This window comes from Acipenser ruthenus, chromosome 2, assembly GCF_902713425.1.
Source record: "Acipenser ruthenus chromosome 2, fAciRut3.2 maternal haplotype, whole genome shotgun sequence".
NCBI classification, from domain to species: Eukaryota; Metazoa; Chordata; class Actinopteri; order Acipenseriformes; family Acipenseridae; genus Acipenser; species Acipenser ruthenus.
Window position 1 is genome coordinate 110,748,944 of NC_081190.1, and position 144,179 is coordinate 110,893,122.

At 38.8% G+C, this 144,179-nt stretch overlaps 3 protein-coding genes and 1 long non-coding RNA gene across 8 annotated transcripts; 2 read left to right on the plus strand and 2 right to left on the minus strand.

Annotated features, from left to right (window-relative positions):
• The first annotated feature begins 389 nt into the window (after nt 1-389).
• Nucleotides 390-26,955, plus strand: LOC117408720 (BEN domain-containing protein 4-like). 2 transcript variants are annotated; one of them, XM_059006447.1, is made up of 5 exons: nt 390-1,029; nt 16,363-16,932; nt 18,132-18,244; nt 21,276-21,516; nt 22,781-26,955. In XM_059006447.1, the coding sequence occupies exons 1-5, from the start codon at nt 600-602 to the stop codon at nt 23,005-23,007; spliced, it is 1,581 nt and encodes a 526-aa protein (XP_058862430.1). In that variant the 5' UTR covers nt 390-599; the 3' UTR covers nt 23,008-26,955. The 2 variants fall into 2 exon arrangements, with proteins under 2 accessions (XP_058862430.1, XP_033869867.2); XM_034013976.3 differs by having other exon boundaries at nt 18,132-18,223.
• A 4,257-nt stretch (nt 26,956-31,212) lies between these two features.
• On the minus strand, nt 31,213-54,894 carry LOC117408704 (proton-coupled zinc antiporter SLC30A9, mitochondrial-like). 4 transcript variants are annotated; one of them, XM_059006446.1, is made up of 20 exons: nt 54,624-54,891; nt 53,453-53,575; nt 52,516-52,710; nt 52,210-52,263; nt 51,875-51,974; nt 51,228-51,320; nt 49,211-49,293; nt 48,796-48,854; nt 48,628-48,695; nt 48,431-48,463; nt 47,204-47,306; nt 46,675-46,730; nt 46,179-46,314; nt 45,209-45,248; nt 44,987-45,058; nt 41,364-41,471; nt 39,108-39,273; nt 37,267-37,396; nt 32,660-32,773; nt 31,213-32,074 (listed from the first exon to the last, which is right to left on the minus strand). In XM_059006446.1, exons 2-20 carry the CDS (start codon nt 53,541-53,543, stop codon nt 32,030-32,032), a joined length of 1,746 nt encoding a protein of 581 aa, XP_058862429.1. In that variant the 5' UTR covers nt 53,544-53,575; nt 54,624-54,891; the 3' UTR covers nt 31,213-32,029. The 4 variants fall into 4 exon arrangements, 3 of the variants coding, with proteins under 3 accessions (XP_058862429.1, XP_058862427.1, XP_033869837.3); XM_059006444.1 differs by having other exon boundaries at nt 53,453-53,578; XM_034013946.3 differs by lacking the exon at nt 48,431-48,463 and having other exon boundaries at nt 53,453-53,578; nt 54,624-54,890.
• Nucleotides 54,895-62,665: 7,771 nt separating this feature from the next.
• On the minus strand, nt 62,666-81,075 carry LOC117408682 (transmembrane protein 33-like). The gene is made up of 8 exons (XM_034013889.3): nt 80,903-81,075; nt 72,292-72,362; nt 71,961-72,055; nt 70,926-71,113; nt 68,997-69,064; nt 68,587-68,720; nt 65,742-65,825; nt 62,666-64,250 (listed from the first exon to the last, which is right to left on the minus strand). The coding sequence occupies exons 2-8, from the start codon at nt 72,343-72,345 to the stop codon at nt 64,121-64,123; spliced, it is 753 nt and encodes a 250-aa protein (XP_033869780.1). The 5' UTR covers nt 72,346-72,362; nt 80,903-81,075; the 3' UTR covers nt 62,666-64,120.
• A 20,825-nt stretch (nt 81,076-101,900) lies between these two features.
• LOC131703432 (uncharacterized) lies at nt 101,901-112,139 on the plus strand. The gene is made up of 2 exons (XR_009309893.1): nt 101,901-101,975; nt 110,771-112,139. It is a non-coding gene; the product is annotated as an uncharacterized LOC131703432 (long non-coding RNA).
• The last annotated feature ends 32,040 nt before the right edge of the window (nt 112,140-144,179 follow it).

Genomic DNA, 144,179 nt, shown 5'->3' on the forward strand with positions numbered 1-144,179 from the left:
TCAGGTTTGACACATCCCACAGAACAATGACAGAATTATGCACTAGAATATTTATAAACACAAATTGCAAGCATTGGAAAGGGGTAAAAACATAGTAAATAAATACCAAACTATTAAATATGTGAGTACATTTAAATGTACAGTCCTAGATCCAGGCTGGAAAGACAGCAGGGGAGAGTGTACCAGCTCTCACCTCGAGTTTCTTTGGCATTAAACAAAGCCAGCCTATGTGCGCCTGTATCAATACAGACTGACGCTTCCTGGATGTTTTTTTTTTCTTTCTCTTCTTCTGTGCTGGAAACTGTAGCTCTCGCAACCATATTTTCAGGTTACCTCAGGGACTAAGGTGAAGGAAACCCCCTTTTCTTAAAACACAGACATGTAAAATAATAATAATAAAAAAAATACTACGACAGGTCCCGCCCGCGTGTCCCCCTGTTGGTAGAATTGTCATAAACTCCGGTCATTAACTCTAGTCGCTCGCCTGGGGATTGGCCGGGCAGCCTGTCAGTAAGCGAGAGCCCGTTGCAGACTCAAGTGCCAGAGAGAGAGCGACATACAAGGACTGAAGACAGGAAAGGCGAGAGCAAGAGACAGCGATGGAGGAGGAGATGCAGCAGGCAGAGGAGGCATCCTGCGTGCCCAAAATTTGCAGGCAGAGAAGCCCCTACAGCGCTCTCAAAACATTCCCCAGCAAGAGGCCAGTTGGCAAGAGGTACGACAGACCGACCATGGTGGAGATCCCGCAGATGGGTGCCGGGGGAGGGCACCACCAGCATCATCCAAACCACCAGCATCAACAACAACATCACCAGCCCTCCATCATCAGCAGTAGTGAAAATATCCATCATCATCAGCGTTTCCCCTACGAGAACTGGCCCAGCAGCAGAGCGGCAACATCCACCTCGTCTTCAGCATCCCTCAGCACTCAGCAAAGGATCACCGGCGCCGCCGCGGGTCATCTCACCTCCAGGTACACTGCCAGCCATGGGCGAGGGACCGCCGACTCAAACCTGGGGTTCAGCGCAGGTATTTACTTCGCCCTCTCACTCTCTGTCTCTCTTTTTAAATATTTGATCAAAGTTTTTATTTATTTATTTATTTATTATTTATTTGGCAGTCTGTACATGTTTTAAGACGATATTAAGAATGCATACCGTTTGTACGTTTTTTCTAAAAGCCTTTTTTCTTTTTTTCAGTACAAACTTTGTGTTCTGCGATAGAAATTTTAGTTTAAATGCACTTGATGTTCTTTTGTAATGACTTCTGCTTTGGCTTAATGTAAAAACGTGTTTTTTTTTTTTTAAAGTAATTACGTTTTGGCTTGTGTGTTTGAATTGTTATTATTTGTACTCTTTATATTATTTTTAATAACTATTTGCCACTGAAACTTAAAAACCTCTGCTGTTGTAATCCTGTACTGTATATAATCAGAAGTCAGGTGGTTGGAAACCTAAGATTTAAATGTACTGTACGATATGAAGCAAAATAGCCCAGGCAGTGTTGTTAATTGTATCCCAGGTTTTCAGTCTATGTTGAAAAACTCAAGCATTTGAATATGTTAATTTGAGAACACTATCGACTGCATACAGTAATATGTCAGAATGACAGAGTTCTTAGTGACAGCGGCAGATGCATGCTTACAGATGAGAGTCCTCTTACGTCTTAGAGAACCCACAAGCATGCAGTGCATTCCACTTCAACCTTACAAAACATTGTAAAGATAAGTGGCACCTTATTTATCAGTGTCAATAAGGAGAGGCTCATGTGCTCACTGGGTTAGTGAGGTACTGATACTTCCACCAGTAATACATCCTTAAGGATTACACATAATGGCAAAATAATAAATGTTTGTTTTTTGTTTTGTTTTTTAACATGAATTGTATGTCCTTTGCATTTCACTTTATATGATATCATTGCAGTGTGTTTTTAGACATAATGTTTGGGTGCCTAAACTTGGCTGAGTCCATCTGCAATCCTGCACTCTGACCTTGAGAACATTGATGCGATATCTCACATCTTCAGGTTTAGAATTGTTGTCTTGCATCATTCACAGCCGATCAGATTTTTGTCAGCCCATGCAATTGAACATTGTTAAGAATAATCATCCCATCAGGAATGGGCCAGTGTCATATGTACCTTCTGGACTACCAGCAGTGTTATCAGTTGGGGTCTACCTAAATCGCGATTTCACGGAACGAATCGTGAAATTCACCTCTTTTAGGGGCCATACCGGACAAGTACGGAGAGGAAAAAAAAAAAAAAGTGTTTAAATGAACAATGCAAGCGACGTAAAACTACGTATCTCCTTATGCAGATAGGTGTTTTTAAATTCCTTCGCCGTCCTGTGTGCATTGCACTCAGGCAAAAAAACAAACAAAAAAAATTTAAAATACGAAATGGACGACAAAGCAAAAAAAAGCAAAGTATATTTCGGGTGATGATCGTGTCAAGATATTTCCCAAAGAAACTGTGCATGCAGATGGAGGTAATTGTTTTGCACATCTTGTAATAGGCCTATGTCTTTGCAGAAAATACAATCAATCTCTATTTAGCTTCAGAATCACACATTAAATGAAAGGCTACAAGTACTACAGAGGCTGCTGAACAAAGTGTAAAATAAACAGCTTTCAGAAAAAAAACTGGAAAGTCAGCGCAGACAAAAAGTATTCCTGTCTTTTGTATCCAAGTTACATCAGTACTACAATCTAGCACAGCCTCCTCGCTTCAAACAACCTGCTGCTTACTTTTTAAACGCAGTTAGAATTTTAGACCCGAATAGGCACGTTTTCTGTGACTCAGTACTAATAAAATAAATTATTTGATGAGACAAATAACATGACAACGAACATGCTGCATTATGGCCTTTATTAAAGTATGCCAGATGCCCTTGGGTAACCGAGTTTTGGGACTGTTTCTAATCGATTCCCACATCCATATAACTTGGCAAAGCTTTGCCTTACACTTCCAACCAATTCAGTGGATGAAGAACATGCAGTCTCAATGTACGGGCAAGTCCACACACCAGACAGAATGTCGGCTGCAACTGCTGGGGGATGCTGCATGTTTGCCTTTAACAAATGACAGCACTCTGTTTTAGTAAGGAAGCAAGTACCACTATTTTTAGGCTTTTATAGTGTTCTGAAATATTGTCTACTTAGGTTTATTTAATGTTTAAACAGGTCCACGAAATCCTAATTTTATTCCGTAACCTACCCGCGATGAGATGAGATGAGATCTTAAGCAAACCAAAACTAGAAAAAAATATTGGCCATTCATACTGTACCTCCATTATTTTATTTACTGTAATTGGTTCAAAAACATACTGTATACATAAGAGCACAATAATGGAATGATCATAGCAACACATGCTGAGTTACATCTTAACAACCATTCATAAAAACTTGTTTAAATAATTCATGAGTTAAAGCTTTGTGAATGGGCTTGTAAATAACAAGCAAGGTTTATTATTTTTTGTTCTATTTTTTTAAATGCCGCTGTCCGCATTTACAAGGCAGGAAAAGTCAACTTAACTTTCTTTTATTGTCAAAATGATCAGGAGCTAGCAATGCAGGCAGCCGTGCACATGCTCAGGCCAAGGGCAGACTCATTACAACAGTGCAATGAAACTTTCTAAAAACAGGACTAGCTGCATGGAAAGTGAATTTGTCTGAGACTAGGTGTGCACAGGATACACTTGTTGATTCGTCCGCTACGAAATGGTCAGGGAGCATCAGCACTCTCTGAGTAGCACTTATTCTATGGAGAATATTAAATGGTCCCACTGGGGCTCTTACAATCAGATAGTGACTTTAAGGTTAGTTAAATGTTTGTGATAACATTGTGATTAAGGTTAGGATTATATGTAAATGCTTCTTGAACAAATCAACCCTGTGCTGAATCGACATGCATGACATAAGTATCCATTTCAATACGCAGTCATTTGTTTGTACCCATACCGTTTGCTATTGCATTTTGCAGTATAGTGCAAATACAGTGCTGTGCATTTTTACTATGCTTTACCATACTTTTCATTTATTTGCAGAACTGGTCTGTGCTAGGTTTTACTACACCTCACTGTGATTTTACAATGGTATATGATAGTGAACTAAGGGTAACCGTGCTGTGGTATATGATAGTGAACTAAGGGTAACCGTGCTGTATTTTGACTGCAGTTGCTTGACAGGGAATGTGCAGATTTTTTTATTATTTATTATTTAGCAGGTGCCTTTATCTAAGGTGACTTACAGAGACTAGGGTGTGTGAACTATGCATCAGCTGCAGAGTCACTTACAATTACGTCTCACCCGAAAGACGGAGCACAAGGGTGTTAAGTGACTTGCTCAGGGTCACACAATGAGTCAGTGGCTGAGGTGGGATTTGAACCGGGGACCTCCTGGTTACAAGCCCTTTTCTTTAACCACTGGACCACAGCCTTTTATTCAGAGCTACAGATCTGCAGTGTCATTTCCTCCACTATGCAGGTGGCAGTGATGTTGCTTTTCACACAAAGACATAAAACTGTGCAGACAGTGTATTGCCTGTGAAGATGAACTTTTAGGACAAAATAATATACATACTGTAGAGGAAGAAGACTGTGCTGAATGTATGCATGCCCTGGCTTAATGCAGGCTGAACATGTTCAAACACAGGCCATAACACTGATAAGGAAACTTTCTGTGAGTTTTTAATAAAGCCTAGCCTGTCCGCTGATCTACAAAACAACCCTACAGCAGACAGCTTCTTATTGCTTTTGAACAGCAAAACAACATAATAACCAGAGTAAAACCTATATTCAATCTGCAGGATCGAGTTGCAACTTGGCACCATTTATCCCGATACTATAAAAAAAACAACAGCGAAATAATAGGCCCTACAGTATTCACAAAAGAGATAAGGAAATTGTTATCTGGAAATGTGCAGGTGTGTGTTTTTATTTTATTTTTTATTTTTTATTTTTTTTGGGGTGGGCGGGGTGGGGGCAATTTGTGTCTCACTCCTGTGCTAAGAAAAAAAAACAAAAAACAATTATGATTTCTAAGACAAATAGACAGAACACCTGCAAATTCTGTGATACAAATTCTAATCTCTTGTGCTAAGGCCCCCATAGTCTGCCACTCAGCATATGGAAGGGTTCGCATGTTTATTAGCTGTTGAACTGAGCAGAAAAAAAATCTAAAGGAGAAACACCTTTTGAGCCACTATGAAGCAATGTTTTGTTTTCTTTTCTTTATATTCTGCAGTTTGCAACTAGCCATGTATTAGCTCATACAGTTTCATATTTCCAGGGCTGTAGCTTCATTTTCATTCATTATCCTACTAGAAGAGCAGTCTGTGTCTTCATAACCCATTTATCAGGTATATCTGTCTGGTGTTACAGTAGTTGAATTCATTGCCATTGCTAGAATGTCATGTAAAACTGTATATTTGTAAATATAGAACCACTGTTTGTTTTTTTGTTATTTAACGGTTTGAAAATCCACTTTCTTACTTATTACTAATTCAGCTACATTTAACATTGGTCTTTATTTTCTTGTGTTGAAGAGATCTTTGGGTCGATCGAGGTTTTTTTTAAATCAAATCTGTATCAGTAAAAACAAGCTCATATTTTGAATGTGCCCTTTGAGGTCAAACTAAAAGTAACTCAAATGTTCTGGCTAATGCTTTCATCAGTGTTTTTAAAGTAGTGTATGTCGTAACAACACCGAAGAAGACATTAGCTGAAAAGTTTGTCGGCTTGACTGAAGAATTTGGAGTGTTTAAAGTTATGGGTGAACAGACGCAGTGCAGAAGTCAAGCTTTTGTCTACTTAAAATCTATAGAAACTAAAGAAAAAAAAGATGTCTGTAGTCATTTGTAGAAATCCTATTGTAAAAAAATAATAAGCAGCAGATACAGTATTTATAGAAGTCTATTAAATATGTCGACCATAGAATATAGAAATGTTAACATTAAAATTTGGTATGTTGACCACATAAATCTGTATGACTATTACAAAATATAGAAACAACTAATGATTTACAGAATGGGAGTGGAGATTGCATTTCCCAGTTTTCTTCATTCAGACACCTTACTTAAAAATCTGTAAAAGATTTTAATGAGCCATTAATACCCCTTATACTTTTACCCCATATAGACAATTATCTGTTCAGGGTTACCAAGATATCTGAGTGAGATTGTCTGACAACAAACCCCCCATCTCCAGTTGTATTGTTTTTTCTTTGCTTCCTGTCTATTAAATCCCTTTTGCCTTTGTGGTCCCTAGGTTTTGATTAAGTGTTGTTTTGCAAGTTTATTTAATCAGCATGCTCCACAATTCTGGAATTCCTTACTCGGTGTACATTATTTAGTATGCAAGAGACAGACAATTTTTAATGCGAGGTTAAAGAATGGATTTTTTAAAATTTGCCTTTTGCTTAATTAGCATTGTAGAGCTGCTTTTGGTTTGCAAAGCAACCCGAGGTGCTTGCACACAAACAGCACTTGGTGTGGTGTTAATTACAGCTTACAAAGTTCACATATATCATTACAAAAGAACAAAACAAAAATCAAACGGCAGTAAAACTATCCTGTAACAATATTGTACTTGTCAAAAGACTAGAAATAAAAAGCAGCATTCAAAGCATGGGAAAGCAGATCGTTTGAGATAGAAGCCACGCCTGACCATACAGAAGTAGGATTCAATGAAAGTCAAGGGAGATGTACTTTATAAGATCCCTGATTCTGATTCGTGGACTGTGCGAGGATGGGGCAGCGTGCATTGCTAAGGCCAGGTAGTCAGCCTGTTGCTTGGACAAGGAGATGTCAATTCAACTATATTATTCATGGTAAAACTCATCAAGAGTGACATTAATGTAAGATGATTGTATTTTCATGGCCTTGAACTTTATTGATAAACTGCCTGTTGACCACGCATACTCACGATTTTATCTGAATGGGGCATTTTAACCCCATCCAGGCTGTAAACAATAATTAAACGGCGTGTTTTTACAAAATTAAACAATACGTTTTTGTGGCAGTGCAGGGCCCTGCTTGTAAGTAGTGTTTTGTGGTGTTTTGGTGGTGGTTGGCAGAGGTGGGGTTAATTCCTGTCCCTGCCAAAAACATGTGAGAATGTGGCTGCTCCCTCATTGAACAATTGGTGCTAATTGGGAGCAGCGACATCCTATCAATGGAGAGCACAGGGCTCCATTAGAGAGCGGAGTTGGTGAGTGTTGATTTTGTTGTACTTGTTCCTGTGTTAGTATGTTTTTTTTTTTTTTATCTGGTCAGTGAAGGCTAATGCCCAGACAGAGTGCTTTTATGTTTCATTTATACCTTTTGTTTTGGCCGTTCTGCCTTTTCATTTTGTGTTTGGCGTTTTGTTTATTTAATAAATTAGAGCATAACAGCTCTTTTTGCACTGCATTCCCCTGTGTTCTGTGTACTTCTTTCTGGTCTGGCATTACCACAGAAGCTACACTGTCACAGTTTTAAATAATAATATAACAAATAATATAATACACACGGGTGGGGTGTACCCCGTCACACCTACCCATTCCATTCCAAAGCAGCATTAGTAATATTCAGCTGACACATCCTGTAGGTTGATAGAAACGAACATGTTGTTCAAATAATATGCCAGATGACTGCATTTCTAAGCCGATTGGTAACACTGTCCCTGAGCTTGCATTCTCTCTGTCTTGTTTAGAGTGAGTCTTGGGTACTTGGGAATGGATTTTGTCTATTGGAGAGAGATTTCTGATGGAAGCATTCATACTAACAAAAACAGTGACAGCTGTTGTCTTTCAACAAAACATTTCATTTAAGTGTGGTAAAATAAATACATGCCAATGTCTCTTTTACTGAATATAAGTAATAAGGTTTGTCACAAAACAAAACAAAAAACGTTACGGATTCTACTGCACGAACAACATGTTCATATCCTTTTTGTTATAAACTAAATTAAAAAAATCAATCCTGTTTTTATTTTGCCTTATAAAATGTTTCTAGTGTGTTTGTGTGTCTAAGGAATAGGCTAATTAGAAGCAGTATCTGAAGATCTAATCAGAACCCAGTGATGCTTAGATTATCAATCGAAGAATCAAACAGGACAGCAAGCCTCAGCAAACTGACAAATCAAGTCTATGAAAGATATAAGTAAATACATTAATGTTGAAAAAATGGTTTCAGATGCTAGGGCGGGACTGAATTATATCTGTAGATCTGGTGTTTGTGATGATCAGAGTGCGCGAGATGACTTGACAACAGCAATTGCAGGCATTGTAATTTAACATCCTGGTAAAAATAAATAAAAAATCTAAATCTTCTGTTGTATTTATATGTGATAAAGCACATGGCATTTAAAAGCGTTTACGAAGACTTGGAACAAAATAAAGGGTGATAAAAAAAATCTATCACTGTAATACATGTTCCTAATGATATTTTATGAGCCACTCAGTGAAGCATCTGAGTGAGACTGATATTAAATATTTCTTGGAGTATATATATAATACATATTCATAAATCAGCACATCTGTGCAACCATGGCAACTATAATCCAGTACCCGTGATAACCGACCATGCTTCCATACTGTGTTTTCTACCAAACCTGATAATTAGATGTTTTTTTCTTTGACTAATTAAGAAGCATTAATCTCCTTTAACGCAAGGCGCTCAGGATTTTACAAGTGTTTTCTCATAGGCTTTGGGGTGACCATTAAAAGAGACTGACTCGATTCTTCATTTTGTACAGTTTAGATAAATGTAGTCATTAACCATCCCCAAGCTCGCCGGTGCGTACATACAGAAGTAATTATGACTCAAAAGAGAAGGAAGATGTAAAGGAGCAACTGTTCCCTGGATCGTTTATTTAATAACCTGTGTGTGTCGTTCATATGAGCACGCAATGCTGAAGATATTGGAACATTCATCAAATGTGCTCGCCTGAGCTGTGCTTGGAGTTATCAGCCTCTAATATCAGGTTCTGTCAGAGCAACAGGAAACCGGTGCAGTGGTACGGAGAAACCACAGCTCAGCCTTCGCATTGACTGCGTGCATTGTAATGACATAACTGTTTAGTAACGTGTGCCGCAGTGGAAACTGATTTGCTATTGTACCTCAGCAATGCTAAAAAAAGGGGTCTAATGTGCTTGTGAAATGCATCTGCTGTCCTACTTGCAGTAGAGCCCGCATTTTGCCATGGAAACATTGTTAAAGAACAGTATTGTCCGGGCTTTCCGTTGATTGGACATACGCAACAGGTGCATTAAGCAGATGAAATGAAACATAGCAGTGACTCAGAAGTATTTACAGTTCAGTAATCTTGCATTGTTCTCTTCAACTGTTATCATGTGCATTACAAGCAACAGGTAGTAAGTAGGGTTTGAATACAGGCCTGTATTTTGCATGTATTGTGATGCAACATGTGCATTGAATTGTTAAAATAAAATAATATTTGAAGGGTTTGTAGACAAGTCAATCCTGCAATAACAGCTGTAGTACTGTACAAGCAGCATGATGAGTTTCTCAGCTGTGATAAATCAGTTCTCCATATAATATTGTCTTACAAAATATGGAATTCTTAAAAATATAAAAAGTAATATTTAATATAATTGAACTACAGGTAATGCTTATACAGTACATTATAAACCTCTAGGTTCATGTCATACTATCAGGTTCGTAGTTGAACATTGAATTATTTTTAACAGTGCTACACATTTCAATCAGGCTCAGCGACCAGACCATAACAGAACCCCAAAACAAATGTATTCAAATGTGTAGGGTTGGACGATAATTATATTTTCAAATTATCACTGTAATCACAATTTTCTTTTTAAACTACCACTAATTGCGTCTTTCTACCTGTAATGTTTAGGACATAACGTTAGTAACAAATAGAACATATAAAGAGAGGGGCTCCGTCCTTCGAAGGCCCTACGCATATAAAGGGGGGTTCCGTCTTTGAGGAGACCTGACAAACAGGAGGGGGGCACCGTCTTTGAGGTTACCTGACATACGAAGAGGCTCGCGAACCAGAAAGAAAACAAAGTTAGTAGATGTTAGAACATATAGAGCGAGGTGTTCCGCCTCTTCAGAAGCCCAACATTATAGAAGGGGGGTTCCGTCACTGAGGAGACCCGACAAACAGGAGAGGGGTCACCTTCTTTGAGGAGACCTGACCAACAAGAGGGGTTCCACCGCTTGGGGCCCTCACATAAATAGAGGCATCAGTACCTGAAAGAGAAGAAGACAAGGAATCATGCATGCTAAAGGAGGTGTTTGTCCGGGGGTCCCCTCTGACTCATGGAGAACCCTCCTCTAGCAGGTAAATGAAGTGGCGCTTTACAAAGGGTTGGAGAAAGTGGAATCACTAACCCCCGAGAGAGATTCTAGAGGAGGAGGAAATGAAAAAACGCAGGACAACTATGTGTAGGTGGCTAAGCATTAAATAGAGTATATTTAATTGATGGGAGAAGATGATGAGGTGCAGGGTGGCCTAGCTCCACCCCCCAAACCACACGTAATAGGTTAACATTTAATATTTTTGTCTGTTAGGTATTCACCTGCAGTCTTTTTAAAACAAAGCTTAAACTTTTGTAACTTTTTCTATAGTGTTTCTGTCCTTTTCTTGGAGGTTCCATCCAAACAGAGATATACACACACCAAAACAAACAAAAAAAAGGAGGTGAAACTGAAATAGTACACAACCTAAGAGCAATACATCATAATTCATATCAATATAGAACAATACTTGCTGGTGTGTCAGACATTTATATGTCATGCATTTTAGCGATGAAGACTATTATTTAAAAAATATTACTATTTTCTTTTTTACAGTATTGGGAAATTGTAAAGTTACTTTTTTTTTTTTTCACTCAGTGCATGCAGAGCAAAAGTGTATACATTCTGTTTTGTGGTTGTCCAGAGCATGCATGTAGTTGCTTAAACATGCTTGTTCGTTTTTAATATTGTATTGTTTCCATGGAGGTCTTCACAGATCTCTAGTCATCGCAAATCGACAAGTGGAATTTCAGTTGAGAACTTTCGCAATGCTGGTATTTTAAATGGTGTTCAGTGAGTGGGAGATTGTGCTAGTGGGCTGGGTGAGTTTCCTCTGGTGTGCAATGTTTGCATTAATGAAATCTGTACTGCAGCCTGCATTTGAGCACACAGCTGAAAACAAGTGTGTTTGAGAAAGAGGTTTCAAATGTTGTACATGTGAACAGTACCATTAATCACAAATATGTTATTTATTGTACGTAACATGACAAGTGGCATCTCTCTGCCATTCACTTCAACGGGAATCTCAATGTTATCCTGTGATGAAACATGCTGTTCGCGTAATCAGATGTTATAAAGCGTCCATTGACAGCATAGAAACAACAGCCTGTTGCAGAGACTGATTCAATTGAAGACAAACTCCTAGCAGGATCAATGTTCTTGTCATGTAATTACAGCTATAACTAGAGGACATACTATAAAGTGCACTTGGAAACAAAAGCCATCCTTTCTTGTAAACACTGCATGCAGATTTTTTTGATTGCACTCGTGAGTCCTTTGTTTTCACTTGATTAAGCCAAAGGGACACTATTCTACACTGTGTAGAAATAGTATGTTAATGGAGAAACCAATACACAGATGATATTTCCTGAGTTTTTTTAAGTGTCCACATAATTTGCACCAACATTTTTTTTTCAATATAATAAAATAAACGGTATTCTTAAATATGTATACATAGGGTTGCATTAGTGATATTGACCATTGCCCTCATCATTTTTGTTCTGAATGTGTTATTTTTGGCTCGAATGTTTTTCTGTTTTATTTGTGCAAATAAAACGCATTGTAAGTAGAGAGAAGCAAGACTCACTTCATACATTACTATTAAACTGTATCAAATGAAAGCCTTTATAGAGATAAAGACCACTAAAAACACAACTTGGAAGTTAAACATAACTCACTGTTACACACCGCTGCATTTTAACATGAACACTCTAATGCTTCAGCATCGGTACCAAGACGGCTTTATTTAATTGTGAAATTTCTAATATTGGACTGTAATGCCAACACGACATTATGTAAAACATTATTAAAACAGGCCATAATAGTAAATTGTTAGTTCAAGGACTATAGTATTAATAATTTGGTCGACTTTATGCCGCGCCACTACATATCATGGCATTACTGACAAATTGATCATTAACTACCAGGAATGGACCGATTAACAGTTAATTACTTGCCTATACCACCTATAAAAAAATTAAAAATTAAAAATCACCCTGGAAAAAAAAAAGATAAGGAGAATCTCCCTCACAATATCCCACACCGGCTCCACTTTCATTCTGGTTTTTTGTTGCCTGCAAAGAAGCTAGTCACGTGACTTTTTACATCACTTTCATTGGCTGATTTATTCCATGATGTAATGTTGCTTCTACAAAATCAACAGTCCTTTGATACAGTTGCTTGCAACAAAGTTGCCTGAAACTTGTAGCTTGCACGTCACTTTCTCCAAAAAAAACATTTTTCTAGCAACATGTAGACTAGTGTCCCCTCGGCTTTCTACACTACAGGTATTCTTCTTGAAGAGAAAGGACACCTTACTTTCAGTGAATACATATAAACTGTGTATCAAAGAAGAGGCAGTGCATATAAACTGTGTATCAAAGAAGAGGCAGTGCATATAAACTGTGTATCAAAGAAGAGGCAGTGCATATAAACTGTGTATCAAAGAAGAGGCAGTGCATATAAACTGTGTATCAAAGAAGAGGCAGTGCATATAAACTGTGTATCAAAGAAGAGGCAGTGCATATAAACTGTGTATCAAAGAAGAGGCAGCGCATATAAACTGTGTATCAAAGAAGAGGCAGTGCATATAAACTGTGTATCAAAGAAGAGGCAGTGCATATAAACTGTGTATCAAAGAAGAGGCAGTGCATATAAACTGTGTATCAAAGAAGAGGCAGCGCATATAAACTGTGTATCAAAGAAGAGGCAGCGCATATAAACTGTATCAAAGAAGAGGCAGTGCATATAAACTGTGTATCAAAGAAGAGGCAGTGCTTTTAGTTGAAATACGTAACACCCCGTACAGGTGCCAGTTAGAGTAACATCCGTATTGACTTTGTAGTCCACAGCAGGGGATACTGCATCAGTCGGGTCAGTCAGCCCTGCTTGTTCAAATGCCAAAGTGAGGTAACTGCTGCTTTGTGAAAACGAGAGACCCTGAATGTAAAACTCCCTCGCACAGCAGATCAGCTACAAAGAACAAAGGTATTACTTTATGACCTTGCACACTGTAAAAGAGGCTATCGATTGCACCGAAATTGCACTGAAAGCCCCCAAGAAGAATGGGCATTTCTTTTGAAATGGGAAACAATTTAATCTTGAAGGTACAGTTTAAAAAGCTGGCCTACGTACTGCACTGTAGGATGTAAAAATATTTTTAATATGGGTTCTGTAATATTAAAAGGAACTGAAATGTATTCAAAATATGCAACCAAAAGTGGATGATGTGTGAAGTTTTTTTTTTTTTATTATACAAAGTGAAAAGGATGTTTGCATTGATGTTGTTCTAAAAGTGTTACATTTGATAAAACAAAACTCATTATTTTTATAACTTTAGTTTTTTGGTACTTCTTTAAAGCCATGATGCTGGCAATATAAAATGAATCCCAGCCTTACTGATAAAACATTGCTTAGATATAAATGAGATAGGTGCACACTGAGACATTTTAGTTCTGACAAGATTTTAAGAGCCTTTAAAGTTATAAGAACATGAACACATGTCAGTAAAAACACTTTGGGAAATAGAAGTGAAAGCTAGATGGAAATGCCCCAAGAAATGCTGGAAATATTTTGTTGATGCATTCTGACTGAACAGAAAATTTAAAAAGTGCAAATGTAGCCAAAAAGCTGCAGTACAGATATTATAACATGTAGAGAAAGGTTCAGCTCAATAAAGATGGATATAACATTTCAACACGAAATAATTGGCACTATCAACATTCCCACTTGTGTCGTGTATCTTTTTATTTCTATTTCTAACTTGGCTAGAGTCACTAGAAGCACTTCAGATTGCATGAACTGTATTAAGATGGCTTTTTTTAATCACTAGTCTTATAGCAAAACCTGTTAATGCATAACGGAAACAACAATACTACGCCCTCTTTCACTTTGAAGTATAATTTCAGATCCATGTACAAACTCGAGGTGGTGCTGTGTGGCAGCCAGAAGATAAGAACACAGTGTGCTTCACTTGTGGTAGATGGATGGTTTGGTTGGGTGGGTTTAAGGTTGCAAATAGCATTCGGTTGCCAGAATAGCATTCGACAGCTATAAACCTCAGCAGCTTTACACCAGCTACTGGGGCAGACATCTGGTTAATACAAGGGGCTGGGGCCAGAGCTAATTTCCTCCCACAGCACTGACTTACAATTGAAACCTTGCTAACACAGGCACCCAAAATAGTTCTTGTGGTCTCCATTTAATCAAGGGGTTGATACAGTACTTATGAGATTGTATGCATGTGTTTGCTTTAGGGTACCATACACACTAGCCTGTACCATATCTTCTAGAACAGTAATCAGGATACACTGTGTGGGAACTGGTAAGAGATCTCTCAGCTTGCAGCTAGAACACATGCTGGACCCCTCATGAACGCAAGCATTGCAGAATGTGTCCTTTTGCACATAGAGCATGGGTTACATTGAGCAGCCTGTGTGTGTGCATTGCATTTCAGTTAATGAACATACTTAACTGGCTACTCTAAATCTTCCCCCTTCTACTTAGTTTTTTATTGTACTGTGTATGTGCCTTTAGTTGACATCTCTGAGGAACTGTAATATTTATTGATGTTTTGTATCTACTTATAGCCCCTGGCGTGGATAAAACATGGATTGTGATATTTTTGGTAACAGTTTGTCTACCATACAGCAGGCAGATAGACAGCTGTCTCTGTTTTATAGGTTGCAGTTAGTTATATCATTTTTTTATACATAGAGCAAAAGTTGAATTGAATCGCCTTTGTATGTGCAAATAAGTGCATTGCATTACAATGAGTGAACACACTTAACTGGCTACAGCCTCCCCCCTGGTGTGATACTTCTGGTGCAGTCCACCTGCTGGAATATAGGGATTCTATTAATAATGTGGAGTCATGCATATAATAGTGTATGTCATGCATATTTCAAAGTGTATTTAAATAATTGTATCATGTAACCCAATATATATTGTAGAACCCAAAACTGTTAAATATCGCAAAGTCCAACATTTTCTATGTGTGCCTGTTTTGTCTCTCTCAAGGGCCATTTTGATATTTCAGTTCAAGTTTTATACAATAATTCTACAGCTATGGCCAAATGTTTAGCATCATGTAATCAAAGAAACTACAACATTATATCAGTCTACCGGAAGCCATAATAGTAGTACAGTATGCGTTATGTTATTTTGTTATATGTTAGATTTTGAAGTATATTATAAACTACAAAGCGGTATGTAATTCAATATGTTAACGTAACATTATTCAGTTTCATTCGACTTTATGTAGCAAAATTAGTTAAATATATAGGGTGATGCAAAACTTTTGGCCATAGCTGTATATTAATAATGTTATAACCTGTGTGTGAGTTACAATAGGGGCCGTGTTTGTATTGAAATGACTGATATCGACCAAAGGCTATGTCGTTTCTGCCCCCACAGTGACAATTGTTTTCCATGCAATGGTGCAGCATGTGCTCAATCATACATAAAACAAAACAAAAAAACAATTTGACCTATTGACGGTCAATAGTGCTGCGACACGCGTCCTTCATACAGCAAATAATAAAGATTCACACCTTTATAGCTGTCTGTGCCTGACGTATCGCATTCATCTATGACAGAAGTATGAACCAGGCTTAAGCTGCTGAGGGTATATTATGAGATTTCAGTAGTTAAAAGAGAGAGAGGTTTATATGGGGGTACAATTACATAAAAAGGGAGGGACAAAATAATCATGCTTTTAAAAAAAGAAAAAAGAACCCTATTTCTGACATTGTTTTGTCGTCAGAGTTGTTTTGTGTGGCATTAATGATCGTGCTTTATGCAATAGGGGAATTGAAAGTACAGTTAAATGTATTTTACTGTAATTACTGAATTTATAACTTCTCAATATGTCTAGCAAAAATACAGTTTCTAAAACCAAGGTGAAAAAAATATATATCACAGATCGTGTGACTGTGAACTACTGTACTAGCACTGTTTACCACTTGTGTGGGACTGCAAACCTTGCATGCTTTAATGTTGACTGATGACTCTGAAGTATTGTCATTTAATACGGATGGTAACTGACTGAATCGAGCAAGCATGTTTGTTTATTGATATTTTGTTTTCTACTTTGTCTTGCAGAGAATCGCATGATTTTAGATGCCTTTGCCCAGCAGTGCAGTCGAGTGCTAAGTCTCCTCAATAACAAAGGAAAGTTCCTGGACCCCAAACCACCCCAGTCAGTAATGTCCCACATAAAACAAGAAGAAACATGTTACGGAGAAAGGTCAGGTGAGTGTCAGCTGGCAAAGGGAGCTCACGGGGAACCTCAGACTTCAGACAGTCTGGACATGGAGCTGCAATACGCACAGAAGAAGAACCAGACCTCCGCCTTCCTCCGCGTCTTCACTGAATCTCTCCAGAGCTACCTGATCGCTGGGAGCCGGCCCTCTCAGAGTACTGCAGCTTTAAATGACTACAGTCACCACGGCAACGACTTGGATCCCTTAGCCACCTCCCCAGCCCACACTCTGGAGGGGTGGGCATCACCAGCCACCTCGGAATCTCATGGCCACCCGTCTTCCACGCTCCCAGAGGAAGAGGAGGAAGAGGAGGAGGGGTGCTGCCCCAGGTGTGTGGAGCTGGAACAAGAGGTCCTGTCACTTCAGCAGGAAAACGAGGACCTCAGAAGAAAAGTGGATAGTGTGCCAGGTATATTAACATATCATTGCTACAAGGCTCTTCATAACTACTATAACTGCAAATATCTATTTGGCGTATTGATTTGGACCAATCAGAATACATAAAATACTATGTGTTCTAAATAAATGTAAATGAACTACGCATTTTCTACATAGGGGCTGGTCATTTTACAGCAGTACCCACGCAGGGGTTGGTCATTTTACTGTAGTACCCACGTAGGGGCTGGTCATCGGGATAACATTACTTCCGATAACTTCCTTGATTTTGCACTAAGCTTCACCTGGCTTTTATCTTGCACTCCTAGCCTCCTAAAGGCATCTCAGATTGCATGTGGCTAGTGGCGCTTACGTTTTTTCGATATAAATTTATATTTTTAACCTGTACGTGCAAAAGTAGCATGTCAAACTTCTAGTCTTCCAAAGATTTTTTTTTTTTCAAACAATAATCCATTTAGGGTATTCGTTCTTGCATTTCTTGATAGCTGTACCAATTTTAACTGGGCACCACCAGTTTCACAAAAGAGAAACGATTTGTTATCTCTAAATGTGTAGGCATTTTGTAGTCTATATATAGAATAGTTTATTTTTTTATAGCTGTCACAATTATAGGGGCATCACCAGTTTAAAAAAAAAACACAAAAGATTTGTTTTCTCAAAATCTGCAGGTGTTTTGGAGTCTAGAAATAGTTTACTGTTATGGAAGGATACCAATACCTGTGAATCTTCGGGTAAGAACAGCCTTATCTGTTTTTTGACAAGCAGCCCCCATTCTTTTACTTTCAAGGTTAGAAGTGTGTGTTGAATTGCACCAGTCTGGTATCTGTGTCTGCAGCAGAGTGTGATCAGAGAGATAATCCTGGTGCGAGGTGAGGCGAGCCAGCATATATGTGTGTCTATTGTAGGGTTATTTTAATATTCATCTATCCTCTCTATGCTCTTTTTTACTCATCCTTTTCTGTGTCCCAATAATAAAACAATATGTGAATATAGACATTATATAGTCTGAGAAATAAAGAAATGTAGAAAGAAAGGTATTTTGTAGATGTTTTTATATAGGCTACTTAGAACTGAAAAAACAAATATTAAATGGAAAGATGATCTTTTAAAACATGATTTTATTTCAAAATGGAAATCAGTTTGCCTCCTCCATTTTCAAAAAATAAAAGTCTGTTGAAAGAGCGTGAGCTCATAGTGCTGTTTTTATTTCAGAGCCCTGTCAGAATGTCCTAGACTATTTCAAAAGAGTGCTTCAGCAACACAACCAGTTTGTGCAACTGCAACCCGAGGAACATCTTACAGAGGTACAGTGCTTACTTACAGAGGTACAGTACATTGTTTACTTACAGAGGTACAGCACAGTGCTTACTTACAGAGGTTCAGTACAGTGCTTACTTACAGAGGTTCAGTGCAGTGCTTACTTACAGAGGTTCAGTGCAGTGCTTACTTACAGAGGTACAGCACAGTGCTTACTTACAGAGGTTCAGTGCAGTGCTTACTTACAGAGGTACAGTACAGTGCTTACTTACAGAGGTACAGCACAATGCTTACTTACAGAGGTACAGTACAGTGCTTACTTACAGAGGTTCCGTGCAGTGTTTACTTACAGAGGTTCAGTGCAGTGCTAACTTACAGAGGTTCTGTGCAGTGCTTACTTACAGAGGTACAGTGCTTACTTACAAAGGTTCAGTACAGTGCTTTCTTACAGAGGTTCAGTACAGTGCTTACTTACAGAGGTACAGTACATTGTTTACTTACAGAGGTTCAGTGCAGTGCTTACTTACAGATGTTCAGTACAGTGCTTACTTACAGAGGTTCAGTGCAGTGCTTACTTAGAGGTTCAGTGCAGTGCCTACTTACAGAGGTTCAGTACAGTGCTTACTTACAGAGGTTCAGTGCTTACTTACAGATGTTCAGTGCAGTGCTTACTTACAGAGGTTCAGTGCTTACTTACAGATGTTCAGTGCAGTGTTTACTTACAGAGATTCAGTGCAGTGCTTACTTACAGATGTTAACTACAGTGCTTACTTACAGAGGTTCAGTGCAGTGCTTACTTACAGAGGTTCAGTGCAGTGCTTACTTACAGAGGTTCAGTACAGTGCTTACTTACAGAGGTTCAGTGCAGTGCTTACTTACAGAGGTTCAGTGCTTACTTACAGATGTTCAGTGCAGTGTTTACTTACAGTGGTTCAGTGCAGTGCTTACCTACAGAGGTTCAGTGCAGTGCTTACTTACAGATGTTCAGTGCAGTGCTTACTTACAGATGTTCAGTACAGTGCTTACTTACAGAGGTTCAGTGCAGTGCTTACTTACAGAGGTTCAGTGCTTACTTACAGATGTTCAGTGCAGTGTTTACTTACAGTGGTTCAGTGCAGTGCTTACCTACAGAGGTTCAGTGCAGTGCTTACTTACAGATGTTCAGTGCAGTGCTTACTTACAGATGTTCAGTACAGTGCTTACTTACAGAGGTTCAGTACATTGTTTACTTACAGAGGTTCAGTGCAGTGCTTACTTACAGATGTTCAGTACAGTGCTTACTTACAGAGGTACAGTACAGTGCTTACTTACAGAGGTTCCGTGCAGTGTTTACTTACAGAGGTTCAGTGCAGTGCTAACTTACAGAGGTTCCGTGCAGTGCTTACTTACAGAGGTACAGTGCTTACTTACAAAGGTTCAGTACAGTGCTTTCTTACAGAGGTTCAGTACAGTGCTTACTTACAGAGGTACAGTACATTGTTTACTTACAGAGGTTCAGTGCAGTGCTTACTTACAGATGTTCAGTACAGTGCTTACTTACAGAGGTTCAGTGCAGTGCTTACTTAGAGGTTCAGTGCAGTGCCTACTTACAGAGGTTCAGTACAGTGCTTACTTACAGAGGTTCAGTGCAGTGCTTACTTACAGAGGTTCAGTGCTTACTTACAGATGTTCAGTGCAGTGTTTACTTACAGAGATTCAGTGCAGTGCTTACTTACAGATGTTCAGTGCAGTGCTTACTTACAGATGTTCAGTGCAGTGCTTACTTACAGAGGTTCAGTACATTGTTTACTTACAGAGGTTCAGTACAGTGCTTACTAACATAGGTTCAGTGCGGTGCTTACTTAGAGGTTCAGTGCAGTGCCTACTTACAGAGGTTCAGTGCAGTGCTTACTTACAGATGTTCAGTACAGTGCTTACTTACAGTGGTTCAGTGCAGTGCTTACCTACAGAGGTTCAGTGCAGTGCTTACTTACAGATGTTCAGTGCAGTGCTTACTTACAGATGTTCAGTACAGTGCTTACTTACAGAGGTTCAGTACATTGTTTACTTACAGAGGTTCAGTACAGTGCTTACTAACATAGGTTCAGTGCGGTGCTTACTTAGAGGTTCAGTGCAGTGCTTACTTACAGAGGTTCAGTGCAGTGCTTACTTACAGATGTTCAGTACAGTGCTTACTTACAGTGGTTCAGTGCAGTGCTTACTTACAGATGTTCAGTACAGTGCTTACTTACAGAGGTACAGTGCATTGCTAGCTTACAGATGCCGACTCTCCCTGGTGTGAAAGTAAGGGGGCTTCAGGCCTTCATCTCATATCAGCATCAGTCTGCACCATGACAGCTCCCATTGTGCTCACACATCAGAAGTACCCGTCTGTATGAATCTAATTCGGGCGATGAATACTATGTGGTGTAGCTACTTTTGCCTGCCTGTCAACCTCAGCGCCTGCCTGTTTGTTTTTGTACAACAGTATACTGGTGTGTTCATGCAGTGTGTGTAAGTTAATCTGGTATCAGCAGCCATTACCTTATATGAAAACCAGTGCACATACAGAGAGTAATACATGCACAGTAAATTAAAGATTATAGTCAAAGGCAATTCAAAATTTATATAGGAAGCTTGGATTGATGCACTGAATAGAATGCATCTCAGCTGAAACTGTTACATGGATAGAATCAGTGTTCCATAAAGTACAGTATCTAGTATGACTTATGTTAAGTATTACTAATATTTAAATACTGCATTTCATTTAACTGGCACACATGTAACACTCTACGTGGTGATTACGATAACTGCCTTGACTTTGTATCAATCTTCGCCCATCTTTAATTGCATTATTCAATTCTAGTCTCCTATATACTTTTCATACTGTATTTGACTACATTCTTTCACTTACAGTGTGCTTATTACCCTCTCTATAAGCATGCACTGGTTTTCATGGGAGGTAATGGCTGCGGATACCACAATACACTATTCTAGTTTACCTTTTTATTTGTATTTTAATTTATTTACTTATTTTTTTTATTGGTTGTGCTGTTAGCAGACTTTGATGAGGTTTAATCATATCGGTTATTTCTTAACAGTCCTTGTTTTCATTTTAAGGGAAGTAAGCAGTTGCTAGGCAACTATCCCGTTTACATCACCAACAAGCAGTGGGATGAGGCGGTGAACTCTTCCAAGAAAGACGGCCGCAGGCTGCTGCGCTACCTGATCCGGTTTGTGTTCACTACCGACGAACTGAAGTATTCGTGCGGACTTGGAAAGAGGAAGAGATCTGTACAGCTAGGAGAGCCGGGCCCAGAAAGACGGCCACTTAATCCAGTTAAAGTCACCTGCCTCAGAGGTATGACAGGGTCACAGTTTCAAGCAGCCTCATGCAACTCAACACTTGATTAACCTAAAAACACATTAACAAATGCTCAGTGAGAACAAGTGCTGATGGGTAACAATATCAACTGCCTGCTGGGGCTGCTACTGTAAACCAACAAAACGATGCAAGAAAATTCCTTTAATTTCTAATAAAAGTGAATTGAATACTGTCTCCAGTTAAATCTTTAAAAGAAAGCTACTACAAGACCTCTAACCTTTGCCCAATGTAACTTTTTTTTTTTTTTTTTAAACGCTTGAATGAATTGAGTCCGTTGCTGTTTTTTTTTTTAGATCAACTGACCTGACCCTAATATTTTCAGTGTAGGTGTTAAAGCTCTAGACTGTGCCTGGCCATGCAAAGACAAGTCCTGTAGTGTTACTGCGGTTTTACTATGAAATACACAAAGCCGTTATTGTGGGTTTGAATCCTTTTTTTTTTTTAAATGTCTACTGGCTTATGCTGTTTCCTTTTAAAAATGTTGCCTTTTGAGAGGTTTTTTTTTTCCACTGTATGCCCTATTCACAAACTTTTAGGGTAAATTGCAGAGTACCAGTGGTTTAGTACACGTCAAGCAGACTAACTTCAGAACTAGAAAACCCCAGAGAAGTAAGCAGAACAATAATAATAATAATAATAATAATAATAATAATAATAATAATAATAATAATAATAATAATAATAATAATAATAATAATAATACACTGGGAATGTACAGTATGCAGTGGAAGAGCATTTGAAAGTGTAAAATTACAGTGGCACTTGACCATGGTCAATTTTTATAAGGGCTGCAAGGTTTTATTAAAACGCTTAATAGAAATGTATATTACCGAAGTACAACGTTTTCACGTGTAGCTCATATTAAACAGATGTATTTATTCCTCAAAAACACAATTCTTAAAACAGTCCTTAAAAACAATCCTTAAACTTGTCACTGTTCAGTAGTGTAATATGATCTTATACTGTATGCATTCTTAGATTATGTACAGTAGCTGTGTATGTACGGTACTTAACCCCAATACAGATACAAGACTATGTTCTTAAACAGAACAAGCATTTGGAACGTCTGTATGCTGTAAATAGTGTGAATTTTTAGCAGTACATTTTCAAACTGAGGCATGGCTAACTTTACAGAGACACCTGTGAAAAATAATTACTTACAAAATGACTTTTTACTTCTTCCTGTGCAAGCTGCAGTGTTCCTAATGGAGTTATTGTATTTGTATTTGTTTTCTGTCAGAGTTTATTAGAATGCACTGTGCCTCCAATCCAGACTGGTGGATGCCTTCAGAAGAGCAGATCAACAAGGTGTTCAGCGACGCGGTCGGGCACGCTCGGCAGGGCCGGGCAGTGGGGACCTTCCTCAGCAGTGGCAGCAGCAGCAGCATGTACTACGAGAGCTTCGAGAGCCACCTGTCACAGGATGACTTGTTCCTGAAGGGATCCCAAGACGGGTCCGGGGACTAAAACAGGAGGAAGATTCTGCAGCAGTGCAGTGTCACGATTCCTCTCTCCTTTAACAAAACTGAAACAGTCACACAATTATTTGGGCATTCGGCGGCACAATGCACTGTATATTTCATGGAAGAATATGTTCTGGATTAACTTGAATACTGATGCTTCATTAGAAGCTTGTATCTGTCATTTTATTTTTGGTTTTCTATCTGCAACTCTGCCTGTTCTTAGACCCTTTGTGACTGGCCGTTGGTCTTGAAATGGGAGCTAGGGGGGTCCCCAGCTGCTTTCAGGCACTGCACGTTCAGTCCCTCATTTCTTGCTGCCTTGTGGCTTCCGTAGCCTGTGTAGGAAACAGAATTGTTGAGTCCATTCAAGCACAAAACCCAGAAGGGCTAATAGCAGGATCTTGAGTATATAGATCTGTTGAGAGGCCTGTCTAAGTTGGAGACATCAGAGACCGCATCAGTCAGAGCTGGATGAACCACCTGCGATCTTCCTCCCCTCAGTGACATTCATCTGAGTCTGGATGAGGTCCCGGTCTGAGACAGAACCCCAGCAAACATTGTGTGTATGTGGAGCCCAGTCTCTTTCTGTAGACTTCAAGGTGAAGAAAACCAGCCGCAGGATTCAATCAGCTGAACCTTTTCTCCCTAAAACAGTAGCCTACAGAAAATGTCAAACAATCTTACCAAATTGCATACCTGGAAAGTTAACGACTTCCGATCACATTGCCAAGATCCCTCTTTTCGCATGTACAAATGTTCCATGACGAATTTAAGTCATACCAAATCAGTGCAGAACATAACTGAAATCCCTTTTTTTCTGGGGGGAGCTTTTTTCATTATTCAAGACCTAATCTGACTAAGCTTTCCTTTTTCCAAAGAGGCTAGTGTGTTCATGCCCAAATACTTTTGTGACTTGCCAATAGTTCTATTCTTAAATGCTGTCTTCTTCTTTTTTTGCCTCAGTGACCGTTTTGATGGTTTACTTCTTACTGATGTACTGTAACAGCCATTATCAGCTATTAGGTGTGTGTCATAAGTCTTAAACAATATGCAGTCCACCCGATTGATTTATGGTTGAAAGCCATGGATGACCAAATAGAAGTGCTGTATGTAAGTAAGGGTTGCCACCAGAAAGCAGAAACAGTGTGCTTTCAATACTTAATAGGCTTTTCATCCTTTTTTTAAATTAATTTTTTACATAAAACTGTTTTCCCATTTTGAATGTACTGCCTTAGTGCTCAGTTTGTATGTAGTTCTATAGCTGCACTTGACGTTTTACATACCGGTATTGTCTGATTTGTGTTGGGGACACACATGTTCATGATGCATCCCAGGCAGCATATTGTGTTCTGCTCCGTTAGAGGTGCAGTGCGTTGCTGGAGGATTGTGACCTGCTTGAACCTGTCACCCCCAGGTGAATTCTCTCCTCTTGATTCAGTGGGGAAAGGTCATCCTGAAAACAGGGAGTTATCAGAGAAGCACTTTACTGTAAAACACAGCTTGTTTTGTGTCCCTGAGCCTTCCAGTACAAGCTACTTTCAGTTCAGCAGTGCTAAGTGTCAGGTACGCTGTGTCGTCGACACGACGGTCTTAAAGTTTGCAACTTAAATTTGAAAAGATGTATTCAATTATTAGACGACACAGCTGCTTAGTTTTCATTCATTGTTGCCTACATACAAAGCACTTGTTTTAATCTAAGTCTAGAGGATCTCTTCCACATTACCTTGGTTGCCTTTGGTGAGGTGTGCATAGTTTGATTTACTCTATAAGTTGTGTTTCATGAAACATACAGATTTTTGTATAGAAATTAAAAGTTTTAAATTGATTTAATCACAATTCTTCTCCACAAAATTAATTTAAATGATGAAAAAAGTACATCAGTTAAAAGCAGCCAGTTTCAATTTGCAGTAAATTAAATGATCCCATATAGCACTAATTTTAAAAGCCAGGTGACATTTGTATTAAGTGCCAAATGCAAGAATAAACGAAATCAATGCTTTCATCATCAAAATAAAATAGAAAGATTCAAAGATCAAGGGAGATACAAATTCTGTTGAAAGGAATGGAAAAGTGTACTGTGTGTAACGCAATGCATTGGAATGCACATTAAGCTTTGATTGGTGCTTTAAAATTCTGGAATGTCTTCATTAAGAGAAAATGCACATTGCCTATTCCCTGTAGAAAATCAGAATGGTAGATATACATGTGTATGAAAACATTAAATAATGACTCCATAAATATGTAATTAGCTCAGCTAGTATGTAAAAACCACTGATGCTAAAAAATATGCCTTCTAATTGAAGTACAGGTACAACAAAATGCAAATTGATTTAGAGCTAATAATAGATATATACTGTATCATACATGTTCAAATATAGCTTTCCACTGGCCTTTATTTAAGCTAGTCGGTAATACTTGTACTTTCTAGATTAAGCTACATCAGATTCTACTTGAAAGAAGGACCTTAGCGACCTACTGAAAACCATGTCTTATTTCCTAACAAACCAGCTGCTTCTCCTAATGAACTGAAGTGTTTGAAGATCATTCTCTGTGCCTAGAATCAAGATTTGGCAGACATTAAATGAGCCTAGGAAGTATGACATGACATTAAACCAGAAAGAAAAGCATCAGCATTAAAAGCTTCCTTTAACCCTTTGCGGTCGGACCTGGTCCGACATTTGCAATTATTCCTATCCGGTCCATTGTCGGACCTTGTCCGACGACATCAAAAAAACACACAACGGGTTTCTAGTCGTTTTTTCTCCGGAAAAAGCCGAGAACCATTCAGTGGCCGAGTGGGAGCGACAGGAGCCGAGACAAGCAGATTTAAAAAAAAATAATAAAAATAAAAATAAAAGCACATCTCATGATTAGTCATACCTGCCCATGGCATCCCATATGGGTGGTCATAAGGAAACAAGCTGGCTGTTACTGTATCAGCGCACAGAGACTATCATGGACATTTGCAGAGCTTTTTTGAGATGTATAGTAATAAAATGGCTTGGATTGCATTATTGAGGAGTTTGGTGATAAAACGAGTGATCAGGAGATGATCGGTATGTACGACTATTTATTTTTTAGCATATGTGAAAGCGATGGCGAACGAAAGGGTGGGGCGGGGCTGGAGATGCCTAGTGAGTGCTTTGTTGATATGTAGGGCCTTTTAAACCCGTTTGACTGAAAAAAAACACTTTTAAACAGCGCGTCTAAAATTAACTGTGCGTGTGAAAATAAATTGGACCTGACGCGCACTTAATAAATGGACTGCAAAGGGTTAAAGTGGTGTGTTACAGAAAAATATAAGCTTGATGGAATTACTGCATAAGCTCTGTACATATCCAAACATAAGATTCAAAGGGCATATATTAAACTAGACATCTCAAGATGTCTTCCAGACTGCTCAGAACTGACGTGTCTCTAAGGTTCAGAGTCTAAAATAAGAGAGCACACTATTGCATTTCACTTTTAATCCTTCATTCGTCAAACATGCATTATATTTATAATAATATTATAATATTATATGCAGGTCTCCGATCATTCAAAAACACATCTCAAACTATTTGAAATGCCTTTGTGAAATAACTGTCTGTTAGTGAATCTGTTTGTTGCAAAGGTGACTTGCCTTTGAACATCAAGGTAATTTAAAAAAAATGTATTAATGCTTACCAGGTAGAATGAACATAGTGAATATGTAATTAATTGTCCAACTTTAATTTATGTATTTTATATGCTCAAGTGACTGGTCATGTAAACACTGTGAAGCAAATAGTAATCTTATCTATTTTTTTTATTGTGATAGCCATTTTGTACAAGATTTTTTTTTTTTTTTTTTTTTGCTGTTGTCTTATATCAAAAGTTACACAAACTGTATGTCTTATTGAACTGAAAAATTCCTTACATTATGTTTTAAAACTGTTGCATTTCAAGGAAGAACATTAAAAGTGCTTTAAGTCCTGTTCCCAAATGTTTTTGTTTCTCTATAAATGTAAAATTATGGAATGAAAGTGTCACTAGTTTAGCAGAAATCTAAAATTGTCCAACTCTGAACAGCTAGCAATATTTGCATGGAAAATACCTTATGCACATTTAGTGTTAAAAATATATGTATTTCACGTTAAGCACATAGGGATGTATTCATTGATCTGCCACCGTTTAAATAACATAAACCCCTTCTCCACTGGCACATCCGACCCGCGAGAGCTTGGTACGGTACGGGTACGGGTGGTTCTCCACTGGCACATCCGACCCGCGAGAGCTCGGTACGGTACGGGTACGGGTGGTTCTCCACTGGCACATCCGACCCGCGAGAGCTCGGTACGGTACGGGTACGGGTGGTTCTCCACTGGCACATCCGACCCGGGAGGACTCGGTACGGTACGGGTACGGGTGGTTCTCCACTGGCACATCCGACCCGCGAGAGCTCGGTACGGTACGGGTACGGGTGGTTCTCCACTGGCACATCCGACCCGCGAGAGCTCGGTACGGTACGGGTACGGGTGGTTCTCCACTGGCACATCCGACCCGCGAGAGCTCGGTACGGTACGGGTACGGGTGGTTCTCCACTGGCACATCCGACCCGCGAGAGCTCGGTACGGTACGGGTACGGGTGGTTCTCCACTGGCACATCCGACCCGCGAGAGCTCGGTACGATACGGGTACGGGTGGTTCTCCACTGGCACATCCGACCCGCGAGAGCTCGGTACGGTACGGGTAAGGTTGGTTCTCCACTGGCACATCCGACCCGCGAGAGCTCGGTACGGTACGGGTGGTTCTCCACTGGCACATCCGACCCGCGAGAGCTCGGTACGGTACGGGTATGGGTGGTTCTCCACTGGCACATCCGACCCGCGAGAGCTCGGTACGGTACGGGTACTGGTGGTTCTCCACTGGCACATCCGACCCGCGAGTGCTCGGTATGGTACGGGTAAGGTTGGTTCTCCACTGGCTATTTGTCGAGCCAAGCGAGAACCAAACCGTGAAACGCCAGCCTCACAAGACATCTGAATCCGTCTGCGAGCCGAGCCGAGCCGAGCCAGGGGCAGGGTTAAGGATTTTCATCATTACGTTGCATCAGTCAGTACACTCCAGAAAGAAAAACAACAAACATGGTGGGCAGCGAGTGTGATCAGAGAAAAGTACAGCCATGGGACGCTGAGGAAGTGCAGGCTCTAGTTTATCTGTGGGCAGATAGAAGTGTTCAGGAAGATCTGGAGTCGTGCATCAAAAGAGAGAAAATTTATGCCTGAATTACTGATGATTTGAAGCAAATAAATATAAACCGCGGGTACAGTACACTTAACTTGCACACTCAAAAACACACAATGCTACCAAATTTCTCATCCTTGACCTTTATTATATTAATATAAAGAAAAAAAGTGCAGAAAATAAAACAATTTTAAACTTATTTATCATTTTTTTAAGCACCCGAAAAAAAACCAACTAAAAAGAAAACTATCCTAAAAACTGGATATTTTTGGCAAATCATTTTTTTAAAACCTTTTTCCCCCTTCAACAGAACTAACTGAACTATAGTAAGTCGATATAATCAGTAAAATGTGTGGATTATAAAGACATTCCTAAATATATTTACAAAATACAGCTGCAGCATTGGTCTATTAATTTTTGACCACAATTTGTTTGCGTATCCTTTGGCAAACGGAGTTCATTAATAACAATTAATAACAACTGTCTTTCATTGCGTGTGATGTCAGTAGCACGGCTCGGCTCTGCTGTGGAAAAACAACCCAGACTCCCCTTAACCACACTGTGAGGGCTCGGTACAGACCCGGCGTGGCTCAGTTATAGTGTGGAAAAGGGGTATTAGTTAGACCCTCTCTGCCGATTTGCACAGGTTTACTTGCAGAAACACTAGAGATTTACGCTATAGATGTCATCTTTTTGAGTGACCATTTATTTTTCAGACTGTGTTAGAAACGTCACAACAGTATCTATAGTAGGATCAGGAAATGAATTCAAAGAAATAGCAGTACATGATCATTGTATAGAACATAATTAAAGGTTAGAATCCAGCATTTCTGACATACTGGAAAATTCAATTGGAAAATATTAATTTGCTTGTCCTATCCCTTGACGATGGAGTAAGCACTGAAATATTGGTATTCTCCTTGGTATGTGTTATTGCAACACTTAAAATCCTATTACCATATTATTTAAACTATTCTGAAGATCAAAAAGTGATTTGATTTTAGGTGACTACTTTTAATGAATGAATGAAGTTCCATCTCAAGGGTCCCTCTGAAAAATGTATGATGAATCTGGAAACTGTAATAATATATAATACTTTGTATTATTATTTTAGTCAATTAATAGAATATACAGTACTGTGCAAAAGTTTTAGGCAGGTGTGAAAAAATGCTGTAAAGTAAGAATGCTTTCAAAAATAGACATGTTAATAGATTATATTTATCAATTAACTAAATGCAAAGTGAGTGAACAGAAGAAAAATCTAAATCAAATCCATATTTGGTGTAACCACCCTTTGCCTTCAAAACAGCATCAATTCTTCTAGGTACACTTGCACACAGTTTTTGAAGGAACTCGGCAGGTAGGTTGGCCCAAACATATTGGAGAACTAACCACAGTTCTTCTGTGGACTTAGGCAGCCTCAGTTGCTTCTCTCTCTTCATATAATCCCAGACAGACTCGATGATGTTGAGATCAGGGCTCTGTGGGGGCCATACCATCACTTCCAGGACTCCTTGTTCTTCTTTAGGGTGAAGATAGTTCTTAATGACTTTCGCTAAATTTGGGGCCAATCAGATGCCTCCCTGATGGTTTTGCATGATGGATAAGTATCTGCCTGTACTTCTCAGCATTGAGGAGACCATTAATTCTGACCAAATCCCCAACTCCATTTGCAGAAATGCAGCCCCAAACTTGCAAGGAACCTCCACCATGCTTCACTGTTGCCTGTAGACACTCATTCGTGTACCGCTCTCCAGCCCTTCGGCGAACAAACTGCCTTCTGCTACAGCCAAATATTTCAACTTTTGACTCATCAGTCCAGAGCACCTGCTGCCATTTTTCTGCACCCCAGTTCCTGTGTTTTCGTGCATAGTTGAGTCGCTTGGCCTTGTTTCCACGTCGGAGGTATGGCTTTTTGGCCGCAAGTCTTCTATGAAGGCCACTTCTGACCAGACTTCTCCGGACAGTAGATGGGTGTACCAGGGTCCCACTGTTTTCTGCCAATTCTGAGCTGATGGCACTGCTGGACATCTTCCGATTGCGAAGGGAAGTAAGCATGATGTGTCTTTCATCTGCTGCAGTAAGTTTCCTTGGCCGACCACTGCGTCTACGGTCCTCAACGTTGCCCTTTTCTTTGTGCTTCTTCAAAAGAGCTTGGACAGCACATCTGGAAACCCCTGTCTGCCTTGAAATTTCTGCCTGGGAGAGACCTTGCTGATGCAGTATAACTACCTTGTGTCTTGTTGCTGTGCTCAGTCTTGCCCTGGTGTATGACTTTTGACAGCAACCTCACCTTGTTAGCTGAGTTTGGCTGTTCCTCACCCAGTTTTATTCCTCCTACACAGCTATTTCTGTTTCAGTTAATGATTGTGTTTCAACCTACATATTGAATTGATGATCATTAGCACCTGTATGGTATAATTGTTTAATCATACACCTGACTATATGTCTACAAAATCCCTGACTTTGTGCAAGTGTACCTAGAAGAACTGATGCTGTTTTGAAGGCAAAGGGTGGTCTCACCAAATATGGATTTGATTTAGATTTTTCTTCTGTTCACTCACTTTGCATTTAGTTAATTGATAAATATAATCTATTAACATGTCTATTTTTGAAAGCATTCTTACTTTACAGCATTTTTTCACACCTGCCTAAAACTTTTGCACAGTACTGTACCTTTACACTCCATAATCTAATTTCTAAGGGTTCAAGAAAAGGCAAAAAAGGTATCTAAACTGTTTTACACACTTTGGTCTTTAAAAAAAAAAAAAAAAAAAGGGGGGGGGGGATTCTGAAACCAGCAATATCTTTAAATAAAAATAAATATTTATAAAACAGCAACAAAACAGAAAAAAAATTTTGTTTTTATACTGTACAGCCATTTCTTTTCAGCAGTAAATGTTTATTGCACCCAAAATGTCACCACCTAATTCAAATAATAATAATAATAATAAATAAAACTAAAGGTTACTTTTAATGAATAGGAAAAATTAGGAAATCTGGGTAAAATGATTTGCTATTTTATTATTTGTGTGTGAAATTATAAATATAACCAGCAACACTAAATAAAGACAGATTGTTTGAAAACGGCGGTGTAATTTACAATATATGGGGTAATCCGTTAATCGGATCAATGGAATGCTTCTGGTGAAATGTGAAAGTGGTATCTGCTAAAACACAGATAAATATGATTGCAGCATATATTGTTTCTTATTTGAAATCTTACAGTAGTCTCTCATTGACTAGCAAACAGACTCTGTATATTAATAATTGTTACAGGTAGAATGTTACACTAGTATTTGTGTCTTGCGTTGCGTAGTATGCTACGGTAGACAAACCTCTGCTCACTACACTGTCCTAACTGGACCCGCTGACCAAAGCACAATAACCACTGTTATTGTTTTCAATCTTTATTTTTACTAATTTTAAAATACACAGACTTCATCAAGGGGTCGAAACTCCCCTTGCCTTTTTACCTTAGGTGTTACTGTTTATACTTCATTTGGATTCTTACTGGACAGACACATTTCTTTAAAAAAACAAAAATGGTATCTTATTACCTCCGGAGTCTCTGTTGGATTTTGACATTAAATAGAAGGACAAGTAATTCACAAATCAACGTCAACAAGTATTACCACTACGGCAAAGATGTCTAGTGTTTTCAGTACAGACGTATAAACTCAGGAACAAGCTACAGGTTATGCCCTTCCGACAGCCTAACACATGCTTATCGGAGTAGCATTCAAGTCTAGTGCTTCAGCGAGTTTCTGTATCCTGGTAGTTCCAGCAGTGGAGGTTGTGTTCAGCTGCTCCACAGCATATTAAAGGATCTCCAGATCTACATGTCGGACATCTGGATTATGTTGCTGAAACAGAACAGAACACAATAACCTCTATGAGATTTGGCAATAGAGCATACATTGTGAAGTGCACAGAGCTAGCCTAAATGGTTAAGGACATTTTACTAAAGTGTCCATATCCTTCAATAATTAAATAATTGGAGGTAAAATGTAAGAAACTAAAAATCAAGACGACAAACTAATGCCATCAGAAGCTAAAAGGTTTGCTTACTGGACACAAATAAAATCAACTTTCTTTTACTGAAAATCTAAGGTAAAACTACAAGAAACACTACTAAAATCAATTTAAAAAACAGATTCTGCTTGATAAAAATCATAACCAACTTTGTTATTAAATCTCTTTTTTGTGGAAACCCATTAATCGTTATTTGCCTGTGTTTACATTCCTATCTTTAAAATGAATTACCCATGCAGCCAGCACACAGCAACTAGTCAGACCTGCTCTGCCTCTGTTTTCTTTGGACAAACCAGCCTTTATGTCTAGCCTTCTGAATGTAAATATACGTGACACGGCTTCTAATGTCTGTTATTTTTGGAGAACGAGGAGCTACAGTTAATACAAATGTTAGAAGATAAATTCTCCGAGCCCACCTTGAGTTCCCTCTCAAGCCTGTCTACTTCAGCACCCAGGGTGTCGATAATATTCTCTCCATGCTTCAGCATGAAGTTTTCCAACTCCTCAAGGGTTTTAACCTGCTGAATTTCCTTGGGGAAAAAAATAAATCAAGAGGAGCAACGTTACTTAATACTGACAACAACCCTTTTTTAGTTTTTTATTAAAATCTCTGCAGTTGTTGCTTTTTCAAGCTGCCTTTTTCATTCTCTTGTACTGAAAAAAAAAACAATTCAGTCTGATCAGAACACTTTGAGCTACGACATTGGTCCACAATTTGCACTCATCTACAAATCAACTCAAAGGAATTCACAGCTATATGTTGCCACAATTGCCGCACCCTGTGCTGTTTCATGAAATCATACAGCACTCAGAGATGCTTCAGTGCATAAAAAGTGATAGATTATTACATTTGGGGATGCACAGATAAAATCAAAATACCAAAAACAAATACCAGTTATCAGAGATGTGTTCTTATTCCTTAGGTACATAGCAGAGACTAGAACAGGAATGCGAAAGGAATAACCCAGACAGTAGACAAACATATAATGAAATGAGAAAATGTGCAAGGATGAGATAAAAGAAGAACAGATCAGAGTAAAAACAAAAGACTTTATCAGGAATGCAGCAAGGAAATAACTGGTGGCCATAAAGAATGACAGAAGTGCTGAATGAAGATGCATGTAGGCAGTACCTGAAGTTAGGGTTGGAACAATAATCGATAATATCGATAATCACAATGATAAACATAATTATCATCCGTGACCCAATGAAGTAAGAAGCGGCTCTGCATTGAGAAGTGGCACTGAACTGTCTGCGTGACGCGTGTAACATGATCTGTGTGAGCACTGCGTACATTGGGAAGTATTGATTTTAAACAATATGCTGAGGCTTTTAACTTTACATCAGGGTTTCATGACTGGTTTTCTACGATAAAAACACAAATATTGTTGTTTGTAAAATTGAAAAATGCCAACTCACTGTAAAATTACTGTAGAAAATTGGAACTTTTGACTATACATTTTGACACAGGATTTTTTTTTTTTTTTTACGTAATTGGAAAAAGAATGACAAACCAAAAACAAAAAACACAAACATATGGCAAACGTTTAATATAGCCTAAACAAACTTTGTTGCTTCTTTATTTTAAACTATAGTAAAGCCATGAGTACTATACTGCAGCCTATGCACCTCCCATTGTGTTGCTATTGTAAAAAAGGGTAGTTGCATAAATAGAAGAGAGTTAACTTTTAATTTGATTAGACCGTCTCCATACAAGCAGTGAGGTGCAAACCTCATTATGTTCCTATACAACTACAGTGCCTATAGTAAGTATTCACCCCACTTGGACGTTTTAACAGTTTCTTGTGTTACAACCTGAAATCTTGATGCATTTAAATGGGCTTTTTTTTCCTTTGATTTACACAACCTACTCAACACTTTGAAGAGGCAAGAGAATTTTTATTGTGAAACAACAGTTAATGAAAAATAAAAAAACTGAAATGTCTTGGTTAGATAAGTATTCACCCCCCTGAGTCAATACTTGGTAGAACCACCTTTGTTACAAGTGTTATTGCATCCAGGAGATAGCAGACAGACAGGTAGAGATATGGGAGGGGATGGTGGAGTCAGAGGTGGGGAAGGAGAGGAAAATCTGAGCATCATCAGCATACAAATGGTATGAGAAACCATAGGATGCGATGAGGGGGCCCAGGGAGCGGGTGTAGAGAGAGAACAGGAGAGGACCCAAGACTGACCCTTGGGGGACTCCTGTTGAGAGGGTGAGGTGTGGAGGTTGCTCCACGTCAGGTTACCTGGTAAGTGCGGTTGGAGAGGTAGGAGGAGAACCAGGCCAGAGCAGTGCCAGAGATTCCCAGGTCAGTGAGAGAGGATAGTAGAATAGAGTACAGTGTCAAAGGCAGCAGAGAGGTCGAGGAGAATTAGGAAAGAGGAGAGGCAGCTTGGGCAGAGTTTTGTGAGTTAGTGACAGACACGAGGGCGGTTTCAGTGAAGTGAGCAGAGCGGAAGCCAGATTGGAGAGGGTCGAACAGAGAGTGGTTGGACAGGATAGTAGAGAGCTTGCGGTGTACAGCCCGCTCGAGAGTTTTGGAGAGGAAGGGTAGGAGGAAGACAGGACAGTAGCTCCATCCACTTTGCCCTCTACCCTGACAAGCTTCCCAGTCCCTGCCGATGAAAAGCATTCCCATAGCATGATGCTGCCACCACCATTCTGCACAGTAGGGATGGTGTTACCTGGGTGATATTTTATGTTGGGTTTGCGCCAGACATAACGCTTTGCATTTAGACCAAATAGTTCAATTTTTGTTTCATCGGACCACAGAATCTTTTCCCACATCTTTTCAGAGTCTCCCACATGCCTTTGTGCAAATTCCAAGCAGGATTTTACATGGGCCTTTTTCAGAAATGGCTTCCTTCTTGCCACTCTTCCATACGGGCCAGATTTGTGGAGTACCTGAGCTATTGTTGACACATGGACAGTTTCTTCCATCTCAGCAATGGAACTCTGTAGGTCTTTCAAAGTTGTCATTGGCCTCTTCCTGGCTTCTCTGACCAATGCCCTTGTTACCCGGCTACTCAGTTTTGGAGGACAGTCTGCTCTAAGCAGATTCTGGGTGGTTCTGTATACCTTCCACTTCTTAATGATCGACTTGACTGTGCTCCAAGGAATATTCAATGCCTTTGAAATCTTTTTATACCCCTCCCCTGATCTGTGCCTTTCCACAACTTTATCCCAGAGTTGTTTTGAAAGCTCCTTGGTCTTCATAGTAGTATCTTTGCTTTGAATGCACTACCCAACTATGGGACCTTACAGAGACAGGTGTATTTAATCTGAAATCAAATGAACCACTTTTATTGCACACAGTTGAACTCCATTTAACTTACTGTGTGAATTCTGAAGGCAATTGGTTGCACGTGAGCTTATTTATGAGTGTCAAAGCAAAGGGGGTGAATACTTATCTAATGAAGACTTTTCAGGTTTTTATTTTTAATTTATTTGTTTTTTCACCCCCCCCCCCCCCCCCCATCCCCCCATTTTTTCTCACATTGAAAGTGTTTAGTAGGTTGTGTAAATCAAAGGAAAATAAATCCCATTTAACCCTTTGCGGTCCTAAGTCAGACCTGGTCCGACATTGCAATTTTCCCTTTCCGGTCCAATCTCGGACCCTGTCCGACATCATCAAAAAAGACAGGTCTCTAGTCGTTTCTTCTCCGAAAAAAGCCGAGAAAACCATTCAATGGCCAAGTGAGACCGATAGGAGCCGAGACAAGCCGAAAAAAAAAAAGAGGGACGTATCTCATGAATACAGATAGCCCCGGCACCACATCGATAACACGGACATAAACAAACAAACAAGATAGCTGCTTCTGCATCCAGCGTTCAAAGAATATCACAGACACTTGCAGAGCTTTTTTTTTAGATGTTACAGTAATAAAATAATGACTTGGATCGCATTATTGAGGAGTTTGGTGATAAAATGAGTGATCAGGAGATGATTTATTGGTATGCACGACTATGAAGAGGTATGTGAAAAATACAGCGAACAAGGGGTGGGGCGGGGCTGGAGATGCAGTACCGAGTGTCCTGTTGATATGCAGTGCCATTTAAACCTGTTTAACTGTGAAAAATACTTTTAAAAACAGCTCTTCTAAAATAAACTGCACGTGTGAAAATAAATTGGACCTGACGTGCCTGAGACCCGCTGAATAAATGGACCGCTAAGGGTTAAATGCATCAAGATTTCAGGCTGTAACACAATAAACTGTGAAAATGTCCAAGGGGGGTGAATACTTACTATAGGCACTGATATATAGAGAGTGTCACACACTTTTTTAAAAAACAGTGTGATTCTCTTAATGGCAGATTCGCCACACAAGTAAAGAAATGCTTCCAGGTAACATCAGCAATTTAGTTTTGTTATATTAATACATTTGGTGTCACTTTTTTATGAAAGTAAATGTTCTCGAATTAACAAATGTTTAAATAAGAAAAAATATCTATTTTATTATATTATTTTAAAGGAAATCTATTATTTTAAAAGGAAAACTACATAATGTAAGTCGCCCTGGATAAGGGCATCTGCTAAGAAATAAATAATAATAATAATTTATTAATATACAAATTACAATAGGTGTATTTTTATATTCACATTTGTTCTGGGCACCTACCAGAAATTTAGAAACTCTGCGCATGCACTGTCTAGTTTTTCTCTTCTAAACTCAGTGACTTAGACTGGTGGTTGTTATGCTGCCGATAAACCATGATTATCGTGATAATTTACAGATGATAATCAATAGCTGAAAATGTAATGATCGTCCAACCCTACCTGAAGTGCAACAATAAAAAGTACTGACTGAGTAAGCAATGGGCAAAGCTAATAGGCTGTCTTATGGAGCTGGAGCTGCAAATGTGGCTTTGGATAAGGAATCTTTTGAATGCAGGCACCATGAAAACATGAAACTGCATTTCACATTCACCTTCAAACTCCTGTTTCTGTTTTTGTATAAACTAAACAAACAAGTATGAGACTATATTTAACTCCACATGCAAACAATGCATACATACATGTAATATCTGTTCAATGTCTTGCTTCTCTAGGTAGGACCTGGTTACGACTTGCCCATCGAAGTCTACTTCTGCCTTGAAGCGCACTTTGCTCAACCCGATGTCTGTAGCCTTCACATCATGAATAGCCCTGGAACAAACAAAAGCATAGAGAAACAGTTAAGATGAACAAGCAACCGTGCAGAAGCACTATTCAAATGTACAATGACGAAATTGACCAGTTAAATAACTAGGCCCCCTAGCTTTCTTTTTTCTGAGGAACCAGTCATAATAGAGATGCATTCTGAACTTACCCTATTGCTTTTCTACACGTTTGATGTACCACTACAGTGATGCACTCATGTATTTACACTTAACTTAACATAAATGGTAAGAAAAAAATACAATATAGTTTATTGGGCAATGGAATAAAACTGAGCTACAGAACAGGACCGGATATGGCACCAGCAGCAGCAGCAGCAGCTTTTACTTCTTTAGCCTCACTTTTGAAATGCAAAGCTGAAGTGTAAAATGTTGCTACTGATAATCAGAGGTGTGAAAACGGACTTTAAAACCTTGCTTAGCACTCATTGAAGGCTGACTATTTTCACTTTGACTCAAGGGAAAACAAGTTCACAATCTATTTTAAGGTACAGTAATAGGAGAGTAATAGTCCCATGTTGGAAAAGAAAAAAAGTGCTTTAAATGTTAACCTATAGGTGGGGTTCAGGGGGCGGAGCTAGGCACCAACAACCTATCATCTGCTGTCATCAATTAAATCTACCTTATTTAAACATTAGTCACCTCTACCTAGCTGTCTTGTGTTTTTTCGTTTCCTCCTCCTCTAGCATCTCAACCGCCTTTGCATCGGTCTCCTCTGGGGGGTTAGTGATTCCACTTTCTCCAACCCTTTGTTAAGCTCTGCTTCATTTACCTCATAGAGGAGGGTTCTCCATGAGTCAGAGGGGACCCCCGGCCAAACCCTTCCATCTGCATGTATGTTTCTTTTGGGATTCTTCTTTCAGGTCTGATGCCTCTATGTGAGGGTCCCCAAGCGGTGGCATCCCTCGTGTTTGTCGGGTCTCCTTAGTGACGGAACCCCCCTTCTATTATGTTGGGCTTCGAAGAGGCGGAACACCACGCATTATATGTTTAACAAATACTAACTTTATGTTTTCTTTCAGGTTCGCGAGCCTCTTCGTATGTCGGGTAAGCTCAGAGACGGTGCCCCTCTTGGTATGTCGGGTCACCTCAAAGACGGTGGCCCCCCTCCTGTTTGTCGGGTCTCCTCAGCGACGGAACCCCCCTACTGTATATGTTGGGTCAGGAAGAGCCGGAACCTCTTTTGTGTTATCAATACTAATTCATGTTTTTCTTTCCAGTTCGCAAGCCTCTTCATATGTCGGGTAACCTCAGAGACGGTGCCCCTCTCGTATGTCGGGTCACCTCAAAGACGGTGGCCCCCCTCCTGTTTATCGTGTCTATCGATCAAGTAAATGTTGGGCCTTGAAGAGGCGGAGCCCCTCTCTCCATGTGTATATGTTTACTAACTCTGTAAATAAACACTGTCAGGTGGCATAGCTCCGCCCCATGAAGCCAATGTATAGCATTGTAGCAGGATGCAAGGGCAACCTGAAAATAGTGAACAAAAAATGATCAACAGCTTACCAATAAGGCACTTGTTTCAATATATTGTTTTTGACCCTAAATAAGGTAATATTTATAAAAACTGACCACTGTTTAACATTCTAGAGATGATGAAAACAAGGTTGTAGTTGGTTGTTAATTTCTAGTCATTGGAATCGTTTGAGCAGCTGTCCTACCACAGAGTAAGTAGAGTAATCCCTACATGGCGTGCTTACCTTACAGCAGGGTCGCTCTCCAGGAACTCAGTGAGTTTCTGTACCTGCTCTGGCTGGATAGATCTTCCCAGCAGTGCCTCAGTATTGGTGTATATTAGGAACATAGACACTGCTCCTAAAAGTGTTCCCACACCCAGAGATCCCAGGCTATCATAACAGGGGTTCCCTTTGGAATACAAAAAGATAAGTTACTTAATACGTGGGTGCAATGTAACTTAAATAGGTACCCTAAACGTCATTTCTCCCACCAGCTGTGTCTTTAGAAGCAGTATGCAGGAGGTTCAGCTAAACACTGACATCTGGTGGTATACTTGTAAACACAAATGGAAATTGCAGGTTAGCCAGTCCTGCTGCTAAACTGACATTTTGTCAAATAGCATGACAGTTACTGTAGCATGAGACAAATAAGGGAACAGGGCATTCCTTAGCAGTTACATTTACAGTACTTAACATCTGAATATAATGTACATAAAAAAAATTTAAAAAAAAGTCAGACACCCTCTGCACTGTCCAACCAAAGCATCACTGTCATTATTCATCCCCGACATGACCATTACATGAATCCATACCAGTCTTCATACACCCGCCCCTCAATCTACTGCGCCTCAATCTACTGCAATTCACTTTTACTGTGGTCCTGAATTTGGTTCCCCTTCAACAGACTTCCAAACTTAACCACCATAAAATAACTGTTAGTGTCACTACTATAGACTTATTTATGTATGCAATTCATTTATATAGCGCTTGTCATACAAAATTAAATCGCAAAGGACTGTATAGTACATTGCAAAAAGCATTTACATTTACACAACACAATACCTTTGTCCCCAGGCATGTCACACGCCAAACAAACATAGTCCCCAGGCATGTCACACACACACTTGCTACATATTAAATAGCATATTTAAAAAACAGTATATACAAAATAAAAAAACAGAAATGTTACATTAAAACCCACTACGATAAGAAAGCCATTTTATAAAAGTGTTTTCTGTCTTGACTTAAACTGTTACACTCCCAGCTTCCCTGATGAGAGAAGGGAGTGCATTCCATTATTTAGGGGCTCTGCATGAAAAAGCCCGTGTTAGTTTTGCTGACCCTTGGAATAACCAGTTGCCCCGCCTCCCGTGATCTAAGAGTGCGATTTGGACGATAGGGGGTCAGTAACTCCTATAAATAACTAGGTGCTAATCCATTTAGGGCTTTATAGGCCAACAGCAAAATCTTAACCTATTCTATACAGCACAGGGAGCCAGTGTAAGGAGGCCAACACAGTGCTAATATGTTCACTTTTTTGTAGCAGCGGTTTTCTGAACGAGCTGCAAGACGACGCCACACCTCTTGGGATACCAGAGAGAAGTGCATTACAGTAATCAATTCTAGATGAAACAAAGGCATGCATTAGTCTCTTGGCATCAGATACATAATTGGTCAAAGTTTGGCTATATTTCTCGAATGCTGAAAAGATACTTTCGTAACTTCTCTAATATAAAAGTCTCAAAATTATAGATCAGGATCAAAGTTGACCCCCAAAGTTTTCTTTTCTAGTTTAAAATTTAATGAGAGTACTATGGTCGAGCTGCACTGCCTGTTGCTGTATAGCACTGTAGATAATTTGAATTATCGTTTGGCCTGCTATAAATTGTTAAATTACTTTAAATGACACGTAGAGTATAACAAACTAAAATCCACCCTACAGAACTTCTTACCCGACTATATATAGTGAGTATATAGTGGATTTATATGAGGATGTACATGCGGACAGGTGAGGCCACATCCAGTCTGTTCATCTCACTTCAATTCTAAACTGTACTGGTAGTCTTAAAAAACATTTAACAAGAGTGAACTTTACGGCATCAATCAATGGCAAAGCTAAAAAAATGTAAAGTTTTATGTATGTCAGGTTTATGGTAATACAACTCAGGTTGCCATAACTAAGACTGCTGGAAGGACCACATCAAGGGTTTAACAAAGAACACAATACTTTTTTGAACATCTATATAAAATGAAGACACGTACATTATTTGAGAGGCCTATTTGTCTCACGCAGTGGGTAACTTAGCATTCAGCCACATGAGAATTAAATCGTGTCTGTTGTAACCTATAAGAATGATGATCAACACTTCAAAAACAGGGCCCATTGGGTCATTTAGCCTGCAGCGTTTCTATAGCCCTGAAAAGCTGTAGTTATATTTTTTCAGTTCATAGTTGGACTGCATTCCATGATTCCCATGGCCAGGACAGTATGTAACTTACCTGTTAGAGAAGTCAGCCCCATACAGCTAGCTGCTAATATCACTCCTAGCACAGCTGCAGTGTCCTCCAGCAACACTACATTTGTACTAGGGTCATGACTCTGCATAACTGGGAAGAGACAAAAAAGTTACCACATGTACTTAACTGTACCTTCCACATTGCAATCTCCATTAGGGATATGCATTTTTACTAACATTTAAATGCTGTGCAGTGTCAGCGTTTAAACCATATCTACATACAAACACACTATATTACATTATGCTGTATACTGACAGTCCTGGTTACTATTTTCTAAGCAAAGAAACCCTAATTGGCAAATAATGTTTTAACATCTCAATGACCTACAGTGCCTTGCGAAAGTATTCGGCCCCCTTGAACTTTGCGACCTTTTGCCACATTTCAGGCTTCAAACATAAAGATATGAAACTGTAATTTTTTGTGAAGAATCAACAACAAGTGGGACACAATCATGAAGTGGAACGAAATTTATTGGATATTTCAAACTTTAACAAATAAAAAACTGAAAAATTGGGCGTGCAAAATTATTCAGCCCCTTTACTTTCAGTGCAGCAAACTCTCTCCAGAAGTTCAGTGAGGATCTCTGAATGATCCAATGTTGACCTAAATGACTAATGATGATAAATAGAATCCACCTGTGTGTAATCAAGTCTCCGTATAAATGCACCTGCACTGTGATAGTCTCAGAGGTCCGTTTAAAGCGCAGAGAGCATCATGAAGAACAAGGAACACACCAGGCAGGTCCGAGATACTGTTGTGGAGAAGTTTAAAGCCGGATTTGGATACAAAAAGATTTCCCAAGCTTTAAACATCCCAAGGAGCACTGTGCAAGCGATAATATTGAAATGGAAGGAGTATCAGACCACTGCAAATCTACCAAGACCTGGTCGTCCCTCTAAACTTTCAGCTCATACAAGGAGAAGACTGATCAGAGATGCAGCCAAGAGGCCCATGATCACTCTGGATGAACTGCAGAGATCTACAGCTGAGGTGGGAGACTCTGTCCATAGGACAACAATCAGTCGTATACTGCACAAATCTGGCCTTTATGGAAGAGTGGCAAGAAGAAAGCCATTTCTTAAAGATATCCATAAAAAGTGTTGTTTACAGTTTGCCACAAGCCACCTGGGAGACACACCAAACATGTGGAAGAAGGTGCTCTGGTCAGATGAAACCAAAATCGAACTTTTTGGCAACAATGCAAAACGTTATGTTTGGCGTAAAAGCAACACAGCTCATCACCCTGAACACACCATCCCCACTGTCAAACATGGTGGTGGCAGCATCATGGTTTGGGCCTGCTTTTCTTCAGCAGGGACAGGGAAGATGGTTAAAATTGATTGGAAATGGATGGAGCCAAATACAGGACCATTCTGGAAGAAAACCTGATGGAGTCTGCAAAAGACCCGAGACTGGGACAGAGATTTGTCTTCCAACAAGACAATGATCCAAAACATAAAGCAAAATCTACAATGGAATGGTTCACAAATAAACATATCCAGGTGTTAGAATGGCCAAGTCAAAGTCCAGACCTGAATCCAATCGAGAATCTGTGGAAAGAACTGAAAACTGCTGTTCACAAATGCTCTCCATCCAACCTCACTGAGCTCGAGCTGTTTTGCAAGGAGGAATGGGCAAAAAATTCAGTCTCTCGATGTGCAAAACTGATAGAGACATACCCCAAGCGACTTACAGCTGTAATCGCAGCAAAAGGTGGCGCTACAAAGTATTAACTTAAGGGGGCTGAATAATTTTGCACGCCCAATTTTTCACTTTTTTATTTGTTAAAAAAAGTTTGAAATATCCAATAAATTTCGTTCCACTTCATGATTGTGTCCCACTTGTTGATTCTTCACAAAAAATTACAGTTTCATATCTTTATGTTTGAAGCCTGAAATGTGGCAAAAGGTCGCAAAGTTCAAGGGGTCCGAATACTTTCGCAAGGCACTGTAACTACAAAGTAAAAGAAAAACACACCACACACCCCAAAGTATATATTGAAATCTTTACATTTCAGTGTCCTCTTCAATCAAACAATGGCTGCGATTACAGTTGTCAGTGGAGATAGAACTATATACACATTCAACACTAATTCCGGATAGTATAATGTTTTTAGAATAGTTTGTTTCTTAAAGGTTAATTTAAAAAATAATATAATTTATAAGTAACTTCAGTACTTTCACTTCTGGAAAAGGGAATTACCAGGGATAAAATAGCACACAATGTTGCAATTGGAAAGAGCACTGTGACTGAAATTAAATGTCTGCCTCAGAGATTAAAAAGTTTGCGGCATTTGATAGTAGGGGTGGGATTTTCAGCATTACAATTTCCGATACTCGAATCCAACGCCTCTCCTCTACATACTAGCGTACATAAACTTCCCAAACATTGCCACGTGTCCTATTTTCAAATGCCAACACACAATCAAGTAATATATTAAGTAATGAATATAATGTTTGTCTTCTTGTGCAGTTCATTGTATATGGTCAAGTATTACACAAGCTTTAAATATAATATAATATCCGCCTTACTCTGGCTCCACCGCAGTCGGATACGCGACGGACTGACAAATTATTACATTTAATACATTAAAAAAATATGCGTTTGGTGCAAGTGTCTCGTGACCAATTAACGTCTAGCATATTATTAAACGTTTGACCACTTCTTCAGAGTTTATACATTTAAACGTTTAAAATTCCCATCCCTACTCTCCATTACATTACTTTCTGTCCTAACTCACTTTTCAACACCAGTACAAGACCGATACTGTTGTAATATACTTATCCACATGTAAGCTGTTTTTTATCGATACACTTATATCAAAGATATTCTGTATTACACCAAGATACTAAACTCTCTATGAGACTCTATGGGGCTTCGTCACGCTGCGCTCAAAGGGTTGTGGGATAAAGAGTGCTCAGAAGATTTTCTATTGACTGTCAATGAAGCCGTGTCGGTTTGAGCTTATTTTATCTCTGTTTAAAAATATTAAAAAATTGTGAAGTCTATTTTTCTCTTGCCCAGGGTGTCTTGACAAAAAACACAACTCGTGGTAACGAAAAATGTACTTTTCTGAACACAATACCAGAGACGGCACATGCACAGAAAACACAGACGAGCTTGTCACACAGTACTAGAGTAGACGGGTGCATTTATAAAACTTTATTGGTATTAGCGGTCATGTTTTTACTACTGTAACTTATCTGTAAATATAGAAAACCAATACATTAATTAAACAAGCATGACTGAAGTAAAGGCGGAGTTGAGAATCTTGGTAATGCATTGTGTTTGTCGTACCGAATCATATCACAACTGTGCCAGTACGAAACCTGCTCTTGTCTGGGTTTTGTATCGATACAGTTATACCGGTACCACAACGAAAACAACTCCAGTGTGAACAGATGTTGCAATACTGTTCCACAACGATACCGGTACAAACATGCCAGTGTGAACAGGGATCATCAAAATCAAATCTGCAAAGTTTGAGCATTACCTGTGCCCTGCTGTGAACCAATTAAAATAAATTCAACTTTTACAGATGTATAATGTATCTTGAGCCATTCTGACCATTTTAGTTCTTCAATTTTTGAAAAACACACACACACCATATTCATAAAACGAGACTCCTCTGATTCCAGCACTTTTCTTGATTTCATTGATCGCCACTAAAAGTGTTGCTTGAAAGAAAAGAAAAACAACAATTAAAAATAATAGCAATAATTTGGTTTTAGAGTTCATTAAAACACTTTTTGAAGTGCCTATCAAAAGTCACCAGAAAGAAAATTTCACATGGGATTAATAAGGTAATACAGTACATCTTTACATACCTCCTTCCGAGAGTAGTGACCCAGCTAGAATGCAATAAGCCTGAAGAGAAAGAAATGTCATAAATAAGTTTGTCAAAAAAAAAAAATAGACACTGCTGAAACAGATCTGTGGGTCCCTGTCACAAAGACGGCCGGAGTAGGTGGCGTCCGACCAGATGCAGGAAATAAACAGACAGAGATTTGGGGTTTGGTGAAGCTGAGCAAATGCTTTCGCTCAGCATTTAATAACAGAACAGAAAATAAAAGATTTGAAACAAAACACAGCACACGGCACATGAGGCCAAAATAAATAGACGAACAAAACGGACTAGACAGACAAACAAACACGGTGAGCAGATAACAATATTTACGTTCTTTTATATTTACTTTACTCCTTCTCTCTCTCCCGTTCTCCACTCACCGAACACCCAACCCCGACAATGAAATGTGCATCTATATATACTGTTGTGCTGGGATTCAATTACTAAATTAATTATTCACTTGAAATCCAGCACGTGAATTAATTACGTGCAACCCCGTGCTCACATATTACATTTAACCAGCACGTGAAGTGATTTGTGCCCTCCTCGTGCCTAAATATAAATCTACATTTTTAAATACACGTGAAACACAGACCCGTTTATATCCCGTGTACCAATGACTATACACCAACATTAACACACGCACGCAACATACAACACATAATATGCACACAGGGGCGGGGCACATTGCCACAGTCCCTTATCTGTACCCCCACTTTCAAGCAGAATTAATTTCATTCATCCCGGGATCCACAAATTATCATAACTACTTTCAGCTCTCTACAAAAATGAGCTGGGGCATAATCTACAAGCCCTCTACAAATTACTCCCATGAACATGCTAGGTACACCGACACCAAGAAGCAAAGCTGCTGCCAGGCATTCAAAGTGGAAACAAAAAAGCATGGACAGAGGGGCATAAATACAGTGTCATGAATAAATTATTCTTACCCAAAGTAGAGATTCGATAGGCTGAGGGTTCATTAGGCCTATAATCCCATGGTACCATGAAAGGCCGGCTCCCATCATGAAGATGCCAACACCACTTATGAGGGATGCAATGTAGCGCATGTTTGAAAAACCATACCTAAAAACACACAGAGAATACTAGCGATGCATTTTGTAGACAGGCCTAAGACAATACAGAAACATACTTGATTTCAGACATCATATTGCAATGGTGAACCGGGATCAAATAATAATAACTGGGCATTTCAAATTGGGGAGAAAACGGGGGTAAAAAATTGGCGACAACTAAATTTATATTAAAAAAAAAAAAAAAGTAACAGATATTATAGGCCACCATGCTTTCTTTTCATGAATAACTAAAAGGACTCATGCAATGGTATGTTTAGAAACCAATAACAATTGTATGGTTAACTTTGCTTGACAATTCTTGCCTGCTCGTGGAATAAGAATTTGTAACCAGAAAAAAAGAACATCTTACGGATGGCCAGGGTCCGGATTCCTGACAGACTGACTGATACCCAATGCAAGCAATGCCTGTGTTGAGAAAAACCCAAAGCAGGAATATTATTTCAGGTGAGGGAATCGTTCAGCGAGGTTTTTTTTATTATTTTTGTCTGTGTTTTGATATCCTAGTTTTAAAAGCAGCATCACTTTGTAAGGTGCCTATTCAGCTCAGACATGAGTGTTGTGATCAGTGGTTGTCAAATTACACAGGAAACTGGCTACACTCATCTAGGTCTTAACACCAGTTCTCTTACAGTTTCGAGTTACTTGCTAATGGTTTTCCTTTTTCACAACTAAATGGTACAAACTGCTCTTGATAAATCTGAGACTTCAAAGAAAACTGCATTAGGTGTACATTAAAATGTTATGATTCTGTATATTAACATGTTTCGATTCAGATTGCTGCTGACGACTTCTTCATACACAATTAATATTTTTTCAATGCGTTAAACACCCAGTATGCAGCTTATCTGGAGGGCTGGCAATAACTAACAATTACTTACTTGATTACAGGTATCTGCTAGTGAGTGAATGGCTTCAGAGAACATGCTGGCTGATCCAGTGTAAACCCAAGCAAGCAACTTAAAGAAAAAGTTCAGTCCATTGCTGTAAACAAAAAACAGAATTCCCAAATTAAAGATAAAACACAGAACAGAAAAAATGGGGTTCTCTTTTAGAGACACACACCTTACAAAGCAGTCCAAATGTGTCGTAGAATTTTATCTGGGGAGAAACTGATTCTCAATTGTGAATGTGTTTAATTTGGAGTTCCATCTTGTGACAGGATTGGCAGAGGTTGAGACTCAGAGACAGTATGAAGTTCAAAATAAAGCTTTTTAATAAACAAAAATAATCAAATAAATAGGCACAAGGGCCAAACAAAAAGGTTTCCAACACAAAATAAACACAAAACAAAACTTACAAATAAAGTTTCCAGGCTGGGCATTGCCTTCACTGGTCAAAAAAACACCGCACACACAAAAACCACTTCTCCTCTTCTAGAACTCTCTCCTCCAAATGGGAGGCTGAGGCCTCCTTTTATGCCAGGTGGCTGGATGATAATTGAATCATTAATTGACTGATTGCTCCCACCTGAAGCAATCAATCTGGGCAGGGAGGAGAATTTAACTCCTTCCCTGCCAGTATTTCTAAGGCAATCTACTTGCTTTTTATAAAGTAAATACACATCAGGTACTTCCCATTTTAAGATAACATTCTTTTCAGGAAAAAACAGATTTACCTATGTAAATGTTGTTGTATCTTTCTTCAGTTTTTAGCTTTATCTTTTTTGTACAGGATTTATTTAAAATGCCAAGCATTTCTATCTCATAGATATGTTAGATGTAAAATAATCAGAGGCATACCATTTTACATGCTTTCCTAATCAATTTCCATTGACAGCAAAGGCAGCTAGTAGTTAGCAATGGGCTTCGCCATAGCAAGCAATCCATTTGGCATGTGACTACCAAATCAATGTAAACTTAATAAAAGTTAATCTTATTTATCAAGGGACATTGTGGATGGAAGTCATGCAAAGTTCTTTGACCATCTGAACTTGAGTCTTCAGAGTTCGAGGGGCATGGATATTGAAACATGAAAAAGTCATCTTAAGTGAAAGGGTGAAAATACTGACCCATACACCCGAGAAAGGAAGGCTCAAAGCAGTGGCTTGTGGGAAGCATTGCAACAGAATAAAGAAATATTTCCAGAACTCTGGCACAAACACTTACTTGTTTTTAGTTTGAGAGCTGTAGTCCGTCACACTGTAAAAAGTGATGACATCACCACACCATAGCATAGCAGCTTTTGCTACACAACTAAAATACCCCCCCCCCCCCCCCTCCAATGCAAACTACAGGTTGTAAGGTTGTGTTTGTTTCATTAACCGGTTCTGTTTAAATCAGTACCTGTACTGAATATAACTTACATGCATATAGCCACCATCACAACCTTTCCTGGTCCTTGTAAAAAGGTTAATCTCTTGCCAAAACGAGGCTGTGGGGATTAAGAAAACCAAATACACATTATAAAATCTTTCTTCACAAAGTAAAATAAAGTATTTTATTTTCATGGTAGCAAAGACACAGAACCTTACCTTAGTGTCGCCTAAAAAATCATTGTACTCCTTTAGCAGCTTCCGATTTTGAAACAAATCTTTGGTGAAAAAAAAAAAAAACTCTTTAGAACAGCAGGCTATTCAATTAAACATAAATCCCAATGAGAGGATACAAGTACATTCATGATTCTGATGACTTTGTTCTACAACCACACCAAAATCCTGTATTCTTTACTCACCATCACAACAGAGAATCTGCACAGAACAACTGCACATTACACAGACACCTGAAACAATTTAAATGCAAACCTTCTCCAATGATTCAACTTTTATTCTGAAGTACCATTACAGTCTAGGATTTTGAAACAAACCAACCATATCGCCTCTAGACACATACAATTCCAAAGACAGGTTTGTTATTACACTGAATTTCAGATCTCTTTAATGGACCTACTTTCTTTATACTCTCTTTCCACTTCTTTCCTCAGCTTGTGTTCTCTGCCAAGCGCCTCATGGCTTCCCCACACCTCCAGCGCTCTAAAGCGATACACAGAAATCATAAATCTGCATGCTTTAACAGCTCTTCCTATTTCTATAGCTAGAATGAAAGCATTCAAATGCTTACTTACCGTATTACTTTGAATTAACGCTGCAGCATTTATTTTAAATTGCTAAAAACAGCTGCTGCGCTTATTCAAGGGCGGTGGTTATTAGAAGTATTATGGTTTTCAAAAGGTTGCTGTATTTGAGGGAGGTGTATACTGAAGTTTATTTCTGCAGATACAACTTGATCAGGATGGCAAAGAAGCCCTACAACTTTAAACTGAAAGCTGTTGAGCTCGCAGATCAGATCAGTGTTTCACAAGGTGAGGTCACATACCAGTGTAGCGTGGAGAGGGAAATAACAAATAACGAGAAAGAAATGTCAATTCAGCACTGAGCAGGTAGGTTTATTTTCCCTTTCTTGTCTTACAGCAGTTTCTATGAGTCGCAGGGCTGAACTATTTTATATATATTAAGATGAGTTGATCCAGTGGCTGTCCCCTAAACACTAGCCTGCTTGACACTCCAAAACACCCCACCCCACTCTCCAAACTTCCTGTCTGGATCAGGATTCGGCAGCATCTCTTATTAGCCAAAATACCGTGCATACAACCAAAACAAAAATGCATTTAAGAAACTTGAGACGACATTCCTGCATTACAACTAAAATGTATTACTTTTCTTGCCAATTCCTAAATCTATATATTTATTTTAGTGCTGCTGTATTAGTACATATTGCTGTGTACCTATGCTATTCTTTTTTTTGTTGGGTTCCATAAACACTACAGTAAAATACCGGTATGCTCCAGTGTGTAACTGTATTCTTTCAAATACTTTTAATTCAAGTTTATTCAATTAATTTTGTTTCTATTTGTAATGTTTTGCCATACTAAGTTTTGTATGTGTTTCTTTATTAAGTGCTGCATTTATTTGAGCTGGGGTAGTGAAAAAAATGTACAAGTTTCATTATTGAGAGCGGCGTTTACTTGGAATGCAGCGTCTACTACATATCTGATATCTGAGTGCGCCGCTTATTCAAGGGCAGCGATAATCCAAAGTAATACAGTATTTAGAACAACCACAATACATATGGCTATCTTAAACACAGCAGAGTAAATATTCACATAGAGAAACACACTTTTTTTTTATTCTACACAGAACAAACATGCTTCAGTCCACCAAAGAATCTACAGCATACTAGTATGTGGGGAAGCTATAACAAAGGCCAACACAATTCTTGGATATATAGTGAAAAGTGTTGAATTTAAACCAAGGGAAGTAATTTTAAAACTTTACAATGCATAAGTAAGACCTCATCTAGAGTATTGTGTTCAGTTCTGGTCACCTCACTAGAAAAAGGATATTGCTGCTGTAGAAAGAGTGCAAAGAAGAGCAACCAGAATTATTCCAGGTTTAAAAGACATGTCATATGCAGACAGGCTAAAAGAATTGAATCTACTCTTGAACAAAGACGACTATGCGGCGATCTGATTCAAGCATTCAAAATTCTAAATGGTATTGACAATGTCGACCCAAGGGACTTTTTCAACCTGAAAAAAGAAACAAGGACCAGGGGTCACAAATGGAGATTAGATAAAGGGGCATTTAGAACAGAAAATAGGAGGCACTTTTTCACACAAAGAATTGTAGGAGTCTGGAACAAACTTCCTAGTAATGTTATTGAAGCTGTCACCCTGGTATCCTTCAAGAAGCTGCTTGATGAGATTCTGGGATCAATAAGCTACTAACAACCAAACGAGCAAGATGGGCCGAATGGCCTCCACTCGTTTGTAAAACCATTAACAAAAATGACTAACCTTCAAAAATGTGGTTAGAGTTCTGATGCTAATTAAACGATGACATGGTAAGGTCAGAAGTGGGCCAGATAACGAGGATGCGTTATACTATCAGAAAACAAATTCACTTACTTGGCTTCCACGTCAGAGCGCAGAAACACTGTAAAAGCCTCTGTGTCGTCATGCGGACTCCTTCTACGGATCTTCCGGAGCTGTTCTATGGCACTTCAATATAACGAATACAAGATATGTCAGTAACACATACTGCACATGTCCCTGTTACCTACAAACACAGCACACAGATCAGCAACTCTTACCAACTGTCCTCAACTCTAAATGTGTTGATTTTAATCCTAGTCCTTTGTATCGAAGGCACTTCACTGATGAAGGCATTAGCCAATATGTTTGTCTAGTTGTCTTACATTCCTTTTACATAAGAATCTATGTTTTTGTTATGGGTGTTCTTTTTCCAGAAAATGAAAACGTGCCTGTAACCTGAACATAGTAAATCTGAAGAGTTGAATTAAGGGAACTGTAAATCTGCGATTAAAAGGGAAGTCTCATTTAAGACAAGATTTCAAAGGAAGTGTGCTCGTGTTATAATAAAGTTAATAATTCATCCCTGTAATACATAATAAACTAACAGGAATGGTTTGAGGGCTTATGAAAGGAATGTGTTGTCCAAAACACCTACACAAACACTGAATATTTCCATAAAAAACAATGTCAAGCTTTAGCTATTCCTGCTCCGTCACATCTCACCATCAACAGCAGGTTACCTGGGTTTTAGACAGAATTCATTCATGGCTCTAACTGCTGTGATGAAGTTATTCTGTGTGTATATGGAGCCATAGTCCCTCTTCTTCAACACAGCCCTCACTAAAACAAACAGAAGAGAGTTAGCACACAAAATGGAAAGAGCTGCAAATGGAACCCCTGCACCCAAACACTTCACTGAATCACAGGTGGCGAGTCAAAAGAAACAAGAACAAAAACAGAACATACAAATATACGTTTGGAAGTTGAAAGTAAAATAGAACGTATGAATAGCTATAAGTCGTCACACAGCGGTAGAAGATAGGAGTGCCTTTTTAAGGTGCTGTATAACCCTTACCTTTCACGTGGATTGTCTCAGAAGCAGACTGGCCAGTAGCTGAGGGACCATGTGCTGAATATATTCAAAAACAAAAAGTGAACATGTGAATGTATTACACTGTTTTAAAAACAATATGCAGCTATAAGCATTTCACTTGTCATTGCATGCCATTTGTATCCCAAAAAACTTGCCAAAGCTGTGGTTTCATCACATGACTGCAAGAAATAGCTTGTTCTGTGATTATGAAGACACTTTATGTGTCTGGTGTCTACTATAAAGCAGACCAGTCAGGGGCTCAATTCATCTGTGGCATTTAGACCTCACCAGTAGTAGTCTCAGGTTTAGGCTGGGAGGCAGATGCCTTATGTGGTGATGCTGAGGTGCTTGTTTTGTCTGGCCCATCCTTCTCTCCACTGGTAGAAGAGTAAAAATGGATTTGGGTTGCTGCTGCTGTACCAGGCATATGGCTGGCTGGCAAACTATACCAGAGGTTTCTGGCTGTCCCACTGCTTTGCCATCCTAGAAGAATAATCAGAAATGAGCTTCTAAGCAGACCTACAGTTAATCCCACAGCTATGGCCGAATGTTTTGCATCACTCTATAGAATTAACTAATTTTGCTTCATAAAAGAGAAAGCAACCTGCTGAACAATGTTACGTCAACATATTGAATTACATACCGCTTTGTAGTTTTCCATATACTTAAAAAACTGACAAATTAAAAAATATGTGACATTTTGAAATCAAACATGAAATATTGCACTACTATAGTGGCTTCCGGTAGACTTTTGCGATATCATTTTGTAGTTTCTTTGATAACATTATATTAAATAAAAGACCTAAATTATAATTATGTATATGTATATATATGTATGTATATGTAATATATATATATATATATATATATATATATATGTAATATATATATATATGTAATATATATATATGTAATATATATATATATATATATATATATATATATATATATATATATATATATATATATATATATATATATATATATATATATATATAGACACACACACACACACACACACACACATATACATATACAGAATACTTAAACAAAAGTAAAACAGAACAGCATTTCAAAACAAGCTGAATGTGTCAACTTAATGAGGTTTTCCTGGTGTGTATTTTACTTATAAGTAGACCATTTAAATGGATGCCGAGACTGGCTCTACAAAAATATCTGGGACCGGCTTTTTTAGGAATTTCAAACTGCGAACAACTTGACTTACCATGGCAAGGCTGGCAGACTCGAGTTGCATGATGCTGCAAATATAACCTACAGAGTGCATGCCATGGTCTCTGGGCCAGACCCTGAAACATCCTGGCTAATCTTCAGAGGACACTGGTAGATCCTGCTGGAAACAAAATGCAAGACTGGGTTGATGTTTTCCACACGGTTCACACCTCCTGCGTCATTCACTTACCACCAGAAACCAATCTGCTCCCCGAGTTGTCATAGATTTTATATTAAGGTCACAACAGGTGCTCTAGGCTGATGAGAGAAAGAGACAGGACAATAGGATCTCTGTACAGTTGCTGCTTGCACCTCACAAACCCAGAATTCATCTCCAGCATCTTAATGTGTGGTAGGAAACAAATGGGGAAAAGTTATCCATGATTAAATTGAACATAACAGCAGCAGTGTGGAGTAGTGGTTAGGGCTCTGGACTCTTGACCGGGGAGTTGTTGGTTCAATCCCAGGTGGGGGACACTGCTGCTGTACCCTTGAGCAAGGTACTTTACCTAGATTGCTCCAGTAAAAACCCAAGTGTATAAATGGGTAACTGTATGTAAAAAATAATGTGATATCTTGTGACAATGGTAAGTCGCCCTGGATAAGGGCGTCTGCTAAGAAATAAATAATAATAAATAATTTCGGTCCCACATGTCAGCACAAGATTATCACTGTTAATGTTGTATGTCCTGTTCTATTACCAGGTTATTACTGCCTGCGCTGGGCATATGTTTTACACAAAGACCATGTTCATTTGGATAGGTTCATTTGCTTCGATCTTAACACACAAAAGTCGCTTTCATTAATTTACTGAAGGTACCTGAAGTTCAGTTGCCAAATGTACCGTAATATATAAATTCGACCATCAATCACATCACAGGAAAACACTGCGTGGGCTAATGCAAATGACGATGCAACTGGCTACAGTAAGTGCTAGTAAGACAGGTGGATAAAATCAATTATTTATGAATTCAAAACACATGTCCTGTATCTGTAAATAATGTAATTTCGTGTGCTTGATGTGTTGCAAACTCCCATGCAACACGGCTATGGATGTGGATGAGACAACACTCTAAGAATAAAATTGCACTAGACTAAATTTACAGCCACCAAAACAAAAAAAACATCTTCTCAACCACAGCCATTCGAGTCCCATTTTTCCTTACCTGTCTGTAACTGCCGATGTTCATAACACAATGCATCTTTACCACCAACAAACTGAACTGCATTTCCATCATCATTACGCAGACCGCTGGATTTAAAACCTCGCGAGATTACCGACATTGCATGCGCTTGAAATTACAGGGTTCTAACTAACAAATTAGTAAAACTGTAGACATTGTTGTGGTCAGGTTCTGTCTAAAGTATGTGTGTTATACCACATGTTCAATTGGAGCTACTTTAATCATGCGGTAAAATGTATTTTGTAAAAAGTTCTAACTACATATCCCCAAAAGAGTTTGAATTATTTATATGGGTTTATCAGCGCCAGCATCTCCACCAATCAGAAAGCCCCTTACTATCTGACCAGCCAATTATGTTTTTAGAACAGTGGCACCAGATCTAGCAATCATGACAAGCAGACTATGTAACATAATGCTGCCGTGTAATGCAGTTCTGAACACTTTACAGCATTTTAATAGATTACAGGTATATTATAAAAAAGAAGTCAATACATATAGAGAGGATCTGGAAATGGTGCTCACCAACTGATTTCATGAGTTTAATTTTGTCAAGGCAGAACTTGACAGCATGAGTGAGAGAGCCCAAGAAGACTATTTAAAACTTAGCATGTTCCCAAATTTGTTTAATAAACCTGACTGATTATACCATCATTAATTCTGTAATAACCTTATTAAATATCCACGTACACTACTAGTCTTTTTAATTATAAAAAGAGTATAACTAGATTTTGTTTAAGTTTAACTAAAATTTGCTTTCCTCTGTTTTTGAATAGCATATTTTAAGTTTTAAATGACAAGTTGTATGTACAGTACTGTGCAAAAGTTTTAGGCAGGTGTGAAAAAATGCTGTAAAGTAAGAATGCTTTCAAAAATAGACATGTTAATAGTTTATATTTATCAATTAACAAAATGCAAAGTGAGTGAACAGAAGAAAAATCTACATCAAATCAATATTTGGTGTGACCACCCTTTGCCTTCAAAACAGCATCAATTCTTCTAGGTACACTTGCACAGTTTTTGAAGGAACTTGGCAAGTAGGTTGGCCCAAACATATTGGAGAACTAACCACAGTTCTTCTGTGGATTTAGGCAGCCTCAGTTGCTTCTCTCTCTTCATGTAACCCCAGACAGACTCGATGATGTTGAGATCAGGGCTCTGTGGGGGCCATACCATCACTTCCAGGACTCCTTGTTCTTCTTTAGGGTGAAGATAGTTCTTAATGACTTTCGCTAAATTTGGGGCCAATCAGATGCCTCCCTGATGGTTTTGCATGATGGATAAGTATCTGCCTGTACTTCTCAGCATTGAGGAGACCATTAATTCTGACCAAATCCCCAACTCCATTTGCAGAAATGCAGCCCCAAACTTGCAAGGAACCTCCACCATGCTTCACTGTTGCCTGTAGACACTCATTCGTGTACCGCTCTCCAGCCCTTCGGCGAACAAACTGCCTTCTGCTACAGCCAAATATTTCAAATTTTGACTCATCAGTCCAGAGCACCTGCTGCCATTTTTCTGCACCCCAGTTCCTGTGTTTTCGTGCATAGTTGAGTCGCTTGGCCTTGTTTCCACGTCGGAGGTATGGCTTTTTGGCCGCAAGTCTTCCATGAAGGCCACTTCTGACCAGACTTCTCCGGACAGTAGATGGGTGTACCAGGGTCCCACTGTTTTCTGCCAATTCTGAGCTGATGGCACTGCTGGACATCTTCCGATTGCGAAGGGAACTAAGCATGATGTGTCTTTCATCTGCTGCAGTAAGTTTCCTTGGCCAACCACTGCGTCTACGGTCCTCAACGTTGCCCATTTTTTTGTGCTTCTTCAAATGAGCTTGGACAGCACATCTGGAAACCCCTGTCTGCCTTGAAATTTCTGCCTGGGAGAGGCCTTGCTGATGCAGTATAACTACCTTGTGTCTTGTTGCTGTGCTCAGTCTTGCCATGGTGTATGACTTTTGATAGTAAACTGTCTTCAGCAACCTCACCTTGTTAGCTGAGTTTGGCTGTTCCTCACCCAGTTTTATTCCTCCTACACAGCTGTTTCTGTTTCAGTTAATGATTGTGTTTCAACCTACATATTGAATTGATGATCATTAGCACCTGTTTGGTATAATTGTTTAATCATACACCTGACTATATGTCTACAAAATCCCTGGCTTTGTGCACAGTTAGACAGTGACTCACAGCAGAGGTTCCTTCAGCCAGGCACCAGTGACAGCATTGAGCAGGGCTCCCTACAGCCAGGCACCAGTGACAGCATTGAGCAGGGCTCCCTACAGCCAGGCACCAGTGACAGCATTGAGCAGGGCTCCCTACAGGCAGGCACCAGTGACAGCATTGAGCAGGGCTCCCTACAGCCAAGCACCAGTGACAGCATTGAGCAGGGCTCCCTACAGCCAGGCACCAGTGACAGCATTGAGCAGGGCTCCCTACAGCCAGGCACCAGTGACAGCATTGAGCAGGGCTCCCTACAGCCAGGCACCAGTGACAGCATTCCAATGCAGACATACTGGATCTTTGCAACAGTGCAGGGTCTATGCAGCCACAGAGCAGTTTAGAAGCATGATTGGCCAAAGGGTTTTTGAGTTGTTATTGTAAAGTGCCATGGGATATTGTGCATGATATATAGAAGAAACTGCATTGTCTTGTATAAAAGAAAGAATATTGTAATATATGTTGTTATGCTGCCACCTGGTGGAAAAAGGGAACCCTGGGTCAGAGTGGGGGAGTAATAAAATAAAGATGGCTGAATGAACACATGCACGTCTGCTCTATCTGTAACTAATCACATAAACATTAGAGTACTGCAAATATCACCTTAATTCAATAACAGGATTTCTAATTGTAATTAACATGGAACCGCAGCATGTTTTTATAATACTGAAAACAAATGAAATAATTTTGTTTGATATGTTGCTGTAAAAATGTTGCCCACTTGAGAGATTTTACTAGAACTTGAAGGGTTAAAAAGAAGACATAATGAAATTATTTTTGATGTATTGCTTATGTTTTCCAGAAAAATAAATAAATAAATGAAATGTTAAATTTGTGATAAACATGATCAGTTCTGTGTTTAATTAATAAAAAAAAAAACTATATTAAAATGTCAGATGGAATTATGTACCTCAAAAGATTTTGATTCTATTAAGTGACATGGTTCTAGCTGCAAAATCACCCCTCGAAAGAATCCCCCAGAAATGCATGGTGGGCCCATGGGTATCTGGCTATGAATTGCTTTCAGGTGATGAACATACAGGGATAGAGCAGGCAAAGATGTAACTGAGCAACATTCAATGTGGTCTATAAAAACTTTACAGCTTGATTACTCAAAAGTATACTTTTGGTCGTCAGAACCCTGTAATTCTAAACTCACGATTGATACTTCCAACGACGATTATCACGAGATTGCATGAATGAAAATGTCTCTCTTCGAGTATGCGCCTTTAAACTCAAAGGTCATGTTGGATGTTTTCAGACACTGAAGTGACGATGGGTTAAGTTGCCCTACTCAATTGCATGCAACCTCTACTGGAAGAATTGTAGCATAGACATGTATGTAGCAATGTTAAGTCTAATTATTGAAACACAGTAGAAGAGATAGTATAGTGACCTAGTGCAGTTTTTATTGTGACATAAGAACATAAGAAATTCTAGAACGAGAAAAGGCCATTCAGCCCACCTATGCACTCTCGCTTAATGCAAGCATGGTCTGTTAACACTGAGGAGAAGAAAAAAAAAAACCCTAACCAAGTTAGTAGGGGAAATAAAAACTCTGGGAATCCATGGCTAAACGGACCACCCTTCCTCCAGGTGACTAGCTAAAGGTCTTATTATGGTCACAGAGAGGGTTATACAGTATTGTTCATGACAGCATCTATTCTTGAAGGATCTGATAGTCTCTGCTTGTTAAAATGGTTCACCACCCTTTCTGTGAAAAATCTCCTTCTCCCCTGCTGTTTCTGTGATTTTTACTGGAACATCAGGTTATGCTTGTACATTGTCACACCGTACATACATTATCATAGCTATTCCAGTACCTGATACAATTATTCAGTACTAAAAAAACATAGTATTCAGCTTAACCCTATGAACACTAAAAGTGTTGTTTTGCTCACTTCGCTGCAGTCCCAACATTCTTCAAATAATACACCCAAACACCTTGGCAAGCTAAGAGCCCCCCAAAGCCTTTCTGCCTGCGTAACTGAATATAATCCATTGTGAGGAGAAATGTACTAGCCCTATACCTCTCGAGACCTGGGTTTGAACTAGCCTTTCGCCTCTAGAGATCTGGGTTTAAATTTGGCCCAGGAGGCAACCATTATGACAAAAATGCAACAGTGTATTTGCTGTCAGAAGAAAGTTCAATTGAACAAAGCAGGCAATTCCTGTGGTGCCATCTGTTGGTGGACAGTAGGCACTGCAGACAGGACTGTGACTTCACGGTCTTCACCAGGCATAATTTACACTTTATTCATTTTTATTTTTTTCATAATCAAGTTAATCATTTGCATATTTGTATCATTTGTATCATTTGTAATTTGAATACAATCAACAGTTTATAGAAGTATACAGAAATGCAATCTTAAAGATCATTATAAGGGTAGGATGATAACAAAACCTTGGTGAATATTTGAGGCAGTTATTGTTTGAATTCATCATGTAGTGTATGACAGACAGATGGCTTTAGAAATAGACATACAAAACATCAACGTGTAGGGGTACATATTTTGAAAGATGGGGTTTCTAAATTTGCTGGGGCAAATGTCCTTCTGGATTTAATGTGGCTAGCCACATTAGACCATCATTATTTGAATAGGGTGGATCAATTGTATTGTATGACTGTGAAGGGTCACCCAGTCTGAGCAGCCATGACCCTAAATCTAGGTTGTCATTGGATGAGCCTCATTGAAGTCTGACTGCACTGATTATAGGTATACAAGGCAATAAGGGGTGCATACATTTAACATACTGCTTCCAGACAATAATTATTTTGGCCCTCACTTCAGAAACCCATTGCACAGCTCACATTTAAAGAATACTTGTGCTAACCCATCTCTGCGGACATTAAGAGGAATTACTAGTAAACAAAGTTTTAAAAAAAGTAGTTATAGGAAATTATCTTTGTAACGTAATGCAACGTGTAATACAATGCCTAATGCCTAAAGCCTTTGGTTGTTGGATGAAAAATTGGTAGAAGCAAAAAAATAATGGTTTATGAAAGGATCATGATAGTAGGTGCCTAATTGTAACTGCTCTGCAACAGGGAAATAAAAGACTACTGAGCCAATTATCATTAAGGTATGGCAAACATCCCAGAAAATACATCCATTTGGAAATAACTGGAGACTGAAAGGGGAAGATGACAGCTACAGAGGATTGTAACGTCTGAAAGTCACTAGGAAATCCAAAGACGGAATGCAGGTAGCAAGTTACATGAACCACAATGGTACACAGGGACTTTTAAGGTATTTATGATATGTCAACTTCATTGGGAACGCCCTGTTATAACCGGCTATCCTCATTGAAATAACCACAGCTCTGTGTTCGTTCATGAACTATTCTGTTTATGTAACAAACACAATGTAGGGAAAGTACTGTCCCTTTCAATAGAGAATGGCGTACAGTGTATTCAACTCAAGAAAAGAAAGGCTTATTTGTCTATATTGTAGGTAACAAATATAAAGCTGCTGTCAAAAAAGAAGCCAAAACAATTTTGTTGAAATTACACGATAGTTGTTATACAAAGCACACATGCAAAAGGTCACAGTAAATTACAGCTGAAGACATTATCGCACACAACCATTGCAGCAAGCCCTAGACAGTTCCAATTTCAAACCATCAAATTTATCATTCCTGCTGATTTAAGCAGAACACAAAACACATATGGATCTGTGGGCTTTCATTTACCAGCGCAGTCAAGGCTAAATTACTGTGCTGATCTGATTTGAAAACCTACAGGGATACAGTAAATCGCTGCATAAAAGAAGCAACAAATGAGGTCCTTTTTCTTTAGTGTCAGCAGGCTGTGATTATTATGTTTATTGGATTTTATTGAATGGGTTTCACATTTTTCTGAAATATGCAAGAGGACTATATTTCCCCACTGAGGCCTAAATTAGCATCTATGTGTTGTGGTCTGTAAATATAAAAATATTATCCATTTTTCAATCTATTTTGATCATTTCAAGACCAGGTCAGTAAGGCAGCTGACACCATGTCAGGATGCGAGTGGTGTAGGAATGATATAATGTCCACAACGTGGGTGTATTTATATTAAGTGTCCCGTTTATTCAAAAACTCTCCCCTCTACCAACAATGGTATAGGGGATTTATAGGGGTGGTAGTGCTGCTCCATGCTTCAACTCCCATGGTGTTCGTCTGCCAAAATACAATACAAAACAAGCAAGCAATGCTCCGGCTTGTCAGCGCGTCAGCGTAAGGGTCTGTACTCACTTAGCTGCGTCCCCTTAGTACTGCCAAACTCCTCCCCGTGATCAGCGCAGCGCCACGCTCTACCCAATCGCCGCACACACTAGACTGCCAAACAGATGACTTTACATTGCAGTTGAGTGAGAATTCCGCCCTCCATCTTGGGTGATAATAATCCTGTCGCTGAGAGCGCTGTAACCAATGTAAACTTGCAGATACACGCAGCACTTTAGGGGTTTAATTGATTTAGCTTCAAGAAAAGGGTATTTTTAAACTTCGATAATAAACTTTTAAATTTTAAACTCTCCAACTCTTGATGTGTCTACTTAATTGATCTATTCAGATGCTAAAGCAAAAATCAAGACTTCGGCTACGTATACAAGACATATATGTAAGGTTGTTACTCTGCGATGTCTATTTCTGTTTCTACCTATAATATATATATATATATATATATATATATATATATATATATATACACACACACACACACACACTGTGGTTGAATATCCTTCCTGATGTTTTTTGAAACTACCAGATGAGTAAAAGGCGTGGCAGGATTTACTGAGTGTACATCTGCATTTTCTTGCTAAATCAACTTTTATTCATCAAGGGTATGAATCATTTTGGAGGCTACTGTATGTATATTTAAGCCGGTTAATATATCTGTAAAACTTACCTGTCTCTTTGCTGTACTCCCCCTTATTATCAATTACTGGGGACACGATTGCTCACTTGAACTCAGCTGATGGCGGGTCTAGTTCTATATGTGTTTATGGTCGGCCCATCCCTGTGAAGGCGTACCACCAACCTTACTTGGTGCCCTTCCTGGTCAGGAGGTAGATTTGCAGCTCAGATTCATTCTCTCCCGTTCACACACCCCTTGTCAAAGATTCTGTACCAGCATTGCATGCTGAGTGTAGACATTTAAAGAAATCCAGGTTCAAGCCAAGAATATATTGGAAAAGGGATGCAATCTCAGACAAACATATTGCTACAGATTCACTGCCAAATCTATTACTTGTATTTAAAGATTCTGAATGAATCTCATGTTGTAATTTATTTATCAACTCCTTTTGTGATTAAACCCATTCACTTTTTATTTTTTAAAGTGAACGTCAAATAAATGTTTGTGTACCGTTCTGACCCTTCAGCTCGAAGCACAAAACAAGCTCAAAATGTCACTCTTGTTTGGAGAAGAGTACAGAATCCCTTGAATTGAACATGGTCCCCTTGTGTTGCATGTTTTCATAAATACCACTAATATTGTTCTGCATTAACAAAGACACCATTAGGTGGTCCAAGATAATCCAGGTCTGTGAAACCAGCCATACAAGTAATGAGTCTGGCACCATGGATCTTACCAACAGCCTAGAAAGCGATGCCATGTAGTCATTCAGGTCTCAACAACTTTCAATTTTGGCGAAACCACAGAGCTTACCAAGAGACGAAAGCCATTTTCTATTTTATATATAAACATGATGACATTTTATCTATCTATATATGCACTATATATTTTTATTTTTCCCTGATCCTTTGAATATATGTATCCGCTCTATATACAATACCAAATGATGGGTTCAAACATTCAGAAACAAGTCCCAGCCATATACTTTATTCAAGTAGAAACTGTAGTCAATATAAAATCCCATGACAAAATGCAGAATAGAATACATCTGAACCAAGGAAAATTATACAACAGCCGTTCAAGCAGCTATATCTGCAACAGCAGAAATAGCTCATTACAAAAGCTGATAAATAACAAGCTTTGAAAAAGTTATAATATATGGAAAATAAATATCAAACTGAAATAATTAGATTTACTTAATAGTATTTCTAAATGTGTACCTGGAGCTCAAGGCTTCTACATTGAACACACTGCTACCCATATTTAAATAACAAGGATGCTTGCATCAACTAACATGCACTACAGACAGATTAACTGAAATGATTATTGAATTTCTTGTAAGGTAACATAACCCTAACTGCTATATTTTTCATGTTCTAGGATATTACTAGAGTAGAAGTAATAAAAGCTTCCTTCCTATAAATGTTGGCTATCCAGATTTTTTATAACAGCAACATGGAAATACAGACTGTTTTATATCATTTCTCTTAAATCATGTCATCATAACCACACTGACACATTCAAATAAAGCCATCAATAATCCAATGGGGTACTTGACCCTTTTTTTTTTTTTTTTTTTTTTTTTTTAATACAAGTTATTTATTATCAGATTTCTTTGTTTGGTCCAGGTACATGACCACATACTGATTCCATGGCTGCACATCTTGTAAATCACACATTCGTATATTTATTGTAATTCCTGAAAACCACATGCTGAACACAGATGAAACGGGATATTGAAATGCAGTTTAAATATATGGTACATCAAAGATCACACACATTCCTTTGAAAAATAAAATTCTTCAAATGGTATTTAAAGATTTTTTTAAAAGAATATTTCAGAAGAAACTACTGTGATAAAATGGTGTGCAATGCTTTCTGTATTTCTAACTGATTAAAAATTATCATTTTTTTATAGACATGATAAAAAACTAATATGTGGACTCCTTTTAAATAATTTTGGCTGGTAAAATACAGTACAATGATGATTAAATCAATTTGTCATTCAGTTGCTACTGTATATTGGAAACAGAACTCTAAATTATCCAGAACATTTAACAAAAAAGTTGCATTTATACAGGATACACATTTAAAAAAAAAAAAATACTGATAGTGGATTTATCTTTTTGTTTCCCTCATACGTAAAAGAAAAGGGGACCACCACTGATTTATAAAAACTAAAAAATCCTTAGGGCTGACTGGGCTCACAGCATTTAGGATTACAAACCTTAAAACACCTAAATGATAAACAACAGAGACCTCAATATGTACTCAGTGTTGTGAAACTGTATTTTGAAAGGTTCCGACTCAAAAGAAGATTCAGTGCATTATGGAATAAAACGTTAGCAATATAGTATTTAGCAGAAGGACCAGCTGCTGGAAATATTCAGGATATTTTTCTATACCCAGACAATATCCCAGTTTCATTATGCCCCTGTTGGTGCCAACCAGCTAACAAGGACAATGCTGTTGAGAAACATTTTTCTTAGGAACACAGGGCAGGCAGGCTTCATTATAAAATGTTCAATCAGGATCCTCATCTCAGTGAAAAGAGTTCTACAAAAGAAACAAAACATTTACTTATTTTTTTGAATGTAAAAATTAGGAGAAATATACCTTTGCAAGCAAGTCATGTTTATGCTCATGATAAGAATGTAATAATTATGTGCATCACATAAGGAAATATATTTGCAGAAACTACCTCCAGATTAAAATCTGTCTGAAGACCAACATTGAAACAAGGTAGAATATCCTTAAGACCTTTATTTAATCACTATCTGCCAAGTCATCATAGTAGTAAACTTCCTCTCTGATCTATCTATCTATCTATAGTTGCTTTTTTAAACAACTCTACTCACAGCACACAGGCAGCGCCGCAGAGACAGACAGTCTGTCAGCGTAACGCCCCAAAAAAACACCTGTTTTCTCGTTATCCAATGATCCAAATAAACATACAAAAACGTTTTATACAAGCGTCATCGCTGAGCTTCTGGGTTGTGTAGTTTTCAAAGTAATCCATTATATTTTATAGGAGAATAACAGCAATAAAAGACTGTTTGCATGGTGTTTTTTTTTTTTTTTTTTTAAATGGTGAAGTTGCAAAGCAGAATTCCATTCCAAAAATGCCAATTCCGTTCCCAATGCCTAATTCCGCCATTCCATCCGTGATTCTGCGATTTTGTAAAATCAGTAGCCCTACTAAAGTGCCCCTCCACAATTTAATCGGGGCCCCCTTGGTGCCCCCCTGTGTGCTATACTCTAGAATCTCCACTGTCTGAGATGTAGGTCCTATATTTTATTTTACACAAATAAATGTTTCCTAAGGCTGAGGGAGAGCAATCTTGTCTTCTATATTGTGCTTACCACAAATACATGTTTCTTCAGGCTGATAGGTAGAGCAAAGCGGTGAGTTACTTGTTCAGTGTTGTTGCCCATGGGGCAGCAAAGGTTGGGGACCACTGATGTACAGTAATTTCATATGATATCGCACTGCGGGGTGGGGGTCGGGATGGGGGGGGGGTCGTCACAGCCTGAAACATTTCCAAAGGGGGGGCCAGCAAAAAAATTGAGCGCCGCTGCATTAGGGGAACCTAGACGGGAGGGGTGAGGTAAACGAGTGCCGACTGCTACATACGGCCTTTCTTTGTTTACATTGGAAACCCTCCTCCATACAGAACCAGGAGATAATGACGGTGACTAACTTCATGAAACGGTGAATCACTTTGACCATTAGGTGTTCAAAAATAAATGTCAGTGTAAAATAAATCAATAACTTTCAGACCTTAAAAGAAAAAATAATGTAATGGGTGGCAGTTTTTGCATGTTGGTCTTACAGACACCTATTCGTTTTGGGGACAATAGCCTCAAGGGAAGCGATCTGGATTGGGTTATTACAGCCAGCTGAATGGTAGTTCCATATGTCGTTTGCATTTGATTTGCAAACAAATAATAGTTGCAAGAATGATTAATCCTATACATACATTATAAACAGCAAATTAAACAAGTTTTTAACGGTGCCCATTTTTAATCTTAAAGTACATAGCTTACCGACAATATGGGTTTCTGCGGGATGAGTAGCGCAGAGTTAGAAATCTGTAATAAATAAATGGCTGTATCAAGCTTCCTTGACCACTGAAAGAAAAAGAGAGGAAAAACATTACTTGTTATGTCAGGATATAATCACAAGTAGGAAAGAACTTAAATGTACATACAGCTAACAAAATAATTCCAATAAATCTAAAATGTATTACCATCAATTCATAAAACTCACATTTTCCTGTATGAAAAATGCCCACATTTTGTTAATGTGAATTAGATTTTGAATGGTATGGTTTACATAGCATTTGTAAAAAATAAACCACGCTAATGGCTTTTGCACTCTGTTCCATGCCACGGTTCCGATTGAAGGAATGCATCTGACGTGGGCGAGTTGCTTCTGAAGTGTGAGTCCACATATGCAACAATCTAGATTGTTTTTTTTTTTTTTTTTAAAAGGACTCTTCCTGAACACATTTTATTTCAAGATCTATTTCTCCAGAAACAAAAAAAAACAATGTATTTTCTTTAAAAAGAACTAAACTCCCGGAAGTTGGATGCAATCCAATCAACGCTGTAAAATATTAAATAACCTTTTCCTGTGCAACCTACCATAAAAATTGTTGTATAGGTCACACTGGTGTAAAAGTCCCCCCCCCTCTTTTTCAGACTTGTATTTTAGGAAAACATTTATGTTTAAAATACTGTTTTTTCCCTAATTTTTTTCCCTATATGCGCTCAACACCGATAAATAAAGAAAGATACACAGGTTTAGTTTCGAAATAACCCTTGTTTGCAACATTTTACTCCATTAATTTGACAGGGTTTTTCGTTTTTAGTTAAACTGCTACAATTCCATTTTTCAAAATTTCTAAATAATTGGTTCAAAAAAATGTAATCGCAATGTCAAAATACATTGAAATAGATATAATACTACAGTACTGTAAATTCCAGTAGTAACAGTGTAAACCACTGACAAATAGTACTTAAAGTAATCTGTATTAACCCATTTTATTTTAGCTTATTATTATTATTATTATTTATTTCTTAGCAGACGCCCTTATCCAGGGCGACTTACAATTGTTACAACATTATTTTTACATACAATTACCCATTTATACAGTTGGGTTTTTACTGGAGCAACCTAGGTAAAGTACCTTGCTCAAGGGTACAGCAGCAGTGTCCCCTACCAGGGATTGAACCCACGACCCTCCGGTCAAGAGTCCAGAGCCCTAACCACTACTCCACACTGCTGCCCCAAGTATCCACATTTATTTTTGAACACCTTATCAAGTACCCAAACACTTCAAGAACATATCTTACTTCCTTTACTGAACATATTTGGGCAATATACCATCTGCTAAGAAATTAATAATAATAATAATAATAATAATAATAATAATAATAATAATAATAATAATAATAATAATAATAATAATAATTCCAGCTGCACTGGCTTTGTATTAATTCAAATTTAAAAAGAAAAGAATTAAAACAGTGCTGCTTGCATCAATAAAAAAAAAAAAAACACAGTGCACTATCTAATAACCAGTACACAAAACATCTTAGTGTTGCCTACGGTGCAGCACAATTGCATTAAACTTCACGCTGTACAAATACATTCATTAGGTTTTGTTAATCAGAACCATAACCATACACATACTTTACAAGTGTACCACTGGGTTACACTGACATGTAGAACAAGTTACAGTATGTTTTAGTCAAAATACTCAATGTGTTTTCAATGTCATTTTAAGTTTGTCTTTGTTTTGTCTCCAGTCACGTACTGTTTTTTCAGCATTGCGATTGCCAAATATTTCAGCAAATACAACAAAGCGCAATTTCAAACTTGTGTAGCATTTTCGTTTTTTGTTTGACTGTCCTACTTTATCCAGTCTCAAAGACACCTGCATTATTATTATTATTATTATTATTATTTCTTAGCAGATGCCCTTATCCAGGGCGACTTACAATTGTTACAAGATATCACATTATTTTTACATACAATTACCCATTTATACAGTTGGGTTTTTACTGGAGCAACCTAGGTAAAGTACCTTGCTCAAGGGTACAGCAGCAGTGTCCCCCCCACCTGGGATTGAACCCACGACCCTCCGGTCAAGAGTCCAGAGCCCTGACCACTACTCCACACTGCTGCCCGTAGTAGTAGTATAAATATTGTAGTAGTAGTATAAATATTGATAGGATAATGACTAACAATAAAAGATGTTATAGCATTGCAGTTACAACAAACGGAAGACTTGATAAGTTTACTCGGCTTTCTAACCAATAGCTGTTTGTTACAGATCCCAGGGGAATGTTGACAAATCAATGGCTCGGGAGGGTGGGAATAAGGAAATTCATAGCTGGACAGCTATTGTGTTAACAGTACACACACACACACACACACACAGTCAGCACTCACATATCCAACCCTATAAATGTTGACTTCAGTGACGGTTAAATGCGTGTGACGCATATTGCATTTTAGCCCGTTCCAACCTTTGTATCTTTGTGTTCCCTGAAATGGGGGGAACGGCAGTGTAACTGCACAATATAAGACAGACTGATTTATTTTTTTTATTATTATTTATTTATTTTAAAAGCGGGCTGTGACGGACATTCAAATAAATTGTAACATTGAAGAGATGGGCTTCGTATCTATATCTATATAACTAATGGGGATTGTTTTTATTCTTAATACAAGGGCGGTAAAACGCGACTGACGTGTATCTGAGTAACGGATATCCGAGTGCTGACTGTGTGTGTGTGTGTGTCTAATATATATAATTTGCTCTTCAATACCCCACATTACATGCACCCTGCACAGTTTTTCACTGTAGTGTGTTTTTATTACCTGAAAAGCATGAAGACTGTAGCTGGCATCAAAAAAATTTCATTACAAGCAATAAATTTGAGAATGTTTTGCTGGTTTGTTGCAAGCTTATCCAGAAAGGTCCTCACAAAGGCCATACTGTTTGGGCCCATTGCCTGAAGTAAAACAGAAAGTTTAGTTACAGTACATCTTCAGCAGGAGAAAAAAACATTATGACAGCAACTTGCATCTGTACACACTTCTATCATTTAAAAACATTCTATTTAAAATACATACAGAACACCAAGAAGGCAAGATTAGGGTAATTTCAGAATCAAGGCCAATATTAACATATGTTGATGCAACTTAATGAAAATAATAGGATACTAATTGTGGCTGAAAAGTGGACAGAATGCAAGCATCTACAAAAACAGAACAAAAAACATACTTACATTAAGTACTTTCTTTGTGTATGTGGTAGCATGAAGCAAAGAAAACAGAAAGACTGGAAAAATACTCACTGAAATCACCAGTTAAGGAAATGTATGGTATTGGAAGAAAAATAAATTAACATAATACAGGCAAATCATATATCCAATTAACCACAATCTACTGTAAACTGAATACCTAGACACTTAAAATTAGGCAAAAACCTGTACTAAAAAATAATTTCCATTATGAAAAACTGAATCAGGCCAATGTAACAACCCATCAAAGTGGTTAAGAAAAAAAAGACTTAGTTCTTTAAAAAGTAGATTATAATAATCTATACCTGCTGTGTATACATGTAAAATGTAAGTATACCAAAACTACATAAAGACAAATGGACAGGCACTTCCTTGTATTCAAAGATTATGATCCTCTGAACAAACTGAGCTTCAGAATGTCCTAGCCATGTTTCACTGCAACAATATTCAGTTCTCCATCGAGGCCTATAGGGTATATGCTCAATATTGCACCCTTTCCCGTCATCTTAAAATATTATGTTACTTGCAAGTCGGAAACAGTTTTTTTTCTTACACAATGAAAAGTATTTTGCCATGACGAGCAAGTCACTTCTTTTGTTCTCCTGCACCTTGTGTGAAGATTTCCTGAATCATTTTTAGTCTTGTATATAATATATATAAAGTTTGAGAAAAAGGAAAACTGCTGTGTACCAAAATGATCAATAAGAAAAAAGAAAAGGATATTTCAGGTACTTAAAGGTAGAATAATTGATTACAAATCAATTATCAGGACGTTTCGGACTACAAGTCCTTCATAGGCTGAATACAAAAAAACAGAGAATAAAATATATAAAATATGCTTTGGTTGTTCAGATGTTTGTGTGACGTACTCAATAATAAAAAAACTAAATTACATACCAACATAAGAAAGTTTACAAACGAGAGGAGGCCATTTGGCCCATCTTGCTTGTTTGGTGGTTAGTAGTTTATTGATCCCAGAATCTCATCAAGCAGCTTCTTGAAGGATCCCAGGGTGTCAGCTTCAACAACATTACTGGGGAGTTGGTTCCAGACCCTCAGAATCTCTGTGTAAAAAAGTGCCTCCTACTTTCTGTTCTGAATGCCCATTTATCTAAACTCCATTTGTGACCCCTGGTCCTTGTTTCTTTTTTCAGGTCGAAAAAGTCCCCTATGTCGACATTGTCAATACCTTTTAGAATTTTGAATGCTTGAATCAGATCACTGCGTTGCCTTCTTTGTTCAAGACTGAATAGATTCAATTCTTTTAGCTTGTCTGCATACGACATGCCTTTTAAACCCGGGATAATTCTAGTCGCGCTTCTTTACACTCTTTCTAGAGCAGCAATATCCTTTTTATAACGAGGTGACCAGAAATGAACACAAAGTAAAGTTTTAACATGACTTCCCTTGATTTAAATTCAGCACTTTTCACAATATATCCAAGCATCTTGTTGGCCTTTTTTATAGCTTCCCCACATTGTCTAGATGAAGAAATTTGAGTCAACATAAACTCCTAGGTCTTTTTCATAGTTCCCTTCTTCAATTTCAGTATCTCCCATATGATATTTATAATGCACATTTGTATTGCCTGCATGCAGTACCTTACGCGTTTCTCTATTAAATGTAATTTGCCATGTGTCTGCCCTCCGACTGTTTCTCCTTTCGTTATACTATTTACAGTGTTTTGAATACAGCCGTCAGAAAGACTGCTGCGGGGCTTCTGGGTAAGAGTATATCTCCGGTCCTTCTAGTGTTAAAGAAAAGAACATATTGCTAAATGAGACGAAAACATTTACCTGACACTCCACAAGTCCACATGGTTTGATAACATAATTGGGGCAGCCTATATAACATTTGCCTACTTCAAGTCAGCCATGGAAGTCACTGTCAAGATAATAACTTACAAAAGGATACTTGTAACGGGAAATGAGTTCACAAATATTAGGGAAAACAGGAGATAATGACAACTGTCTTCCAACAAAGCCAGTGCCAGGAATGCTCTGCTTAGCTGGAAATGTGGTAACCTTTGGTGTAGTCGAAGAGCACTGGTAAGAGCATTGGCCAGCAAGGCACGTTGGTAAAAATTAGCAGCCTCCTGTAACCTGCAAGATTAAGATTAAGATTAAGTGTTACTTAACAAGCCACAGAAATACCTTACTGATTGTTTTCAAAAGCTATTCCTAGACTAAATTACTATACATCGACCTGCAGCATTTATAAGAAATTATTTACTATTGCTGTGTTTCATTTTATGTATTGTAGTAAAAATTGTTTTAACATAATCCTGTTATTTTTATTCACATATTCTGGGTCATAAAACTCTTGGGTAATGAAATCAAAAAAATATTTCACACATTTCTGTAAGCAGCATTCACCATGAGAAGGATTTGTTCTAACAGTGTCACTGCACTCTATCCAGATCAATGCACCCTTCTGCTACAGCTAAACACAACACCCTGGATCATGTTGAAAAAACATACAGTACAGCCACAACACGTACATCACAGGTTACAGCAAAGGTAACGTAATGAGTTTCTTACAGGTGGTTCTGAAACACTTTTCACCCATTAACCGAGCTGTTTCAATTATTTTTGTAATGGGTCTTCACTTATGTAAAATATGGTTAAAAATGATGACTAAATACCATCTCTTATTTTTCATATAGGGCTAATGAAGAATTATAAATGCCCATAGAACATATTAATTAAATCATTAGAACTTTGTTGATTACAATTGACTAGACTTTCGCACCATATTGGCATCTGGATCCAACTGTAGAAATCTGACATTGCAATCAGGGTTTCTCCAAGTATACTTGGTCAAACAAAGGATTCTAGTAGGGTTTTGTTGGTGCTCCTGTGACTGTTTAGTCTGGCTATCCATTATTACTGTTTTATCTTTACTCCTTTAACTTGGCTTCATGACAGTTGCAGAACATTTGATACTTACCCTAGTAGAGGAAGAATAAACAAAACTGAGCAGTACACAGTAAACAGACGGGAGAGCCACATAGCCGTCTCCAATTTGTTGGCCAACAAGAATTGCTAGAAAACAAAAATGATTAAAATTGTTATGGATTAACATCTAGAGAAGCATCTATCTAAGATGAAAATTCAGGGGTCGAAATTCATCGGCCTAGAGAGGCGTAACTGACCTTTGACGCTGGGGTTCGACATCGTATTTCTAACTGACATGATTCGAGTCTGTGGGCCTCACTTATGAATTCAGTCTAATCTCATACCAGAGACTAAAATTAACTAAAGAGGGTTTTGTCACTTACCACAGAACCAACTGTCTGTGGTGGGGGGCTCCTTTCCTCTTCCATGTCTGCCATGGCTGAAACCTTTCACCCTGAAAGAAAACATGTTGTCAAACCAAGTCACTATGGTAATTTAATGATTAAACAGATATAGTATATGTAAGAGGGTTTAGATGCATATGTACAGTAACATTATTTTGTGGAAATGGACTCTCTCTCACACGCAAATATACACTAAAAGTATATCTCCGTTTAGCACGATAGTTTTACTTTACTGACTAAATTGTTATGACTCCCTGACATGTAATCTTCTTTATTTTTATTTATTTTTAAAAGGCAAAAATTAATATTACGCTATATTTCGACACTTGGCTGTAGCGATGGCGAGAGAGAGTTACTGGTGCTGTTTTTTCTAAATATTAGTCTTAGCGTATATTCTGTTTCATACTTACTCTACCATAACACTTCTCACAACGTCTTGTACAATAGGCATTCAGCACATATTTTATTAAGCAATGCAGAGGCTATACGTAACCCCCAATTCTTTACCATGATGGTCTGCTCCAATGCATGGCAACAGCACCAAAAGAAGTGCTACGTACAACAATCACTTGGTAGTGTTTTTTTTAACACAATAACTTTTGTTTAGGTAACGGGCATTATACAAATCAAAAGATCGAATTTTCCATGCGAGTAACATTTAATGTGTGATTTACTATTCAAAGATTGTCAAACAGTTTAAAAAATCTGACACTGCATGAATGCTGCCCGATGACCCTTCGAAGGTTTAGAACTACCTTCGAATTCCTGGCTAGCGAACTAACCTTTGAACACAGCCCTACATATCCCCCACATTAGGCTTGCAAACCTGTCATGTCAAAGTGCCGTCTAACCCTTGTATTTGCAAAAGCTAACAAACACACATATATTTATGTAGATCAAATAGCAGGGTTCAACATTAACCATGGCCCGGTGGCCCAGTGGCCCTGGGCGGTAGAGATCGCAGTTTGGCTGGTAGTTATAAAAGTACCACAGGCCCGACTAGGCCGGTTACATTTAACTAGTATAATATATATAGTGCACATGGTTTCTGTTTTTATGAATCCAGGAAAATTGGCCAGTGTGCCTGTGGCAATGCGCCCCGCCCCTGTGTGCATTTGTGTGTTATGTGTTGCGTGTGTAAATGTTGGTGTATAGTCATTGGTACACGGGATATAAACGGGTCTGTGTTTCACGTGTATTTAAAAAAGTGTAGATTTGTATTTAGGCACGAGGAGAGCACAAATCACTTCACGTGCTGGTTAAATGTAATATGTGAGCACGGGGTTGCACAAAATTAATTCACGTGCTGGGATTCAAGTGAATAATTAATTAGTAATTGAATCCCAGCACAATAGTATATATAGACGCACATTTCTTGCAGTCGGGGTTGGGTGTTCGAGAGTGGAGAACGGGTGAGGAGAAGTAGGAAAGTAAAGTGAAAAAGATCGTAAACGTAAAGTGTTTGTTCTCACCGTGTCTGTTTGTCTGTCCGTGCACCGTTTGTTTAGTGTTAGTCCGTTTTGTATGTCTGTTTATTTTGGCGCGTGCTGTTTTATTAAATGCTGAGCGAAACCATTCGCTCAGCTCCACCAAAACCCCAAGTCTCTGTCTGTTTACTCCCTGCTTCTGGTCTGACGCCACCCACTCCGGCCGTCTTTGTGACAGTGCCAAAAAGCTGAAAATTAATTTACAAACCATTTCTTAAAAACACTACAAACTAATCCTAACTTTCCCGCTGCATGTCATATTTGTTGTATAGTCAGAATCTGAGTGTACGTACCGAACTGCTGTGTTGGTGGTACTCGTTCCCGCTACATGGACAATCTTTACAAATCAGGTTTTTTTTTTGTCTTTTTTTTTTTGTCGTTGCCAATTAGTTTTTATAGTTTTCTCCCAAATTTGAAATGCCCAATTATTTTTAGGCTCAGCTCACCTCTACCACCCCTGCGCTGACTCGGGAGGGGCGAAGATGAACACACTCTGTCCTCCGAAGCGTGTGCCGTCAGCCGCCCGCTTCTTTACACTCTGCAGACTCACCGTGCAGCCGCCTCAGAGCTACAGCGTCGGAGGACAATGCAGCTCTGGGCAGCTTACAGGCAAGCCCGCAGGCGCCCGGCCAGACTACAGGGGTCGCTGGTGCGCGGTGAGCCGAGGACACCCTGGCCGACCTAACCCTCCCTCCCCCCGGACGACGCTCGGCCAATTGAGTGCCGCCCCCTGGGAGCTCCCGTCCACAGTCGGCTGTGGAATATCCTGGACTCGAACCGGCGACGTCCAGGCTATAGAGCGCATCCTGCACCCTAGCGAGTGCTTTTTACTGGATGCGCCACTCGGGAGCCCCACAAATCAGGTTTTCTACAACTAAGCAACCAATAAGCCAAAAGGAAAGCGCTGAAATCAATAAATCATAAAGAAAGTAATTATGGAAAAAAAATGAAGACGAACATGAGTGGAGGCTTCATCTGGCTTCATTATGACAGTGAAAAAAAAGTAATGTTCTGCTTTGTTTGTTGTCCGTTTCCCAGACTTGCAGATAAAACAGTAGCTTTATTTGTTGTGAATTCAACATTTCGTTTACATCATATCCAGTCTCACAGCAAGATGTCTCGATGGATACCCAGATACGCGATCAAACTGTCTAACATTTTGATTTGGTATCCGATGTGTTCAGTTCAAAAATGCCATTCACAATCTTTCCAGGGCTCGTTAGTATCACTCAGCAAGATTGGCGCTGACTTGGGAGAGGCTACAGAAGCGACACGTTCCGAGAAGGATTGTTATTATTTTGTATTATGAACATTGTTTTAATAGTGTTTATTATTAGGATTAGGGATGGGAATTTCGAATATTTTCCTATTTGAATACACAGGGTGCAACATTTTTGTGTATTCGATTACCCGAACTCTGGTCCCTTACACTACCAAGAATAAAAGGCAAATCCGCGTGTACAAGCATACAGCATAACAGTGTAAGCCGGTAAAGTTTAACCGGGTTCACAAAGTGTACAAACAATGTCCAAGACGAGATTTCTTCATTCAATAACCTATTTCTTAGGCACAAGTCTTTCCTTTTGTTTACTGAATTGAAATACAGAACTCAATGAGCAGCAACATCACAGTGCGTATCTCTTCCAATTAAAGCAACAGTAGCATAATATTGCGCAAACCACCTGTAACAGGGTGGCTGTGCGGTGATGTCAGGTCAGAAGCAGGAAGGAAACTGACACCAGGGAAGTACTGCAGTTCAAAGACAAAAAGACGCGGCGGCGCCGTTTATTTAAATACAAAAAACACTTGCTCACTGAGCAAAAATAAAAGGTTTAAACAAAACAAATCTCGAACACAAAACAAACAATACCGGTCAGGCTGGGCAGTAGCCTTCACTGATCCTGTATTTAATATAAGTTTTTTTTGTTTTCTCCCTCGCTCTCTCCACTCTCGCTCCTAAAACCCACCTGGAGTGCAGAGAGCTGCAGGTTTATATAATAGTGGCCGAGGGGTTTAACTGGCTAGGAATTATTCTATTACCCCTCAGCCACAATCTGCACGAGTTTATTAATTATTCCTGGCAGAGGCGAGCACCAATCTCGCCTCTGCCAGAACACGTTTTAAAATAAACAAAACAAACGCACAGCTACGCCGTCATATAAATACATAAATCCATAACGATAATAATAATAATAATAATAATAATAATACAAAACAAATACAAAATCACACAAGGGCGGAGGGGGAAACTCTGTTCTAAAAATAAATAAATACATTTACACAGCAGGGCTTTCTACCATCCTGCTACACCACCAAATAATAATTTTTGCTGTAGTGTATTCAGAATAAAATAACACCTATCATATAGCAACCTAAATATTCTGTATCTGTTTAACAAATAATATTTATAAAATAATCTTAATAGTGCAAATATTGTAACCTGGCCAAAACAATAGAAAACATATTCCAACATTACAATAGTTTAACATTACTAATTACAACTAGCCATCAAGTACTGACATCAGATGAATCTAAGTCAAGTTATTTTGTTTATTCAGTAACCTGTAAATAATTCAAAACAAGGATACCTGGTTGTACTTTTAATGGTCAGTGCAAATGCTGACGTTCATCCATTCACAGAAAGTCAACAGGAGATGTTTTACATTGAACTTCAGTCCAGAGTTAGAAAAACAACTCCTTTCCTACTCCTAGTATCTTGCCTTTTCTTATCAGTCACTGTGTTGTTCTGCTTAACATTTAGTATGTATTTATATTCATCATAATGTTAAATTACCTTTCTAATTAAAGGCAAAGTAGTAGATAAAACATTCTTCATTAATGGTGAGGCAATACCAACAGTGTCTGAGAAGCCAGTGAAGAGTCTTGGGAGATGGTACGACGGGGATCTAAAGGGCACAGTTCGTGTGGGAGAAGTTAGACAACAAGCAGTGGAAGGGTTGAAGAGCATAGACAGCTGCGCTCTACCAGGCAAACTAAAACTCTGGTGCTTTCAGTTTGGTCTACTGCCGAGGTTGCTGTGGCTACTGACTGTGTCCGGGGTTTCTTTGACAACAGTAGAGAAGCTGGAAGCTTTAATCAGTTCATACATCAGGAAATGGTTGGTAGTTCCACGCTGCCTCAGCAGAGTGGGACTTTATGGTAAAGGAATACTGCAGCTACCAGTCTCCGCTCTAACCGAGGAGTTTAAGTGCGCCAAGGTCAGACTGGAAATGACATTAGTAGAGTCACGCGACAAATGCGTAAGGGAAGCAGCACCTGTGTTGAAAACTGGAAGAAAGTGGTCGGCAAAGAAAGCTGTGGAAGATGCAAAGGCTGCCCTTCAAATTAGTGATATCATGGGGCAAGTTCAGCATGGAAGAGGGGGTCTTGGTCTCAGTTCAGCTCCTCCTACATGGCACAAGGCAGCCCCAGCTCAAAGGAGGAAGCTGGTAGTCAACGAGGTGCAAAAGCAGGAGAGGATGAGGTGTATAAAGGCCATTTCCCAGGCCAAGCAGGGAGAATGGATGAGATGGGAGAGTGTGGAACAACGCAAGATTGGCTGGCAAGACCTATGGTCAATGGAACAGAGCAGGATCAGTTTCCTCATCAGGTCAACATATGATGTTCTCCCATCATCACAGAACCTAAACCTCTGGGTAGGAGAGGATCCCTCATGTCCTTTGTGTTCATCACCTGCAACATTAAGGCACATTTTGACAGGATGTAAGGTGGCTCTTAGCCAAGGGCGGTTTACTTGGTGCCATGACCAGGTGCTGCGATGTTTGGCCTTAGCATTGGAAGACAAGCGTAACATGACCAATAAGTTGCCACCTGTTCCATCAAAACATTACACACAAAAGACAACATTCCTCCGCCCAGGAGAGCAACCACCAAGAAAAGGTGTTAAAACCAATCCTCGCCCAGGACAACTGGAAGCTGCTAGAGACTGGAAAATGCTGGCAGATGTTGGTCAACAGCTTATTTTTCCACCTGAGATTGCCACCACTAACCTTCGACCAGATATTGTCTTGTGGTCTGGATCAGCACGCCTTGTTCACCTGGTAGAGTTAACAGTGCCATGGGAGGATGCTGTAGATGAGGCATATGAGAGGAAGAAACTGCGGTATGCTCAACTAGCCACTGAAGCGGAACAGCGAGGATGGAGAGTCCGGGTTTACCCAGTGGAAGTGGGTTGTCGAGGATTTGTGGCACACTCTACAACCCGGTTTCTCAGAGACGTCGGATTCAGTGGCCAAGAGTTGCATCGTACAGTGAAGAACTTATCTGAAGCAGCAGAGAGGAGCAGCAACTGGCTGTGGTTGAGACGGAAAGATTCTGGCTGGGGATCTCAAGCACAATAGAAAGAAAGAAACGCTGATGTACAGGTAAGTAAGCTGGGCTGAGTTGAGTGGGGGACGGAGGGGGGTGATGCTGGGACGCCAGAATCACCGTCGAGCCCTCTTGAGGTGTCGTGGGCTAGTCGACGAAAACCTGAGGATGGAAGGTGCCCATTTGAAGACCCCAGAGATGTACCCTACTTAGCTCAATCCAGACGGTTGTCATGCTGATGCGCTGGGGAGGCCGCACTGTGGTTGATCCCCGGAGCCAGCATCGCAGCCGTTGTGTGTGCTGGTGCGCCAGGGAGGCAAAATAAGCTGATCCCTGGAGCCAGCATTACACTTCAGCCATTAACACCAGACAGAAGGATATCTACATCATCATATGGAAGGAAACGTAAATGGATGGAGACACATGTGGATCACATTAGTTTACTGTAAAGCTACGTCTTAGTTGGTGCTTATCTTGGCGAGAGCCGAGTTCAAAACAGCATGAAGTTTTAACATCTACTCTCGTGTAATGGAAATCACGATGTTACCAAAGTTTGGATTACTTGTTTTAGCACTTGCTATATACATTATTTTATTTTAGTTCACACATTCAAAGTTTGCCGGTGCCATACCCCTGGAAGCTGTTTCACGACGAGCTAGCAACAGCTGCAGAAGCTGCTGTGTACAGTCATTACAGGGGAAATCATGCAGGAAATCTGTTAACAGTAGCTAAAAACAAGGCAGTAAAACTGGCAACATTTTCAAACAGAATACGATTACTGTAGAATGTTGCTATTACAAGCATTGTATAATTAATTTGGGTCCTTACATTTAATATGCAAATAACAGGTTTAAGACTGACTTAACATGTGTTAAACGTCAGCATTGAAAAAAATAAAAGAAAGACACGTTTGCCTCTACTAGTAGCTAATGTATAATGTTTTTTTGTGTAAAAGTGTATTCGACTACACTGACCCATCCCTAATTACGATTATTATAATTCAGTTTTAGCGTTGCTGTGACCATATGGTAACAGCTCGGTTACGGCTTTGCTTGTGAAAAAATGAGTATCATTTGTACACATACTTTTTCAAATCTTGAATACAGCGTTTATTTTCTGACAAGTACCCAAATGTGTGCATGTTAAATGGCTGAAGTAACATATATTGAAAGGCTTCGTTTAGCCACTTTCTTTTGAGACGTGGGCTCTCTTTGGTTACCACCAGAGTTATAAACATACTGAAAATAAAAACCATCATGAAAAAATATATAAATATATTGGGCCAGATAAAATTGCATCCGGGCCAGTGAAAACACTAGCTCAGTAGTTGAAAATGAAACGTAGAGCCCTGAATAGTATTGTTTATTTCAGAAGACATATTATGGGAGGGGGAAACACTGATGCATGAACATGTCCTGTGGCATAACTACCACAAAAAAAAACCCTTCCAGCTCCCATACATTTACCATGGCACCCATACTATGTGCACATGTACTCCAGTCCAATTTTATCACCGAATGTTAGCATGAGAGGAATGTATTTGTATTTTTTTTTGGTAAAACGGTTTATAGGATAAGACATTGGCAAAGCCAGCAGACAGAGTAGCCACGCGTATCTAAAATGGGGTATAAACCACAATGGTATACTGGAGTGCCAGCTTCTGTATTTGGGTACCATACAAGGACACCATTACAATCTAAAAAGAAAGCTTGCATATTTTCTGACTCCATTTAAAATAAACATTAATAGGAATGGAAATAGTGTGTCAATGTTTTATTTAAATAAATAAATACATAAATACATTAATGAATGAATCAAGTGTGAAATGGCAATAGATGGATGAGGTGGGGTGGGGTCATTTTGGTTGCATAGAAACCCAAACAACCAATCCGGAGTGTTCCTCGGGGGAGTCAAGCATGATGTAATATAATAAATGTATTGGTAATGCTGCCGTTTTACAAAACACATTTTCAACTATTTCATCTTGCAGCAGGCACATTAAGAGACTTAATACTTTTTGTACTTTTAAGCTCACCACTTAATTGTTTTCGTTATTTATTTATTTATGTGTTTGTTTTAAAGACACATTTGAGCAAGTTTACCTTTCTAATTTAAGGATTACCAGGCCTATCTGTATTTCAAATTTTCAATGGTCACCCACATATATTATTAACACTCTAAGGTTTATTTTGGGTTAACAGCGTAACTGGTTATTTTTGCAAATTAGTTTTATGTTACTACTAGTATTAAGTTATGCTCCAGAAGTCTGTTTTGCCAAACTGGTTTCGTCTTTTATTATTTCCTAAGGTCTCTCAGTCAGCAATATAATGATACAAAGAATATAGTTCGAAATATATTTTATTTACAATAAAATAAGGAGATAAATGTGTTACGGGACAATAAAACATTCCAAGTCCATGACACTTATTATTAATTTTAAAAAAATGTATAGGCTAAAATAATGACAAAACGCCGAATCTTAATGATAAACAATTCCCTTTGTGAGATGACCCCGTGGTATTAAGAACTTTACACACATACACACACACATAATGAAAACATTCTCCTTTTCGTTTTCTGAACCATCGACCTACTGAATGAACATAAGCCATCTCCGATTATCAAGTCTAGAATGTTCGATCCATTTTAACTACCAGAATCTGCCATCCATCAGCTTTGTGTTTTATTTAATTAGCGAGGTCAGATACATATGGTAAGTCACAATATAATGACAACATCATTATTATTATAGGCTAGTTAACATCTGCACTCACCTGTATGTTGTTTTGTGGGGTTTACAATTTAAAACCAAGGGACCTTACAAACCATATCCAATCCCTCAGGCTTTCCTTCGTCAGTGAAAGCGGAAGCAGTACTGTTCTCGCGAGGATAAGCAGGTCCTGTAGTTTGTCTCGTCCCCAACACAGAAGTGTCCCCGTATGTATTTGAGTCCCGGGGGATTTCATAGTACTAAAACTGATAATGGTGGCAAAGTGTCTCGTCCTATTTTTCCCTTCCGTTCATGTTACATAATTGTTGTATATATGTACAACTGTACTTTTACATTTTCAAATTGTATTTTTTTTTGTCGTCTTGTACATAAATGGTGTCCATAAAATATGCACTAATTTATTTAACACCCCATTTATTAATTTATCATTTGTTACTGCCAATTTCTAAATTGTAACTTACCGAACCCGACTAGAAACTTTGTAGTTTAATAAATTAGTTTTTGTATTTTTTTATGTTTTTATTTTACATTTGGCTTTTTAGATATTTTTCCAGAGCCTTTATCATCGAGGTGAAGTATGCACCATTGTGAAAGAAAGACCTGTTATGTTACACAGACAGAAACGTATTTTTGAGTAGAAGCAGATCGTGCAGGCATTATGAGTGATTTGCATTTGATAGCCAAAGACACTGCAAACTTGATAGGTGTTTACTCATGGCTGTTGGGCAGTGATCAAACTATGTATGAGATAATTCTAAAAATTCTTCATCCAACAGAAAAGGAAATATACATATTGATTATATTTTAAATGTGTATCTTATATTTTTCAGGGTACTGAAATACAGGGCAGGGCATATAGGTATATTCTATAAACTATTAGCCATTGCTAAATATGTGCCGTGAATTTGTGTTTATGTACCGTACTCCCTGCTGTCTGTTTGGTTTGTATACTGTGTGGTATTTTCTCACCACTGTACTCCGCCATTCGCCTGATTCACGCAGCGCCCATGTTTGTTTGAAAACGAGGCTTGGTGTGCGAGCAACTGTCGTGGCTGCCGCAGCTACTGATAATATCACTATGTAGACGAAATCTTTAATATGTGTTCCTCAAATAAAAGTTGAAGAAATTGATAATTGAGCATATAATAATGCGAGGACTCCAAAAAACATACAGCAGAAAGGGTACAGCAATTGGATCGAGGGTTATATTCATGAAGTAGAAGGTAAATTATCAAGCGTATTTGTGATCGGAAAGTGAATAAGCTACTAACCTATACTAGATTCGTAAAATATGTTTAGATCTCTCAGTTTTTGGTTAGAGAACGTTTACTTTAATTAACATTGATGTTGATATCATGCCTCTGTATTGTTTCATGTTTATTGGTTTGATATAAGCATGTGTTAATTGTTTTCTAAATACAGTTAAGAGGCAGGAGAATGGATGTAGCGTTAGGGCTAAGGCGTTCCGGTCAATGAAAAAGAATGAGTCACCTTACCGGGTTCAGGTAACACCATATCCGAAAACCTAGGCTTGGTTTGTTTCTCCAAGCTTAGTTCTGTTCAGTTATTAATCCCATTATTGAGATTCTGTTCAGTTGTATACTAATCCGCTGTTCCATTCGCACATTCAATGATTTGTGTGTAGAACAAGTGTAAGTATAATAATAAGAAGGTAAGTAAAGACATTTTAAAAACAAGAATCAAACGTCTCTCTTTCTGTACAGTTTATTTGGAGTTAATGTAACGTTAAGGATCTACTTTCTGACCAAGTATTGTGTAACTCAAGCATATTTTTGTTAACTCGCGTTACTAAATGTTTTTGTAATTTTGTTCAGTTGTGCTTAATAAAGACTCTTTTAGTACACTCATTATTATTATTTTTTATTTCTTAGCAGACGCCCTTATCCAGGGCGACTTACAATTGTTACAAGCTATCACATTATTTTTACATACAATTACCCATTTATACAGCTGGGTTTTTACTGGAGCAATCTAGGTAAAGTACCTTGCTCAAGGGTACAGCAGCAGTGTCCCCACCTGGGATTGAACCCACGACCCTCCAGTCAAGAGTCCAGAGCCCTAACCACTACTCCACACTGCTGCCCTACTCTCTGTGTCATATACGTTTTTTTTTTTCATACAAACTGGGCATTGCATCCCACAAGACACATTCCCTTTAGTATCCATGCATAACCTCAAGCTTCTGCATCTTACTTATCTATTGATTAGGACTGATTGGAAATGCTCAATTGGCTCCTAGACAGTATAACTGAAATGTAATCAAATTTGTGACTATAATGAAGAATATTATTACCTCTACTAATCTTGAAATACCTATTATTTTTTTATTTAGCAGACGCTTTTATCCAAGGCGACTTACAGAGACTAGGGTGTGTGAACTATGCATCAGCTGCAGAGTTACTTACAATTACGTCTCACCCGAAAGACGGAGCACAAGGAGGTTAAGTGACTTGCAGTGGATGCTGCTTGGTAGCCATCAAAAAGTTCTCATCCGGCTACCTTCCATCTAATGGGGGTGGTTCTCACCACCGTGAGTCAGAGCGGACCCCCGGCCACCCTCTATCCTATTGCAGCTCATGTGCTTATCTTACCTCACACAGTGAGGCTCTGTTCTATCCATTCCTATCTTCAAGACTTGGCCGCTTTACGCTTCCAGTGCTCGAATCCCATACTAACCTGCATGCTTTTTCTTTACTTCAGGTCCCAGGCAGGCTGACAATCACAGGGTTTAACGAGTGACCCTTTACAGAAGCCTCAGATGCTGGGTACCTTACTCTACCGAGGGGCGACTCCCTCGTACTTCCATTTCGTGTCCTGGTGACCAGGACCGATTTTCTCTCCCGAGGGTCAACTCTTCGAATATTTAACCCTTGTATGTGTTTTTCGGTAGCTGGGCTTCGCCCCTGGGATACGTTGGCTACGTCACCCTCAGTCAGCAACCAGCTTTCTGTCCTGATTTCCAGCATGGGCCATCGGCCTGCTACTAAGTGTGGGCTTTGCCCGCTCCTCTGTCGTAAGTCCATTCCTTCAGTGGCACTCTGTCCTACTAACTGCACTTTCTGCTTCCTCTGCCCTATCCTTATATACCCATGAAAAATATGTAAATTTACATCTTACTCTTTTAAATTATCAGCTTGTATTTATATTCTAAGCTCAGTTCTCAGTTGCAATTCATGACTGAACAGTTTTGAATACTCTAACAATAATAGTTCTCAATGTATTTTATGTATGTTTTACTTAAACTTTATATTTGATTTATGGATACCAAAAGATCATCCCGCAGAAAAATGAAAAGGGAGATATTACTATTTTTTTTCAATACTGCCACAACCTCCGAGGCATTATACTGTAGTACTAGTTATTGTCTATCCTTGACAACCAAACCACGCCCCAGTCTTGACTGCTTGACTGACAGTGGCAATTTCTGACAGCACTTCGGCGATAAAGATCTCTTGTCAGGCCAGGTGAAAACATTGATCGTAGAAATAATAACACATATGTGTTAAGGAGGGGTGTCTCTAAACAAATCGAGGTGAATCGTGTTTAAAAATGCAATCGTTATAAAAAGAGAAGGCTTGGAATAGGAAATGAGGCAGATTTTACATTATACAGATAGGGGATAAGTTGCTATACACTTGATGTACATATATTCCCGAACCTGAATAATAAAATAAATCCAAACAAAGTATAGTGTCTCAGAATTCTCACTTAACTGCTATACATGGAGGCTGTCTAGTTTGATGCAGATGGTAGTCACAACACAGTCGAAAAACAACCTGTCTCCCTTCGACCACTGGATCTTTTCTCTTGTCTCTAAAGGTCCCCACCTGCAACACTAACAACCGTGCTTTAAGGTGGGTGGGTGTGTGTGTGTCCCTGTGGCAGGCTGGCTCGCAAGGGTGAGGTTGATGACGTCACAGACCAGGAAGTAACTCAAACCAAAACAGTGGATGGGCGGGTGAAGCTGAATGCAATTGCATTCAGCGTATTTAATAAACAAACAAATGATTTTAACAAAACACAAAACAAAAGGGCACGAGGGCCAAACGAATAAACAAACAAACAAGTAAGTGTCGTGCTGGATAATCCAGCACGTTTTAGCAATTGTTTTTAAATGTTGTTCTTTCTCTCCGCTCCCCGTACTCTCTTCTCTACACTCAACCCCGAGTGCAGAGAGCTGCAGGTTTATATACTCTGGCCGAGGGATTAACTAGTTGTTAATTATCTTATTACCCCCTCGGCCAGAGTCTGCACGCGTTTGGTAAGGATGCATGACTGTCAGCTAGTTAAATAATCAGTAGCTGATCAGCCATGCATCCTCACAGGGAGGCGAAGGTAGCAGCTGCAGACCTTCGTCAGGCAATGGCAGTAGCAGCGGACCCTCGGGGGGCGACGGCAGCCGCAGCGGACCCTCGGGAGGCGACGGCAGCAGCAGCAGCGGACCCTCGGGAGGTGAACTCGGGAGGGGAGCCCCTGGCCATGGAGGCGGCAGCGGGAGCTCCACTTCTCCCTCGTTCCCTGTAACTGGTGGCTCTCCAGGCAATGTGGAGCAACAGGCAGCCCCAGGCGATGCGGAGAAACAGGCAGCCCCAGGCGATGCGGAGAAACAGGCAGCCCCAGGCGATGCGAGACAGGCATCCTTGGGCGAAGCGAGGCAGGCATCCTTGGGCGGTGCGAGGCAGGGCAGGAGCAGTCCTTCCCATGATGGTGGATGTGGAACCAGCAGGTATTCACCCTCTGCTGGTGGAGGTGGAGATGGAACCAGCAGGAATTCACCCTCTGCTGGTGGAGGTGGGAGGGGCAAGCAGTCCTCCCACGGCGGTTGAGGCGGAACCAGCAGGTATTCACCCTCTGCTGGTGGAGGTGGTGGAGGTGGGAGCGGCAAGCAGTCCTCCCACGGCGGCTGAGGCGGAACCAGCAGGCATTCACCCTCTGCTGGTGGAGGTGGCGGAGGCAGAGGCAGCTCCTGCTGCTCTGCTCCTGGCGGTGGTGGAGACAGAAGCAGCTCCTGCTGCTCTGCTCCTGGTGGTGGTGGATACAGAGGCAGCTCCTGCTGCTCTGTTCTTGGTGGTGGTGGAGACAGAGGCAGCGCCTGCTGCTCTGCTCCTGGTGGTGGTGGTGGCGGAGGCAGAGGCAGCTCCTGCTGCTCTGCTCCTGGCGGTGGAGGTGGCGGAGGCAGAGGCAGCAATGGCTTCTCTCCTCTGGGCGCTGGATGCACGGGCTCCCCCCCTCTGGGCACTGGATGCACGGGCTCCCCCCCTCTGGGCGATGGATGCACGGGCTCCCCCCCTCTGGGTGATGGATGCACGGGCTCCCCCCCTCTGGGCGCTGGATGCACGGGCTCCCCCCCTCTGGGTGATGGATGCACGGGCTTCCCCCCTCTGGGCGCTGGATGCTCGCGCTCCCCCCTTCTGGGCGCTGGGTGCTCGCGCTCCCCCCTTCTGGGCGCTGGGTGCTCGGGCTCCCCCCTTCCGGGCGCTGTAGCCTGTTTCTTCGCCTTCTTGGCACCGCCCCTCCTTCCCTTCTTCGGGACCAGCAGTTCCACCTCCTGCCATGGAGGGGGTTGGTCGGGTGGTTTGTGCCCGACCTTGCCGACAGCAAAGCACCACTCCTCCCCTTTGAGGCAGGTGAGGCAGGTTTCCTGGTATGGCCTTCAGGTGGATCCACTCCTCCGCAGTCTCCACCTCACCTCGATCAAAGGCCTGCACAAAGAGGGGGCCTTCATATGGGCACACCTCAGGGAGGTGCCCATACTCCCGGCAGGCGAGGCACCATGTAGCCCCTCCTTCCTTTAACTCCCTCTGATGCGCATGCCACCTCTCCATGTAGGCATCCACTTTATCCATTTTTTTTTTCAAACACAAAAAAAAACACTATTTGAAAAAGAACAAAAAAAAACCGTCCTTTCCTTTCTTGGTCCGGCTGTTGGAGGCGTTGTTTGTCCCACGCAGGACACCATATGTGGCAGGCTGGCTCGCAAGGGTGAGGTTGATGACGTCACGGACCAGGAAGTAACTCAAACCAAAACAGTGGATGGGCGGGTGAAGCTGAATGCAATTGCATTCAGCGTATTTAATAAACAAACAAATGATTTTAACAAAACGCAAAACAAAAGGTCATGAGGGCCAAACGAATAAACAAACAAACAAGTAAGTGTCGTGCTGGATACTCCAGCGCGTTTTAGCAATTGTTTTTAAATGTTGTTCTTTCTCTCCGCTCCCCGTACTCTCCTCTCTACACTCAACCCCGAGTGCAGAGAGCTGCAGGTTTATATACTCTGGCCGAGGGATTAACTAGTTGTTAATTATCTTATTACCCCTCGGCCAGAGTCTGCACGCGTTTGGTAAGGATGCATGACTGTCAGCTAGTTAAATAATCAGTAGCTGATCAGCCATGCATCCTCATGGGGTTTTTAAATATAATAAAAGATGCGGCGCTTTTATCCCGGTTTATTTTATTACGACTGGCTTATATATTTATTAACTAGATGGGGCTCAGGCCAAGAGCTGGGTGAAGCACAATTAATATTATTTATTATGTGTTTCAAATCACCATGCTACATACTTATAAAAAAGGGAACTTTGTAATATTGGATTGTTTACATTTTGGTTCTATCAGACTTCGTTCAGTGGTTACAATGACTGCATTGAATTAGGACCTCTGCTTTAGACAATAATTCATATTGTTAATATCCAAGAACTGATACTCATCCCATCCTCAGAAACATGAAAAACAGTTTAATGAGAAATCGGCCTCACAAATACAGTGGTAGCTGAAATAATGTATTAATGCACATTTGGATGGGACACTTCTTCATTTGAACCCAAAAACAATTTCTTCCATATCCTGAGAGATGTTAACCCTCTTTCTGCCCTGGCTGCCATCTTTTCTGTTTTCACTTTCTGAACCCATATTTATTCTTTAATGTACTCATTTTGAATGCATACTTGTTAAATAAACAACGTTATATAGTTACTTTTATTGAAAGCTCCTTCTGTATGAGAGGTGAAACTCATCTATTAACAAACAATTTATCTATTAACAACAAAACAGCATACCTTAAAATTCAAATTCAAATTTACTCAAAGGCAAAAAACAGCATACCTTAAATGGAAATTCAATTTACGCAAAGGGGTGCAAGATCATTATTTCAGCTGTCTACTTTTATTTCAGTTTATTTCAATACATTTTATTTGAACTGTGCAAGCACAAAGTGTCAATCATTACCCTCAGCCTTGCCCACTTCCATCGAGGAAATCGGGGATTGCTCTTGCTGTCTGCCGACACGTTCAGCCAATCACAGCTAACTTTAGTTGGAACCCAAAACTGACACTCAGATGAGTTCTAGATGGGGGCTCCGAGCTTTACAGAAGGATCAGGCTGAAGTTAGTTACTTATTCCCGACTCAAGGCTGAAGTTAGTTACTTATTCGCACAATTACGTATTGAATATTAGCTCATATTCTTAGGGGGAAATCTCACATATAGTCTGGATGTGCCACCTCAAGTAGGGTATCATTTTAAAGCTTGAGCATTTCTCTTCAACATAAAGTAGATTGCAGAGTGGCACAAGTAGGCATTCCCAGGCTATGCTGTGAAATATGCACCCCCCTCTTCTTTTCCTGCATATTATTGCACATTGTGAGGGCTTTGCCACCTCAAGCCGGGTGTGATGTTGAAGGTGGTGTAGTCGAACCAGAACACGACACAATGGTGTTCCGGTGTCATGGAAAATAAGTAGCCTGGAAAAAAAAGTAGGCTCTTGCCTTTCTGCACATGCGCTAAATTCTAAATTTAAAGGGGAGGTTTGTGTCGTGGTCGGCATTTTCTGTCTGAACTTTAAAGCTGTATTTGATGTGTGATCGCCCTCTTTCAACATAGTACTTTTTTACACTTGAATGTTCTGACAGGATTTTAAAAAGCTACATTTTAAGTGGAAAAAATCGTATAGTTTTAATAATACCATTTTGTAGCAGGTAAGACAACTGCTACTAACAACCTAATTGCGTGTCAATTGTAACCTAATGTACCTTATAAAAGCTTTGTTCCATTGACTGCTCTTGACCACAACACTGTTTTTCGATCAGGACTGCCAGCTAGTCCCTTTGTTAATCTTCAGAGAAGGTAAGCCCCACACTATTCGCAAGTTCTCTCTCCCAGTGTGATCTTCTTTTTGTGTTTTGTTATTTATTTTGCCGGTTTACTTTATATGTTTGTACCTCTGTAGGGCGAGCAGGGCAACTCTGTGTCCATGGTAATTCAACTCACTGAGGTAGAGCAACCCAGAAGTTTTTCTTTGTTTTTTTAAATTGAACGAAATGTTTTGTGGCGTGCTTTTAATATGCGTGTTTTGTTTTAGGAGTGTGACCGCCACTGTTTCTTGTATGTTTGTTTTATCATGATTTGATTAAAGCGTTTCGCTTTGTTTAGTTTAGCACTTTTTTTACTGTCTATGCAGTTTTGATCTCTAGTTATCCGAACCGCATTTTGTGTAGTACTAAACTGATTTAGCTCTTGCTTCTGTTGCCCATACTGCCGTTTTATACGTACTACAATATTACTAACCATAGCCAACACTAAGGAATTCTCCCTGGGCCTCTGCCAGCGTGGTAGGTTAATTTGGAGGGGTGAGTTGTTTTGTTTGGAATTATATTTTGTTTTTTACGTTTATTGCACAATTACAGTTTGTTTTGTATTCACCTTGTTGTTCTGTATTTTCTTTTTGTTATAGAGAATTACGTTGTTGTAATTACACGTTTGGTTTTGATATATATATGTGCACTAGTAGTTTAATTCTATTTTTCTTTTTTAGTTTCCCCCTCTATGAGCACACGCTGGGAGAGATCCAGTGGTTTAAAATTAAGGCGTGCCTTGTGGTTATCATCTATTGCATTAGCAGAACCCTTAAGCATATGATTATTAGCCATCGTGTGGCAGTTTTTGGTATTGCATCTATCAGTCAATTTCTATACATAGTACTGCAGTCATTGTTGAACTTGTTTTTGTTTAATATTTCTTTTGTAATAAAACATTTTAAACTGCATTCTTGTCTGCTAGCTCATTTAATTGAGGGGGGCCTGTTGTAGAAACTTGGTAACATTTGCTTATATGTCTAGTCCTATAGGGTATCCCTCTAGCTCTATAATATAAAACTCTATATCAGGGGGTGGCTTAGTCAGGTTAGCTTGTAGGGGTGCAATAAGGGGGGGAGAGAGTCCCAGTCACAGTGCGTCCGCTACATTTTGGCGTAAGTCGGCAGGGTTATTTACTAAGCAGACCTGAATGCAGTTTGATAAATTAGGCAGTATTAGTGTTTCCTTTTTCGAGATTGGTGCTTGGTATATTGCAGTGCGTAGGGTGTTTAGTGTTAAGCATACAAGAAACAGTGGCTGTCCAGAAGACTATAGTCATTTGTGGAGTGTGTTTCTTGATCGAGAAGTGACCTGTCGGAGGGGCGAAGGTCACCGAGAATTTGTGTATTTGTTGTGTTTGGATATTTGATTTGTTTTGTTTTTTATCACACTGGGTTTTAGAGATAGGTACTGTTACCGAGGTTTCTTTTTTCCCAATAAGACATTTTTTAGTGAATAATTATATCTACAGGAGATCAAGGGAGCGAAATGGAAGCTTTGCGGGAGGAACTCAGGAAGTTGAGGGCAGAGAATGAGAGGCTTATGGCTGTCGGAAAACTAGTGCCCTCTGATGTGCGGAGTCACACATTAGATGGGGGCAGTCTTGGCTCGGGTAGTGAACCTCCACTTTGTCCAACTATTGTCCAGCGGTTAGTGGGTCAGTGTCCAGTGGTAAAGGTAAATATGGGTGGGGTTTCGGTTCCCTGTCTGCTGGATACGGGCTTGATGGTCACAACTATTACGGAGGGTTTTTTTAAGCGGGTCTTCATGCCCTGGGGTGTGGGGCGGCTCCGTGATTGTGGGTGGTTACGCCTTAGAGCAGCAAACGGTCCAGACATACCCTATGTGGGGTATGTGGAGTTGGAAGTGCAGGTGCTGGGGAAGCGTATTCCTCAACATGGGGTATTGGTAGTTAAAGATCCCCCAGGTGCTAGTGGGCAGAAAGAGGTCATTCCAGGGTAACTGGGGATGAATGTTATTAGTGAATGCTACCGAGAATTGTTCGACCAACACGGTGCTTCATTGTTTTCATCCCCTCAGGTTCAAACCGCTGGCCCAGTATGGAAACAAGTTTTGCTTCAGTGCCAGAAAGCGGAGGGTGTTGCTAATTTTTCAGCCATTGGTAAGGTGAAAGTTCAGGATAAAACTCCAGTGTGGAGGCAGGGACCATGGTGTGGGTTTCTGCAACATGTCCTCAGAGGAGCGTAACAGCTTCTGAGGTGGTAATGTTGGAACCTCAAGGTCCTGATGAGGGTAGCCGGCCTGCTGGGGTTTTAGTCTCTTCTTCTTTACTTCAGGTAAAAGGGGGGGTAGTTCAGGTTCCTGTGGTTAATGTGGGGACTACTGATGTCTCTGTTAGGCCCTGGGAAGTATTGGGAACTTTACACCCATGTGAGATTGTATCTGGCCAGGAAAGGGTTGTGGATTTTAATGAGGAACAAGTGGCTCCCGAACATGTGGTACAGGTTTCGACACAGAGCTGTGGCACTGCTGTGCATAAGGAGCTATTAGAGTTGACATCTATGCATTGGAGTGGGCTTACACCCATACAAGAGCAACAGGCTAAACAATTAATAGAAAAGTATGCCCATATCTTTGCTAGAAATGATGGAGATTTAGGGTGCACTAGTCTGGTGGCTCACGAGATTCCATTACTTGATGAGGTACCGGTGCGTCAACGGTACAGAGGTATTCCACCATCAAAGTATGACTCTGTAAAGACTCACATTAGGCAGTTGCTCGATAGCCGGGTGATTCGGGAGAGCAGCAGCCCCTATTCTTCCCCAATAGTTCTGGTTCAGAAAAAGGACGGCAGCCTCCGTATGTGTGCGGATTACCGGCAGTTGAATGCCAAGACTCGTAAAGATGCTTACCCATTGCCCAGAATTGAGGAATCCCTGGATGCGCTTTGTGGCCCCCGTTGGATCTCGCTAGCGGGTACAATCAGGTTCCAGTAGCTGAAGCAGATCGTTCTAAGACTGCTTTCTGTACACCTTTTTATTATTATTATTATTATTTTAGCAGACAAGGGTACAGCAGCAGTGTCCCCACCTGGGATTGAACCCACGACCCTCTAGTCAAGAGTCCAGAGCCCTAACCACTACTCCACACTGCTGCCCAGATTATTTGAGTTCAATCGTATGCCTTTCGGGCTTTGTAATGCCCCAGGCACTTTCCAAAGATTGATGGAAAGGATATTCGGAGATCAAAGCTTCCACTCTTTGCTTCTGTATTTGGACGATGTTGTGTTCTCTTCCTCCATAGAACAGCACCTTCAATGGTTGGAGATGGTGTTTGAGCGACTGCAACAGGAGAGATTTAAAGTAAAACTTTCAAAGTGCCAGTTCTTCCAAGAAAAGGTAAAATACCTGGGGCATGTGGTTTCCAGGGATGGTGTGGCGACAGACCCGGAAAAGGTTGCTCTAGTGGCCGAGTGGCCACGGCCACATAATCTCACTGAGCTGCGCTGATTTCTTGGCTTCCCAAGTTATTACAGGCGGTTTCTTAAGGAGTTTGCAAGGGTGGCCGCCCCATTACACCGCCTGGTGGCCGAGCTCGCTCTGTCTACGAAGTCTGGAAAATGAAGTTCTAGTGCCGTCTTGGACCATCACTGGACTACAGAATGTGAGGAGTGTTTTCAGAAACTAAAATCTATGCTGATGACTGCACCAGTATTGGCTTATGCCGATTTTAGTAAACCTTTTGTCGTAGAGACAGATGCCAGCCATAGTGGCCTTGGTGCAGTCCTTTCACAGCAGCAAGACGGCAGAATGCGTCCTATTGCATTTGCTAGTCGGGGTCTCAGAACAACTGAAAGGAATATGCAAAACTATAAAACTGGAGTTTTTAATCCTTAAGTGGGCTATCTCTGAGAAGTTTCGTGAATATTTGCTTGGTAACCAATGTGTTGTTTACACAGATAACAACCCTCTGAGCCACCTGCAGACCGCTAATCTTGGTGCAGTGGAGCAGTGCTGGGCTGGACAGCTTGCATCCTTTAACTTTACGGTTAAGTATCGTTCAAGTATTAAGTGCACGTCAGGTGCGTCAGGTCCAATTTATTTTCACACGCACAGTTAATTTTAGATGCGCTGTTTAAAGTATTTTTTTTCCACAGTCAAACGGGTTAAAAAGGCCCTGCATATCAACAAAGCACTCAATAGGCATCTCCAGCCCCGCCCCACCCTTTCGTTCGCTATAGCTTTCACATATGCTAAGAAATAAATAATAATAATAATAATAATAGTCATACATACCGATCAATCATCTCCTGATCACTCGTTTTATCACCAAACGCCTCAATAATGCCATCTAAGTCATTATTTTATTACTATAACACCTGAAAAAAGCTCTGCAAATGTCCGTGATATTCTCTGAGCGCTGATGCAGTCACAGCCAGCTTGTTTCCTTATGGCCTCCGTTATCTGATGCCAGGGGCAAGTATAACTATTCATGAGATACGCCCTGTTTTTTTTTTTTTTTTCCCTTCAGCTTGTCTCGGCTCCCACTCTGCCATTGAATGGTTTTCTCGGCTTTTTCCTGAGAAAAAACGACTAGAAATCCGTTTTTTGCGTCTTTTTGATGATGTCGGACAGGGTTTGACATTGGACCGGATAGGAATAATTGCAATGGTCGGACCAGGTCCGGCATAGGACCGCAAAGGGTTAAAATACAGTACAAGCTTTTAAATGTATATCTTGTCTATATAATACTGTGCAACTGAGGAGCAACCAGATGATCTGATTCTGACTACATACTGTAAAGTTACCAAATGTTAAGCATAAAATACACAACATTTTACACAAATTTTACACATCTGATATACTAAACCTACACTCCGTTGGTTTCATGCAGGTACACCTTTCCTAATAAGTGTGCTATGTTTTGTTTTAGTCTGTAATTTATTTATTTTTAAAGTCTAATGCTCGCACACTTTATCACAAAATGACACAAAGACCAAAAAAATCCAAAGCAGAAATATATTTAATCTTATTCACACTCGCATGTGCAAAAAAAGTGAATAAAGTGCTAACATGCAAACATTACTGCAGCCCCTGCAGCTATCATCACTGCAATCAACCTACTGTATTAAACAGTAACAACCTACTAACATTAAATATCTTGTTGATTCTTCACAGCCACCTCTGTCTGGATTGTTGGGCACAGTTTTGTGCACTGGGGGGAGCAACGTGCCAGGAGAACACTCGGGCTGGACCTGCAGCTGCCAAGCACCTCTGTCCGCTGGTTCGGATGGAGAGGACCGAGATGGCACCTTTTTTAAAATGTTTTTTATGATTTAATTTTCAACTCCCCTGTTTCTGAACCCGATATCCTGGTGATCCATGATGGAGGCAATGATTTAGGAAAATTGAAAAGCGTGGCATTAATTCAAAGAATGAAAAAAGATTTAACAAATTTGCATGAGCTCTTTCCAAAAACAAAAATGACTTTCTCGTGCATCACCCAGAGACGTCTTTGGAAAGATGTAAAAGCATCTCCAAAAATAAACAAAGCATGTACCTGGGTGAAAAATGTAATTTCTGATTTTGTAAGGGGTTTAGGGGGGATTCAATACGGCATCCTGAAATTAAATATGATCAGGTTGGGCTCTTTAGGGGGGATGTTGTCCATATGAGTGACACTGGGAACGATATAGTCCTAAAAAAACCTCCAGCATGGAATTAAACCACACCTCCTGCAAATACAGCCTTCCCTTTCCATACCCACCCTTCCACCTTTGTTTCTTTTATTGCATCAATGTATGTTTAAATATGTAAATGAACTTAAGTATTAATTTATGGTATTTGTGATATAATATATGCTGCAGGATATCTTTATATATGATATCTTTCAAATTATAAAGTAAGGTCATGAGTTAAGTTATGGTACCATAAGTATTCTTAAGAGGAACCTACAAAAGCCTAAATACTTCCTTAGGGTATGACAAGAATGACATTTTTGAAAGTAAACGTTTGACAAGAAGTGACTTAAATTACACACAAATATAAATTATACTAACAAAAAGATGTTTTTAAAACCTGTATTTTTGTGTCAGCTAGTACATGTCTATGTAACAGTTAAACAGGGTGGTCTGATCATCATATGGGGGTGTTTTAGCAGTGCTGGGACTAGAGATTTGATTGAAAAGTGAAAGAATGCAGCCATGTATCAAAACATTCTACAAAGTAAAATGATACCATGTGTTTGTAGGCTGATTGGCAGAAACCTTATCTTCCAACATGACAATGACCAAAAGCATACGGCGAAGTCAACTCTGGAATTCTTGAAGGAGATCAAATTATTTTAAATGACTAGTGTATATGGTAGTTGTTAAACTACAACATGTGATATGACGTTTTATTTGTCCTAATATACCACGGATAGGGACTTATTGTGAAAGTGAGGTTTAAAGATTTTCATGGAGGGAGAGCTATCCAAACGGTAATACTATATGCAAAGTGTCTATCATGTAACGCAGCCACCATGTTAACTGGTACAGATGCCCATAAATCATGTCATTGCTCTAAAGCGCATTATGTGCAGTAAGCCAATTGTTCTGTGCTTTCTTCTATTATCCATTCTGTATAAATTAAAAGTTAACAGCTGTAGCCCACCTTGCTACATGTAGACTTGATTTAAAACGACAAAACAGTATTTTGTATATGAAGAGGTGTTCGTACTCATCTCCCCATTTAAATTATTGGAAAATCACCGAACAAATTACAGTGGAATTATAATTTAGTTCAGGTGTGGTCCAGTGGTTAAAGCAAAGGGCTTGTAACCAGGAGATCCCCGGTTCAAATCCCGCCTCAGCCACTGGCTCATAGTGTGACCCTGAGCAAGTCACTTAACCTCCTTGTGCTCCATCTTTCGGGTGAGACATAATTGTAAGTGACTCTGCAGCTGATGCATAGTTCACACACCCTAGTCTCTGTAAGTCGCCTTGGATAAAGGCGTCTGCTCAATAAAAAAAAAATAATAAACACCTCAATAACTTCAATAACACCTAAATATACCTTAACTGTATTGTGATATTCTGCAATCTTTGTAATTCACCCTGGATGAGGGCGCCCGCTAAGCAAATAAATATAATAACATACTGTACTTGCTTTTGTATGACAGGAACTACTTTTCTTTTTAAAAGAAGTAGACGTCTGTTGAGTGATTTTAGGTACACACAAATATATATTATACTATCAAAAAGATGTTGTTAAAACATTTATTTTTGCTAAAAACACATAGCATATTCAAATACAGCGATCGATCTCCTGAAAATTCAATGGTGAAAAAATGGTGTCCTGCAAGCTTCAAAGAGAGCTGTCCTTAAGGTACCACCAAATGTTCCTGTCAGGACACTGCACTCTGATTGGTTATCATATTATTGTTAATAAAACAATGAATAATAATACTCTCCCAACACCAAAACACTAAATCTAAGATCAGTATCCTATACTACAGCCATTACACATCTAAAGTAGTTCATGTTTGGCAGTGAAGAAGCGTTTTTGTTACTTTAAAAAAGTGACCGGAGTTGCTGACTTCCTCAGTTCTCCTGACAGGAACATTTCGTGGTACCTTTATAAGCACTGCGAAAAGCGACTCCAACGAACCTCCCCTTTAAATTTGGAATTTGGCGCATGTGCAAAAAGGCAAGCGGCTACTTATTTTCCAGGCTTATTTTCTGTGTCAGCGGTACTTTTTTCAATAGGCAGAACCTTGACTTAACAGTTATCTTAAGAATCAATTTAAGAATAATTTCGATGCATGCACAACGATGAAGCGATCTCTTTTCCGTGTGGAAATCAAAATAGTCTTTCTGTACCATGCCATTGAATAGGCATTAGGAACTAGATTTCCCTACGTGATGGTACACGAATCGGAGTCTCCATCTCTGGTAACGTGTATTTTTAAATGTTTGCAGAGTCACGTCACACACATATCCTTTATTCCTGCACAATTGTACTATTCAGTATGTTATCCTTGTGATGCAATGAAGAGAACATTAGGAACTTCTATTACAAACTACAGTACTAAAGTTTAATAGGATTAACACTGTTTTTTTTTTTTTTATTAAAACTGCTGATGAAGAAGTAGCTCAATTGTGTTTTTTTTAAAGCAACCAACCCCCCCTTACATTATATATATATATATATATATATATATATATATATATATATATATATATATATATATATATATATATATATTACAAAAGCATAAATAAGTGCTACACATTTTTTTTTTTTTTTTTAAACAGTAATGTTATAAACTATGTATTTATTTATCTGCTTTGCTATTTATCTGATGAGATCAAATGCGGTAGGTTCAGAAAACAAACAAACAAACAAAAACAAACATGTATTCAGAATGTCGTGTAAAATTAAATTGTCGAGAACTGTCCGCCGATACATTCTTTAAAAATAAATTGAAAAGCAATTGTAATTGTACAGTTCTGAAATTGGTGACGAATAAAAAATGACAGCGTTTGTGTGATTCGTAATTTTATTGGATGCAGAGCTCCAGAAAAAAGACGTGGGGAGGACGTGATATACTATACAGGACATCATGGTGATTGAAGACAGGGAGGATATACTACACAGGACATCATGGTGATTGAAGACAGGGAGGATATACTATACAGGACATCATGGTGATTGAAGACAGGGAGGATATACTACACAGGACATCATGGTGATTGAAGACAGGGAGGATATACTATACAGGACATCATGGTGATTGAAGACAGGGAGGATATACTATACAGGACATCATGGTGATTGAAGACAGGGAGGATATACTATACAGGACATCATGGTGATTGAAGACAGGGAGGATATACTATACAGGACATCATGGTGATTGAAGACAGGGAGGATATACTATACAGGACATCATGGTGATTGAAGACAGGGAGGATATACTATACAGGACATCATGGTGATTGAAGACAGGGAGGATATACTATACAGGACATCATGGTGATTGAAGACAGGGAGGATATACTATACAGGACATCATGGTGATTGAAGACAGGGAGGATATACTATACAGGACATCATGGTGATTGAAGACAGGGAGGATATACTATACAGGACATCATGGTGATTGAAGACAGGGAGGATATACTATACAGGACATCATGGTGATTGAAGACAGGGAGGATATACTACACAGGACATCATGGTGATTGAAGACAGGGAGGATATACTATACAGGACATCATGGTGATTGAAGACAGGGAGGATATACTATACAGGACATCATGGTGATTGAAGACAGGGAGGATATACTATACAGGACATCATGGTGATTGAAGACAGGGAGGATATACTATACAGGACATCATGGTGATTGAAGACAGGGAGGATATACTATACAGGACATCATGGTGATTGAAGACAGGGAGGATATACTATACAGGACATCATGGTGATTGAAGACAGGGAGGATATACTATACAGGACATCATGGTGATTGAAGACAGGGAGGATATACTATACAGGACATCATGGTGATTGAAGACAGGGAGGATATACTATACAGGACATCATGGTGATTGAAGACAGGGAGGATATACTATACAGGACATCATGGTGATTGAAGACAGGGAGGATATACTATACAGGGCATCATGGTGATTGAAGTTCTGTGCTGGTGGTGACCTCATAATCGAAAGAAACAGAAAAAGAACATGCATGATAAAAAAAAAATAACTAGATCACCAAATACAGTATTTACCCGCAAGATGCTTTCAAAACAAGACACATTTGAATGGAAAGATGCCAGTCTGGCAGCACTGACTGGGGGAGTAGCCTAAAAGTCGCATGCGAGCCGCATGCATTACCTATTAAATGTTACCTCAAGCTCAATGAACAAATACAATGGGAATCTGTATCATTTTTGTTTCAGAAATCTCTATTTTGTTGGCGTTCCGGTACTGGATTCAGGACTACACCACTGGTGATAAGCAGTTGTCTTGCGAATTGAGTATGAAGCATAGTGGCATGTACTATTAAGTGCTATTTAGTATGAAAATTAGAGCATTTATTATGAATTATTTTGCTCAAATATCAAACAAGCAAAGAACAAAACAGCAAAGAGGCAGCAGAGTCAGAAACAAATGTAAAATCGCAGATTGAGCAGCATCTTTAAAATCTATTTGGGACATTTCGCAATTTGATTATATCGCTTTACTCAATGACCGAAGAAGCCGTCTCTTTTCTGTTTAGTTCTTTGCTTTCTCTAAATGCTCTAATTTTCATACTAAATAGCACTTAATAGTAGGGCCTACTGTACATGCCACTCTATTCACAAGACAACTGCTTAACCTTCAACATCACACAAAGCTCTCAAAATGTGCGATAATATGCAGGAAAAGAAGGGGGGGGGTGTCTATTTCACTGCATAGCCTGTGAATGCCTACTTGTGCCACTCTGCAATCTACTTTATGATGAAGAGAAATGCTCAAGCTTTAAAATGATACCCTACTTGAGGTGGCACATCCAGACTATATGTGTGATTTCCCCGTTAGAATGTGAGCAAATATTCAATGTAACTGTGCAAATAAGTAACTGACTTTAGCCTCGAGTCGGGAATAAGTAACTAACTTCAGCCTTGAGTCGGGAATAAGTAACTAACTTCAGCCTTGAGTCGGAAATAAGTAACTAACTTCAGCCTCGAGTCGGGAATAAGTAACTAACTTCAGCCTTGAGTCGGGAATAAGTAACTAACTTCAGCCTCGAGTCGGGAATAAGTAACTAACTTCAGCCTTGAGTCGGGAATAAGTAACTAACTTCAGCCTCGAGTCGGAAATAAGTAACTAACTTCAGCCTTGAGTCGGAAATAAGTAACTAACTTCAGCCTTGAGTCAGAAATAAGTAACTAACTTCAGCCTTGAGTCGGAAATAAGTAACTAACTTTAGCCTTGAGTCAGAAATAAGTAACTAACTTCAGCCTTGAGTCGGAAATAAGTAACTAACTTCAGCCTTGAGTCGGAAATAAGTAACTAACTTCAGCCTTGAGTCGGAAATAAGTAACTAACTTTAGCCTTGAGTCGGAAATAAGTAACTAACTTCAGCCTTGAGTCGGGAATAAGTAACTAACTTCAGCCTTGAGTCGGAAATAAGTAACTAACTTCAGCCTTGAGTCGGAAATAAGTAACTAACTTCAGCCTTGAGTCAGAAATAAGTAACTAACTTCAGCCTTGAGTCGGAAATAAGTAACTAACTTCAGCCTTGAGTCGGAAATAAGTAACTAACTTTAGCCTTGAGTCGGAAATAAGTAACTAACTTCAGCCTTGAGTCGGAAATAAGTAACTAACTTCAGCCTTGAGTCGGAAATAAGTAACTAACTTCAGCCTTGAGTCGGAAATAAGTAACTAACTTCAGCCTTGAGTCGGAAATAAGTAACTAACTTCAACCTTGAGTCGGAAATAAGTAACTAACTTTAGCCTTGAGTCGGAAATAAGTAACTAACTTCAGCCTTGAGTCGGAAATAAGTAACTAACTTCAGCCTTGAGTCGGAAATAAGTAACTAACTTTAGCCTTGAGTCGGAAATAAGTAACTAACTTCAGCCTTGAGTCGGGAATAAGTAACTAACTTCAGCCTTGAGTCGGAAATAAGTAACTAACTTCAGCCTTGAGTCGGAAATAAGTAACTAACTTCAGCCTTGAGTCGGAAATAAGTAACTAACTTTAGCCTTGAGTCGGAAATAAGTAACTAACTTCAGCCTTGAGTCGGAAATAAGTAACTAACTTCAGCCTTGAGTCGGAAATAAGTAACTAACTTCAGCCTTGAGTCAGAAATAAGTAACTAACTTTAGCCTTGAGTCGGAAATAAGTAACTAACTTCAGCCTGATCCTTCTGTAAAGCTCAGAGCCCCCATCTAGAACTCATCTGAGTGTCAGTTTTGGGTTCCAACTAAAGTTAGCTGTGATTGGCTGAACGTGTCGGCAGACAGCAAGAGCAAGCCCAGATTTCCTCGATGGAAGTGGGCGAGGCTGAGGGGAATGATTGACACTTTGTGCTTGCACAGTTCAAATAAAATGTATTTAAATAAACTGGAGCAAAGGTACACAGCTCAAATAAAGATCTTGCACCCCCTTGCGTAAATTGAATTTCCATTTAAGGTATGCTGTTTTTTGTCCTTGAGTAAATTTAATTTCGATTTAAGGAATGCTGTTTTGTTGTTAATAGATTATTTTTGTTGTTAATAGATGAGTTTTCATTATATTATTTACTTGAGGTTACTTTCACCTCTCATACGGTTACATTTACCGTACACTGTGATTCTATCCAACCGCTGCAAATCTCAATCAGCTCAGGTGCATCTACACACTTTTACCACGAGAGGGAGCCTTGAACTCCTGTATCTCCTTAATCGATGCAGGCAGCTGCAGAATGTAATTAGTTTATATGTATATAATATTAGATCATTCGGATAAGTATAACGTATTTAAATATATATATATATATATATATATATATATATATATATATATATATATATATATATGTATATATGTATATATATATATATATATATATATATATATATATATATATATATATATATATATATATATATATATATATATATATATATATATATATAGCATACCTTTAATGTTTGTTAAAACAGTTCTGCTTCTGTGATTGGCAAAGCCCCGTATAATGTTGTTATTTGGAATTGTTTTAGCACATAGGACATGTAGGTAATGTAAACAATGTTAAATCAAATTTCTTCTGTGCAAAACCTAATTAGGCATTTAAAAAAGGTTAGCGCCAGCGCCTGAGACGGTTTTTGTTTAATAATCCTATTACTGACGACTCATCATGTATAAAATGGTGCAGAAGGATGCAAAGTGTCCACTTGTTTAAGTGAATGTGAGAGAAATATACAAAACATTCTACGGTAAAGGAACGAGACAAACGAAACCATAGCGCTCCTAGGTTCGCCTTCACTGTAAGTACTGTAGAGCTATCACGATTTTAATTGTTTCGGTTGTGTTATTCCAGACGTAGTTTTTTTTTCTTTTTTTCTAATTGTTTTTTTTTTCTTTCACTTGCTCCTTGTTTGGAGCAGAGCGCACCATTTCAGTCACAGTAATGCCGTATCAGAATCCGCTCTGTGGTTAGAACCCCTTGTTTGCCTGTTATCGGACAGTGCTTCAGGGAGATGTCATAGGCTAGGTAGGGGGTTAGCTATCACAATGCGCTCTCAACTGAAAAAAAAAGAACAAATAAACAAACAAGCGCACTCTTATAAATAAGTACATTTAAAAACATATAGAGAGATACAATATTCTGCTGTGTTCTTGTAGTATTTTTTTTCTTTGAAAGAGCGTCGTAGACATAACTGCGACAATAGCATGCCAAAAGATAACTGTTAGTATGTAAATCAATTATTGTTTGTTTGTTTTTTATTTAGCTTAGAATATTATGCATTTTATCTTTCAAACCAAATATACTTATCGGCTAATAAAAATATATATATATATTTAAGAATTATAAACGCAAAGGTTATGCAGCACGGTTTATATTTCCAATTGTTCTGTTTTTGTTTGTTTTAATATAACATGTAAAGCGTTGATGTGTTTTAAGTTGGAATGGGTTATAGTGGAAAGGGAACAAATAGTTTTACAAACACATTAATGCCGAACACAATGATAGCATCCATTGCCTTTAGTTCATTAATTTAAAGTCCCATAGAGAGAATCGGTATTATACAGTACATCCTGCTGGCCGATTTATTGGATACCAATGTACAGTGTATAAATATATATGCATTTTACATAGGTATTTAAATCATATTGTGAAAGAAATAAAATAAAATAAAAATAAAATAAATCCCATTTCTATCCAGGTAGCATATTCTAGTAAAGGCGTTTTATAACATGTTTTATAAACATGAACGCTTTCAGAGTATCTTTTGTAAAACAATTGATTGGATTCTCTGACAGAAACATTAGGTTCATTTTTGTTATTTTTGTGTTTTTTAAGCTGTAACATCCCCATATCACTTGTTGTATCGGTACAACATTTCAAATAATATCCACCTATTATTATTATTATTATTATTATTATTATTATTATTATTATTATTATTATTATTATTATTATTATTATTATTATTATCATACAGCTTTCTGCAAAAAGAGGATTATGGTATCACATTCATTTTTGTTTTACGTTATTACATTGTTTGTATTATGAAAACAAAATGTAGGTTAAATCAAATATTTTGTAGTTAGTTTCTTGTGTATTATCGGCAACAGTGTAGGCTATTAGAAAATCTACAGTAGAAGTGACGAGTGCCGCATGCTGAAGTAAATTCGCAGACTGAGAGGTTAAAACAATTGTAGGGGTATTGAACGAGGAGGTCGTTTAGGGTTCGGCCTTGTTTATATACTTGCTCTTTTTAACCAAAGCATTGCAGCCTGAACAAGTGACAGTGGGGTAATGTTTGTTTTAACCCCCTGCTGTTGATCGGGTCAGAATCCTCCAGTACAAAATATCTGCATTTTTAACAAAAACAAGAGAAATTACTAGGGAAACCACAGCCCCTCTCACTTTTCCTTTTTTCTTCTCCTTGTGTCCTGTTTGAAAACTGATCAATCAGCGGGTACCGGGCGTTTTCGGAAGAATCTGTTAAAGAACACGATGGGGAAACAAAGGGAAGCGATTGACAAGAGAAGTCAAAGGCAGCAATGTGGAAATCAAAGACTACAAAAATAGGAATTCGGATCTAATCGGGAAAAGACTCAATTCTTTCCCCAGCTGTATCAGAATAAAAAGAAGTAAAGCAAATAGGGCGGGGACGAGCGGATAAATGAATACAAACGAAAGGGAGTACAAACTAAAAAGGGTTCCGAACTGAGAAAAGGAGAAGCATCGTGGTGAACATAGTGTTAGAATTTGGAAGCTCTGGTTATAAAAACAACTAAAAGAGAGATTGTAAAAGGTTCGGCTTTATATATGGCTTTTATGGATAATGGATGGAAGTTTGGGGTTGTTGTTTATAGGCCTACCCGAGATGAAAGTTGCATCGATATCCCAAGAACCAGAGTGCTCCAAACCACACACACACACACACACACACACACACTCACACTGACACTGACACACACACTCACACTGACACTGACACTGACACACACACTCATACTCTCTCTCACACACACACACACACACACACACACACACACACACTGACACAAACACACACTGACACACACACACTGACACAAACGCACACACACTCACACACACACTGACACACCTACACACACTGACACACACACATACACACTGGCACACACACTTACACACACACACACACACACACACACACACTGACACACACACACTGACACACACACACACACACACTCACACACACTGACACACACACACTGACACACACACACACACTCACACTGACACACACACACACACACACACACACACACACACACACATATATATATATATATATATATATATATATATATATATATATATATATATATATATATATATATATATATAATGAATGGCACCTTTTAACAGCTCAGCAAAGTTCAAGCATCCAGAAATATGGTCAAATAAACTGTACACCTGTTTATAGCATGTGATCAAATAGCAAATAATGTACGGGATCCATAAGCCTATAATTCCAGTTCGTTATTAATATCATAATATATTGTTTTCTACAGAAATGGTTACCGGAAATGAAAAATTAGCTGTTGGTTAGTGGGCTACCTCGACGTTTCTTGTCATTCTTGTAACTCACTTTACATTCAATGTAAAACAAATATTTAAAAAGAATGCACAGTCTTATGCAACTAATTGTTTAAACACATCGCGATAATCTCGACTCAGAAAAACACGTGTGTTACTAAGAAAAAAAAAAGTAATACATAGGCCTGCAGTATAACTCTATGGTTGTTGCATAAGGGTTATGGTTTTACACAGCTGTGCTTGTTGCAGATTTCAACCTCTGTGGTACATAACATGTTTCCATGGTCAACTGAACTGGAATTCGTTGAGGTACAGTTAACTGTGCCGCATTTAGTCTAGTACAATATCACTAAATGCAACAACAATACATTACTAATTTAGATTACTGTATGAACCCAATGTTGTATGGAAAATGCATTGATCCCTTCGGAAAATTAGGCATGCAAACATTAAATGTTGGTCTCAGTTGTGAATAAATATTCTGGAATCGGCCCTTTTCTTGAAATTGGGAGCCAAAAAAGATCATTAGTTTTGAGAACAATTAAAAATGGTATTGCAGCTGGAAAAGCAGACTGATATGAATGCTCAATCAAAAATAATTCAGATAGTGTATTACTACTACGACTACTACTAATAAAAAATAATAATATTGATCACGTTCCTTCAATCAGTTATTCCTCATTAAAACTTAAATCTAGTTTCTCGAGTGGAGGTATTGTTTGAACATGTGAGAATTACTGAGAAACAATGTTGTCACGATCACACTTGCATAAATTGCATAACAACTGTGAATTCATTCAAACGCTTGGAAGTATTGGAACATATTGTCTAGACCTGCGAATATCGTGTTGATTCAGTTATTACATTGTATTCTGTTGCAGTTATCTGTAAAAAAAAAAAAAAAAGAAAAAAAAAAAAAAGCTACTGTCGCGTAAGTTATGCCTCTGACTATGTCAAAATGCGAAAACGCTGGTGGATGGCATCTTAAGGTTCCGGATCTCAGTGTGTGTGACAGATTATTAGGGAGGAGTTTCGCAGTTTGATGAAGCTTTAACACACTACAGCTATCCGTCTCTGGCGTGAGTTAATCGTTTAATATGAGAAGTTTAAAAATTCTCCCGAAAAGCGTGAATCTGGTATCGCAGGATTCTTTTAAAAATACGATTTTTTATTTTCTGATTTATTCAGTGCTGATTTTTGTTATTTTTTTTAAATTTGTATTGTATATATTTATTAATGGGGACTACATTATGTTCATTTTTATTTATATATTTTTTAAAACATCCAAGTGTCACTTGAAGTAGACCTACAGTAAGTTCTACAAGAGAAAAAAAACTGAGTAGATTTTCTAAAATGAATTATTATTATTATTATTATTATTATTATTATTATTATTATTATTATTATTATATAGTAGACTATTTATTTTTATAATTATCATTATTTTTTTATTTTTGCCCCCGTTTTTTTTTTCGTTTATATGAGTGGTCTTGAATCACATATAGTCTGAAAATGAATTGCGGCCAATTAATAATTAATTAGATTTAAACAACTTAATTGTCTCATTTCAATGAGACAGATTTGTCTGATCCCCCCCATGAGCAAATGTCAAGATCATGCCTATAGTTATTGCCTTATCAAACACTATCCGAAAATAAATTAATCAAAGGCAAATATCCTGTGTGAGGATCATTTGCAAGTAATGGATGGGTATTAAGATTCACAGATATTATTTTATGTCATTCAGGGCAACAAAGTGAGCATTTATTGCATATATATTAAAAATTATGCCTCTAATCTAGCAGTGCTGATGCTGCGCGTTATTGGAGGGTTCTCGAAGGTGAAGCCCCTTGGGATCATTTTTTTGCTGGCGATTCCCTTTGGAAAAATGTTTCAAAAATTGCTTTAAACGACCGCTAAATTGAGCTGTTCCACTGAAGAATCCGTAAGACCGTGATGCGTTTTCAAGAATCAAGCACTTGTCTGGTTGTGAAACTGTAAGCAATGTAAAAAGCCCATCCGTATATTAAAAGGTATACCGAAGAAACAAATGAACTGCTCATCTCTGTTGTTTTTGCTGGTTATATGATTTTGTAATTCAGCAGAAAATTAACTCCATACACTGGTATGTTTGGTTTCATAAACAAAACCATTAGGGATTGACAAGGGTTGTATTGTACACAGCTTTTTTTCCTTCAAAATAGAATGGGAATTGGACAGGCCTGGAAAAAGCCCATTCTTTGTGCTTCTTTTGTGGAGATGAATGGCAGTGTCACACAGATGATTAGTTTGCACTATTAAATTGTCAAAAAGGAAGGATTTCCCTAATAATACTTTTTATGAAGAATTATGGAATTTAGGCCCTTTGGAAACATTGGAGACTGACAAGGGTGAAGGAGGGTGAAGAGGAAGGGTACAGACTGAGAAACAAGGAAAGATCCTGCGTTTGACTTACTGGTGCTGAAATATACCACACACAGCAGTAATATTGTTTTTGTTTTTATTGAGAATTAATTCAATTAGTTTGCGTTAGCCACGGCATTGTTTCTTCAACAGCTAAATATCTGGCAAGGCATCGGAAGCAATAGCAACCTGCTACGATATTGTTTTATTTTTGTATTATTATTATTTCGGTTGCTGTGAACCCACGGCATCATTAAAGTGATACAGGCCAGCTATGAACAGAGAAAAAGCTGAAGAGGAGGGAATGACATCCACTGTAGACATATTATCTCACTGAAATTGAGTAAAATGTTGAATTTAGAATCAGGACTACAGAACATTTTGTGCAATAGGATAATTGGATAGAGATTGATGATGTCGTGAGAAGTGCAAGGCATTCTGTCCGACCTGAGGCAATTACTGTCTCCAAATGAATGGACTGGCTACCACTGACCTCAGCAAACTAGCAACATTCCACTTGGATGAGATCATCTGTAATCTGCTGTTCTTAACATATAGAACCTGTGCTACATCACAATATGAATACCGCTTCATCTGAGGGCACATGCCCATATCATAGCTATTTGTAGAATTATGTTATTATTTAAATGTACAATATTTTGTAATTAAAATGCATGCGTGTTTTCATGCTACAATACTCTCAATAGAATACAGTTAATAATTATTGTTATTACAAAATCATACAATTATATTATTTTGTAATTTGGGTAACTGCATTGTTTTTTGGGCGATATGAATTGGTATGTATTTCTGTCATCGCCTTTCACCCAATTATAGACTTTTATTCTCTTTTTAACATTTGTGTTAAATGTTAACAACCTGGACCAATCTATTGTGTCACCATTAACAAACCAATGTTGACTCGAACACTCGCCCCCTTTGTGTCTATTATGTTGCTGCCCTCACTTGAAGATTTATGTATTTTTGATATTAAATTCCTTCTGTCATTAAGACTGCTCTCTTGTTGACTTTTTTTGACCCTTCTCCCCTTTCCCTAAACTTTCCCATATTTAAAGCAGAGTCTTTTTTTCTTCAGTGTCATTTGACTTCCTTTGCTTTCCAGTTGACTGCTGTTCCTTTTGGCATGTGCTGTTTATTCTGTTCTTGAACTTCAGGGGGCCACACAGCCACTGCTGCCATTCCCCATCCTCTGCTTTGAACCCAGCTTCTCCTCCAAGGTGCCTTGTCTTACAAACTATTTCCCCCTGACTACCCAGCTTGCTAATTAGTTAAACAAACACCTTTACTAATGATCCCCCCGGCCTTCTGAGCGTTTTGGGTTTTGTTCAGCTCAGCTGCTGGTGCTTTGCTTGTCCTGCTGTAAGCCTGGCCTTGCTGACCTGAAACATCACAGAGCTGTTACAGGGAGCGGCCGGCCTTGTCCAACCCTCCCCAGGCCAAAGGCCAAGACCACGGGAGCACTGGAGCCGCCAGCTGCTTGAGGTGACACCGGGCACAAAAGGACACGGTGAGAAGAGACTGTAACTTTGTGAATGTCTTCATTCAACTATTCTGCAGTCTGATGCATATGCATGCCTCAGCCTTGGAGCTTGCCTTAAAAAAAAGGAAACAGGAAAGGGCATCTAAAAATATACTTTGACATCTTCTCTGGTTGTCATCTGTTCAGTGTAACATGGCCCACGTTTCAGGCCATTATCTTCAGCCTTACAGTTAAGCTTTGCCTGCGCTGTGCATGTGTCCCTGGAGGTCCCAGCAACATATTCATACTAATTGTGGGGACTGTAGACTGCTGGTTGTTAAAACGCCTCAGGGCTGTGGAGGACCAGCTCGTCAATGGCGTAATTGACAAGAGCTTGTCTGTATTTAGGAGCAGCTGGTTCTAAGCATTGGCACACAGGCACAATCTTTACACAGCATCCCTTGCCTGAAGGAGTTTAAGGGCAAACGTGGTTAAAACGAAGGAAGATTTATAGTAACTCCCTTGGGTGGCAGGCAGAAGCAAGGTCTTCCCTTTGTGGGGTTTTTATTTATCATTCTCCTCGTCCCGGTGCCATGTCTAGCAGCCACGTTCCAGCGATTATTAATAAGAGGGGGTGGCAATTTAGGGCAATTAGGCAGGTGACATTATTCCGCTATGCATCACAGTAAACAAGATAGGAAACACACAAACTAATGATTGTCAATAAGGATATTTAACTCACTTCTAGATGAACTGTATAAAAAAAAATATAAAAAATAAAATGTACTTTAAACAAAAAAATAACAACAATATTTAATGTTGAATTTTATTAGGTAAAAATCGATCAGATTCTGTAGTACTTCAATATTCAGATACCACCAAAGACTAGAAATGTGTTTTTACTCCCTCAGTTCAAAATATAACACAGCCTAAATATAAATATAGCTATTTTATTCTACAAAATGTACATATAAACTAGTTTATATACCTGTTTTATCAGCTATTTGTTGGTTTGTTTATTTTGAAGAAATTATTATATTGACCTCTATTTGTTGTCTATGCATTTATTAACATTCTTAAGCAGCATCTCATTTACAGGGATATTAACAGATATATCACCATGCTAAATTTTGAATGTGAAAATGAATCATGGATGAAGGCTATATATGCAGCCCGAGCCATTTGAAAAAAAAGGCATAATACTGCAGTAGTGACGTCAAAATGGCATATCCGTTTAGAAGATTATACTTGACCTTTGACCCATATTTGACTCCTGTGCACCCGACCACTTTCAAACAAAGTGTATCGTTTTAAATCATTCGAGAGCACCCCCAATTTGTGGTTTTTAGGCACTTTTAGCAAATCTGGCTCTGTGAAGATTTACAACCATCCTCCACCAACGGAAATACCAACCAAGCGAACGAGACAAATAATCTTCGACTCTGACACTGACTAAAAAATAAAATAAAAAGCATACCACATTGAAACACCTTTTCCTTAAAAATACGTTACTTTTTTTGCAGTTCATTATCTACAAAGTTTAATTCATCGTTCCTGAATTATCAAAAAGAAAATGATATTTAAGATTATTTAATATTGTCTTGATTTACGTTATTATTAGTCATTAAATTCACTTGCAATTTGAACCTTAACACCTGTTTATTGTCTTTTTTATCACAGATAATATGCATGTATTATAAAAAAATAATAGATGGGCCTCTTCAGTGAGTTACAGGAAAACAATTCCCTATGGGGTTTCTGTGACAGTTTATAAACTAATCGACCTAACTGTCTCGTAGTTTATGACATCACATAAACCCTAGATGGAATTATTTTCCTGTAACTCACTGAAGCCCATCTATTATTCTCTCTCTCTCTCTCTCTCTCTCTCTCTCTCTCTCTCTCTCTCTCTCTCTCTCTCTCTCTACATATATACATACAGCCTATGTAGTCTTTTAAATAAACAAAGGTGGTTTATTTGGGACTCAAGAGCGATTAAGTGGGACAGATCTTACTTTCCCACTGCTCGCACGTGTGAACAGAATAAAGGACCGAGTTCTTCATTGAAACTGTGTTTTTTAACTTGGATTGCTAACTTTTGCCCGTTTTCTTAACGTTTCCCCTTTATTTTGCAGTAACAATGCCAACACTGAAGCACCCCGTCGGAGTTCCACAGTTGGAGATCTTTGCTGCCATTTTAGACATCTTTAGATTTCATCAATCAAAATGACTGCAGTTTTCCATAAAAAATGCTGAATTTGGGTCAGAAACCTGGCGAACAAGATAAAGATCTTGGGCTGTCTTGTGAGATGATAAATGAATATCCTTTCATGCAAACAATACGAATAAAACGTTGGTTTGTGATCTACTTAGTGTAAGAATGAAGTTAGAGTGTGAGATAAAACCTTGATTGAATAAAACTTGTATGGCCAGGAAACAAGAAACTCACATCTCACATACGCCAACTTTAAAAACGCTCCTGGAAAACTATTTACAGACATCATGCAGAGAACTTCTGATTTAATCATATTCTTAGATTTGTCTACAGCTGTGGCCAAAAGTTTTGCAGAACCTATAATTTTAGGATTGAGACATCATTTTAATATCTATCTATCTATCTATCTATCTATCTATCTATCTATCTATCTATCTATCTATCTATCTATCTATCTATTAATTTAATTTAGATATTTTATTTAACATCATGTAATCAAAGAAACAAGAAAATAATATCGTAAAAGTCTACCGGAAGCCATAATAATAGTATTTCATGTTAGATTTTGAAATGTCTCATTCTTCGTTAAGTATATGGAAAACTACAAAGCGGAAAGTAATTCAATATGTTAACGTAACATTATTCAGCAGGTTTCATTCGACTTTATGACACAAACGTCCATGCTATATGGGTGATGCAAAACTTTTGGCCACAGCTGCTTCTCTATTAACTTACCGGTACTATTTAAAAGGGCGCTCTTGGGGTATATAAAAAAACAAATAGAGGCACATCATATATGCTCATTTCAATCTTTTCTGACAAGTGGATATTATGTTTACAGAAATATATCTTAGACTAATTCTAAAAACTAAGAATTAAATAATAAAATGCACGTAAAAATAAATACGAATCACCCCTAAGTGCAAAAGTAAGATATATCATTATTATTATTATTATTATTATTATTATTATTATTATTATTATTATTATTATTATTATTATTATTATTATTATTATTATTATATTAGAGGTTCACAGAAAATATTCCGATTTTATAAAAAACAAACAAACATGTAAGCTCTCGTCTGGACAGCACTCTGCAAAATAGGGCCTATATAAATTGTATATATATTCTAACGTGTCTGTTTTCAATTGACCAATGTTTTTTTTTGTTTTTTTATTACCCCGCACGTTGCTGTATTGATCACTGAATTATCAATAAAACAGTTTACACATTCCACTGCTCTGTAACGTTTCATTTTTATTTTTATTAAATGTTTTTAAATCTGCTCAGTTTATTTTTTAGCATTGTTTGGAAAACCAGTTTCCTAGAATTCTATAATACAGTCAGCGCTGCACGGGTTTATTTACTATTCATCAAGTGTTGGGCCATATCTCAATCAACTCCATGTTGCTCGGAATGCTAATGAGCTGAGAAGATTGCCGGAAGGAGATGGCTGGTGCTGCGGGAGAAGACGCGCCCTGGCCGGGGCACGGAATGCCACTCACTCCGGCGGGGGGCTCGCTGCTCTCGTCAAACCCGATCCAAGAAATCTCAAACGCTCTTTCTATATCTCTGCGGGCTCCTCACCGAAGAAGTCTCGATCTACATAAAAGAACATTATGAAAATGATGATATCAGCTAAAGAGCATGCCCGTCTTGGCAGCATTGCTGTATTCAGGCACTGAGCAAAGTCTTCAGCTGGGTTGATAAGTAACAGTAGTCTCTTTATAATCTAAATTTTCCAGGTTCACCATTCCCTTGATTTTTGTGTCTTTTTTCAGGGTAAACCCAGTCTTTTTATCAGTGTTGTCATAGTGTGTTAGTTTCGTTTGTCATTGATGATAAACGATGCCTATAATAGCCTAATAACCCTTTTGTTGTACGTTATTTTGTGCATTACAAAAAAGGAATACAACTATTTGTCCATATTTTGGAAACTTATGGTTATATACTTAAAATAACACAGTTATATTTTCTATGCATGTAGTCATATAGCCCTAAACCTACACGTGACAACCGCATTTCAGTCTGTTTAGACTACAGTAGAAAGGACTCGGTTGATAAATATTATTAAGTGCGTCTGGCAGATATGATAGATGGAACCAGGTCAGCTGAATAGGTACTCAAATATACAGTACAGAGTTCATTGTGTTGTTAATTACCTTGGACTGGGGCGCATGGGCAAAACAAGAAACCTTTTAATATTAATAAAGCCAAATGAGGCTGATATAATTGTCTGTGGTAAATGAAGTCAGCCGCGTTTTGCAGGTGCTTACATAACCCTATTCACATTGTGATGTTGTTATGTTGCATTGTATTAGTTGTAGTTTTTACAGGGATAAGCAGGTGTTATGTAAAAAAAAAAAGTGAAACTTGCAGGCATGAAGCATTGTTCACTTTGAGGAGAAAGTGACCGGACTGGCTAGTGCTGGATGTGACATTTCCTGTGGTGAGGCCTGCATTGGCTGCTAATAGAGACCTAATTGATGGGCAAAGTCCCATTTCCGCGCGCTCTCCTTTATTGCTCCATCCCGTCTGCTGTAAAATATAACCTTAATCTGATTGTGTAATTCCACCAGGGCTGGGTAAGAGCTTACGGCACAGAAAAATCGTTATTAAAAAAGTTAAAGCAGACTTAGATTCGGCATACTGCTTTCTTTTTTCTTTTCTTTTTTTTTATTTAAAGATCTCACCAAGGACTGACATTTAACACAGCTCTTTCGTAACAACATCATTTTAATTATTATCAGGTATTAACACCTCTGTTTAAAGGTGTATTATGTTAGTAGGTTTTTGCAAATATAATTGTCTCTCAATCACTTTTTCCTAATCATATAAGTTTCCATTAATAACAAATATGTTGTGGCTTTATATTGTATCTATAGCTAAGTCAACTGTGGTTTCTATCAAACAGGTATTTATTGCGTTATCTTAATAATATCAAATAGACAAATATATCTACATTTTAAAACCAGTTTAGGGATTAAACAGTATATTATGCTGCAGAACATCTAAATATTTATTTTAATTGTTATATACAATTGTCATATACAAGACTATAATTGAAACGCACCAAAAACACACGCGTTACCAACATTATCAAGATTAAAATCTGTAGCATTAGATTTGTGTTTAATTTTTAAATAATTTGGTTCAACAGTGTTGTATGCAATACATATCGTAGAAATAAGTTTACAAATAACTATACAATCAAGCTGTTTCTTCGTTATCAGCACCTAACCTTTATGTATTTATTTTTTTTCATTTATCATAGTTTAAAAACAGTTATCGTCGCTAGTTTGTTTTATTAATTACACATAGGTCCGATTTCAATATTTAGCAGTTTTAAAATACGTATTTTACAAAATACCACATTTAATTTTGCTTAAAAAAGGAAACGTTGTTAAAAAAATTAGATTGTGTGTTTAACAAGGGGTATTGCTGTTTCCCAGTCAGACTTGACGTCAAGGTCACGCAGCGAGCCAGAGACTGGCGTTTGAACCCAGGTCATAGCACGTGACCATTGACTTGCCTGCTCTGCATTTATGATTGCTTTTTACAAACTTTAGTGTCTTGACACTAACCGTCCTTTATAGAACATTGCAATTGCATAACCTGATAAATACGTTTATTATAAAACTAACAACATGTAATACATACATACATACATACATACATCGCCGTATAGAACTTTAAAGCTTGTAGCTGAACAGTATATCTTGGCTACATTAAAAGTTACCAACCTGGAAATGTCCTATAAAACGCATATTTCCTTGATATAAAACACTTGACATTGTGGGTTTTGGAGCTATAGTGATTTATTCATTGCATTGTCCCCTTTTTCTTGACCAGAACATCGAAGGAGAATATGCGCTTTGGATCTACGGGCATTCCGTGTAACAGACCCCGTCTTTAGCGCTCCGTGATGGGTGTAATGAGGCATGGTTTCATGGAGCGGTTTGAGACGATCTGAATGATTGATTAAGCTCAGGGCAAGGCAGGGCCCTCGCATGATAAAGCCCCATAGACCCAGCAATAATAGCTGGGTAGTACATGGGCTGGGCTACCTCAATAGCTGCTGCCCGAAGGGAAATGGGAGGGAAGGTGCTCTGTTGTTAGGTAATCCGTTTAGCCATTGAGCCACCAGCCGTCTGAAGCAGGATAAGTGCTACATAGGAAGTGGGGAGAGTGAAATGGGGAGACGAGTCGCAGAAGCCCCGCCATACTGAAAACAGAGCGCTTCGATCACTTCATATAGCAGCCTGAGAATCCAAGCACGGGGCTAGCGCGCAGCTCGCATGAAATGCACGACCTAAACGAATTGCGTAATTAAAACAGAACGCACAGCGGTTACAAGGCAGCTTACGAATGTTTGGAACTTTGTACATTTTAAACAGTGACGCGTGGGTTACGGTTATGTATATATTCATTTATATGCATTGCATTAATATATTTAAAAACGTAATATGTTAGAAATCACAGATCGTGTTTTTGTTAATAAAATCACATTTCAATCATGCACCTGGCCACAACAGGTATGCAGTAGCCTACTTACAGTGTCATAAATAATGGAATACTAGGCTACATTATTTACGCGCGGGAAGAAGCGTTCTTCCAGCCTGTAAGTAGCGGGTAAACCAAGTGAGAACAGGGCCCTAAATTGCTGTTTATTTAATTGACACCAGTAGCCTGTATTGAATAGACAATCCCTTTCTACCCCTAAATACTTTCATATTAGCTCACGTGATGTGCTTTCCACTGAACCTGGTAATCAAACATCTGCACTTAAGACGCTGCCCATACTAATAATTATAATAACACAACTTGCAATTTAGACATCATTTGTTTGTACACAATTTCACAGCATCAGTTTTATCAATATTTTTTTATGAAAAATAATCAGTGACTTAACATCAGTACAAAACCTTTACTGTCAGGAGGAAAAAAAGAGAAAAAACTACATATAGACTCCAGAAAGATAACAGCGATTGATCTGTTATTAAAACAGAAACAAACTGTGAATTATATAAAATATTGAAATGGCATACACAATAAGACTTTGCATTAGGTTATTCTAATAATAATATTTGGAAGTTTTGATAAATTGGCTCTTATTTATTAACTTACTACTACTACTACTACTACTACTACTACTACTACTACTACTACTAATAATATGAAGAAGAAGAAGAAGAAGAAGAAGAAGAACAATAATAATACTTATTATTATTATTATTATTATTATTATTATTATTATTATTATTATTATTATTATTATTATTATCTTATTACTTGGTTTGTAATAAACAGTGACTTTTTAGTACACACAGTATATATGTCTTTAATATCTTCTGTATTTTGTCAAAATAGCCTTTGATGTTTTTCAACACATTTCCAAGATGAATGCATTCTAACCATGGATTTAGTCATTAATAGATTGGTCACTTTCTGCCAAAGCTTAATTCAGTGAAACAAAGTAAGCAATTCAGACTGGAGTTTTTTTTTCCTTTAAACTATTCTAAAGCCTGCAAACAAAATAAAATCATTTATTTCAGTTATAAAAAAAAAGTGAAATAATGCCTGGCAGTCAGTTGGGTAATGTGTCCCTTTTTTATTTCTGATGGCTAGTTCTGTCACTGGTCAGTTTGGATGAAAGAAAGGAGAAGGTTCCTTGATGTTTGACGCCAAGGCTGCCTGCAGTTCCATTCATATTCTTGTGTTCCCCATGCAGTTAGACCCGTAGCCACGCTTCAAAACTCCAGCAGCAACTATCAATAGATCCATAACTCCTAGCCGTCCAGATATGGGGTCAACTTTCAATACTACCCCACTGTCACACACAGCATTGGTCTTGTCCCACATTCATGCAATTGTGCTGGACTGTGGGGTGACTGTGTAATACAAATCTACAACAGCAAAATGAAAGCAAAGCTCTCCCACCAGACCCCATGTTTTTAAGTGCTAGCACACCATTTCCTGTGCAGTGAGATCTTGAGGGGGGCACACAAACATTCTAATTTTGCTTTGTAGTAAAATGCATAGTGTGACAACATATTGGGTTTTGATGAATAACCTAAAGGTTTGTACTCCCATTGGATTAAATAAATGACTTTTTTTGTGTGTATGTATATGTGATGATATGAATAAAGAATACAGCTGCAGGCATTTTCTGGTGTTTTTATTTATATATTTATTCATTTATTGAAAACAAGGTAACTCATCTCTTAAAGGGAAAATAAAAATAATAGCTAAATATAAATTGATAACTGGTCTGTGTTTATGTGACTTTAGAAATCATCATATTAATATTCCCTTCGGTCACGTTTTTTTTTTTAACATTTCTAGAAATTTAAAAACCGTTTGTGTGAACTCTATGGAGTTCGAGAAGTTGCCCTGCCAAAACTATGAAAAACATAGCAAACTTAACATGGTATAAATATGCACACAGTGACTGAAGGGGATATAAAGATACCTCAAACTTAGACAGTCAACAACATGTTTATAAATATGTTATAAAGGGTGTTATAAACATTAAACTATTATTAACAATCATAATAACAGGCTACAGAAATACATTGTGAGAACATGTTACTAAGGTACTTATAAAGCATGAGATGAAGCTTTAAATTAGTAAGGTGTTATTAAAATGTAATTGCACTGAACTTTTTATGCTAAGGCAATAGAACCCTGACTGGCATTACCACCTGGCATTTGACCTCGCCAGGAAAGTCACTGCCTGAGCCATAGATTCAGATGAGGTGTAAAATAAATAACACACACACAGGGCAGCAGTGTGGAGTAGTGGTTAGGGCTCTGGACTCTTGACCGGAGGGTTGTGGGTTCAATCCCCAGTGGGGGACACTGCTGTTGTACCCTTGAGCAAGGTACTTTACCTAGATTGCTCCAGTAAAAACCCAACTGTATAAATGGGTAATTGTATGTAAAAAATAATGTGATATCTGTATAATGTGAAATAATGTATAGTGTGATACCTTGTAACAATTGTAAGTCGCCCTGGATAAGGGCGTCTGCTAAGAAATAAATAATAATAATAACACACCCTTACTGTACAGAATAGTGTTTCTCTCCATTTTTACTCTTACATTTTTTACTTTTTACTCCCAAGTTTTATTTTACTGTAATATGCTACTGTATAATTCTACTTTTGTTTTCCCAGTTTATTCAAAATGAAAGAATATGCAAATATTTGTAAAAATGTTGATAGAATATTCAAACATGTAAAACCCATGTTCATCCCAGCACTAAAAGCAAGATATTCTGGGTTCTGGGGTGATCTACTCTGTAGCAGTGCCCTGGAATGAAGCCGTTATGATGCATTTATAATGTGACCAATACTTTCTGATAGAGATTTTTTAAATTGAAATATAGAAACAGAGGATGGCCTTCACAGTTTCAGATTCAAAGGTAACTCATGCTAAACAATAAAGAACAATAAAGAACAATATTACTGCCCTATTTCTATCACACTCACAGACACATCTACAGTGAAATCCTTTGTTGTGAGCAGCTCCTTCAAAGACCAGCTCATCATTCTGTCAGTCCCTTTCAATACATCCTACTATTAGGACCAGCTCTGTAGAAAGACCATGTTACTCAATCTCAGGAATGCCAGCACCAGCAGTCAGACCAGGCCTATTCATTTTAACCTTTAAAGGATCACGTAGAAGTATATTCACTAAAAGCATGCTGTGCCTTGAAAACCAGTGACAGGTCAATTCGTCTAAAACCAGTTTCTTATTCGGTCATTCTAGCCTTTCACACCATTTGTAAAGAAGGAATAATCTATTAAAAACAAAAGCCCTGCCCTATGTAATGTCTTTGTTTCTGTGGCAGTATCAAATATTGATAGGTTCCAGAACTACCTTAATTCCAGAACCACTTTTGGTGTGGTCCAGTCTTAATATATAAAACGTAAATACAAACTATTAAAAAAACTTTTTTTGTGACAAACTTTTAAAACCAATTCTGAAACGTGCAACATGACATATAAAGAATTTTAACTATATATAAAAAAAAAAAAAATAAATTCTCAATATAGTGGATAAGAAGGTGTTTTTAAAACCTGTTTCACTGGGCGTGAGCTGGGGGGGGGAAAGATAAGGCAGAAAAAGCAGCAAGGAGCAGTTAGTAGGACAGAATGTGGTCACCGACTGGGGCCGACGCTGTCGACATCCCAGGGGCGGAGGACCCGGAAACAGGATAGAAAAGAGGTCGTCGACTGGGGCCGACGCTGTCGACATCCCAGGGGCGGAGGACCCGGCGACCGGAAACGGGATAGAAAAGAGGTCGTCGACTGGGGCCGACGCTGTCGACATCCCAGGGGCGGAGGACCCGGCAACCTGAAAACACATATGAGGGTTAGACTTGAAAGGCCACCCCTCGGGAGGAGATGAGAGAGGTACCCAGCATTTGAGGCTTATGTAAGGGGCGCTCGTAAAACCCCTGATTGGCCTGATTGGCCGAGACATCACGCTGCCTGGGACCTGAAAATAAGGACAGAGCATTGAGGTTAGTATAGGACTCGGCACGAGTGACCACGTCCTGAAGAGAGGCAGAATAGAAGAGAGCCTCGAGTGAGATGAGCGCAGGAGCTGCGACAGGACAGAGTTTGGCCGGGGGTCCGCTCTGACTCACGCGGTGAGAACCCCTGAAGGTAAGGGAGGCGGCTGCCTAGCCCTGAGGTCGGGGAAGTGAGCCTCACTTGCCCCCCAGAGATGACCGATGCGAAGGCATGTAGAAGGTGGAGGAGGGGAGGAGGAGGAAAAACGAAACACTAGACAGAAAAGGTGCAGGTGATCAGGTCTTAAATAGTAAATAGGACTAATTAACTGGAGATTAGAAAATTGAAAGATTAGAGATTAGCGGCCCCCCCAGCTCCACGCCCCCTGAACCTCGCAAGCTAACATTTATGTTGATGCTGCTGTTGTTGTGGATGGTAATTCACACATGGAAACAAACATTAACCTATAGAAAAACCAGCAGACTAGGGGGTCTAAATGCTTCATCTCAATTTGTAAGTACAGAAATGGACTCCATTGGCGAAACATTCAATACCAAGGTATCAGTTACTTCACACCAAATGAACTTGGTGACTAAAGTGAATAAAATAAGAGAAGGATCTTTAAAATTAATTTTTTAAGATCTGTACCATTTAAAGAGCGGGAAGCAGGTTTCAGAAAAATATAGCGTCACACGTCCCCACGTGCAGCTACAACTGTTTAATATAGCGTCACAGACTTTAAAGTTATGAGTGTAAAAAGTTGTCAGGATGTTAACAATGAAAATAAATCATACAGGTGCGTTATTTAAACAGTTGTAGCAACACGTGGGGATGGATAACGTTATATTTTCGGAACCCTGTTACTTACTCTTTAAGGTCATCTAACTGCTCAAGAATTGCAAATACACTGATTTCCAGCAACAGCTATACAAAGGGAATGTAAACTACAATATGATAAACAAAAAAAAAATCACATTCAACCAGGGGGCACTGGAATCCTGTAGAGTTCTAAAAATAGAAGCAGTCAATCCATTATTAAAGGATAATGCACAATGTATTCTCACTACGTGTCATCTCACTTTACCTATGGAATTTAAAAAGGGGTCTTTTTTTGTTGCCACAGAAAAAAAACAAAACATGCACAGTCTATTACACATACAAAAACACCCGCCTGCCCAGAGAATAATTGTGGGCTAATTCAATTTTCAGATTTGATAATGGATGCTCGAATAAATACTAGAATTCCAAGCAGATTTGTGCAAAAAAAAAATCCTCTGACATAGTGGCATGGTGCAAGGCTGTTTGTAATGAGCTGTAATTTGTCTGTGAGGCCATTTTAAAGGGGTTGATCATCTCTGAGAGGACTGGGGGTTCGCCACGAGACTGGAAGCAATGAGCGAGGCAGCCTTGTCTCCCAGGAAATTACCCCAACAGCAGGCCAAATTCCTGACAACTTCCATAAATTATTTGAGATTTTCATATTTCAAATTTCATCTGCATTCATCTTGCGAGTTTGACTGGGGAAAATATCTAGGAGCAGCTTGGCTACCATTCAGTGCAGCAGCCTCCAAAGCCTGCCCTGGGACTGGGTAATTGAATTTAGTTTTGATTAGATTATTCTTGCTGCAGTCTGCTGCCAATCTGAAGTATTGTGCCTTCTCTTCTACTTAACCTTCCTGCCCCATTCCCAATGCATCTTGCACGCAGCCCTCTGTATCGCAGAATATATTGAAACAATCAAAGTTGGGAGTTATTATTTTGCTTTTCATTGTCCATCCTTATAAAAGTACACATCGTTCACTGGCCGCGCTCCTCCCAGAAATCCGATTATTTCTCTTTTTTAGTTGGTAATGTTGTTTATCATTTTCAGTGGAAAGTGCCCTGTTATTTGGGGGCAAAAGTCTGCACTCATTTCAAAACCCTATTGATGACGTAGAGCTACACAAATAGGAATAATACTATTTATTAAAATAACAACAGAAATGACAACAGCAACATCAGGAAACACAACAAGATAGTAATACACAAGAGGACTAGGCATTTATTTAAACAAAATGAACCAGCTATCCATTACAGGAGAGCTCTTCCATACTGCATCTCAATGTTGTTTTTTTTTTATCAAATGCATTAAACTCGATTTGATGAAAGGAGGATGCAAACATAAAAAGAACAATAATGCTGGTGTTGTAAATGTGGGTTGAAGGAAAATGCAATTATCTTGCAAGAAATAATTCTGAACAAGTAAAGAATGTATGAATGCGTGCAACAAAGAGGCATAGGATTAACTGTGGCAAACCTGAACATAATGATGCAATAATTTCCTTCTACAGTTGTGACTGTAACTACAAAAAACAGTGGTGTTGTGCAATGGAATACACACAAGCTTTGAATGAAATTTGCCACTGTAAAATGTTTCCTTTAGCACATAAATATATGTAATTACTATTTATTTTAACCACATCTATTATGTTCATAGAGTTTTGTTGTTGCTGTTGTCGTTGTCGGTGATGTTGATGCTGGTGGTGGTGTTGTAACTATTGTAATGATTATTATTATTATTATTATTATTATTATTATTATTATGTGTGTTCTTTTGAGTTTCAGCTGAAGTTAGAGAGGCAATTGAAAAACTATAAGGACAAATCCCCAGGAATGCTAAGTTTTTGTTTAATTGCAGAGATCCAATTACATACAGTTTGAAGTAAATATTTATTTTACAAAAAAAAAGCACACATTCAGGGCGATTAATTGGTTTTCTGCATTAAACTGGGCCCATGTAGAAAGCCATGTGTTCCCACTCTAGTAATAAGTGGTCTGTGGTTGATTAGACTGGAGTAGTAGGGGAGCTTGGTAGCATTGTGGACCTCATCTAAGGACATGAACCATCACCACTGCTGTCAGCACAAATTTAAATGACAACATTCCAGGAACCACATGCTAAATAATGACCCCAATTAACAGATGTAGTTTGTTTATAAACCAGGTATCTCTTTTAAACAGTCATTGAGCAGCTCAATAAGTCTGCCTTGTTAATAATAATAACCTTTTACGTGTAGTCAACATATCACAAAGTACATAATGGTATTATTTTAAAACAAGCAGGAAAAACCCCATTCTGGTATTTAATTAATATCTATTGCTTTCTCTGATTGCATCAGTCCTCCTTTAACATCACATTCATGGTGCAAGTCTGGGATGAAGTCTTTTGCTTCTTATTGTTCTCCACTCTGATAAAAACAATTGAATTGGTGGCTGCAATATTGAATTTTGTTCTGTAGAATATACTGAAATCCTATTTTTGTTAGAAACTATCAATAAATCTTGTAGAGGAAAAGTAATAAGATACAAATATGAAGAAGACCCAGGGAAGAACGAAAAACAAATATGGCTAAAGTATTTTAGTCAGTTAAAAATAGAGAAATATACCACAGAATGATTTGTCTCAAATAAAACACCCAGGTTTTTAGATATTGGTAGAATTTGTGAGTGAGTTTACTAAATTGATGTCAACTATGGAAAATCACAAAACCTTTTGCTGTATTACAGACTTATATAGCAATGAAAAAAGATACAATATATACTGTAATTAGGTAGGCATTATATTTCACAGACCAATACCCCCCCCACCCCACCCCTACACTATGTCTAGTCTAATCTTTTTTTTATGGATTTTAAATTCGTACTGCTTCCATTGCATCTAACTGGCCATGTTTACAGGCACTGCTAGGACTTTAAGATTATGATAATGGTAATATTTCTGTAAAAGCAGGCCTACATTTTAGGTGTTATGTCACATATATATATATATTTGTCACATTTTCAGATCTATTGATGCTTCATGTAAAAAGTTATCTACAAAACAAAAACATTTGCAATCTGTTTCCTGAGCTAAAATATATCTCAAAGTCATGGAATTAATAGCTCCCTACCACTGTATGTGGTAGCATGAGCACTTCCTGTTGGCTCAGACAGTAAGAAGAAAGATTATAAACCAACTATTATTATTATTATTATTATTATTTATTTCTTAGCAGACGCCCTTATCCAGGGCGACTTACAATTGTTACAACATATCACATTATACAGATATCACATTATTTTTACATACAATCTAGGTAAAGTACCTTGCTCAAGGGTACAACAGCAGTGTCCCCCACTGGGGATTGAACCCACAACCCTCCGGTCAAGAGTCCAGAGCCCTAACCACTACTCCACACTGCTGCCCTAACTAGGCTGTCAGCCAGGTCTTTCAGGAAAGTATAATGCACAAGAGGCAAAACTTTCAAAGAATGGAGAAATGAACTAATTATAGTGAATGATGATGTACTACTGAACACGACTGAGGGACCCTGCAGTTCTAAAACGAATCCACCTGTACTGCAGTAATAAAACATGTAACTTCAACTTTAAACAGCTTTCATTAACGGAATACATATACAATGGATAACAGTTGTGTTTTATAAATGGATATAGTAGAATACTTTATTATTATTATTATTATTATTATTATTATTATTATTATTATTATTATTATTAATAAATAATAATCACTTTTAGTTTACTCACGAAAGTCTTGTAACACTTAATATCAGTATTTCAATTCAGCTTTTTGTACGTGCTGTATACCTGTCAGTTGTAGACTTTTGGACTTACCAATACCATCCCTCAAGAGTTAAAAAAAACAAATAAATAACTAAATAATCTTCCAGATCTCAATAACATATATTTTAAATCATAATAAAAGTATTTTTCTTTTACAATAAATGTACTTTCTCTCTAACAAAGCTACTTTTCTTGCATCAGCATGTGTGTGTCCAAAAAACAGCCATAAAACTTGAAACTGTACCTGCTGTCTCACTCACTCACCAGCTTGCATATTACAGATGGAGATTAGAATTCGAAAGCTTTGCTTTCTTTGAAGTTTCTTTTCATAATTATTAAATTACATTCCTCGCAACACACTAACCGGTGCATTTACTTTTGAACCACCTGCTCTTTCATTTCCCCACTTTGCACCATCAGTCTTTCAGAGTGTTCTTGCCCTAAAAGCTTTTTGACTTTTAGAATAGGCACACAGCAGGGTCAGGAGCACGGCTCCGCACTTAGAATCCCAGTGAATGGTGTTTCGACAGTCTGGCTTCACATGGCAATTGCAGGTTCGCCTGTTATGTGAAGATCAAGGATAAAGTGTGTACTCGAGAAGTCACTGTCCTGCTGGTGCTGGTCAGTCTATAGATCCGACATGTTTCAGAACAGGAAGTATGATGAGAAGTGACTTCTTCAGCGCAACACCGGTGATAGGATACACTAATACAGTACATGCACGTGCTACATAGGTCAACACTTATGATATGATATGGAACACCGGGCTGTAGATTACCATGTTAATTGTGCTGGAACAAAACAGACATTATAATACCAAGGAGTATATGTGGAGTGATTGGAGGCTAAGTATTCTAAAGGTTTTTGTTCACACCATTGTATTTCCATAACAATTGGTCAATTTATGACTGATAGGCACACTGTCAATATAACAGAAACAAATATGTTTAATCGTTGTTACAGAGATTACTGTTATAACAAAACATTTACACAAGTGTGTACTGTGAATTATGCACAGTACTACAAAGCCACATTTCATACAACTATTGCTTTAACAAAGAAGAAACAATGCTTAAGATGATTATTTTTATTGGACCAGCATATAACAGCAGTTCCACAGAAAGCAGGTGTCCAAAATGAAAACGTTTCTAACAAATATTATATATATATATATATATATATATATATATATATATATATATATATATATATTAGTGACTGGGCTTGTGCATGTTGAGTAACCAGACCAGGTAGTTCCAACAAAAATCAAGGTTTATTACGGGGTTTTCACATGTGGTTCAGCAACTCTTTACTGCAAACGAAATGAGGATTCAAAACACAAAATACAGCTCCCAGTAGTAATCCGAGAAAACAGTTAAACTCAAATCCAGGCTTTTCAACAGCCAGCACATTACCCGATAACAAGGTTTCCCCATACAATCCCAGGATAAGGAAAACAGAATAATTCCAGAAAGAGTCACGATGATGTCAGACCATAGGTAGGAGAGGAGAGGAGATTGTCGATCCAGCAGACAGGCTACAGAATCCACACAGCCTCCCAGTATGATTAAAGTACACAGGCCAGGGTCTAGACAAAACCCAGCCAAGCTTCCAGGCCAAGGAACCCACCTGAATGACTTGAGTGGTGCTCTTTTATAGGGAGCTAACTAACCAGGTAAATGGTTTCTACAGGCTACAGGTGCAGGGCCAATCTGGACAAATTAGACTTTAGTTTAAAGATTAACCCCTAACTAGCCGCACCTGAAGCCTGTTGCCCAATTAGTTCCTTGAAGTCATGGCAGGCTGGCTCCATGGCCACCACAGATCCCCCTGGTGTTCACTTGAGGCTATTGTGGGCTTGATCCCCGCCCACGATGAGTGCCTCCTAGCGGTGACAGTGGGAGCTTGCTCACAATATTATATATATATATATATATATATATATATATATATATATATATATATATATATATATATATATATATAACAATGGGATTACATACTGCCAAACACAGATAGCTATATATATATATATATATATATATATATATATATATATATATATATATATATATATATATATATACACACACACATATATACATATATACACATCCATCTGTTCTAACATATGATCTCTTTAGAATGTTCAAGACCTTAGATAAACGTTGTTCAATGTGCTACATTTCATGTTCCGAGATCAATTTATTATTGTTCAAGGTTCAGCGGATTAATTCTGCAATATACTGTGGTCAAGACAGTAACATATGATTGTATAAGCAGTATTACAGTATGATTTGGCAGAGTGATGGGAATAAATAAGTTAAATGCAAGACAAAGCCATTGAAGTACAGGGTGCTAAACACTTTATATAACATTGTTGCCTATATAAGAGCTGAATGAAGGTGAAGACACTGCCAGTGGGTTAGTATGAAGGTGAAGACACTGCCAGTGGGTTAGTATGAAGGTGAAGACACTGCCAGTGTGTTAGTATGAAGGTGAAGACACTGCCGATGTGTTAGCATGAAGGTGAAGACACTGCCAGTGTGTTAGGATGAAGGTGAAGACACTGCCGGTGTGTTAGTATGAAGGTGAAGACACTGCCGGTGTGTTAGGATGAAGGTGAAGACACTGCCGGTGTGTTAGTATGAAGGTGAAGACACTGCCAGTGTGTTAGGATGAAGGTGAAGACACTGCCGGTGTGTTAGTATGAAGGTGAAGACACTGCCAGTGTGTTAGGATGAAGGTGAAGACACTGCCGGTGTGTTAGCATGAAGGTGAAGACACTGCCAGTGTGTTAGGATGAAGGTGAAGACACTGCCGGTGTGTTAGTATGAAGGTGAAGACACTGCCAGTGTGTTAGAATGAAGGTGAAGACACTGCCAGTGTGTTAGGATGAAGGTGAAGACACTGCTGGTGTGTTAGTATGAAGGTGAAGACACTGCCAGTGTGTTAGTATGAAGGTGAAGACACTGCCGGTGTGTTAGGATGAAGGTGAAGACACTGCCAGTGTGTTAGTATGAAGGTGAAGACACTGCCGGTGTGTTAGGATGAAGGTGAAGACACTGCCGGTGTGTTAGGATGAAGGTGAAGACACTGCCAGTGTGTTAGTATGAAGGTGAAGACACTGCCGGTGTGTTAGGATGAAGGTGAAGACACTGCCGATGTGTTAGGATGAAGGTGAAGACACTGCCGATGTGTTAGTTAGCACTCCAGTAATGGCCAGAGCTGGTAGGTGTGGTGGTTTTGCTGGCCATACTGCTTCAAGAAACTGTATTGTAGGTTTTACAACCTGGTTATGCTTGTTCAAGAAACATAAAACTTTTAAATTATTGTTATATTAAATAAATAGATTTGATGCAAACCTATGTCAGCTGTTAGTTAACACAGGGTAACCCATATGGAACCAGTACAAAGCCTGCTCCAATTCCCAACTCGTTCTGGTCACCAGTTCACCAGCAGCTGCTGGGAGATTTCAGCAGAATGAACATTTAATGAAGGGGCTGAGTTTTCACTAGCTTTTTTTGTCAAAAAGTTTACAAATTAATATATCATCCATTACAACAGCTTTAAAAAACAAACAAACACCACAACTGCGATAGAGATAAGTAATGTATTCCAACAATGTGTGCAGTTACATTACATAACTGCACACGGTCAGCATAGCTTTGTTATCTGGTACTTTTTAAAAGCCACTGTACAGATAATGGTGCTGTAAGTAAAATGTAGTCCTATGGTTAGTCTTTGATGTTCAGCACTTTGTGACTGCCTGGCATGAATGGACCTCTGTACTGAAAGTCCAACGTTGTTTATTGTTGAAATTTACATTATTCCACCCCTGAAGTTACGTGTGCAGTAACAGTGATGGAACAAGACTTTCCAGTGCAATTCTTCAGACCAGCTGACCAGCTGCCAGTTCTACTCATTACTGTGGAATTTCTTAGATCAACTGATAAATTACTACCAAGTACTTACCATCCCTTAAAAGTGTCTGTTTGTTCCACTTTCCTAAAGAGCTTCCCTTGCTGTCAAACCAAATCTTCTTATAATGTCTTCTTATATTCATGATTTAAAGGGGTAAGTAACAGTGGTGTGACTGGAGACACAGCAAGGTTCTAAAGGTGTTTGTTTACACCATTTCCATAACAATTACTTTATGGCAGCTACTGCAAAATGTATGGGGTTTCCAATACCTTCTCCTGCTTAAAGAAGTGCATAGTTTTGAAAATATTTTATGACTTATAAAAAAATGTTTTCAAAGAAACCCCTGCTTTGCTTTCTGAACTATGTATGCTCAAGTGCACTGATAGCACCGTGTAACAATTATTTATTTATTTTTGGTTCCTGGGTAGTAAGTGTTATTTCCTAATTGCTTATGCCTCAAAAGTATAGAAAATGGCTATTATTCCCCACAAACTTTGCTTTTGTGACCAGGACAGTGATATTTTGAAATTTACCTATTTTCCAGAACATTGCAGATAGATTCAGTGCTGAGTAAACTTGGAGTAACTTCTAGAACTTTCTAGAACTTTCCAGTAATATAAATAGTAGTATAAATACAGGGGCCTTAAGCCCACCAGTTCAGTTTAGTTCCAGCTGCCTAAGTGGATACATATCTGCATTTTTCTGAGATGGCATCAAGGTCATAGGAGACTTCAAAATGGTGGCATTCCTGATGGGTCTCCAAGGCGGTTTTACCAAGTTCCCCTGCTATCTTTGCCTTTGGGACAGCAGGGACACCAAGGCGCACTATCACAGGCGGGACTGGCCATAGCGGACCGAGTTCTCTGTGGGGAGGAACAACGTCAAGTGGGAGCCACTGGTGGACCCCCGGAAGGTGCTAATGCCACCACTGCACATCAAATTGGGCCTTATGAAACAATTTGTCAGAACTCTAGATAAGGAGTCAGCAGCCTTCAAGTACCTTCAAGACTTCTTCCCTAAGCTGTCTGAGGCAAAGGTCAAAGCCGGTGTCTTCGTCGGACCACAGATAAAGAAGATCCTGGAGATCCCCAAGAAGCTCACTAGTAAGGAGAAAGCGGCTTGGAACAGCTTTGTCGCAGTGGTTCGGGGCTTCCTGGGCAATCACAAGGCCGAAAACTATGTGGAGCTGGTTGAGACTCTGGTGAAGAACTACGGCACAATGGGCTGTAGGATGTCCCTCAAAGTCCATATCCTTGATGCTCATCTTGATAAATTCAAGGAGAACATGGGAGCGTACTCGGAGGAGCAAGGCGAGCGCTTCCACCAGGATATACTGGACTTTGAACGCCGCTAGTTATGTTTTTGTTTGTTTTTTTAATCGCTCTTATTGCAGTGATTTAAAGAACAGATCTCAAACCCCAGTGCACTAGAGTGGACATTTTGAAAAGAGCTTTAAAACAGACTTTAAAGCTATAATTGTAAAAAGTTGTCAGGATGTTAATAATGAAAAGAAAAATGACAAGTAAGTTATTTAAACAGCAACGTGTTGGGACGTATACCGCTATATTTTCTGAACAACGCTACTTAATCTTTATTGTGGGCCACTTATTTTCATATTACAGTACAAAATTAAATAATTTAATGAATTCACATATTTTAATCAAATTATGAAATAATTGTATAGCAATGTGGCAGGATAGATGAAATCCCTGCACTGAAAAGTTCATCACCCACCAGCAGGGGGAACAAGAGGAACCTGTCTGTCCAGCGGGCTCTGGCAACTACGGGGTTAATGTTCCGTAGGAGTCGGCCTGCTAGGAGGCTGGTGGAAGGAAACAAGGTACACCTGGTTCTCAGCCCAGATAATTGGGTAAGGGCGGAGCCAAGGTGTACAAAAGGGGCAGCCTCTCCAGCGGTCAGGACAGTGTTCCTGGGACTGGGGAAGCAACACCAACACATGTTTGTTGTGCCATGATACTAGTGGTGGGAAAAGTGAAACCTCTTGAACCACTGAACCCTCTGAACCATTTGCTTCATAAAAGATTCAGTGAGCCGAATCACTTGAAGCGCTTCGTGCTCCATAGTGACATCTATTGGTAGAGCCGCGTCATTGAACATACTTGAACCTGAACATACGAGTTACACACTGTCTGCTATTGCCTGGAACTTGGCATTTAGAAATTATGCTCTGTAGCCTAATGTACACGAAAGACACTGTAAAGCACGCTTTTTACAGGCTCTGTCAGTGTCATTTGTGACTTACAAAATGAAGTTACATTTTATAATTTCTCTCTTATCTGGTTATATATCAACCACATATGTGATTACCCAACAAAAAAGCCAGTCACGCATACGCATTATCACTTGAAATGTAAAATTGTTGTACAATCGAAAACACGATAATGTTGCTTTAGAAAGGTAGGCATATCTGACCTCAGATGTACTCAGCTGGGAAATTAGTGTTGAAGCAAGTAAGATATTTGATATTTCATTTATTAGCCAGTTTCCCGGTACCGCAACAAGTTAGTAAGTCGTGTAATTAGAAATGCTTGTCAAGCGCAGGCTCGAATCCCTGCTCCTCCGAGGAAGTGTGCGTGTAGAGAACTTGTTTTAGATTTAAAAAAAATTATAATAATTACATTTTGCAAAATGCAAAACCAAAAGAATCATATTTGCCGATATTTTTTAAATAAACGAATTGAAAAAAGAGAAAGAAATAATAAATCTTCCTTCCAGGAGTAATCTAGGCTATATTTCAATAAAGCATTGTTTGATTCTGGTTCAGTCAGATCACGTAATGTGTTGCTTCATGCAGAACACTGTTTGCTTCAGATGGTTCGAGGCGGGTTACGTCATTTGTTTGCTTCACATGAAGCAGTGGTCATTTGAATCACCTGAAGTAGTGAATCACTGAATCATGTGACTGATCCGAATCCTCAATGAGCTCCTGTGAGCGATTTGAAGCCTCATGAGGCAATGAACCCCGTGTATGATTTGAAGCCTCAATGAAGCAATGAACCTCGTGAATGATTTGAAGCTCTGCACTAACGTATTTGAATCAGTTGAAGCCCCTCTCCAAAACTCATAGGCATTCTAGTATTAGGCATAGCATTAATGGGCCATTAATTCAGTGTCTCGGATGGCTAGATTATTTTTAAGCATACAACATACTTGAAGCGTAACCCCAAGTCAATTAAAGCCTATTGGACATTTAAAAAGAAAAAGTGTTTTTAAAGTGCATAATATATAGAAACATAACATAATAATAATGTTGATTTTATTACATTTCAGTAAAACAGACTTGAATGCAAAGATTTCTACATATACATCCATATAAATTTTTATGAGAAAAAAAAAAAAGCATATTATATATATGACTTGGCGGACGCAAACCTGGACCTCTGGATTGAGGTTGATTACTTCCTCGCACTAAACTCATAGAGCCGCCACAGATCCCACAGTCATAACACAAACATCAACAACATATGGTGCTTTAAGGTGTAATGGTGTGTTCAATAGTATATTATAGTAGTAGTATATTATATTATATTTATTTTGTTGATGTTATCACAATTAAATAATATTGAATTCAAGACTTCTTTGACAAAGGTTTGAAAAGACATTTTATTAACAATTATTTCTGGAAAACATCTCAAATAATCATTACATTTATTTTTATAATAATTAACAATAATTAAACACCCCCAATTTCACATAGTAGTAACCAGCATATGAATATATATATATATATATATATATATATATATATATATATATATATATATATATATATATATATATATACACATACAGACGTGCTCAAATTTGTTGGTACCCCTCCACAAAAAACGAAGAATGCACAATTTTCTCTGAAATAACTTGAAACTGACAAAAGTAATTGGCATCCACCATTGTTTATTCCATATTTAATAGAAATCAGACTTTGCTTTTGATTTTTTATTCAACATAATATTGTAAATAAGAAAACAAATGAAAATGGCATGGACAAAAATGATGGGACCGCTAACCTAATATTTTGTTGCACAACCTTTAGAGGCAATCACTGCAATCAAATGTTTTCTGTAGCTCTCAATGAGACTTCTGCACCTGTTAACAGGTAGTTTGGCCCACTCTTCCTGAGCAAACTGCTCCAGCTGTCTCAGGTTTGATGGGTGCTTTCTCCAGACTGCAAGTTTCAGCTCTTTCCATAGATGTTTGATAGGATTCAGATCAGGACTCATAGAAGGCCACTTCAGAATAGTCCAATGTTTTGTTCTTATCCATTCTTGGGTGCTTTTAGCTGTGTGTTTTGGGTCATTATCCTGTTGGAGGACCTATGACCTGCGACTGAGACAGAGCTTTCTGACACTGGGCAGTACGTTTCGCTCCAGAATGCCTTGATAGTCTTGAGATTTCATTGTGCCCTGCACAGATTCAAGGCACCCTGTGCCAGGCGCAGCAAAGCAGCCCCAAAACATAACCGAGCCTCCTCCATGTTTCACTGTAGGTATGGTGTTCTTTTCTTTGAAAGCTTCATTTTTTCATCTGTGAACATAGAGCTGATGTGACTTGCCAAAAAGCTCCACTTTTGACTCATCTGTCCAAACGACATTCTCCCATAAGGATTGTGGCTTGTCAATATGCATTTTAGCAAATTCCAGTCTGGCTTTTTAATGTTTTTCTTTCAAAAGTGGAGTCCTCCTGGGTCTTCTTCCATAGAGCCCACTTTCGCTCAAAAAGCGACGGATGGTGCGATCAGAAACTGACGTACCTTCACCTTGGAGTTCAGCTTGTATCTCTTTGGCAGTTATCCTTGGTTCTTTTTCTACCATTCACACTATCCTTCTGTTCAATCTGGGGTCGATTTTCCTCTTGCGGCCGCGCCCAGGGAGGTTGGCTACAGTTCCATGGACCTTAAACTTCTTAATAATATTTGCAACTGTTGTCACAGGAACATCAAGCTGCTTGGAGATGGTCTTGTAGCCTTTACCTTTACCATGCTTGTCTATTATTTTCATTCTGATCTCTTCAGACAACTCTCTCCTTTGCTTTCTCTGGTCCATGTTCAGTGTGGTGCACACAATGATATCAAACAGCACAGTGACTACTGTTCTCCATTTAAATAGGCTGAATGACGGATAACAAGATTGGAGACATGTGTGATACTAATTAAAGAAACTAATTAGTTTGAAATATCACTATAATCCAATTATTTATTATCTTTTCTAAGGGGTACCAACAAATGTGTCCAGGCCATTTTAGAATATCTTTGTAGAATAAGCAATAATTCATCTCTTTTCACAACTTCTTTACATTATTCTATGACATACCAAAGGCATGCAAGTATACATGATAAAATAGCTTTTAATTTCATCACTTTTCAGGAGGAATGAAGCATTATTTCAATGAGCTGTAAGGGTACCAACAAATTTGAGCACGTCTGTGTGTGTGTGTGTGTGTGTGTATATATATATATATATATATATATATATATATATATATATATATTAATTTAACAAAGATTAATTGAAATTATTTTAAAATGTAATTTGACAAACAGTATATTCTTCCTTCCAGTTCTAACCTATGTCAACGAAGCATTATTGATTCGAAGTAGAGCGTTGTATTAGTGGTTTGTGTCTTCTTTTGTAAATATACCATCAGAACGTTTCGATAGTGCACCTACGACACCGTCAGCAAGATTTTACTCCGTGAGCGTGCGTGACTGAACACCTCGAGCGTCTGCAGCTTCAGAGGATCCGTAGAACTGCTGGCGTTTGTGTCACGTGATGCATTGCTTCATGCGAACCAATTGAACCTTTGATTCACAACACTGTTTGCTTCTAATGGTTCGAGACGAGTCGAAGCGGGTGAGGCTTTGTACCCATCACTACATGATACACCTTTCACTCTTTATCTCCTGCAGAGTAACCAGGTAACAAATGCTTCAGAAGACCAAAAGCAATACCTTGAAATGCTGGTCAAAGCTCATTATATATTATGGATGGCTGTTGGCATCTTACAAATTAAAGCAAGTTGCGGGGTTTTCTACCGGCTTTTCGTCTAGTGATCTCACCCCTGTGGTGTTCAGGTAACTGCTGATCCAGACTACATGTGCTCTTGCAAGAATTCACAGGATGTGTTGTTAATGGGTGAAGACAAGTGAATCATAAGCAATGTGACCGATAATAATCCCCACACAATTCAAACAAAAACAGCGGGGGTACTTCTCACAGGAGCAGACTCTGAGCATGCAGACTTTGAAGGAGAAAGAAAAAAAAAAGCCTGCATAAACGAGCACCATCATTTGAAAATATCTCCAGTGTAAGCAGCTGACCTCAAACATATTATCAATACTTAATATAAAAAATATAGAAATGTGTTACACTTTTTTGGATGCTACGAGTTGGAGTTTAAATTTGCTAGTGTTTCCGCTTTCATTTCCAATGCTTAAAAGAAAAGGCAGCACTGTGATGATGTTGCTGGTTAGCATGCAGAACCCGCTGGGTATTCTTTGCAGTCTTTCCAGAATACGTTCTCAGCACATTTACACTGAAAGAAAGTGACCGGAATCCGTCCTCTTAGTCCGGTACAAACTCAACATTTCAGAGGAATCCGTCCTCTTATCCTCTCGATCTGGAATATTTGTGCCAGTGTAAACACACCTACTGAAATGTTTCTCTACTGTGGTATGGTGCTATTAGCTTGACAGAGTCGGATATTCCAAATTCCCCATAAAGATACACTGTACCTTTTAAAATGGTGTGTGTTCTGGTAATGTTTTTTAATGTTACACAACAAACAGTTAAGAACATTACTGGTATATCAACCCTCATTGTGACCTTTCTATCTAAAAACAAAGCAGACTGGATCCATTTGCCACTGATTCCCCATCATATAAATTAGCTGAATGAATTGCTTAATGTTCTTAAATCTCTAGTATTTTTAATTTCAGGCAGCTTACTTTACATTACCAAACATCATGAGAGCAAAACAAAATAGCACACACACACACACAATGCATCTTAAACGTATTTTTCTACATTTAGACTAACATTCTCTTTACATTCTATAATTCAATTAAGTTCAACTAATGAGTTTTGTTCTGGTGTTTGGAGACATACTGCCCAGACCATGCAAGACACACGAGCCGAGCAGAGAGAAGGCATCTGTAAGGACCCAGAGCTACCTCGACAATCTGTAGGGAAAAGGCAGAGCCAGGTGCATTTCTTTCTAAATTGAATTAGCTGCAAGATGCCACATCCAATTGTGGTAAATTGATGTGAGAGTTTGTGATGTCTATAGTGGGTCTTACAGCAAAGGTCAGTGAGCTGAGACAATGACATCAATCTCGTACATGGCAACATCCTGTTTCAATGGATTTACTGGGCAAAGAATTTACTACATGTAAAAAAGCAGAAACAAGGTAAATGCACTTTTTTTCTTTTAAGGTTAGTACAAATTACATAGGTATACAAAAACAAGACATATATGCTGCAATGACCTCACATACCGGAATTATGTATTTCTAATTGGTTTATTCTAATTTTCATCTGGTTGATTCTAATTTGTGAAAGAGATTTTTATTTAGTACATGAAGAAACCAAAAGCTTTCTAATTATATTACAGTGGATCTCAAGTTTATCATTCTCTCACTAACATGGTGACTGTCAAAACTGTGAAGACAAAAGCCGAATCCTCAAACAGATATTTTTTTCTTTGAAACATTTTCACTGTTAAAATCCAAAGCAACACTTGATCAAATGTGATAGCAGACTGGTTGAGCTCTTGGACATAGCTTTAAATGCATTGCTATTGACTTGTAATTACCTCTCATGAGGCACATTATCACTGCTCATCATATTTGTTGTGTGGAAGATTTTTGGTTATTTGGTGTATACAACTTGTTTCTTTTTTATTATTTTATTGTGTTGATCAATTTTACCCAAGTTTTCCTAACCAATGGCCAATGTTGCAACCCAGTCTGAAAATGAACAGAAAACCTCTGTTACCAGTCTAGCCAACAGCCCTTTCCCCCCGGTCGAACCCAAGTTCAGCAATGGCCAATGCAGTTCTCCCAGTGGATCCCCAGTCAAGATAGTCAACTTGGCGAGAGCAGAATTCAAATCACCTTGGTCCTTGTTTTGTTGTATTAAAATAAAACTTATAAAACATCTTTTATATTTTTATACTAGACAAAGTTTTGACAAATGTCTTTTTTAATTGTACTCAGCATACAATTATTACCTATAACAAACAGCTGCATTTTTTGTTGAAACAGTTGAGGTGTGGTCGGTGAGTGTGGTATTTAAAACAAAATCTTGGACTGTTTACATCCACCTTAAATGCCGTTGAGATAACACAAGTAACTAAGTAATTAAGGAAAAAATGAGAGGAGAATGAGTTGAAGTACTTTAATAAGTATACTAAATTGCTACTGTACAGTGACTATTTATTTAACTCAAGACAGGATAAAAAAAAAAATCATATCTAAATAAGTACCCAAGATTATGTTATATAAAAACAAATACATGGTTAAAATTAAGAAGGATTGAAGTGTAATGCCAAAACATTCAGTTTGCCAAAATCTACATAGAGATGTGTGGGAAGTATAAATGAATCATTTTTAATGCACAATCAAAATACTGTTTCCACAGTTCAAAAATATCTAAGACATTAACATTCTTAACTAATACAAAACAGATGCCTACAGATCCACTTAATAAATTATTTAACAGATAACCAATACAACAACAACAATAATAATAATTCCATTTGCATTTAATGTTACAAAACTAGTATCAAATGACATAGGCACAATTATGTGTCCTGAAATGAATCGTCCAAGTAGTTTGTTTATTGTTTTGTAACAGCATTTTTTAAATGATATAAGCTGCATTATTAGCAATGTTGATTTAATCTGCAATTGGCAAATCAACTGGGAATGTACATAAAGGCCAAAAGCAGTTCAATAAATAAAGCTAAATCATTCTGAAGAGCAATACCAAAGGCAAGAGCCAAGACTCAAATGATGGGAAGGTTTAATGGAAACCAGAGGAGACCTTCAAGAATTAGTGCATGGCTCACCTACTGTGAAGTCAGCTGGCTGCATAAACTCCAAGGGATTGAGGGAATGTACCTCAATGAAGAAACAATGGATACAATTACATACTGCATTTAAGTGAAAGATGAAGCAAAGTGCCAGGAAATTGGCAGGAAGGAATCAGCTGTTTGCAGAATTAGTAGAATTTCTGTTGCATGCTCATTGGTCAGACCACCATAACCCCTACTGAGCACAAGCTGTGTTTCCAATGCCCAGTGCTCCTGTGTTCAGGTGCTTTGTTTGAGTACACACTTCTCATTGAACACGGTGATAAGTGATTGTTTCCATCATCAAGGCAGTACCTACTTTGATATATAAACATGTTCCCAGGAAGAGAAATTATATTAGGTCTTGTACAAGTAGTTTTTTTGGGGCACCATCAGGCTGGCTTGCTAGTTCTCCCTGAGAACTGCATGGACCCATTTGCAGAGGGAGATTATTGAAATAATATGCACATTCTGAATTATTTTAATCAAGGGATTTAGGGCAGTGAAAATAGAGCTACGAGCCAGTGAAAGGCATCTCCGGGAGGTGTTTGCTGATGAATGGGCAAGACTGAGAGTGGGAATAGTTAAGGGGTCCTTTCCCTTTAGGCTACAGGAAGTGGCCCAGGCCACGGGAGGGTAAACAGACTATTCATACTTGTTCATACTTAGGTTGACTGCCTGTATACTTTTGACACTGGCATGTTTAATAATAGACAGTTTAAATGGAATCCAAAGACATGACAAATTATTCTGTTGTGTAAAATGTATCTTGTATCATTTGATTTATTGTCACCTTTGGCTGTGTTTTGTGTACTTATTACTGTGGCTGTATTAATAACTGCATAAGACACTTCATTTTGTATTGCATTTGTTAACTACAGTTTTAAAGTTTAGAGCAAATGTTTGGAACACTTTACACTTATCAATCCCTTTCTAATTTTCATGATAAAAAGTCATCAAGCATTATAGTCAGGTATCCAGTCTCATTAATAAATCTAAACACTTTTTTGTTTAGTACGGTTGAACAATTACTCCACGTTACACAGGCATTCTAGTCTTGACAGAATCAGAAGAATGTGATCGTGATAAAAATACAGTAGAGCTTCTTATAAATCCAACCTATATTTTTTGACTCAATATTAATAATGCAATAGCTACAATTGACTCAACTCCTGTCACCTGATATTTGTATGGATGGAGGGGCCTGATAAAGATCAGTTTTTTCTTCTCCTTTGTGTTCCCCCTGCCCCAGCTAATTATGAATAAGTTGCTTGGATGTTTACCAGCTCACATTAAGTTGCCTATTGTTCCCATTGCACACAGAGCCAAACGTTTCATATTAACATTCCCTTTGTGTGTGTATGTTTTTTTTTTTTTTAAGCTCCCCTATGTATCAAGATCACATATCAAATGTACAAATTGGTGCTGAAAGACTACAGTTCAACACAAAAATGTGAACAGGTTCCATGGCCAATCTCATTTCAGGATTGGATGCTTCTTTTGTTCACTGGGATGCAATGGTTATACTGTATGGGCAATGGTTTTATTTATGTGTCTGGATCCTGCAACGAAATGCAGTACAATCAATGGAAACAATGCCATGAAGATCATATGTTCATAATTATTATTCTTTAGTGATCCAAAATATTTTTGCCATTTGTCATGTGAAAGAGTATTTGTCTATAGGTGAATACACTACAAATCAAGTGTTTAGGAACTAAACATAAATCCGACTTACGGAGAGGTGTGGGAACGAAGCATCAGCTTCAGAGTCAACGTCTCACGTGAAAGACGGAGCACAAGGAGGTTACATGACTTCCTCAGGGTCACACAGTGAGTGAGCCGGGATTTGAACCGGGGACATCCTGGTTACTAGCCCTTTTCTTTAACTTTGCCTGCCCAGACTGCCCCCTAACTGGAGTTGGATGTCATCACCACTTGATGGTTGTAAATCGCTCCCATCCTTATGCCTTTGCTCAGGTGAGGGGCTTGCCCCCATCAGAATAGCGCTTTCCAGCATAGGCAAGACACTTTCAGCCGACGGTGTCTGTTGTGCTTGGGGTGTAGCCGAAAGGTATTGAGCCACGCTTGAAGCATGTGAAGTAACCCCAGCTGGATGGCTGACAAAGCTGCGGCCACCAGACCCACTACTTTTTGGCAGAACACCAACTGAACTGTGAATCCTTGTTGAAACAGGGCCAGACAGTTGCGAATGGCAGTGACTCTGTCGTCCGACAGGTAGGGTCGCATCGTAAGGGAATCCAGCCGGAGACCCAACTAGACCGTACTTTACACCAGTATTAATTGGCTTTTTGCATTGTTGAGGGTGAGACTCAGCCTCGACAGATGCTTCATCACAAATCGCTGTGTGGGCCACTGCTCCTTCCTGGGACTGGGAACAAATCAACCAGTCGTCCGGGTAATTCATCACCTTGATCCCTTGCAGCCGCAAGGGAGCTAGGATGGCATCCATGCACTTTGAAAATGTGCGCAGGGCTAAGGAGAGGCCGAATGGCAGCACGGAAAACTCAAAGATGCTCCCCTGAAAGGCGAAGCGGAGATATTTCCTGTGCGCTGGACGGATAGGAATGTGGAAATACGCGTCCTTTCAGTCCACTGTGATAAACCATTCGCCCGGCTGGACAGCCTGGCGAGTACGGCGGCAACATCTCGTTCTCTCCCATACCAAAGTACAAGAGGGGAGCATTGAGGCTACCTGCCGAGACGTCTTGTGTTCTCGGTGAGAGTGTGGCAGCAATTCCTCAACCGCTGGTCCAAAGGAATGGTCATGGGAGGTAGGGGCTGCTTCTGAAGAATGAGTCAGCGATCGAAATCGCATCATGGTCCTCCTCAGCAATGCTGAAATCCAGTTCTGTAACATCCAGGGCGACCACTGGTGCAGGGGGGGTCATCTCTGGGGCTGGCGTTATCAGCTGAGCCTGCTGCCTGGCCAGGGGCTCCTAATACCGCGTATGGCTCATCTGTGCTAGCAGGTGACGTTGTGAAGGACGTGCAAGCGTGGAATTTAACCATGCTTGATGTCTGCACAGCCTCAAGGGCGTTGTTTAAACACCGGCGGGTGTATTGAAGCATTCAGGCACCAAGGGTGCAGAAGCACCGAGGACACTGAGTGAGGTAGAATACAGTACTGGTGCACCGAAGAATCGGGGCACTGAGTGCAGGTGTTATTGACATGCTGTGGCGCTAAGCACCGAGGCATGGAGCGTCTAAGCACCAAGGGTGCCGAAGCACCTAGCCTTAACTGCGTGTAGTCAACACAAATCGGGGTAGTGCATAGCACACACCCTGGTGGATACACAGGCTCGAGTGGCTGCAGTAGGCAATCAGGAGAGCAGTACAGGTAAGCACATGATGCTGCACGGCGATAACCTGGTTTTGGACCGCGTGCAGTCGCACAACGGGGCAGCGTATAGCGTATGCTGGAGTGGAGCACAGGCTCAAGGAGCTGTGGCGTGTTAAGACAGGAAAAAAGTGTACTGCTTTTTTTGTTTTGTTTTTTAACTGCAAAGGCAGTTATAGGAAAAAACAGAGGCTTACACACAGCAATTCAGCTGTGGGAGAAACAAATTCACCACGCCAGGCTTGTAACCAAGCGCACCGTGTAGGCGTGCTGAAACAAACCGGCTGATTCAACTCAACAGCAGGACGCAGCAACGCATGGGTCCCGGTGGAGGAATCATGCTGCTAGTACTTTTTTTATTTTTTTAAACTGCAAGCAGTAAGAAAAAACACATACAGTAAAGTTGTGAGGGTAAAACAGCAGTCAACCACGGCAACGTGTGTAACAGCTTTTTTTTATTTAACAGCGTGCTGAGCAGGCGGGATGAAACAAGCCGGCGGATTCAACTCAACAGCGGGGCGCAGCAGAGCTGGGTTCTGGTGGAGGAATCGTGCGTCTTTTTTTTTTTTTTTTTTTTTTTTTTAACTGCAATAGCAGAGGAGAAAACACAAAACAGCAAACGCTGTAAGGTTAGAAAAGCAGACTACAAATCGGAAGCGACGTAGGCTGTTGAAAAGAAAAAGGCTAAACACAGCGCAGTTGGGGGCACTCGAGGATGCCGAAGCACCCAGGCAATGGAGCATCAAGGCCACCGATGCAAGGGAGCGCTTGAGGCACCGAGGATACCAAGGGCCGACTGGAGCACTGTAGTTTGATGGTGCATTCTGGATCGCGTGCAGTATTCAATCGGTGCAGCGCGTAGCTTGCAGCGGGGTGGCACAGCCTACAGATGGAAAATAAGACAGGAGAGAGAGACACTGTCTTTTGAATGTGTGTAGGGCCTGCTCTACAGTAGGACCAGGCCTAATGGAGAAAGCACACGGTTGTTGTTTTTTTTAAAACTGCAAGGCAGTAGCACACATAGACACTCAACTGCAAGCTGGAGTGCAAGGGTCTTTTTTTTTTTTACTGTAAGTAGTAATGAAAAAACAATAGTAACAAACAACCTGTAGCGCCACTAGGCCGCGCACAGCGAGTGGGCGTGCCGAGGTCGCCCAGAGTCTTCGAGTCAACAGCGGCGCGCAACAAAGCTGGGTCTCGCTGGAGGACCACGTTCTCCCTTCTCTTAAATTTTACTTTCAAAACAGCTGCAAAAAGCAGAGGAAAAGATAGAAACACATGCAGCAAGGTTAGTGAAAGCAGACTACAATCGCCAGGCGATTTTTTTTAACGAAACGCAGTGGCGTAGCGTTAGCTCACCCTTCAGCTGCCGAGTTTCTAATTCCGGGGAAATGGCGAGCCGACATCCAGAAATAAAATTGCAAGGGCAATACAGACGAACTCTTTAGAGAGATATCTTAAGAGTCAATTACACAACTGGAGAAGGTTAGTTTTTACTTACCTTGTTTATTCACCTGAAATGAACGGCAAAAGAGACTAAAGGCTCCGTGCAGTGACTGTTTATTACCTCGGGGGGCGGGACCGAGACGTCCCTCCACTGAGGGGCCTATCGGCAGCTTTGATATAAAATACATGACAAGCAGGCATATCCCAAAAGTATTGTTTTAGCGGTCATCTTCGAATTGAAAGGGAACTGTCTTATGTTTATTTGTCATATTTCTTTTTTAATATATTTTTTAAAACCACAATACCCTTAAGATTAATAAAACAATGAGAATAAAGCAATATTAAAGTCAGCTTTTATTTGATTTGAGACATTCAACCCATTTTACATAGGCTACTTAATAAGTTACTTTCGTGCACTTTAATATCAATTAATTTCTATCTTTAATCGAAAGGCGCTGTGGCAGTGGTAGCTTTTACAATTATTTTATCGGTCTCGGTGCTCATAAAGTGCTCCAGAGGCACAATCTGCCAAAAGCCACAAAAGTGTGAGTTTTCAATAAAAAAATAAATAAAAAAAAACGGGTTGTATACTCCTCGACAGCCTTACAACAACAGATACAAAGTGCCTGATCATCCAGGTTGTATACTGTAAGCTATTATTGGACATTTTGACAGTAGTAGGCTACCTTTCACAACGGGAGAGGGATATCTGCAACACATACACTATATAAAAAATGTAAAGATATATATTTTTTCATAGTAAATATGAAAAATGATAGGCCCGCATTTAACATAGTGATCAAACTGTCAACTGAAAGTGATAAAGACCTACTTGTAAGACCTAGAACGGTTTAAACTGGTCATAGACAGGTGTACTGTAGCTATACAGCCAACTTTCAAAACGATTACACATATCATTAAAAATGTAGACGTTATATTATTTTGTGTATTGACTATTTTTGTTATTCATAGAACGCATTATTTTAATGTATTTAAAGCAGAATGCTCATTGCACCACGCACGCCTCGCCATGTTATAACTATTTGCATTTAATATCACTCCATCACTAAAACCTGGAGCTACGGTGTGCTGCGTCACAAGGAGAAGTTGTTGTGTTCAGTTGACACTAATCGGTTAATTCCAGTAAATCTCTGTATACACAAAAGCTTGTTGTCCATTTGTAATATATGTGATTAGCCCCTGTATGTCTTGTAGTTCCACAGAGATGTATGTGCCAAGCAGTCTGCGCCTCGCGGCTGTATTTTAAACCCGAAGACAGGGGCTGGCTAATGATGCTGACCCTGACTTCACCAACAGCGATTCAGTTCAGCCGTAATAACACCAAGGCAGCAGCTGATATATAGGGTAGAGCTAATCATTGTCAATTATGAATCCAAGGGTAATACTGGAACGCTATTGTAAACTAAAAATCCCCTACGTTGCTCTAAATACAATTCACAAAGGAAAACATGCTTACATCAGGTTATTTTGTGCAAAGGTCGTGAAGATGGGCATCAGTAATATTCCTATTAAAAAAAATGGGTTTCAAGTAGTACTGATTCCATGCTTTAGCTTAGCCTGTCCTGCTTGCTTTCTATCTTTGGTTTACAGTTCATCTTAATCATCTTTTTTTTTAAGCATGTTTAGCTGCAAGGATCGCCATAGAGTCAAACATTAGCTGTTCCTATTCGGTAAAGGAAAATGATTGAGAAATGCAATTGGTTGTCGTGTGTTAGGATTCCATTTAAACTAATCATTATCAAAAGTGTTTTAACTATAAGCTAAATACAATTACAAGGAGAATCCTTCGGTGTTTATTACATCTACACGGGGAAAACATAAGGGCGATGTTAAACAGCTGTAGACGCAACGATGACGGGAGACGTTAAGAATTCAATACCATCTTATTTGGACAATTTTTATGAATCAGATTCACGAATCCTGGCGAGATTTAATAATCGCATATTTGGATCTTATTTGATTCTGGTCGATGGCAATCTCTTCTGTTAATGTGGAGCTCAAAGTAATTTAGTAATTGATTCTAAGCACGACATCTCGACAATATCGGGTTTACATTTCAGGGTAATATGTTTGCTAATTACATCCACCAGAATTAGATTATTATGCTAATCATTCCCATCCCTTGTCTCTTGGTCACTCGGGATACACCTATATATATATATATATATATATATATATATATATATATATATATATATATATATATATATATATATATATGCACCTTAATTTCTTGTAGGCTTCTAACTGTTGTGATTCTGAACGATTGTCCTATTTTCTTCTGAATGAAAGAATACATACATCAACTTTGCATAACAGTAGTTTTAAAAAATATGTTATTCCTTCTTTAACTTGTTGCT

Excerpts from the sequence above, each read along its gene's own strand:
- LOC117408704 (XM_059006446.1), bottom strand. The coding sequence starts at position 53,543 with ATGTTTCAGGGTCTGGCCCAGAGACCATGGCATGCACTCTGTAGGTTA. Across the intron at positions 48,464-48,627 it reads GTGATGGTGGCTATATGCAT|TGTGACGGACTACAGCTCTC; the intron begins GTAAGTTATATT and ends CACTTTTTACAG. Across the intron at positions 32,075-32,659 it reads GGCTTGAGAGGGAACTCAAG|CAACATAATCCAGATGTCCG; the intron begins GTGGGCTCGGAG and ends GTTCTGTTTCAG.
- LOC117408720 (XM_059006447.1), top strand. The coding sequence starts at position 600 with ATGGAGGAGGAGATGCAGCAGGCAGAGGAGGCATCCTGCGTGCCCAAA. Across the intron at positions 1,030-16,362 it reads AAACCTGGGGTTCAGCGCAG|AGAATCGCATGATTTTAGAT; the intron begins GTATTTACTTCG and ends TTTGTCTTGCAG. Across the intron at positions 21,517-22,780 it reads TAAAGTCACCTGCCTCAGAG|AGTTTATTAGAATGCACTGT; the intron begins GTATGACAGGGT and ends GTTTTCTGTCAG.
- LOC117408682 (XM_034013889.3), bottom strand. The coding sequence starts at position 72,345 with ATGGCAGACATGGAAGAGGAAAGGAGCCCCCCACCACAGACAGTTGGT. Across the intron at positions 72,056-72,291 it reads CACAGACAGTTGGTTCTGTG|CAATTCTTGTTGGCCAACAA; the intron begins GTAAGTGACAAA and ends TTTGTTTTCTAG. Across the intron at positions 68,721-68,996 it reads ACACAAAGAAAGTACTTAAT|GCAATGGGCCCAAACAGTAT; the intron begins GTAAGTATGTTT and ends GTTTTACTTCAG.